The 144,179-nt window shown below is 37.0% G+C and overlaps 4 protein-coding genes across 4 annotated transcripts in view; all 4 read right to left on the bottom strand.

Moving 5' to 3' along the window:
• Positions 1–13,122, bottom strand: part of LOC140170981 (acid-sensing ion channel 4-B-like) — a 17,669-nt gene extending 4,547 nt beyond the window's left edge. The window contains 8 exon segments of the mRNA XM_072194170.1: positions 5,852–6,106; positions 6,549–6,608; positions 7,165–7,231; positions 7,234–7,317; positions 7,600–7,698; positions 8,315–8,671; positions 12,141–12,333; positions 12,968–13,122. Of these exon segments, the coding sequence (XP_072050271.1) occupies positions 5,852–6,106; positions 6,549–6,608; positions 7,165–7,231; positions 7,234–7,317; positions 7,600–7,698; positions 8,315–8,671; positions 12,141–12,333; positions 12,968–13,122 (1,270 nt within the window).
• Positions 13,123–15,926: 2,804 nt separating this feature from the next.
• On the bottom strand, positions 15,927–24,089 carry LOC140170980 (acid-sensing ion channel 1-like). The gene is made up of 7 exons (XM_072194169.1): positions 23,739–24,089; positions 23,043–23,141; positions 22,152–22,299; positions 21,626–21,685; positions 18,998–19,160; positions 17,862–17,953; positions 15,927–16,741 (listed from the first exon to the last, which is right to left on the bottom strand). Exons 1-7 carry the CDS (start codon positions 24,087–24,089, stop codon positions 16,611–16,613), a joined length of 1,044 nt encoding a protein of 347 aa, XP_072050270.1. The 3' UTR covers positions 15,927–16,610.
• Positions 24,090–32,999: 8,910 nt separating this feature from the next.
• Positions 33,000–52,240, bottom strand: LOC140171684 (acid-sensing ion channel 4-B-like). The gene is made up of 9 exons (XM_072194978.1): positions 51,983–52,240; positions 43,492–43,684; positions 42,094–42,447; positions 40,678–40,776; positions 39,343–39,490; positions 38,974–39,033; positions 38,113–38,275; positions 34,454–34,545; positions 33,000–34,326 (listed from the first exon to the last, which is right to left on the bottom strand). The coding sequence occupies exons 1-9, from the start codon at positions 52,183–52,185 to the stop codon at positions 34,220–34,222; spliced, it is 1,419 nt and encodes a 472-aa protein (XP_072051079.1). The 5' UTR covers positions 52,186–52,240; the 3' UTR covers positions 33,000–34,219.
• Positions 52,241–59,921: 7,681 nt separating this feature from the next.
• On the bottom strand, positions 59,922–139,982 carry LOC140170979 (leucine-rich repeat serine/threonine-protein kinase 1-like). Its single transcript, XM_072194168.1, is given in 27 exon segments — positions 59,922–66,886; positions 66,889–67,765; positions 68,343–68,462; positions 69,711–69,878; positions 70,799–71,131; positions 73,048–73,982; positions 75,380–75,594; positions 79,425–79,637; positions 81,269–81,545; positions 82,250–82,414; positions 83,239–83,242; positions 83,863–84,153; positions 84,740–84,907; positions 112,004–112,162; positions 114,109–114,325; positions 117,360–117,564; positions 118,997–119,103; positions 120,071–120,333; positions 121,122–121,288; positions 122,192–122,340; positions 123,730–123,962; positions 125,232–125,374; positions 131,269–131,439; positions 132,425–132,497; positions 133,602–133,885; positions 136,273–136,376; positions 139,736–139,982. Coding segments are annotated over 26 exon segments (6,201 nt in total). The 5' UTR covers positions 136,331–136,376; positions 139,736–139,982; the 3' UTR covers positions 59,922–66,680.
• Between the last annotated feature and the right edge of the window lie 4,197 nt (positions 139,983–144,179).

Here is a 144,179-nt window from a genome sequence, read left to right as displayed (position 1 = left end):
CTGAGCAACTCATCTTCAAGCTCACGAATGGCTTTCTCAGCAACAGGATTCTTGTTATTATTTTTAATACGACCGATCTCAACCGATAGATGGTAACGTGTGAGAAGTTTGTCATTGGCGAGTCGAACAAACCCTGGTGCTGGGTCAGTACGAATGACTGCAGGGGGCCATCAAGTGGACGAAGTTCAATGCACAATTGAATCAGGGCATCACGCAACGTGCCATGTTGTTCATTCTCGACAATGCAAGAAGCTGTGTAGGACGTTGAGGTTTCGCGCAGCACAAGGACTAGCTGGCGGCTACGCTTCAGGATATCAGCTGCAAAAGAAATGCCAACTGCATCGGGAGGGTCACTTGAGGACTGCTCGATCAATGTCTTAGGGGCATTGGACAGAGAAGCACACTGGTGACAAGTTGATGTCACTTGATCAATAGCCTTGTCCAAATCAAGAGCATAAAAGTAACGCTGGGTCACCAAACTGAGCTTATGTTTGGAGGGATGGTCAAGTTGGATGTGCAGGGCAGTGAGAAGACCATTTAAGACCTGTCTGGGAACAACAATACAATCGCGAGTTGGGGACAATGGTTGATCACGACGAACAACAAGTAGGCCATCTCTAGCGATAGATGCAACCTGCAAATAGCGCTTCACATCTTTGACAGAAGTAGCTTTTGAAGGGCGAGTGCCCTGAACTAGATGAGCATGTGTTCGTCGCAGATCCGGGCATTCCTGCTGAATAGCATGCCAGGCTGCTTTGCTGGCAAAGGTGAGCTTAGCTTTCCCGGACAGAATGTCATGTGCGGAAACACGAAGGACAGTTGCTTCCTCTTCACGTTTGATAAAGGAGCATATTTGACAAGTGGGCTCAGTGCAGTCAGGGGCATTACGACTAGCGAAGTCTGAGGGGGTGTTAGCTGATCCTGCAAGATGACGAACAGATGCTTGGAAACGACTGACAGTGGAGAGGAATGTGGACACTCGAGGACTGGCTGAAAACTCACCCCGGCAGAGCTTTTCATATGCCTGAACACAAGGTTTGCTGTCAGTGAGGATACATGTCTTGTGTTTGGACTGAATAACATAGGGACTGAAGTGCTTGGTGGAGGCAGAAATAGACAGCGCCTCAATTTCGCACGGTAACCATGTTGGCTGTCGATCACGCAATTTAGCACTGAAGAACCCGGCGAGGAAGAGTTTGTCATTGCGGGAAATATACAATGTCGACCCAATGCTATGTTTCTTCACGGATCCATCAGTAATGATCCAAAGCTGATCATTGGGATGGGGAAGTGTGACTGCCCTAGCAGAAGACAGTGCTGCTTGAGCCTTGTGAAAAGCAGTATGCAGACTATCAGACCATGTAAGCTCTTCAGTTGATTGGTGCCCTGCAATAGCATCATCTAATGGGGCTACCAGACTGGCACAATTCTGAATGACACGGGCCAGAACCTTGTATGCACCGATGAAGGACCGCATGCCACCAACTTTGCTTGGAGGCGAGCAGCTGGAAAGTGTGGCGATGCTATGGGGGCTAGCACAAAGGGTTCCATTTGACCAAATCCAACCCAGAATTTCTGTCTTTTGGGGGCAAATGACTGTTTTAGAAGCAGAAAGACGTAACCCAGACTTAGACAAAGCTTGCAAAACTTGACGCCAATTCTCAACAAGTTCATCCACAGTATTACCTCCACAGTACAAGTCATCAGCGAGTTTTGCTACGACACCTTTCTCTAAGAGGTCACCAAGGACACGACACATCAGTTCCTCAAGGGCTGTTTCAGAACCTGGCATACCCATGGCACACCGTGTATACACACGCACCCCACGAAAGGGAGTTGCAACACCACAGTATTTCATGGACTCATGGGATAAAGGGATTTGGTAGAAAGCACTAGTCAAGTCAGTGGCAATCAAATACTTCCATTTGGCAATTGAACGCAATGTTGAGTCCACATTGGGCATTAGAGAGGGTTGTGGCTTGCTATATCTACCGACATCAGCAAATGCAGTAACCAGACGAAAGCCTCCATTAGGCTTCTTGACAAGAAAGGACGGGTTAAGGTATTCGACACACACACCGACATCTTCAGGTCTAGCAAAGACGCCTGCTTTTTCAAGCTGATCAAACTTTGATTGCAACTCTTGGAGTTTATCCTGTGCATACAATGGGAGACGACCTTTGCGTTGGGGGGGTTGGACCGGTCCCATATTAACCACAGATTTGAAAGGGCCGACAGCACCATTGTAACCTGGGAAACTAGGGTCAAAAACCTCATCGTACTCATCGAGAAGACTGCGGAAGTTGGATTGCTCACAAGTGCCAAGTATACCATCTGGGTCAAGGGCAACAGCAGCTGAGTAGTTAACCGGTGAACTGGGCTTTGGGACATTGACTGATGCTGCTGCAGTAGTGTGTGATGGCTTAGAAGTTAGTGATGGTGAAAAAACAGTGTGTATCTGGCCAAGATGTTCATGCTTTCTGATGACAAGTAGCACACCAGTATTGTTGGGAATGCGAACCCTGCCTGCAATACTTGTGATAACATCAGGCTTGGGCCAGGCTTGTTTGGGCGGTAGGAACCTACCGAGCGGGGTATCAACACGGGGCTCAATGGCAAAAGTAGCATCTGATTCAACGATGTCTGCAGGGAGATTTACCTCAACGTATGAGCCTGGCCATATGGTAGTGTTTTGAGAAGGTCCACGAAGTATATGGGCACGACGAACAGTGTGCTGGGATTTGGGGCTCTTGTTGGCGCCATAAGTGATAATTGTACCATCTGTCAAGATGATTTGGTTCTTAGCAGGGCGAATTGCGACATCATTGCATTTCATGAAGGGAATACCTGCAAGGATTTCTTCGTCAAGGTCTCTAACAACTAGACCTTTAAAGACAAAGGAGTGTCTGTCACGAGTAAAGGTGAGGGTTGTTTCCCCAACTACTTTAAGAGGGGATGACCCATCAGCTTGACGGGCAGACTGCGAACTCTGATGAATGGGGCATCCTAATCGTTGGACAGTGTTTTCGCGGATGAGATTACCAGTGGATCCACTGTCAATGGTGATGCGGACCGCATGGTGCTTGTGGAATGCATCTACATAAGGAGACTGATCAACATGAATTCGCAGCGCTGTCTGAACATTGGGCTGCGCACTAAGGTCAGATTGGTCAACAAAGGCGCATGCTAAATCTGAGTCGCTGTCACAATCATCAAGGATGTTAAGCTGACGAGCGCGGGCCAGGTATTTTCTGTCCTTTTCAGGGAGGTACGAGCACTCGCTTAAGAAATGCGCATGGTCATGCCGACCAGCTTGCTCACACAGAGGGCAGGATTTACCAAATGATTTCTTAGCTTTCAATTTAGGCATCGGTCTATGCCGACTACTAGTGCGCATGCTGCGAGCAGCATCGTTTGAGCTCAGCTCATCCAGGAGCGAATCCAGAGCTTGAGAAATTTCGGCTTTGATAGAAGCCAAGGTGCGGGATCTTAGCTCTGTACCGTACCGCTGCTTTACTAATCGGGGCAGATCAGGGTTAATGAGACGCAACCACGTTAACACCACAAAGTTTTCAAGTGTAGGCGTAATCTCCTCATCTTCATCGATGACTTGGTCATGGTGACTGATGCCGCCTCCTTCACGCATGAGGTTGTCTTCGGTGAATGCTACTAGACGCTGGTACAAGTCCTCTGGCCGTTCATCAGGGCCAAGGGTAATATTGTTGAACTCTAGGAAGTGGCCACCTGTTGTTTGGAAGCCAAAATGGAGACGGATGGCTTGCCATATCTTTTTCAGGCTGGTGCAGTTTTTGAGTATTGTATTTCGTGAGATAATTGGACAATAGTTGGCTATTTGTCCAAGCATAAGCTCCAATGCAGCATTTTTCTGGACTGCTGTTTTCCTTTGGGCTTCCTGTATGTCCTCACCATCGTTAGTGAGACCTCGCAGAGGGGACGTTTTTGACTTTTTGCCCCATACCGCTCCTTCAACCAAGTAGGGAGAAAAGCTTGGGTCTAATGACAGTGTATACTGGAGGTTATGTTTCCAGCTTTCAAATGAGTTTATTGTTTCGTTCTTTGTTAGAGGCCATTGCTTCGGCGCACGATGTGTTGTGGCCATTGCTGATTGTTTTTACACTCGTGTATGTGAACCAGAATAAAAGCTAATATGCAGCCTTGCAGGCTTAAGCTTACTGTTTTAAGCTTACTGGTCGCTCACAGTCTTGTGAAAGATCACACAATTAGGGTTCAAGATGACCACCAATTTCGTCAGGAAGGTCAGCTGAGAGACTTCAGAGATGACTGGTTTCGAATCCAAGCTGTCACCACGCCAATAAAAGGATTAGGGATTAATCTAATGTGATAATCACAACCAGGCACATGTAGCTTCCACGAGTGCAGAGACAGAGAGAGAGAGCCCCTCCAGGCTCAGTGCACCTTAAGGGCACACAACTATGAATCAACTGGCGTACGGTATTAATAATGATAATAATAACATGCAAGAACATATCCCAATGCGCTAAACAGTGAAATGTCAATAAGTTAAAACAAATATATTCATAATTAATCAATGTTAAAAAGATACAAAAGGTCTAACACTACAGCATACTTAAATTACACATCGGCAAAAAGACAATTATTTAGAATGATCGTGACGATCAGAACCGGCATGGCGTGATGAAAAAGCCATAATGCAGAGAAACACAGACTAATCACCGGTTCCTCGTCACAGACGCCCTGCAAAATATGCAAAATAATTAAACAAACGACTTAAGACATAAATGAGTCTTGAGATGCTTCGTAAATTATTCCAGTGGTGAAGCATTCCTGCTGTAAGGTGGGAGATCGTTCCACAGCAGTGGAGCAGCGTAAGCTAGGGTAAGTAAAAGAAAGTTGACCGTATGTGACAGTATTTACTGAGTAGTGGCAAAGTTGAGTGGTAGATCTAAGAGTGCGTGCAGGTTTCTTGATGGTGATAAGATCTTGGATGTAAGTTGGTGAGAGCCCGCCCCTGGCGGTGCCTAGTAAGCTCTCGTGGAAAATTGATTTAGCTTGAAATTCCCCTGGACAAGGAACTTACAGCTAATTGTCTCATTGTAACCCATACGATACTCGGAGAGCTGATCCTGGTTACGATGGTTATTTGTGGAAAATCTAGGGTGTGCGCTCTTGTAGCAGTAAAGTCCCTGATTTGTTGTTAAATGGTTCATGGAATCACGTGGGGCCGTAGTGGTCAGCGCCAACCTGTAAAGTGTGCTGAGGCTTGTGGATCAACGTCTAGGCATTGTACCTGTGCGTAGCGCACTATAAATCACTGCGCTTTTTTTAACGGCTTTGTATGTGAATAACAACAATTTGTAAACTATCCTTTGTTTAACTGGCAACCAATGGAGGTCATGTAACACAGGAGAGACATGTTCGTGCCTTTTTGTCAGCGCGTCACCAAGTGGGCAACGGTGTTTTGGATACATTATATCTTCTGGGATGCCAAACAAAAGATAATTCGCGGTATCCAGTTGTGACGAGATAAAGGCGTGTAGCAACTTGTCAGCACTTTATCTGTCCAAATATTTCTGATGCGGCCAATGTTTTTGATGGCAAGACACGACTGCTTGCAAACCTTATTCACTTGCGATGTTATTGCGAGAGTTATAGCGACAATGACACCAAGGTTCTTGGCTCCCGGAACACAGGTATCACCAATCGTGATATATTTGATCTGGTCAGAAGTAGAGTACCGTAAGGAAATCTGGATGACGGTTTTTGAGTCATTCAAGGAGAGCTTGGTTGCAATTATCCAGTTCTTTGTATCGCGAACACATTCCTAATCTGCTAATACTGTCATGTTTACCATCAGCCTTGAAAGTCACATAAACTTGACCGTAGTTAGCGTAAAACATGCTGCCAGTTTCATGCGCTCGCAGAATTCCCTCGACAGGAGCCGTTAACATTGTGACGATCTGTATTATCTGGGCGCGGAAAACTGAGCCCTGTGGTACTTCACACGTAAGCTCTTTCAAAGCAGACGCAGAATCATCGATTTTCACAGGTTGATAGCGTCCACTGATGTATGACTCCTTGTAAGACCAGTAGCCCGTCCTCCTTCCTGTCCGTAGAGAGCAGAATATCATTCACAACTTTGACATGGGCGGACTATGTGGTATGGTGCTTCCTGTAGGTACTTTGAAGACACACTGTTGTCCTGCAGATGGTGCTGAATTTGCACAGAAGCCGTTTTCTCAACAATCTTTGAAATAAAAACTGAGATTGGAGACACTACGGTAGCTCTGAAAACTGTTCGCATTGAGATCTTTACACAAATGTGTAAAAAAATGTTTTTTTTAAATAAATTGCCTAGAAGTGAAGGATAACCCAGTAAAATTGTCATTAGGTATTTTTGGAAGCCCCATTGCAATACATGTAGCTAATTTGTCCACTTAAGTAGAGAAATTAGAGATTTATGTTAAATGTCTTATTTTGTCTTTAATACACGGCTTTCGGCTTATTCACTAGCAGGTTATAGCACATCTTTATCATGAATTAGTTACCTTCTGCAGGATAAATGCAGTTGATTTGTTCATGAGGTGAACATACCCTCACGTCATCTCCTGATGAAAAAATAAAAGGACGATAAACGGTAACATCAAAATAAGACATCAGTAAGTACAGTAATATGATGATAAAACGAACACTTAAATTCATTTCAGCTAACATAATTATAACGTTAGAAGCATAATCTAAGACCGAACATGCAAAGTCATCATCATTAACCCTAAAACCAGATGTACGAAGGGGTACATTTTTTATCCGTCCTAAAAAACGCACGTGTTACTCAATAGTACCATCAAGTTTTGATTTTGAATGAAACTTGCAGACGTCTATCTTCATGTTCTAAACTAAATGTAAATTAATTCTTGGTCAAGCTCGAATGTACCTATTGCATCCATGTTGCGTACTTAGCGTGTACGCAATGTAAGGCGCGTACCGTGTATGCTTTCTTCTATACCACGCTATGTGCGCATTTGTTTATCGCGGAGCCACTAGCATTTCGAGTGTTCGAGATTGGCTAAGAATGACCTAATTTACCTTTAGTTTAAGCTGAGAACTGTGAATTGTCGGATACTCTGAATATCTGATTTATCACAAATAAACGATCTTACCTACCTTGATATCGAAAATCTTTACAGCCGCACATTTTGCTGACGTAAGCAATTTTGCATTCGTATCTGATCTGCAAAGAGGTACTGTGTATTGCTTGGAATAGAGTAGGGATCTCATTGTACAATTTGAACGATATGGATCCGGTAAATTCGTGATCTGTCATTATATAAAGTAAAAAAGATATAGTTAAAGCAAATAGATCAAGTGGAAATGTTTGGACGAACCTTTTGTAGGCTTACTTTATATGCCTATATATTACACTTTTTAACACTTAGTCACTCGGTAATTTTTTTCTGGGACACCCTGTATATAGGTTTTTTCCTTTTATTTGTTTGAGCTTGGTCCCATCAGTACCCATGTGTGTCTCCACACGGAGCGACCTTTAAAACAAACAACTTCAGCAATTATAACAAGACAACAACACCAACAACAATTTACCGAGTTGTATCTGACGCTAACAGATGTCTGAAACCCAGGTGCAACAGAGAAACCAAGCTCCTTGACCAAAGGGTGCTGACCTTGTGGATGAAGCAAAACCTGAAAAAAAAAGAACAAGAAGATAACGCACGATTTTATAATGAAAGACAGAGATAAAGAAATTACGTCAACAACATGTCTTACAGTTTCAATGTAGCCTCCCACTCAATAGTATCAATTATCAATCACTTTATTTCATATTGTCATGAAACATATTGTCCTCAACAATGACAGCTTACGACTTTACTTGCTGTATTATTTTCCACCCTGATGTAGCAGTGACGTCAGTGTGCATTACATTGAGCGCAGCTACAAATCGCTAGTGTTCGCTCAAAGTGATGGCGTACACACGTACATGCTTAAAGACGCCACTTCAATGCTTTGATGTCACTGCAACATCAGGGTGGAAAATGCTTTATATATCTTTCTAGAGTCAGCGGCACTAGCTTTGATGTTCAGAGTGTTCTACGTTAGTTTAGCGTTACTTGGTGCGTGGATCAAAGTGGCGCATATGCACACGCAAGAAACAACGCTAAGCCAACCGCAGCATACGCTGAACTTCAAAGCTTGAGCCGCAATAGGGGCGAAGAGCCTTGTCTAAGCATGGAAGTAAGACACTTGTATGGTAAGTGCATAGCATGTTGACGCCGCGCGGATTCGAACCCATTATACATACCTTCAAACCTGCGCCTGTATTTTCCCCATACGTATATTCATATTGTTCAACGTTGAGTCTCAATGATAATCCATTTACACTACCAGGTTGTTTCACTTGCAGAGCATTCATAGGTTCGCTGTTAAATGTATAGCATATTCCCCAATCAGTTATAATCTGTGTAAAGTTAGCTGCCGTACACTTTACTACATTGCGCCATCGACAGTCAAATAACATGTCTTCAATGCGATGTGCAGCAAGTTTGGGAAACTGTTCCATATCCAGTGGCTGACCTCCATGTTGGATCTCATATGCAGTCCAATTAACATTCATTCTGTCGTTTGGATCAAGATTAAAGATACTGCTGGCCATTATTGCCTGCGTATGGAAAGGAAAAACACTTTATTCAATAAGGGCTGGGGTATGAACACAAACAAACAAACAAACAAACAAACAAACAAGCAAAACACACACACACACACACACACACACCCCCACACACCACAACCAAGTACAGGTCTCTAAAAACCAAAAATCAACAATTTCATGCCTAATTTTAACACCGGGTATTTCTTTTAAAAAAATACCAAAGCACCTTATAATTATCGTTTTTATTTGACCGAGAAAATTAATTTCAAAGCAAAAAGGTGTATCTCAGAATTGTGTTGATTGCAGGTATCACACCACCAAATAAATCCCCATAGCGATATGTACTAAATTTGCCTCAAGAAAACGTCATTTTTTCTTCGCAAGAGTGACTCAGTTCTTAGCGACAGCTATGATCGTTGAAATTAGCCCTAGCCTGATCCCTCTGACTGGGAAAAAATATAGCTTGACCGTCATTATTTTTTACGACTGGCCCTCGAAGTCTATGATGTCTGGGAATTACCTAATTTACCTGCAAAATCAGTGTTTCTGTATAGAAAAGGTTGCTTAAAATCATTAAAAAATACTCGATCTCTCCCATCTGTGGTACACTTGCAGGATTTGATATTTCTAATCATGACCAATCCAAATTTAGCTAAAGTTATGCAAATTTATGCTCATTTTAATGCTTACTTTAGGCCATCCATGGGTTTTCTGAGAAACGTATTCAGGGCGCACAACCGTATAATACTATTTGCCAGTGTGCAATCTGATAATAGAGCTTGCGAAATGGCGTTACTTTAACTTTAACTTTAACGTCTAGAGGATTATAGAGGATTATGTATTCAAAACCAAGGTGGTTTTGAATACATAATCCTCTATAATCCTCAGACGTTAAAAAAGTTAAAGTAACGCCATTTCGCAAGCTCTAATATGTATCGATCGACTTTAAGGAACGACTATGCATAACAATAGGGCTCGGCAATAGAGGCGATTTCATAACGCGCTCATCATGCTCATTCTTAATTGAATGATTGATGTCAAATATTCGTTTCTCATTAAGCATTGTGCACTGACAGAACTACTGATTTAAATGTACCTAAATTAGTTTTGTTGTGCAAATATTGTACTACCCAAATAAAGAAATGGAAAAAACGCATTTCGGAAAGGGGAAGTTTGATTCTTTGTATTTTAAATTCTTTGATTTACCACACGTGTACATGGATATTTATCTGTCTTATAAGAAATCACTTCTGTGGTTTTTTTTTATTTGGGTTGATTGTATGTGCGTGGGGGTGTGTGTGTTTGTGTTTTTTGCATGTAAGAGGGTGATCTTGAAATTGAATCTATGTATAATTATTGTTTTTAATATAAAGAGGCCATGTATTTTTTTATTATGTTGTTGAAATAAAATGTGTTGGCAGTAGCACCATGGCTGTCAGAAAAAAACAACAAAAAAAAAACCAAAAAACAAAAACACAGTCATCTCTACTATTTATGAAATACTCATCGACATTTTTATGGTGGAAGTATTAAGGTAAACAGTATGACAATAGGGTCAATAAGTTCATTCATAATAAAATTAACTGCTACGCTAAATGCTCCTCCCGCGAATTTGTTACGGGTTTGCACTCATCATGTTTTATCATTCTAGTAGAGAATTTGAACAATAAACGTATTCTGTAGCCGAAAAGTGCTGGTTTCACTCCCGGGTTTCACTATACTTTCATACTTTGATTATTCTTTCATTCCCATCCCCAATGTCAAAAAGAAATCTACGTCACTGGATGAATTAAAGAGATGTAGAGAACAGCAGCCAGTGGCATATCCAGGCCGCTCCTACCGGGGTGGAGAAAAGGTGAATTCTGTCGCCTCTTCATCAACAGCCCGAAAAGGTTGACCCAATATGTTTGGATGGTTTAAAGAAGTGAACAACAACAACAACAACAAAAATGAATGATTCAACCATTTGATATCAAATTTAGTAATTGTATCTATATTTGACATAAAGCTATAGCTTTTTATCAAATCAAGATTTTGCTTTACTATTCTCGGAAAGGGTGACAACGCATATTTCAAGTGTCGCTTCTGTTGCATCCGTTTTTAAAGGCGCAGAATCACTATTGGGCAAACTGAATTCTATTTAATTGCACGAGCACATTTTCAATGTTCGATTAGTAATTAAAGGCAACCTAAGTTTACTATCAGTTATTAGGTGAGTTTGAAGGTATTCTATACACAATCAGAAGATAATTAATATTGGAGTAAGTTGGTCTGAATGTACTGAATATAATCATACCAACTATCATCACCTCGTCGATATCATTTGATCAATAACCAATACTTATGTCCTGTAACAAATTGGTACAATGTAAAGGCAATTGTGACCTGCTGCCACGAAATGAGTTTTATGTCGCAAGTTGGTAGTTTCGAAAAGCCCTGGCTACTGAATTGGTGTTTTTTGTTCAAGCCATAAGTTTTATGTCCGCATGTCCTTTGTGAATGGGGGCACAATAGGCCATTCACGATGGCTATACTACTGGCTTATACAGGTGCACGGCAAATAAAGAACATCAAGTCAGTCAGCGAGGATGTCTCGAAACTACCAACTTGAGACTTTATACTCATTTCCTTGTAAGGTCACAATTCACCTTTCGGTAAATCCCATAAGCCTTTGCGAGTACACCTGAGAACTCGTCATTTGACGTCACGCCGACTTGCAATGCGCAGTAACGATGTTCGATAAACGATGTGCGCATCGGCGCGACGCAGTATGACGAGGTGTCAGGTGTACTCGCAAAGGGTTATGGGATTTACCGAAAAGGTGAATTGGTCATTCTCGTTATTTTATTGATTTGTTTGAGTTCAAACTCATGCTAATGGTAATTCATTACACAAGCAAACAAGCGTGAGCTAGGGGAAGGACGAAAAGAAGGAAGGCCGGGAAAATAGGGGAAGGACGAAAAGAAGGAAGTGAGGGAAAATAGGGGGAAGGATGAAAAGAAGGGAGGAAGGGAGGAATAAGAAATACCGTAATCTAAACGCCAAATTTGGCCGAAATAGGTACAATTAGTACAAAACTAACAAAATTACATGTTGCATATTTTTGCCTCTGGAAAAAAATCACCAAAATCACACCTAAAATAAAGCTGACGCACACAGTGACACATGAGGAACAGTATGTGTTCAAGATCCCAGGGCTTGACCCAATGGATGGGGGCATTCACGCATTTGTTCAAGCCATGGGGGATTATGGGAAATGGGGCATCCACGAAGGACATACTATTGGCCCGTACAGGTGCGCAGCAAACAAAGAACATTAACTCAGTCAGGGTGGATGTCTCAAAACTACCAACTTGCGACTTTATACTCATTTCCTCGTACCAGGTCACATTTACATCATTTTCTCAGGTCCGCAGCTTTTTATTGTGATATTAAAATGAATGATAGTTTAATAAGTATACTTGTTCGCAATACATACTTGAGTTGGTGAGACAATAGATGCTCGCCAGAGATTATAATTGCAGATAGTGACAGCTGGGAAGGTAATGTTGTTGACATAGTTCATCGTTATTACAGAAGATATAGGACGATTGAGATACTTCTTTACACTGTCACTGATGCCCAAACTAAGCCACACACCAAGACCAATGAGAATTAAAAGCCATACAAATCTGAAATGCAAACATAGAAGTCTTGACATAATACATTTTTTTTCTTAATTTTCATTATTTGATTTTGTATTATATTTGATGTTCGTCATTGGGCCAAAAACATGCAATTTTCCATGTTTCCTTAAAATTGTAGTCAGAAAATTCTGTAATTTGACACAAGTCTAAGCAATCAAAATCAAAATCGTGACTATAGCCTAAGAGTTAGCTCATAATTGTAGTATTTTATGTCATTTTGATAATTTCCAAAATTTAGAATTCATAAGTGGAAATTAGTCTTTGTACATGTCTTTAGGCTTGATACGAAAAGCGCCATAAAAACGCATGTTTTTGGCCCTTATTTCCAAAAGTTACGTTTGGCAAAATTGGATAATATCGTTTTAATCCAAAAAAATAGTGCTGTATTTTTCTGCAATAGGGAGTAGAGTCTGTGTGGTGTAAACCAAAGTAACTCATGATGGTCAATTCGCCCGATAATGTAAGGACAATCCCAGTTCATCCCACTGATTACTGTTTTCTGAAGTACACATTTAAATTGTACTATTTGTGTGTTGAACTTGTTTAATATAGTCATACTTGGCATATTTAAAAAAGTTCATTGTTTAAAAAGCACTGAATATAGACAAAACAAACCTACCTTCTTAGAATATGCATTTCTGAATCAGCCACATATCTAAGGCCATGGAGAGTTGTATTTCCACCAAATTCCTTGAATTCCAACTTGTAGTTCGTCTTTGCTTTATTACGGTCATCGTCAGTATTATCCCTTTTGGTTTGGTCATTTTCTGACATGGGATGGACATTTGTGGCCCAAACGGTTCCTTTGTCATTTTTGCCATTTCTATTATCTGAGACTAATATTATCTGCTTAAAAACAGCTAAAGCTATTTGTTGTGAATAATATTATTCTCAAAGTGTGAATACTCTCAATCATATGGGAATCATAAAGTAAAGAATGAATTAATTCTTCTTAACTATTAATTTAACATACTTTGGAGCAACCAACGCTGCGGTCAGTACCACTGACCGTCAGCTGGATTGTGATGTTAAAGACATTGATTTGCGGTAGCTTCCGGTTACTAACAATAACACGTAGAACTCGCTGGCTATACAAGGCTCGCTCAGTCATTTAATTAGGCGCTGGAATCAATCAAGTCTGACCAGTAGAACCTTTTTTTATCTGTAGATTACCCGGCATACACTAGAAGGAAAACCAAATCGTGATCACTCTTTCTTCAGCGATCATAGTCTGAGCAAATGATCTGGTAACTTAAAAAGAAAAGGTCCTACTTGTCGGACTAGAATCGATCAAATACGGTGTTGCAAAATTGTGAGCTGCACTTTTCACTTTAAAATTAATTTTCTCGCCCAAATGAAAAGCAATAAATTTCATTTCTTTAGTAATATCAGATAAAGCCATAATGCTTGCATACTATAGAAAGTGAATTAGGAGTAAACAATTATGCCCCCATTAGTGCCTTTGTGTTACATAGTAAAAAAAAAAAAGAAATGTTTCAAACATTTTACCTACACGTCTCATTTGAAGTGGTTCATCCTCCTGAGCATTTTGATACCCTTTTTTTTAAATGGAAATCGGTTAAAAAATGAGAGAGTGTGAGCAAAAACAATCACAAAGTAGGTGGGATTTTAACCCCGCCTCTTTTTTCCACATATGCAATCATTCTGAGCAAGTATGTCTTTTAAATGACCTTCTGTATTTATTTACTTGGTTTAGATGTCTGGGAGTTCATTTAGAGATTCTTTTACTAGATTCAAATTTTTAATGGGGTTTTAGATCAAATTTACGATATGAATCCCTCCCCCTAATCCTCCTCCCCCTAATCCTCAACCACCCTTTGCACATTTCATGCCAAACGTCATAAGAAAATAAATAAAAATTATTTTAAAACAGGACAAAAACACGAGTAATATAGAATAAATTAGCCTCATTTGACATGTTTTAAGACCTAATTGAATCTTCTAAGTGAAGGAATACTCAAGAGACAGTGTGTTTTGAAATCCAAGCTGCACATCAAAATGTAACAAAACCACCTTTTTGGGTACCCCAGTACACAGGATCCTCCATTAGTCACGTTGCATGACCGCGTGACTCAGAAAAGTTTGTATCAAAGATGCAAGTCGCAATCTCTTTTTATATAGACTATGCCATAGTCGAATTTTATTAAAAATATGTTATTATTAGTCATGATGAACCCATTTCGTTGAACTCAAAATTATACTGATGTTTATGAAAATTAAAGTATTCAATAGTAAAATGGTCATAAAGAGTTAAAAATATCAGACGATTAGTGACAATAAAAGTAATTGAATGCAACATTATCTTGCATAATTATAACGGCTCACTTTAATACTGAACAATTCTGATTTTGGAATCTACCAGTTTATTGATAGCGAACCCCGAAATTTGGGAAGCTAACAAACAGAGGGAGTAGGGTGACTAATCAGATGTGAAAATCTATCAATTGTGCACACATAAATAATTAAATCAGAGTTTTAAGCTTAAATACAATATCCAGAGTATCGTCTACTTTTTATACGGCCGATCTCATACGCATTTCAATAGACAATCTGCACATATGGACCGCACGTATATGAATGAAGTCAAACATTTACACCTCACTGCCTTATTATAACGGTTCCTTACAAACAAAATTGATCATAATACTATTTAAACTTTCCTTCGTATGTTCAATACCCTTGGCTGTATAATAATATATTGCAAAACGGACATATTTTTTTGTTGCATTTTCTACAGTGTGTAGTGATGTTTGAATTAGCATTTTGTCTTGCTACATTAGCGAAACCAAAGTTTTTGGCACCTTTACACCTCAAATGATAAAACTAGAGTTGGTTCCATTTTTTTCTATGCCCCCCAATGCTATTTTGTTCTATCATGTTGTTATATAAAACTAGTCCTCTCATTTGCTAGGAATAAAAGAGTCAATTGGCATAAATTGTGAGTTAAGTTGTGTGCCCTGAGTAATTTAATTTGATTATTTATCTTTGTTTATGAGACATTTTAGGGACTCAGGCATCAAGTTGAGCAACAACAAATTGAATCATTTCTAATTTTGGATAGTTGGGAATTCTTATGAGATTGCAAAGTGAAAGTGACATGTTGGGAAAAACCCCAGGAAGTGATGTAATGAGAAATGTTAATGTTATAATTAAGGCTTGGGAATTTCCAAGATTACATCATGTGTTGTAAGATAGCAATTGGCTATTAAACGAATGGGATTTACCAGTGCTTGATCTAGTTTACGTCAAAGTGCGTACCTCTTCCACGAAAGGAAATTATATTCGTCTGTCGACTTGCTGAAGTCTGGTTTATGAAACAACACATCTGTCAAAAGTAAGTGGAAACAGAAGGACAACTACAATTCAATACAGGCCTGTTTCCTGAAGAAATTGTGTGAAAGATGAAAATAGCTCCATTGTTCGAGGATTTTATGCAAAAGGATATAAAAGTCTTCAGTGGACTTAGCTGAACAGTGATCTTCGCAGGACAAGTGAATCAGGATATGCACCAAGAACATTGAGAAATAGAACTTTACAATCATCACCAAGAAGAAGGCTGCTGGCTAAGTAGAATTATTAAACAGTGTATTTGATTGTATTGATTATATGTATTTTGTGTTCACTCACAGCATAGTTGTCAAATCATACTTTGCTTTTGATTAAAGACGTAGATATTGTTAACTTAATTAATCAGTGTGTTTTGTTGTGCATTCTGAAGTGAATTTGGGGAAAGGTGTTTTTGGCCTTGAGTCATATCCACGACTCGTAACAAAGTATATATTCGAGATTTGTTATGTTTAGGGGATTAATTTGAGACCAGATTCGATTATTATAACCCATGAACTAAGGACTGTAGAGCAATTGACTTAAAAAAATTCCTAGCGATGAGTTGAACAACTTGAGGAGATACATTACAACATGATAGGTCCATTTTGTGTTTTCTTTTTCACTCAAAAATCATCTTGCCCAGTCACCTGAGACCAATCATCGTCCATTATTTCACATAATAGGCCTACACATTTACCAACTTGGAATTGATAGGCCTAAAATATATTTCGTAAATGAAGAAAACAACCCTGTTTTTAGATACTTATCTGATAATAAGTAAAGTTAGGAAGTACATCAGATATCTTTAATCATAACAAATATTTTACATTTGACTGAAAATAATTATATAGGGTTATCGATTTGTCACTTTATCATTTTTACATTTTAACATGTCGTAAAACATTTCTTTCGATTTATAATACACTGGCCCTGTGTTTTAATCGTTGACATTTTTTGAAGATTAGTATAGCTATGAAATCGATGAATTCTCCCACTGTAATGATACTCATGCCGCATAATAAACCCATATAGCCACCAACGTCACCTGAAACAAAGTAAACGAATAAAAGATTATTGGAAATGGCCACATGGTTCGTCGCGTTTATATTGATTCACCGCAACTTCGGGACACTAACAGATGGCGCTATCACTGCACTGAAATGATCGATACGATCATTTAAAGATCAGTTGTAGAATGATTCACATGATCATTTTAGTGAGGTGGGTAGATTAGGATAAATATATCAATCTGTACTTGTCTACCAGTATTCTGCCATATATACAGCCTGTCTCAAAAAAAAATTGTGCAAGTGAAAAGCGCCCTCTGTGGCAATTAAAAAATACCGTTGTGACGCAATACTTATATCAACGTCAAGGGCATAGTCTTAGCTATCAAATGCCGTTTAGTCTGTTCAATTTGCTTGTTTTAATCTCGAGATATGCTTACTTAACAACAAAAGGGTAAAATCACAATTGGGCCACTTTTACTAGGGAAGAGGGCTGTACATATAAATCAATGATAGCATCAAGTTTGTCAAGAGTTCCTTCGTGAAATCAAAAGAATGCATTGACAATACAAAATTGTTTTTAGTGTTTTATCATGATAAAGGTATAATGATTCTCTTTTTCCAGTTACGACAAATTAAACGATAAATAAATATTTTACATTCTGCTGTAAAATTAAATGCATGTGCATGTCAATGATTTTACCATGGTAAATACTGTTCTCTTTGCCATTAAAGATATGTTAAAAGACAAACAAATATTGCACACTTATAGGTTAATGAACTTTGACAAGTTCATGAAATTTGACAAATTAATGAAATTAGACAAAATAATGCACGCACGCATGGTGTTGATGCGTCTAATGCACGAACCCCGAAGGGGGGAGTGCATAAGATACATCAACATCAGCTGTCATTGATTTTCATGTACAGCCCTATTCCTTAGTAAAAGTGGCACAATTGTGATTTTACCCTTTCGTTGTTAACTAAACATATCTCGAGATTAAAAAGAGCAAATTGAACAGAACAAACGTTATTTGAGAGCTAAGACTGTGCACTTGACGTTGATGTAAGCATCATGTCACAACGGTATTTTCTAATTGCCAAAGAGGGCGCTTTTCACTTGCACAATTTTTTTTGAGACAGGCTGTAGATACTTACTTTGAAGGCTGCCAGCATCATAATCTGGTCTCTGCTCAAGTTCCTGATAGCTCATTTCGTCAAAATAAATTTTCAGATCTAGTAGATTGTTCCTGTGGTGGTTAAAAATGCAATAATCATGATAATGACACATACAAGGCATGTTATGCAGCGGAATAAGTCTTATATATTTATAACATGATGCTGAATGATCACTTGCCGAGTTTATAATATACCGCTATAACCACAGCATTGCGACAGTTTTATGTATTGTCGAAGTGCCAGCATCTCAGATCAGTTAAAACTAGTGTTACTAAATCAACCTGTATTACCAAACAAAATGCACTTCTACCGCAAGTCCTTGCATTAAACAACAAAGCCACGGATTGAATATAACGCAATTACGTAAGATCATTGCACGTTACAGAGTGTCGCTGACCAGCGTGGCGCCAGGACACAGTCTATACAGGCGCAGAACCCTAGTCGGCATACATGTAATAACCATCGCACCCAGGATCAGTTCCCCGAGTTTCGTACGGGTAGACCAGGACAATTGGCAGTAAGTTCCTTGCCCAGGGGAATTTCAAGCTAGCTCTATTTTCCACGAGAAGTTTAATTAAATAGACACAAAAGGGCAATGATCCCCAGAATATGATTCAAGAATGCCAAAATCTCGTAATTTTAAAGTCAATATGTCACTTTAGTTCGAACCTAAATTTACATCTGTATCGCTTTAATGAAGTGAATCGTTCTCGTTCATTAGGCCTATTATAGAAGAATCCAACGAGCCAAGTGAGGGCCAAAATTCATTCGGTCATTACTGGGGCCCATTCGCACCAAACTGGTGTTGTGACGGCTCAATTGGGTGGATAAAAGCCGCTTAAAAATCGATCTTATATTGTATTGATTGCATTGCGATGTAAACTTTCATCATTCTTCTGGGTAACACGGGTGATGGAACGCAGTTTAAAATCCACGCCAAGGCTGCATTATATCACATGTCAAGTGGAAAGGACCCCGGCAATGTCTGTAGTAATGCGTGAAATTGGATTCCTCTAGGCTGCATTATATCACATGTCAAGTGGAAAGGACCCCGGCAATGTCTGTAGTAATGCGTGAAATTGGATTCCTCTACACTGAAACCTCTCATATCTAACCTGGCAAATTCACCCGACATATTTTGAGAGACGTTCAAAGTACGCTCCATCTGTGGTGCAATATGAATTGCAGGCCAATGAGCCATGGATACTCGGCCTTCATAAATGTAGGAAGAACATGGCACCGGGCAGTCACACTCGATGTCATTGGCTGTGAAATTGGCTGTAATGAAACAAAAAGGTAAAATATTACTTTGACTTAAGATATGAGAGAGGAACAAATATCGCTTTTGCTCTTCATGTTCCTGGGAAACAATACGATGGTGATCAGGACATCACAAGGCAAATGTGATTATTTAATAATTATTCTCCGTGTTCGCTCTGTGACACATTTATATCATTATACCACACATTTATATGTTTGTTGAGATTATGGCATATCCCCACTCATTGCACACTAGTTTTACGGGGGTTTAGATAATTTCATGCCATCAAGACTCATTTATAATAGATAACACGCTCATATGGGTATGCACGGTTGTTTGACGTGATCATTTATTAAATTTTCTAACAAAACAATTTATAATGTTAAATTCTAGACCTGAATAATACCAACAACTATCACACTAATAAACTGTATATACACATTATATAATGTAGCAATTTTTAACATAGATTTTCGTTTCTATACCAAATTATTCATCTTTTTCTGTTTTTTTTATGGTAATTTTAATTCTATAAACGGTACATTTGTGTGTAAATTGAGGGCGCTATTTACACATATTTTAAATTTAAATGAGCCAAATGATATGAGTTGTACCTTACATTTCATGATAAAAAGGTTTTTTTAAATTCCCTTGTCATCTGTTAGTCTGTTTGCTGATGTTCTAATACCATTTTACAAGTGTCCACCACTTGTAAAGATGCAAACAAGATTTTAGATACATAGCGCCATCATTATTCAACTTTTCTTTAAAATGACTCAGTTTTACATGCAATCAAACAACCGTGTATGATATCCTTATTATGGAATAGTTGACAGCCTCTCCATTCATATTCTGAACCTGGAATATTTGTGCCTATTTGTGAAGAATAGTAAATATTTCTATCTAGACATTAGACTATCGGGAGTCAGCTGTTGAGCACAATTTGCCATTGAAATTACATGTCCGACTGTTATGAAATTTTGGAAGACTCTCTTCGGGAAAACAGCTCGACAACAGCTTTCCCGTGACATTTTTTACTTCAAATTGTAGTATGTTAAGGATGAACATTATAATTCACATGTGAGCTTCTATGGCTATCATTGGGTGAAGGGTTTTCCCACCAGCCCTCTAACTAGTCCATTGCCTATGCCTACAGTACAGTGAGTGAGCTAGAGGTCAATCATCAATTGGAGCGCTGTGTGTGCACTGAATAGGAAAAACGGACAGTAACTGCATAATGAGTGGTATTATACTTTTAATGAAAAAAATCCGTGTCTTTGCTTTGACCCAGATGTTCTGCTCTTTTGGCGACTGGTCATCTGACATCAAGTGATGCAGCCTTGTCCTATAAGCAGCTCACGGTAGACGTTGCTCATACATATTCCAGTTATGGAACTATGCACTATTTTTCTTGCATGCGTAGTTCTTTCCCATGTAGAACAGTGCATAGTCAGCTACCCTGCGATGCTCAGAGCTCTCAGATCAAGGCATGAGAAGGGGTCTGTTCAGAACAAGCACCCATCAGATGTTGGTATAATACCTTAGTACAGGGCGCTAAAGGGTGATTTTTGGTTTGGGATTCTTATTCCTACATTAGTGGAACCAATGATTTTGGTATCCTTGCACCTCAAAGAATAAAACTAGAATTGGTTCCATTTGTTTCCATGCCCTTATGCTTCCCACGAGGGGTCCAAGGTAATAATGGGACCAACAATTATTATGTTCTATCATGCTGCAACATGTCTCAAATTGTTCCTCTCATTGCTAGGAATAAACAAGTCAATTGTCATATTGCACTAAGTTGCTTAGTTCAAGAGTTATAGAGTAAATAAGGTCAAATGTCAAATATCTCATGCACATAAGCCAAATTTTCAAAAATGCGCCGATTATATGTCTTAAATTTATTTGAGAAATATATAACCTCAGAATCAAATGAAATCGTGGGTTAAATGTTATGCTTGTACATATTTCTATTGGACTTTGGCTGCATGAACTCTGAAGGGGAACATGACAATACAAACATGCACTTAAATTGTGAATTAAGTATATAAATGTTTGAGATTTCTAATGTTAGGGGAGTAATTTGAATTCGATGAAATCGGACTATTTTGTAATTTTGACCTCTGTGTATGAATTTTTTGACATTTGACCGATTCAACTCCTGAACTAAGCACCGTAGAAAAATCCCGGGAGAAAAATATGACAATAATTTATTGGCTTTTTTATTCCGTGTGATGAGAGGAACAATTTGAGATACTATAAAGTTTTCCCCATTGTGACCTTCGACCGACAGGGGCATAGAAAAAATGGAACCAATCAAATTGTTATCATTTCAGGTTTAAGGATTCCAGAAAACATTGGTTCCACTAATGTAGGAATATAAAATCCCAAAACCATAGCGCCCTGTACTATAACCTCAGTACTATAAGGTATTAAGTTTACGTAATTTTACAAACGTGAGTGCACGTCGTGAAATAGTTACCTTCTGCAGAATAAATGCAGCCGATTTGTTCCTGAGGAAAACACACCCTAACGTCATCTCCTGAAAAAAAATCAAAAGAATGATACACGTTAACATCAACAACAATTAACACATCTGCAAAATAATATCCTACAGTAATATATATGATGATAAAACAATCGCTTAAATTTATTTCAGCTAATAATCACGTCAGCAGCATATAGAGTTACATTATAGGACCAAGCTTGCAAAGTCGTCATCGTTAATAACTGAAGCTCAACAATGCAGTGGGCCAGGGTCTATCATCAAGTTCTGTATAGATTTGAATAATTGTGGGATACTTTTCAGAATATCTTCTTTTATAATTGAAGACCGAATTAAAAAGACTAGTTTGCGTCCGACGTCAGGGCATAGACGTGACGTGATTGGTTGCTGACCTACGCAGTACAGCATTTTTGGTCAAGTTGACAGGACGTCATACGCAAACTAGTCATTTTAATTAGTTCTTCAATTATAGCATGAATTTATAATGAATACAGAATCTTACCTTGGTATCGGATATCTTTACAACCACACATTTTTTTGACGTAAGCAATTTTGCATTCGTATCTGCAAAGAGGCACTGTGTATTGTTTGGAATAGAGTAGGGATCTCATTGTACAATTTGAACGATATGGATTCGGTAAATTGGCGATCTGTACATTAAGTGAAAAGATATATATATTAAAAGCAATTAGATAAGTGATAAAAGTCGAGTCAGAAGTGAAAATGTTTGGAAGGATTCACATGCCTGTTTTACACTTTTTAGGTACTTTTGATTAACACTTAGCCATATGGACCATGTAAATTAATCTATTTAATGCTAATACTATGTCACATCTGTGCAAAGGCTGTGTGATTGTACTTCGGCATCTGCATCGACCGATCGGATAAAGAGAAAACCATTGAAAACCAAAAGAGCGCAGAAACCACAACAGCTAAACAACAGGGAAAAGTAACTGGAACAACAAATACAACAACAACAACAATAATAACTTGATGTCAAGAGCAACAACGAAATAATAATACAAAATTACATCAAATAGTTCAAAAACAAAGGATTACCAGCAACAACTTGACCCAAAGGCTGGCAGTAAAATCGTTCACTTGATTGTTGGGAGTGGCCTTCTTTTCCTTGTTCTCTTCCAAAAAGAAAAATGATGTTGTGTTTTTCCTTGATCTCTGTCTTCTAATATGTTTCTCACTTTTCTTTCCTTATAGGCCAACGTGCTTATCATAGGCTTTTTATCCTGGCTTGAGCAATTTGTTTGACCGTTTAAACAAACAAACAAACAAACAAACATACAAACAAACAAACAAACAAACAAACAAACAAACAAACAAACACACAAACAACTTCAGCAGTTATAACAAGACAACAGTACCAACAACAATTTACCGAGTTGTATCTGACGCTAACAGATGTCTCAAACCCAGGTGGAACAGAGAAACCAAGCTCCTTGACCAAAGGGTGCTGACCTTGTGGATGAAGTAAAACCTTAAAAAAAAACAAAAAAAAATACAAGAAGATATTAAATGCACGATTAAATGCACCTACTCCCTAATCCAGAAACACAACATAATTTTTTGGATTAAAAAATATTATACTGTTTTGTCAAAAGAAGCATAGCTAAATCATTAGAGTAGAAGTTATATTTACAGCTGGGATCTTGATCGATCCGAGAACAAAACCTATTATCTGGCTATACAATAAGGTACAATATTTCCAACACCGCGGTTAAGCCGCCAAATTGTGCTAATTCATTGTATAACATAATAAAATATATGACTATTTAACTTTAGAGCCCGAATTTGCATATTGTTTGAAAGTGTTTTCTTTACGAGTTGATGGAGCAACATACATCAATAGGTATAGGATGATTTATCAGTGAAGTGTTCCTCCGTTGGCTAAAAGTTTCAAAACCCGATGACGCGGTCTTGGAGGCCGATTGTTGATTCGCCACGCCTTCACTGCATATAAGGAACGGCAACACTGACTGAGAGCGAGTTGGGTTCAAATGAGGTGTTCTTACGAGGTCAAACAGATGTGGTGTAAGCATGCTAAGTGCACAACATTCGAACCTATTATTATTACCTTTAAACCTGCGCCTGCATTTTCCCCATACGTATATTCATATTGTTCAATGTTGAATCTTAATGATAATCCATTGACACTACCAGGTTGTTCCACTTGCAGAGCACGTATAGGGTCGTTGTTAAATGTATAACATATTCCCCAATCAGTTATAGTCTGTGTAAAGTTAGCTGCCGTACACTTTACTACATTGCGCCATCGACAGTCAAATAACATATCTTCAATGCGATGTGCAGAAAGTTTGGCAAAGCGTTCCATATCAAGAGGCCGTCCTCCTTGTTGGATCTCATATGCAGTCCAATTAACATACAGTCTTTCGTTTGGATCAACATTAAAGATACTGGTGGCCATCATTGCCTGCGTATGGAAAGGAAAAATACGTTTGTTTAATAATTATAACATTGATTAAAGGCACTTTATATTAAACCAACCGGTAGTAAGAATTGAAAATAGCAACTATATCGTGGAGCTATTGATAAAACACACCTTTTAGTTTTAAAAGTTAATGAACATAAAATGCTGTCATAAAACATAAAAATCACACTTTTAACACTATTTTGTGTTAAAACACATAAACATCTTCATATTTTTTGCGTGTTTTAGTGTTATTTCAGTGTTTATAAATTAACACCCCTATACCTGCACTGTACAAACAAGTGTTTATTAAGTGATCAAGTGTTTATTAAGTGATCAAGTGTTGCTCTGTTGTTTTTGCAGTGAACATACAGCAAGGGTTTTATCACCCGTCATTTCATAAAGACCACATCGGATGTGATGATACAGCAAAAAAACTAAATTAATTTAATAAGATAAAAACAATGAAGTAGAAAACAATGACTGCAATTTATTCCAAGTTTGTCAATAAGCATTTTCATATGCGCACAGTTGCTATTGAAATCATTGATGTCAAGACCTCGATATCTATAACCATTGTGCACTAATTTCAATGTACCTAACTACCGGTAATTACTTATGTTGCGGTATTACACAACCCATAAAGAAATGAAAAAACGGTTTGAATAAACAGTGTCATATATAATAAGAAAACTCTATGTGAGAATCAATTAAAAAGACATACCTCAACATGAATTATATCATGCAGAATGTCTCTAGATGGAATCACAGGTGTAGATCCGGGAGATAGAAGATAGATCCGCCCCAATATTTTGATATGGGGGTGTTCCATATAATAACACCTCCCCTAATGTTTACACCTGTATGTGGGTTTCTAACCAAATTAATCGCATATCTTAGTCTAAAAAGTGCCGATTTTTGCCCTATTCGCGCGAATATTAGGGCAACATTTTTTACCATAAACTTATTCTGTCCCCAAAAGGTGCTGGATTCACATTACTTCAAGAATATTTTTCCTAACCCATTCCCCCATTGTCAAAAAGGAATCTACGCCACTGGATGGAATAAAGAGCTGTAAAGAACAGCAGCGACACTGATCAAATAATCTGATCAGAATGAGCGCGAAGCCCATGGTCAAACTTGGAATGAACTGCATTGAGACATGCGTTACATAATCATTCGTTTCTTTGTAACCACTGAAACGAAATCGAACGCAATTTGAACTGATAATGTCTGAAGCAGATTGTGCTACATGTAATTTTGTGATTCCAGTATGTATTTTTGGAGTTATAACAAAAATTTTATGGGGCCACACTGTACTATTTCCGATATCGATTCCAATTCCTTTCTACGAGCAGGGGTAACCAATAGCTTGGAGAGTGAATACCATTGATCACTGAAACGAAATGTTGGTAATAATTATATTTGTGAATGATTCAACCTTGTCGTTTTCATTATTTTATTATGCAACGGGTAAACCAAAATGAAAGAATTTGATATCAAATTTAATATTTGTATTTCTACATTTGACATAAAGCTAATAGTAGGTTTCAGGCCCGTAGCCGGGGGGGCGGTGTTGGCGACGCACCCCCTCCTCCCATATAAATCGGCAAAAGGTCTACTTGTCTATAAAAATAGCAAAATTGGGCCAAAATGTCGTACAAATTTGGATAAATATAGCCCATCATGAACTTTATGTGAAATTTGTTAAAAAATAGGATCCAAAGATCAATTGCAGAGTGGAAAAGGTCTACTTTTGGCCAGAATGAAGTACTTGGAAAAAATCCGCACCCCCTGGTAGCCTTTTATCAAATCAAGATTTTGCTTTATCATTCTGGGGCCGAGTGGCAACGCATATGTATGCATACTTCAAGTGTCGCATCGGATATCCGTTTTTAATCCGAAGCAAACTGCATTCTAATTAATTTCAAGAGCACACTTTGAAAGTTTGATTGGTAATTAAAGGCAATCTTAGTATACTATTAGTTATTAGGTAAGTTTGGATGAATTGTATTCTCAGAAGATAATTAACATCGATGGAAGTGTTGGGAAATTATTGTCAGGGAAAATTAGTATTAATTTAGTTTTATTTAACGTACAATAATCAGACAATTATCATAACCTGATCGACATTCATTTGATTAATGATCAATACTTGTCCTGCTTATGTCGTGTAACAAATTGGAACAATAAGTGAACATCATGGTGAAGGCAATTGATCATTCTCGTTCTTTTATCGACTTGTTTGAGTTCAAACTCGTGCTAATTGGAATATATTACACAAACACACACCATGGGCTAGGGGAAGGAAGAAAGGACGGAAGGAAGGAAGGGAAGTGAAGGGAAGCGAAGGGAAGGGAAGCGAAGCGAAGCGAAAGAAATGAAGGAATAGAAAAGACCGTAATCAAATTTGACCGAAATAGGTACAAAACTAACAAAAGTAATAAAACAGAAATCACTCCTGATGCATGTTTTTCAGACTGGGATCTGTGTCCTGTACCCCATGCCCGGAAATATTTTGGCTAAGTTTTGATCTTCTCGGAATCAGGTGCTTGTATGTGCCTCTGACCCTATAACAAGTAGGACGACAGCCTAGAGTCCTAGACAAACCAAGGATGTAGCGATGACATACAACCAAGCCAAATTATTTGGTTTACCTATCCTAGCAAACTGGATTGCAAAAATGGTGACAGAAAAGAAAGAAACTGGGCTAGGAGCGCATTCAGAATCAAACTCACCCACACCCCCACCCACTGACTGACTCACACACCACACCCATGCATATAAGAATCAATAAGCAGTGGCGGTGCCACAAGAGGCGGGGGGGGGGGGCAAATTCCCTCAGTAAAAACCCAATTTTGCGCAAAAGTGGTTAATTTTGCTCCCTCTGAAATTCACTTTTCCCCCTCAATGCCTACCACCCCCCGAAAAATTTCTGGCGCTGCCACTTGCAAAAAGTTGCGAACTTTAAGGGGTCGGTCACCCACTTTTGCCTGAGAGCACATCAGGCACACCAAATTGTATTATGAATAAGAGGAATTTCCTTCTGATGTCAAATCATTTCTCCCCAAACACCTTAAAATGTTAGGTCTTTTGGGGATAAAAATGTATATCTTCAATACAAAAGGTCAATATTCACATATGATGGACGGCTTTTCATCCCAGCTACACACATATCATTAGATTTATAAAGTTTACTTCGAGGACTCTTAAATGTCAAACTAGAAACCACAGTTGTGTTTGACCAAACACGAATATCTATGCCCGTGACCACACCTAACCCCCTTCCCCTATTCACAAACGAAAATTTGGTGAGCACCATGTGAAACCCCTTGTTTTAAACTTTCATTTGATATACATGTAATGCTCATAACACTAGACTGGCCCACACTCTCTCTAATACCCTACCAAGCCTTCACTCTCATTTATACCCCACCAGACCATCACTCTCTCTAAAACACCACCAGACTGGACCACACTCTCTATGATACCCGACCAAGCCTTCACTCTCTCTTATACTCCACTATACACTCACTCTCTCTCAAACACCACCAGACTGGCCCACACTCTCTCTTATACCCTACCAGACCCTCACACTCTCTTATACTCCACCAGACACTCACTCGCTCTAAAACACCACCAGACTGACCCACACTCTCTCTAATACTCCACCAGACCCTCACTCTCTCTTATACTCCACCAGACCATCACTCTCTCTAAAACACCACCAGACTGTACCACACTCTCTCTAATACCCCACCAGACCCTCACTCTCTCTTATACTCCACCAGACACTCACTCGCTCTAAAACACCACCAGGCTGGCCCATACTCTCTCTAATACCCCACCAAGCCTTAACTCTCTCTTATACTCCACTATACACGCACTCTCTCTAAAACACCACCAGCCTGGACCACACTCTCTCTAATACCCCACCAGACCCTCACTCTCTCATACTCCACCAGACACTCACTCGCTCTAAAAAACACCAGACTGGCCCACTCTCTCTCTAATACACTACTAAGCCTTCACTCTCTCTTATATCCCATCAGACCCTCACTCTCTCTTAAACAACACCAGACTTGACCACACTCTCTCTTATACCCCACCCCTTAACCAACCACACCCCTTGTCCCATCATGAAACCTATTGAGGTGGTCCAAGGAACCAAAATTAAAATGCCTACACATTCCCTTTTAAGGGACTTTTTGTCAAGTGATCAGTTTCCTTGACGTACGATTCAGGCTGTTATCATTGCAAATACAGGCAGCTAACAAAATGCGGCCTATTGCGCTACACTGTGTTAATAGTTCGTACCTAATTTACAGTTTAAAGCCTTTGAACTTTGACCTCTGGGGTTGCGGCTACCACAGAATACATCTAGGGTTATGGGCCATCATTGTACCAAGTATGAACCCTGAGGGCGCTGTAGTTCTTGAGCTGGAGATGTTTGAAATTTTATACATATTGCTCCCTGTAGCCCATGACCTTTGACCTCTGGGGTCGATGTTACTGCAGAAAATATTTAAGGGTCATGGGTCATCATTGTACCAAGCATGAACCCTGAGGGCGCTATAGTTCTTGAGCTAAAGCAGTTTTAAAAATTTACACATATTGCTCCCTGTAGCCTGTGACCTTTGACTTCTGGGGTCGTGGCTACCATAAGTTACTTCTAGGGGCCATGGGCCATCATTATACTAAGTATGAACCCTGAGGGCGCTGTAGTTCTCGAGCTAGAGCTGTTTGAAATTTTACACATATTACCCCCTGTAGCCCATGACCTTTGACCTCTGGGGTCGGGGGTACCATAGGATGATGCTAGGGGTCATGGGCCATCAGTATACCAAATATGGGCCCTGAGGCTACTATGGTTCTTGAGATAGAGGAGTGCAAAAAAGTGGTTTTGAGAAGAAGAAGGAGGAGAAGGAGACGGAGAAGACTAAACACAACAAATACAATATCTATGCCACCGTTCCACGGGCATAGATAAAATATCATTATTTATTAATTTGTCATAAACTTTGTACTATATCGCGAATTTCAAAAAATCAAAATTATTTGATATCAGAAGGATATTCCTCGTATTCAGAATGTAATTTGGTGTGTCTGATCATCTGATGTGCTCTCTGGTCCCACAAAATAATGTGCAAACGTAGTTATCCGAGCCCTTAATCGTGTCGTGTATGTGTAACACTTCATATAAATGTAAATCTGAATGTATTATGAGCGTTAAGTCGCAAGTTGGTAGTTTCGAAACGCCCTGGCTACTGCGTTGGTACATGTATGCCGGAAGTACGTGTATGTCTGTATGTCCTTTGTGAATGGGAGCACAAATGGACCATTCACGAAGGACATACTACTGACTTAATTGTACAGGTGTGCGGCAAACAAAGAACATCCAGCCAGGATGTCTCGAAACTACCAACTTGCGACTTTATACTCATTTCCTTGTAGCAGGTCACATTTATATATGAAGAGCTTTGTTGCAAAACCCCTTACATCCACTTTTGACTTTTTGAGAAAAACAGCTTTTTTTAATTGTGCAAGTATTACTGGTTCGATTTGATTCAATTTGGGTTTGGATAAAGTGTTGATGAATAGAAACTAAAAGAATAGGTTTGGTACAATTTTGAAGCCTTCCTATTTATTTTATTATATCTTTTATATCGCGCCTTTTGTGGATGTAAGGGCTTTTGCAACAAAACAAATTTACCCTTTTCTAAAAACCACCTTTGCAATCATATTTGAGCCCATTTGTTTGCACTACTTTATGTAACTTGACTAATGCTTTCCAAATCAAAAAGAAAAATTGAAATATCTCATTTACTTTTTTAATTTTTTGAGTATTTCCGAAGCCACACCTTTTGTTAATTAAAATGATTTTTTCAAAAATAGTGACCCAAAAACAGTTCCCTTTGGTTTTAATAGGTAAAGAACATTCCATGCTACTAGTATACATCAAAAAATTAAAGCAAAACAATTCTATATTAATTTTATGTTCAGATTTCCGGAAATTCCCTAAGATTTCATATCTCCGGAAGGGAAAGTGGTATGAAGGTCAAACAACCACCAAAATGTGTATTTTTACCCACACTATAATGACATATCAATAACTCAATTTCAGCCAAAATGGATGTAAGGGGTTTTGAAACAAAGCTCTTCAATACACATTTATATATATTTTCTCGGGTTCGCAGCTTTTTTTGTGATCTTGAAATTAATTATAGTTTAATAATTATACTAGTTAGCAATACGTACTTGAGTTGGCGTGACAACAGATGCTCGCCATAGATTATAATTGCAGATAGTGACGGCTGGGAAGGTAATGTTGCTGACATAGTTCATTGTAATTACAGAAGATATAGGACGATTTAGATACTTCTTTACACTGTCACTGATGCCAAAACAAAGCCACACACCAAGACCAATGAGAATTAAAAGCCATACAAATCTGAAATATAAACAGAAAGGTCTTGACATAATACATTTTTTCTTAATTTTCATCTTTTGATTTTGTATATATTCAAAGTTATAAAATCGTTCGTCATTTGACATTCTCTTGTGCATGATTTTATTTTTGTGCCTTTCGTACAGGTTGTTGTTTTGCTTGGGGCTTTTGCAATTATATACTCCTGATTCCAGTTCTAAAAAAAGAATAGAAAATGTATTTTCCAAAATTTAGAATGCATAATTTGAAATTAGACTTTGTACAAGTGTTTGGGCTTGATTGGCCCTTATTTCCAAAAGTTGACCAAAAATTAGAATTTGACTTTTATTGCCAGTTAGATCATAGAGCTCACTAAATGATTAGGATTTAGCTGTGTTTCATTTGTCAAAACTTGATATTTTTTTAATCCAAAAAAATTACTGCTTTATTTTTCTGGAATAGGAAGTAGCATCTGTGGTGTAAACCAAAGCAACTCTTTGTCTATTGTCTATTACCATGTAATAATTTGTAAGGACAATCCCGGTGTAGCCCACACGTGGGCGTCAATCCCTGGGGTACAGGGGGACACGTCCCCCCACATTTTGGAATGTGGGGGACACAATATCAAATGCCCCCCTCCATGTTTCGGTAAATACTTCCCTGGTCTAAGTAGATTTACTGTAAAAATACAGGCAATATTCAGTATTATACCTTGATTTTTGGCTAAAATAGTTTAAACTTGAAAATTTTCTCGCATTCCGCGCGCACTTCATCATTTTCAAATTCACATTCACCTTCAAATTCAAATTCACCGTGATTGGGGGCTAAAATGGTATAACAAGTTTTGTGTGAACAATACGCGCATGTCCTCGTAAACTTGACCGGTAAAAAGCATTTGTCTATGTCTTTTGTCTGTTATCTGGATAAAAAGCACTGAATATAGACAAAACTTACCTTCTTAGAATATGCATGTCTGAATCAGCCACATATCTAAAACCATGTAAAGTCGTATTTCCACCAAATTCCTTGAATTCCAACTTGTAGTTCGTCTTTGCTTTACTACGGTCAACGTCAGTGTTATCTTTTCTGGTTTGGTCATCTTCTGACATCGGATGGACCTTTGTGGCCCAAACGGCTCCATTGTCATTTTGCGTCATTTCTATCTGCTGAAGCTATTTGTTGTGAATATTCTGAATTTGTGAAAACTCTCAATCATAATCGTAAATGAAAGAATGAATTAAATCTTGTCAACCAGATTAATTCAACATACCTGGGAGCAACGTTGCGGTCAATACCACTGACCATCAGCTGGGTTGTGATGTTAAAGACTTTGATTTGCGGTAACTTCCGATTGGAGTATGACGTCATTGGAAGGTGACGTCATTTGGTGAGGTAATGTTCTGATCGATCTGTCCCAGGCGTGTGAAAGATTGTTTCTGAGCCTTCAAACACGGTTAAGGGACTATGTTCTGCCCGAACCCAGATGGCTACTCTTACTCCACGTTCGTACCACCGTACTTCGTGGTCGAGGAATTTGACGTCCGAAAGGTCATCAAGGTCCATTCTTAGTCAGTGGGAGTGGTCTAGTTCGTAGACACATTTTTGATTGGACAATCGCAAGATTTCGGGTGCCGTTTATCAGGCCGTAGACGACCCCACGTCATCATGCGTCTTGATAATGCCTTACACGCTTGTAGAGGTGCGCGTATGTATTGCGCTGTAATGCGTAGACTAGTTTTTATGACGGTAACTTACTTTTTGCTTTAAAAAAATTGTTTACAGTTATTAAAATAATATTAAAATAATATTTAGCTGCGCTGGCATCCACTACTCAAAATATTGGACCTGCCTGTCGTCTATCACACGGTAGAGGATAGGCAAAATAAAAATTCCTATCGTTTATTCTCTAAGTTGAAGCTACTGTGGGACATTCTACCACACTGATAATTTTATTTACTGAGTGATAGTATATTCGTTAAAGCCTTATTATAACATTTTCATACAAAATAGATTAGCATTTCTTTGCCATAAAATGTTAGCTTTTACTGAAAACACCAAAGGTCTAGCATACTTGGTTCTAAAGTTATGAAGTTTCGTGATGTCTATTTTCTTATGTATTTTATTGTTTTTTACTCCATATTTTTGCCTATATCTCAATTTCAAATTTGCCGCCTTTGGCCCACATGGACCAGATCGTGTCACAAATATCATCCTGTTACTGAAATGAGCAAAATTATGGGCTAACCTTTTTAATTTAAAAATAATTTTCTCGGCCAAATGAAAAGCAATTTCATTTCTTCAGTAATGTCAGATAAATCCATAATGCTGGCATACTATAGAATCCTAGTAATAAAATTAGGCAGAAAAAATGAGCTTATAAATATAAGACGTCATGATTAACATTTAGCACTCATAAACCCAGAACATGTTATAATAAGCAACTTTAAAGAAATATTTTATTCATTTTTCTTGAAACATTTAAAAATCTTTTATACAAATTGTCACTTTAAACATTTAAAAATCTTATACAAATTATCACTAATTCTCCTATTATTTCAGACTTTTTGAGTGGTACTAAGGGGCATGTATGTGGTATAATATCGATATTTCCCGCCAATATTGGCAAATGAATTAGCTTGAATTTACTAGTACTAGATAAAAATTACTAGCATTTGAAAGTAAATAGCTAAAATCTTATACAAATTATCACTAATTCTCCTATTATTTCAGACATTTTGAGTGGTACTAAGGGGCATGTATGTGGTATAATATCGATATTTCCCGCCAATATTGGCAAATGAATTAGCTTGAATTTACTAGTACTAGATAAAAATTACTAGCATTTGAAAGTAAATAGCTAACCCAAATAATGTTGACATTATTTCCCAACTGTAATTAAAATGTTTATTTTGCCAATTCATTTATATTGAAGTAAATATATAGGCTCCAATGGTATTAATTAATAATAAAGGCTCAGGTACAATCACAGTCGAAAGTTGTAAAAAGTAACAAATAAAGAAAACAGATAATGTATTAGATTATATCAGCATTTGAAGTGTATAGATTGACTACCTAATACTACCTTTTTTATCTGAAAAATACCCGTTATATATAACTTGAAAGCCCCAAATATGACAAATATTAAGTGTCTAAATCCTTTTTTCAAACTTGGCCCAATTATGAAGACTCTTATTTGTATTGAATAAAATTGACAAAGACAAACAACAGCAAAACGCACTGATATGGAACAGCCTCCTGGACCACATTTACAGCCCAATAATTGGCATCCAGCACAAGAAATCTGTGAGAATCGTTGAACAGATGATAATTTACGAAACGGTGCTGCTTTCTGCTTTTCACACACTTTCTTTAAGAAACAGGTCTTGTTCCACACTATTCCACTTACTCTTTGGGAATTATCATCTGTGCAAGGACCTTGTTCACATTCTCACAGTTTTCTTATCCTGTGTTCCAATTATTGGATTGTGAATGTGGTCCAGGAAGCTGTTCTATGTCAGTGCATTTTGCTGTTGTGTCAGTTGAACAACTGCTTAGTTATTGACATGTGTTTAGAAAATCGTATTGAAGTAATCGTGTGTGTAATTTTGGTTTATTTTGATGGACAAGAGTTTAAGATATGACCTTGTGAAAAATTATAAGGTTTTTTTTGGCGTAGTGTATAATACACTGGCCCTGTGTTTTATCGTTGACATTTCTTGAAGATTAGTATAGCTATGAAATCGATGAATTCTCCCACTGTAATGATACTCATGCCGCATAATAAACCCATATAGCCACCAACGTCACCTGGAACAAAGAAAACGAATATCAAAGAAGGTTATTGGAAATGGCCACATGGTTAGTACGTCGCTTTTATATTGATTCCGCACATCACATGGGCCCAAAATTTATCAAACGTTTGAGTGACACTTACTTTGCAAACTTCCAACATCATAAGCTGGTACCTGCTCAATTTCCTGATAGCTCAATTCTTCAAAATAGATTTTCAGATCTAGTAGATTTCTTCTGTGGTATAGTCAAAAATGCAATAACATGATTGTGAAATTTACAATGTATATTATTAGATATATTGCATAATTTAAGTCAAAGAGAAATCAGAAAGAATTTTTGATGGTTGTTAATATCACATTGTATGATGCTGAATGTTCACAACCCTAGTATTTCAGTAGTTTTAAGTATTGTCTACGCGCATTTTTGGCACATATATTTTGGTTACCATTTCGATATTACGCCCTAGAAAGTGTAGACAACGTAATGGAATCGTTCTAATTTGCCAAATATTCTGTCATGCACTCGCGTGATGTGATTGTTTGGCAAAAATGTGTATCTTCAATACGAAAGGTCAAAATTTTCAAATGATGGACGGCTTTTCCTTCCAGCTACATACATTTTTAGTACATATCATTAGATTTATAAAGTTTACTTCGAGGCCTTCACCTTCACCTTCACCTAGGCTGTTTCATCCTCTGTAGTATGAAGCCCTCTTCAAGAATCTTCCATTTCTGTCTGTCTTGCGCATCCCTTGCCCATGTGGTGCCTCTATATGCTGTTAAGTCGTCTCGCCATCTTCGTCTTTGCCTTCCTCTTCTACGCTTTCCTGTTCTTGGTTGCCACTCGGTGACTCTTTTTGTCCATCTGTTGTCGTTTTTCTTGCCACATGTCCTGCCCATCTCCATTTTGCTTCACCGATCCTTTCCATGATGTCTTTGACTCCAGTTTTATTTCTTATGTCACTGTTTCTGATTTTGTCGCGTATAGTTATGTTCAGCATACGTCTTTCCATGGCTCGTTGTGTCGTGGTGAGTTTATGTTCCAGATCTTTAGTTGTCGACCAGGTTTCAGCGCCGTAGGTCATGGTGGGTAACACACATTGATCGTACATGCGCCTCCTCAATGTCATTGGTAGCTTTTTATCACAAAGGATGTCTTTGTACCTGCCAAAACAACACCAGCCAGCCTTGATTCTCAGTAAGACTTCCTCTCTTGTTGTCCTCCATTTTGACTGTCTTGCCCAGATACTTGTAACTATCTACTTTCTCAATCGGTTCATTGTCAATTTCAATGGACTCTGTAGTGTCAAAGTTGGTCATGTATTTCGTTTTACCTTTGTGTATTTTTAATCCAATTTTCCTGCTCTCAGTGTTCAAACTATTTAGCTGAACTTCCAAGTCTTTTACTGATGGTGATGTAAGGGCTACATCATCTGCAAACCTCAGGTCAGTTAACCATTCTCCATCGATGTTGATACCTCTTTCGTCTAAATCTAGTTGTTTGAAAATTTGTTCCATGGCAGCTGTGAATATTTTTTGAGAGATTGTGTCCCCTTGCCGTACTCCCCTCTTTATGTGGATAGGCTTGGAGACATCCTTATCTATGTGGATTGTAGCTGTGGCGTTTGTGTAAATGTCCTCCAGAATCTTAACATACCCTTCGTTAACTCCAATGCTTCTTAAGGCTGCAAATAAGTCACTGTGTTCCACCGAATCAAAAGCTTTCTCGTAATCTATATAGCCAATACAAAGCTTCAGCTGATACTCATTTGCTTTCTCAATCAGTTGGTTCAAAGCATGTAGATGATCAGTTGTTGAAAAGCCCTCTCTGAAGCCTGCCTGCTCTCTAGGTTGATTTTCATCCAAGATTCTCTTGATTCTATTCTGAATGATTCGTGTGAAAATTTTATATGCATGTGATAGCAGACTAATTGGTCGGTAGTTTTGATATCCTCTTTATCTCCTTTCTTATGTAGAAGAATAATCTTAGCTTCCTTCCAGGCTGCTGGTATCTTCTTTTCTGTCAATATTTGGTTGTATAGTCTTGTTAATTGAGTGATGATTTCCGCACCTCCTATCTTATACACGTCACTGGATATGTCATCAGTGCCAGGTGCTTTGTTGTCTTTCATTTGTTTTACTGCTGTCTCTACTTCTTTAACAGTTACATTTGGTATGTCTGTTTGATCTGGAGACAAGAAGTTTGGTTTACTTTGGTTAGAATGAGAGCTATATAGGTCTTGGTAAAACTCTGCACAGATGTTGAGTATTTCTTCTCTACTAGATGTAGGAATACCATTTTGTCTTTCATCTGGCTGATTCTAGTTTTCTTACTGTTCATTTTGGAGATTTGTTTTGGTCCTTTACCACTTTCTAGGATGGACTCAATTTGTTCTCTTCGTTTTCTTCTACTTCTCTGACGCCTCTTCTTTCTAACTTCCTTCACAGTTTCCTTGTACTCTACTTTCTGAGTAGTAGTTTTGTCTATGATTTCTCTGAGTATCTTTCTTTTAATATCTAGCTCCTCAATCTCAATATCTTCTTTGGTTTTTGGTTTCTTTGTTCTTTCTTGTGGTGCTATCTCTTCAGCAGCCTCGGTCACTGTGCTGGATATAAGTGTAGATCTTTCGTCTATATCCATATCATCCATATCCAGTGCTGTGAATCGATTCTTGAGTGCAAGTTGCAATTCTTCCCTCCTTTCTTTCAGCCGCATTATATTAAGTTTGCTCTTTTAGCATTCTTGATGAATTTGAGTCTCGCCAGTTTCTTGTTCAATAGTATCTTAGCTCTAATCATCCTGTGATCGCTGCCAATGTCCACATTCGTGATCACTTCACAATTCTGTAGTATGCCTCTCTGGCTACTTAGTACAAAATCAATCTGATTCCTGATCTTTCCTCCTGGGCTTTCCCATGTCCAATATCTGTTTTCTTTCTTTTTGAAGAAAGTGTTGGCAATAACCAGGTTTTGTTGTGTAGCATATTCAAGTAGCATCTCTCCTCTTCTGTTTCTTTCCCCAATTCCATACCTTCCCATGATTGATTCCTCTCCGGATTGACGTCTACCTATCTTGGCGTTGAAATCTCCCATTACTATGGTGTAGGTCGCTCTACTTTCTTCCATCGCCTTACTCACATCCTCATACATTTCTTCTACTGCTTCATCCTCATATTCGCTGGTAGGTGCATACACTTGCACTACACATAGGTGATTGTTTGCTGTCAGTTGTACATTAAGTGAAACAACTCTATTTGAGTAGTATTTTATTTCTCTTATATAGTCTTTGAGGCCTGTTAAATCTCAAAAATATCAATTTTTAATATTTTTGCCCTAGATTTTGTATTATATCGTGAATTTCAAAAAGATCAAAATTATTTGATATCAGAAGGACATTCATTGTATTGAAAATGCAATTTGGTGTGTCTGATGTACTCTAAGGTCCCACAAAAACTACTGTGCAAACCACTAGAGGAAGTTTTGAATGAGAAAACGGACATTTTGGTGAGAAACGGCCAAAATGGAAAGAATTTAAATTTTCTCATTCTTTTGGATGAGAAACTTCGTGGTGTGTGTGTCAATCATTATTGTCTTATTAAAACTAGTGAGAATTGGTAATCCCCGCTGAGCTCAAAACAAACATTATTATTTTCTCATCCAAAAGAATGAGAAAATTTAAATTCTTTCCATTTTAGCCGTTTCTCATCAAAATGTCCGTTTTCTCATCCAAAATTTCGTCTTGTGAACGTCGCTTTCCGAGAACTTAACAGGACATGTTCTACTAAAAGCTCTCATATCTAACCTGGCAAAATCATCCGACATATCTTGAGAGACGTTTAATGTACGCTCCATCTCAGATGCAATATGAATTGCAGGCCAGTGAGCCATGGATATTCGGCCTTCATAAATGTAGGAAGAACATGGCACTTGGCAGTCACACTCGATGTCACTGGCTGTGAAATTGGCTGTAATGATACAAGAATGTACTTAAAAATGCAAAATTTTACTTTGATTTAAAGCTGAAGCCCCACCAGAGCAGTTCTTCTAGGGTGAAGTAATCAGTGACAAGGTTATCTCTGAATTTGACAGGTGTTAATTGATGTTTTAATGTTATTGCATCAATTAGCATCTGTCAAATTCAGAGATAACCTTGTCACTGATTAATTTGATAACCAGGCAGGTTTGGTTCACCCAAGAACAAATATCGCAGTTACTCTTCATGCTCTTGGGAAACAACACGATGGAGCTCAGGGCATCACAAGGCAAATGTGATTATGTAATAATTCTCCAGGATTGCTCTATGTCACAAGTATATTATTAAACCCTGTTGAGATTATGACATAGCCCCAATTATTGAGCAATCTCTTGCATCGCCATATTACCCAATATCTGTACACTACTAGTGTCACTAGTTTTAAGATGGATGAGACACTTTCATGCCAGCAACACTCATTTTTTACACCAGATAGCAAGCTTTTATGGGTGTAGATATCCTTCTTAGTGGCATCGGAAATAATTGATAGCCTCTCCTTTCACATTCCCGGAAGCTTTTAAGAATGAATCTTGGGGAGCCCATGTAGCACAATACATATTCAGCTGCACTGTGATGCTCGGATCCAGGCCTGTGAAGAGGGCTATTCAGAATTAGTCATGAATTAGTTACCTTCTGCAGGATAAATGCAGTCGATTTGTTCCTGTGGAGAACACACTCTCACGTCATCTCCTGATGAAAAAGATGAAAGGATGATACGCGTTAACATCAAAAACAACACTCAGCAACATAGGCTACAGTAAAATGATGATAAAGCAAACGCTTTAAAAATGACGTCGGAAGCATACCTAGGGCCGAGCTTGCAAAGTAGCTCAAAATCGTCATCGTTAATAACCGAAGTTCAACGTTGCAGTAGGGCAGGGTCTAGCTATCATCAAGTTCTGTGTAGATTTGGATGGTTTAAACTAGTTCAAGATGAGAGCAGTGAATTATGTGATACATTTCTGAATTATATCTTCTAGCTTGAATACACGCTCTTACCTTGGTATCGGATATCTTTACAACCGCACAAGTTGATAACGTAAGCAATTTTGCATTCATATCTACAAAGAGGCACTGTGTATTGTTTTGAATAGAGTAGGGATCTCATTGTACAATTTGAACGATATGGATTCGGTAAATTGGTGATCTGTCATGATATAAATAAAAAGATATATTTAAAGCAATTATAAATCATGCTTTAAAATTACAGTACATACGACTACGGTGATTAAGGCCGAGTCGCCGAGTCATAATAAGTATGTTTGGAAGGAGTATTGTATGCCTACTATACCTTATTTGCCTCTTTTAAGGTATTTTTCTTCTTGTCAGGAAGAGACAAGATATAGAAGCCAATACATTAAATTTCATTAAATTTCAAGCCCAGTATGCATCAACCAGTCCCTGGTGGCTTCGTCGACTTCAATCAGGCCGGAAATACCATTCGGTGGTCTATGGAGATGACAGGATGAGATGATGTGGTCGGCTGTTTGTTCCTCACTACCGCACTCGCATGCTGGGCTTTCCTTTAAGCCCCATTGGAACAGGTTGGCATTGAAGCGTCCAACTCCGCTTCTCAGGCGGTTTAATTTTGTCCAAGCAGACCTGGGTAGATTGAAGCCTGGGATGGTGTCTGTTGGGTCTGTGACAAAACGCTGGAGTGGTGAGGAAGACTGAAGCCATTGGTCTGTCTAGTCCTTGGCTGTCTGGTTAGGCTGTGTTGTCTTCATCAAGTCTATTGCTTGTTGAGCAAACGGCTTCCTGGATATCAATCTCCTGCTTTCCCCCTCACTGTTCCTAGCTCTTTTTGAGGTATTTTTGATTAACACCTATCCAAACGCATATGTCGCATCTGTGCTCGACAGGTTGTGTGATTGCACTTCGGCAGCTGTATCGACCGATATTAGAGAATCGTTGAAAAGCTTTCAAAAATAACCGCATTAACCACAACAGCCATACAACGGGGACATTATCAAGTACAAAAAAGTAAAAGCACAATTAAGAGCAATAATAACAAGAGCAACGACGAAATAATAATAATAATAATAATAATAATAATAATAATAATAATAATAATAATAATAATAATAATAATGATAATAATAATGATAATAATAATTTAAAAAAACCCCAAAAAGCTCAATAAGAAAAGCACTACCAGCAGCACCAGCACCAGCAGCACCAGCACCAGCAGCACCACCACCACCACCACCACCACCACCACCACCACCACCACCACCACCACCACCAACAACAACAACAACAACAACACTGACAACAACAACAACAACAACAACAACAACAACAACGACAACAACAACACCAACAACAATTTACCGAGTTATATCTGACGCTAACAGATGTCTCAAACCCAGGTGCAACAGAGAAACCAAGCTCCTTGACCAAAGGGTGCTGACCTTGTGGATGAAGCAAAACCTTCAAAGGATACAATCATATTAAGGTTGGTCTGAACCCTGGAATTATGGAAACTTTCGGACCTCATAACTGCTAAATTATTAGTCTAAAGAATATAAAAGTATACATTTTTAGAATGGAAATGACTTGATAAATTCATCTAAGAGGTCCAATTTGGGCCAAAATGCTCATTTTGAGAAAATCCCAAAAAACAGGTTTTTGGCCTAAATTTTATAACGTAACAAAAAAATTGTTTGGCCAAAAATTTTTTATTATTATTTTTAAAAACTAGATAAAAATATCTAGGACCCGTATTTTTATTTTTTTAAATTTTGACCAACTTATTTTTCAACATATTTGAAATTTGGTCGAAAATCAGGCTTTTTATGATTTTTTGAAAATTTTGCATTTTTGACCATTTTTGGTGCAAATTATTCAAAGTTGGTCGAAATTCAAAAAAATAAAAAAACGGGTCCTAGATATTTTTATCTAGTTTTTAAAAATAATTTAAAAAAAATTTTTGGCCAAATAATTTGTTTGTTACGTTGCGCGAAAAATTTTGGGCCAAAAAACCTGTTTTTTGGGATTTTCTCCAAAATGAGCATTTTGGCCCAAATTTGGACCTCACAGATGAATTTATCAAGTCATTTCCATTCTAAAATGTATACTTTTATATTCTTTAGACTAATAATTTAGCAGTTATGAGGTCCGAAAGTTTCCATAATTCCAGGGTTCAGACCAACCTTAAGATGAAGAACAATGAACAATGATTATAAAGACTAGTTGTCAAGAACAATACACTATTTTATCAGATCTTTATTTCTCTATAGTTAACCCAACATCATATCTATTTTTAAAAAAGGGCACTCGACTTTATCATGAAAAAATTAATTAGTGTCCTGAAACTTTGATATCTCCAATAATAACTTAATGTAGCTGTGCCATATTGCCATTTCCTGAAGCCAAAAAATTGGTTCAAAAGTAGGTGAATTTAGCGAGTGACCAGCAATCACTTTCTATCCAGTTGAAAGTATACATAATTAGCCCAATCTGCTACGTATTAGCTTAAAAATCCGAATATTCCTCCCCCAATTCCCAGGTAAACATTTTATTTGTTTTAAGTTCACGTTCAGACCATAAACAAAGTACATTCGTCTTCAAGCATGAGTAAAATGTAAGCGACTATGAATTAGTAGTTGTGGCAGTTCCGAAAATGATCAGCCCTTCAGCTTGCTGTGTACCTTTAAAGAATCAACACACAGAAGAATGAAAGCGCCTTTTACGAGTACCTGCCATCTATTCACTGGCAAAGAATTATAGCAATTGCCATTAAATTACCTTTAAACCTGCGCCTGTATTTTCCCCATACGTATATTCATATTGTTCAACGTTGAGTCTCAATGATAATCCATTGACACTACCAGGTTGTTTTACTTGCAGAGCACTCATAGGGTCATTGTTAAATGTATAGCATATTCCCCAATCAGTTACAGTCTGTGTGAAGTTAGCTGCAGTACACTTTACCACACTGCGCCATCGACAGTCGAACAACATATCTTCAATTCGGTGTGTAGTAACTTTTACAAACTGATCAACATCCAGAGGCCGACCATTTTGGATCTCTTGTGCAGTCCAATTAACATACAGTCTTTCGTTTGGATCAATATTAAAGACACTGCTGACCAAAAGTGCCTGCAGATGAAAATGAAAATAGTTTTTGATTTAATGAACCACACACCACATGGAATTAAACCAATCGGTAGTAAATCGCCCACTTTGTAGTTATGCCACTTCTAGCAATACCACAATGTATATAAACTTATATACCATTCATCCAAAAAACGAGGTCCATGTACAAACACAATCACAGATGCGGCGACCAATCGACACACACTCCCACCTCCCCCCTCCAACCCCACACACAAGCTCAAGCCCATACACCAATTCACCAAGCATCTTTCACTATACTGCTATAATTTGTTGTGTTTTAAAGCAAACTAGATAGTTAAGTGCTCTTTCATGTCTCAGAATTTCCTCACAAAAATATACTCATTAATGAACACACCAATACACTCACAAACGATTCATTCCACACTAATATTATAATACGTTCCACCCCACTCTTTACCCCACATCCACCCTACCCACCCCGTATATTGTATCAAACAGCTTTTACTGTGTTGCTTTATATTGACACGTGCATGAAGCAAATGTGATAGTAAAGTGCTCTTTCATGTTTCAGAATTTCCCCGATCTTCCCCACACTAATACTACACCCACTGACAGAGATGCACGGGGGTGAGCATCCCACACACAGCCCATCACACCCCTGTACACAAACCCACACACCCCGTACACCCTTGTCAGCAATCATTATCTGTTTATATATCGAGGGCTTAGAACCAGAAGTAGCTATGTCCACAGTTACATTTTACTCATTTCGGCAACAAATGGATGGTTAATTCTACCCTCCATAATAAATGCAAGTGACTTTGGGGTATATGCATGGTCACTTAAACAGTTATCATGGTGACCATGTACATACCCCAAAGTCACTTACATTATATTATAGAAGGCAGAGTTAACCGTCCACTTGTTGCCGAAATGAGTAACGTGTAATTGTGGACATTGTAACCCTCCCATGCCCTGTCGGGTGAAGTGAAGTATAACGGGCCCTCTCATCTCGAATATTAAACTTAATGATATTTTAACAATACACTTGTTCGCAATACTTACTTGAGTTGGTGTGACAAGAGATGCTTTGAATTGATTATAATTGCAGATAGTGACGGCTGGGAAGGTAATGTTGTTGACATAGTTCATTGTTATTACAGTAGATATAGGACGCTCGAAGTACTTCTTTAAATTATGACTGAGGCCAAAACAAAGCCAAACACCAAGACCAATAAGAATTAAAAGCCATGATAATCTGAAATATAAACATAGAAGTTTTATTATAATAATATATATAATTTGTAATTGTCATCTTTTGATTTTGTACATATTCCAAGTTATAAAATCTGTCGTTATTGGAGCATTGTGAAGTTGGCCAGACATTGGCGATTGGACATTTCGTTCTAAAACAATAGTTGCCAGGTATTCTACCATAAAATTACGGCCAATTTTTTACAGTGTAAATGAACCCCTCGAAGACCTCTAATGACCCCCCTGAGTCAAAAACGACTATGAAAATGATCCTGGACCCCTAAATTGGAGCACATGAAACAAAGTTGACCGAATATATCTTAGACCATGATGCCGTCATGTCTAGATAGAATTCACTTCGACCTTTGCAGGACTTAAACCCCATTAAAAGCTATTAAACCAAGATAACATTCATTGAAAACAGCTCAACTGATTAAATCAGATATTCTCTGGTTAAATCCACACTACACATGTTTCTGTTTTACCTGTGCAATGAGCAATGAGCTGGTATTATAGTTTCAGTTGGGTGAACGATTATAAAGCAAACGCAAAGTAACAATACTGTGTGCGCTTTTGTTTACGAAATCAGACAATAGTCTGCTTATTGTTAACCAGCATTCTTGAAAATGAGAAGCAATAAATGGCTGCAGACTTAACACAGTTTGGAAATAATTTCTTCATATTTTTTGGTGTTATCTGTCGTTTACATATCCTTCCTAAAACACATAAGTGCGAATATTTCCAAACACATAAATTAGCTAAAAATTTAGGACATGTTAGAAAAATATATTTTCTAGAATTTCAGAGAATACTTTAAATATTGGCCGGTTATTTTTCACACAGTGACGTTAACTAGGCAATGTCCTATTACCTATAACATACACTAAAACACCAAAGTGCGAATATTTCCAAACACCTAAATTAGCTAAAAATTTAGGACATGTTACAAAACTATATTTTCTAGAATTTCAGAGAATACTTTAAATATTGGCCGGTTATTTTTCACACAGTGACGTTAACTAGGCAATTACCTATACTTCTAACATACACTATTTGTAGAGGTCACCCGTCAATGGTGAGAGCACTGTGTATTGTGTATAGGAAAACGGACAGTAACTGCAGTATGCCTTTGAAACTAAGATGACCCCATATAAACCCCCATATAAACATTCATGGCCCACGAATCAAAAACGACTATGCTATTGACTTCTGACTCTAAATGTGAACCCCATGAAACAAAGTTGACCCCATATTAGACCTTTTGAATCTAAGATGACCAAAACCACGTAACCCATGTAACCATCAAATTACCCCGAATCAAAAACAGCCATGCAATCGACCCCTGAACCCGTGAACCGTGGTTGATCCCATCTGAGGTCCCATAACTCTACGGTGACCCCCATCTAAGACCTCGTTACCCCATATGACAATCAAATTACCCCTGAATCAAAAAACGACTATTTAAAATAATATCCCTGACCCCAAGTTAGACCACGTGACCACAGATTGATCCAATCGGACACCCTTTGACTCTAAGGAGGTGACCTCACCTGAGATCCTGTGACCCCGTATAACCATCCCCTGAATCAAAAACGATTATTCAAATTTCCCTGACCCCAAGTATTAGACCCATAACCGAAGGTTGACCCAGTTCGATAGCTTTTGAATCTAAGATGACCCCAAGCTAAAAATAACCCGTGACCCCTACACCTTTGTTTCCAATGGACATTTTATTGTGAAATTTCATTGTACAAGGAATACATTTAAAAAAAATTCCACATACCCCCCGCATGAAAAGTATTTAATTATCTTTATAATCACTCAAAGAGCATTTTGTGTGAATTTTACATCCGAACTAGGTGCTATTAAATTTTTATGAGCCTTTTTATTTTACATGTAAAGTCTATGTGGGTGACGTTTAGAAATGGACGGCAATATTGAAAAGACAAGACACTAAAATGCCCATAAAAAAGAATAGCACTTATAGTAGGGTACAGAATGGAGGTCCCGTTCTCGGTGTGAGTACAAGAAGTTTTGAAGGTGTTTTTTTATAGATTTTAGGACGCTGAATAAAATGGGAGGGGTCTGTACCATCGAAAAGTGTGGGGAACTCTCGCTAGAGGGCGTTTTTCAAAATGGCCGCTAAAATCCCTTAAAATCACCATAACTTGGTCAGAGAAGCACCCAGCAGAACGATTCTGATGTCTATACCCATGTTTTCAGGGTCAAGGAATCCAACAGAGTCATTTACAACAGCCTAGGACCTATCATTCCAAGATGGCTGCCAAAATTTCAAAATGGCCACCAGTGAACATTAACTTGGCTATATCTCGGGTGCAGAAAGTCCTAGAAGTATGATTCTGGTGTCTATACCCATGTTTACAGGGTCTAGAAATCCATTAGAATAATCTAAAACAGTACAGAACCTTAAAATCCCAAGATGGCCGCCAAAATTGAAAAATAACCAGCACTAAAATGCAGAATTTTGCCTATATCTTATCTTATCTGTGGTTTAGATGGTCCTATCCGGGGTTTACGATCCTTACCTGGGGCTAAGATGCCTTAATCTTAGCATAACGCAGTCTAAACCCCAGATAAGGTATCTAAACCCCAGATAAGGCGCCGTAACCCCAGATTAAGGGACGTAGACCCCAGATAAAGCAGGACAAACCCCAAATACGGTGCCTTAACCCTAAATAAGGAACATAAACCACAGATAAGACATCTAAACCCCATGTAAGGTTGCCTTAACTCTAGATAAGGGTCGTAAACCCCAGATAAGGCATCTAAACCCCAGATAAGAGACGTAAACCCCAGATAAGGCAGTCTAAACCCCAGATAAGGCGCCTTAACCCCAGATAAGGAACGTTGACACCAGATAAGGCATCAAAATCCCAGATAAGGTGCCTTAACTTCGGATGAGGGCCGTAAACCTAGTATAACACAGTCTAAACCCCAGATGAGGCATTTATACCCAATATAAGGTGCCTTAACCCCAAATAAAGGATGTTAACCCTAGATAAGGCTGTCTAAATCCCAGATCCATTCTTTAGGCATCTAAACCCAGATAAGGCACCTTAACCCCCGAAAAGGGACGTAAACCCCAATAAGGCAGTCTAAACTCCAGATAAGGCACCTTAACCCCAGATAAGGGATGTAAATATAGGATAATGCAGTCTAAACCCCAAATAAGCTGCCTTATCCCCTAATAAGGGACGTTAACTGAGGATAACACTGTCTAAACCCCAGATAAGGCATCCAAACCCCAGATAAGGCACCGTAACCCCAGATATTAAAGGGACGTAAGCTCCAGATAAGGTAGTTTAAACCCCAAATAGGGCACCTTAAACCCTAGATTAGGAACGCAAACCCCAGATACGGCATCTAAACCCCAGATAAGGCATCTAAACCCCAGATAAGGTGCCTTAACCCCAGAAAAGAGACGTAAACCCCAGATAAGGCAGTCTAAACCACAGATAAGGCACCTACCCCAGATAAGGCATCTAAACGCCAGATAAGGCCCCTTAACCCCAGATTAGAGATGTAAACCCCAGATTACGTGCCTTATCTAGGGATAAGGCACCTTACCCAGGGTTTAGATGCCTTATCTGGGGTTTACGCTCCTTATCTGAGGGAAGGTGCCTTTTCTGGTTGTTAGACTGCCTTATCTGGGCTTACGTCCCCTTGCTGGGGTTAAGGTGCCTTGTGTGGGGTTCAGATGCCTTGTCTGGGGTTTAGACTGCGTTATCCTTGGTTTACGTCCCTTATTTGAGGTTAAGGCACCTTATCTGATGTTAGATTGCCTAATCTGGGGTTTACATTCCTTATCTGCGGTTAAGGTGCCTTATCTTGGGCTTAGATTGTGTTATCATATGTTTATGTCCCTTATCTGGGGTTATGGCGCCTTACCTGGGGGTTTAGACTGCGTTATCTCCAGTTAATGTCCCTTATCTGGGGTTAGGGCGCCTTATCTGGGGTTTAGACTGCATTATCCTAGATTCACGTCCCTTATCTGGGGTTAGGGCGCCTTATCTGTGGTACACTGCATTATCCTAGATTCACGTCCCTTATCTGGGGTTAGGGCGCCTTATCTGGGGTTTAGACTGCATTATCCTAGATTCACGTCCCTCATCTGGGGTTAGGTCCCCTTATCTGGGGTTTAGACTGCATTATCCTAGATTCACATCCCTTAGCTGGGGTTAGGACGCCTTATCAGGGCACCTTATCTTGGTTTAGTTGCCTTATCTGGGATTTAGACTGCCTTATTTGAAGTTTAAACTGCCTTATCTGGAGCTTCCGTCCCATATCTGGGGTTTAGATGCTTTATCTGGGGTTTAGACTGTGTTATCCTAGGTTTACGTCCATCATCTGAAGTTAAGGCGCTGGGATTTAGATGCCTGGTGTTTACGTTCCTTATCTGGGGTTAAGGCGCCTTATCTGGGGTTTAGACTGCCTTATCTGGGGTTTACATCTCTTATCTGGGGTTTAGATGCCTTATCTGGGGTTTACGACCCTTATCTAGAGTTAAGGCACCTTACGTGGGGTTTAGATGACTTATCTGTGGTTTATGTTCCTTATTTAGGGTTAAGGCACCTTATTTGTGGTTTGGCCTGCTTTATCTGGGGTCTACGTCCCTTAATCTGGGGTTACGGCGCCTTATCTGGGGTTTAGGTACCTTATCTGGGGTTTAGACTGTGTCATGCTAAGGTTAAGGCATCTTAGCCCCAGATAAGGATCGTAAATTCTACGATAAAGCCGTCTAAACCACAGATAAGATAAGATATAGGCAAAATTCTGCATTTTAGTGGCGGTTATTTTTCAATTTTGACGGCCATCTTGGGATTTTAAGGTCCTGTGTTGTTCTAGATTATTCTAATGGATTTCTAGACCCTGTAAACATGGGTATAGACACCAGAATCATACTTCTAGGACTTTCTGCACCCGAGATATGGCCAAATTAATTTTCACTGGCGGCCATTTTGAAATTTTGGCAGCCATCTTGGAATGATAGGTCCTAGGCTGTTGTAAATGACTCTATTGGATTCCTTGACCCTAAAAACATGGGTATAGACATCAGAATCGTGCTGCTGGGTGCTTCTCTGACCAAGTTATGGTGATTTTAAGGGATTTTGGCGGCCATTTTGAAAAACGCCCTCTAGCGAGAGTTCCCCACACTTTTCGATGGTACAGACCCCTCCCATTTTATTCAGCGTCCTAAAATCTATAAAAAAAACACCTTCAAAACTTCTTGTACTCACACCGAGAACGGGACCTCCATTCTGTACCCTACTATTAGTTCGGATGTAAAATTCACACACAATGCTACCTGAGTGAGTACAAACATAATTAAATACATTTCGGGGCTATAGCAAAAACAAAAATGTCCTATACTTTAATGGTTATGGAACAAAGGTGCCTACAGCATTCCCCATTAAATCTTGGTGTGTATTATTCATCCAGCAGTTCAAAACATTATTTTGTATATTAAATCTTATACGGGAACTAAAATTTGCAATTCACTTTGCTACGTTGCGTCCGAAAACATCGGACTTCATCAGTCATCTGATTGCTGATGGTGTGACGTCGAGACATTCCTCGCCGTCTGACGTCACAACATCAATCAAGATGCCTGATGAAGTCGATGTTGTCGGACTCAATGTAGCAAAGTGAGTTGCAAATTTTATTTCCAGTTAGATTTAATTTACAAAATAATACAAAATCTAATACAGTTAGATTTAATTTACTATAACGTTTCTTGTTTTCAAACAACGCGGTTCTCGAAAACAATATGGTGTCAATTAGTATTAGCGTTAGCGTAATTCTTTTCTTGCTAACGGCGAAAGCTAAAGTCACGAGTACACAATTTCCAAGCAAATCAAATTGGAAATAAACAAAATTATATGAAGAAGGAATCGAAAATAAAGAAACATAAGCATGATATATCGCGTTACATTACGGTAACGCCCAAAAGTACAGATAATATGAGAGAAATTGCTGGGTAAATACCGGGGGGGGGGGCACTCAACTTTGGAAGTGACGGGTATGTGTGCCTACCGGAGTCGCGAAGTAGGGGCCTATCGGGTACAAAGCGTTATTTTAAAAAGGGGTCATTGGGTACAAACAAAATAAAAAAGGGGTCATTGGGTACAATATTTTGAAAAAAGGGGGTCATCGAGTATAAGATTTAAAAAAAAGGGTCATCGGGTAGAAAATTTTGAAAAAATGGAGCAAAACTTTGAAAATTTTGGCATAATTTTGAACAAATGGAGCAAAAGTTGACAGTTTCGGCATTTTTTGTTGCATTTTGATGATGCTATTCTAGAAAAAGGGGGTCATTGGGTAGCCGCAAGCAAAAAAAGGGGGTCATTGGGTAGCCGCAACTAAAAAAAGGGGGTCATCGGGTATGGCTTTAAAAAAAAGGGGGATCACGGGCATAGTCGACTTCAAAAGAGGGGGCCTATTAACAGGCACATACCGTCACTTCCAAAGTTGAGTGCCCCGGGGGTAAATAGAGAGAGAGTGACAAGACCAACAGAGACAGAGAGAAGATTGGCAGAGACATATATTTAGCTAGACCGTCAAACAGGAAGAGAAATAATGAATTGCCACTCAACTTCAGTGGCTATGCAAGCATTATTTAATTCAATTTTAATTCAATTAACAGATTCAAGAATTCTGTTAAATATGATATTAAACATAAAGAAAAGTCTTTTGTTCAAATTTACGAGGATCGAGTACGTCATTAGAGGAGATCGGAGATAATAGGGGAATATTGAATATTTTCCACTCTCTTGCTTTCTATATACATGTACTTTACTATTTACAATAACAAAATTACTCAGTACAACGCAAAGTCAGTGTACAGCGGATCTACTTTTAGCATAATTAGCGCGTTTTTCGGATTTTCTTTCTTGCTACACGCATCCTAGTACTTCTCATTCTCCCATAAATTTTCTTGGTTTCAAAGAATATAGTTCTCGACAATATGATGCCATTCAGCGTGTGAAAAGAGCCGTATACAAAGTAATGGGTGCGATATTATGTAAACCTGTATTGTCCTTACAATTATACATTTATATGGTAATTGAAAAATCTATAAATTTGATCTCAACTTAAGACAATCATGATAATGCGCAACAATATTAGGTCCTTTACTATTTATTTTGTACATAAATGATATAACAAATACCTCGACTATATTAAACTTTGTATTGTTTGCTGATGATACGACAATTTTATACTCAAGCAATGATATTGCTAATCAAATGTCATTAATAAATAAAGAGTTATCCGAAGTAAGTAACTGGTTTAAAGCAAACAAACTTTCTGTAAATGCTAGTAAAACTAATTACATGATTATGGGTACCCCTAGAATGACTTCGATAAATAATTCACAAGAAAACAGAGATATTACTTTGGATGGTACAAACTTGCAAAGGGTAACCGAAACCAAATTTTTAGGTGTAATTATCGACCAAAATCTCACATGGAAAAACCATATCAACGGAATCTCAAAAACAATCTCACGGAATATAGGTATGATAAACAAGTTGAAATTTTTTTATACCTGGGCGTGTTTTGCACACGCTTTATTGTACGCTTGTCTTGCCTTATATTAATTATGGTATACTTACCTGGGGGAATGCATGTAAAACATATCTTGATAAAATACATTTGCTCCAAAAATGGGCCATGAGAACTATTTCAAATAGCCATTATCGAAGCCATTCTGGACCACTATTTCATAAATTCAATATGCTCAATGTATATGATATATTCAAACTAGAACTAGGTGTATACATGTATAAATATTCTATTAAACAACTGCCATGTTCATTTGACAGTTTCTTTCTAAAACGATCCGATATTCATAGCTATCACACAAGAAACAGTAATAAGTATAATCAAACAAGAAACAAGAAAGTACTCACTGATCATTCAATCAGGACTACCGGCCCACTGTTATGGAATTCCCTGAACGATAACCTTAAAGTAGCAAACTCAATCAAACATTTTCGAAACAAATATAAAACACAGCTAATCTCATTTTACAACTAGTTCTTGGAGCCCCGTTTTTGTTCTTGTGTGATAGGCTTAATATACTCTGTTTGTTTGTTATTGTATTAATTTAGTTCTGTAAGGGGATGTTCAATGCTGGCCTTATTGGCCTTTCGATCATCTCCTCCATAATTGTCTTGTTTTATTTTTATGATGTTGAATTTCTTTGTATTTTGTTGTTTTTTATTATGGAAATAAAGATTCATTCATTCAAAGATTCATTCATTCATTCAAAATTTTTTACCTTCTTAGAATATGCATTTCTGAATCAGCAACATATCTAAGGCCATGGAGAGTTGTATTTCCACCAAATTCCTTGAATTCCAACTTGTAGTTCGTCTTTGCTTTACTACGGTCAACGTCAGTGTTATCTGTTCTAGTTTGGTCATCTTCTGACATCGGGTGGACTTTAGTGGCCCAAACGGTCCCATTGTCATTTTGCGTCATTGCTATTATCCTCACTGTATCTGCTTAAATAACAACAACTGAAGCTACTACGAAACATTCCCGGAAACATTCCACCTCAGTGATGTCATTTCTCTCGATTATAAACTGAAAATGTACTCGCTTATGTTAGTTAATTCTCCGATGGTTGCCAACATTAAAGTGCACATATTTTAAGCGTCAGTTGTAATAGAAACAATGCAAACCTGGTATTAAAACTCACTATATTATCGAAATGTACAAGTATAAAGAATATGTTTTTTCATTCTGTTATAATATGCGTACATAATGATCCCAATACGACATAAAGTGCTCACGTTTTGACTCGAACAATGTCAGTTTCTTTTGAATACCCGTGTTGTTGTATCTGAATTACTTCACTTCGCTTTTTACTCATCGAATCACGGGGTGAAGGAGAAAGATTGCTTGCCGGTATATGCGATATTACTTGTTCACAATTTCCGTTGATCGACGTTAACAGAGTAGCCTAAATCAAGATTCACATATACTATTGAGAAACGTTATCCCGCGTTACAAACCTCTGTCGCAAAAGGCAATTCAATTCTCTGTCTTCTTCATCCGCATCGGCAACACAAGAATTTAAAGCGTGGGAATTCCATCACTTGTTTCTATCATGTCTATTGTTGTACAATCTATGTCATAGCTGTTACTAGTTGACATCATCCATTTAACTCAATACGTATGTTCCATTTGTATTTTCACAGGAATGATGACCAAATTTCGTATAAAATGAATGTATGAAGACATTAAATTCACTACCATGTTTCCTTCGCACCACAATTGACTAGAGTATATTGTGAAAAGGGGAAGGTTGTGATTGCCCTTTTCAGACAGTATAAAATATGTATAAACAAAAGAGAGAGAAGTACATGTTTCAGTAAGTTAATTATGACTTTACAGATCGATAAACTGGCAGCGAAATTAAAAGAGCACATCACAAGTGCAGTGGTAATAATTCTGATCAGTGCACGGGCAAGTCAAACGATTTTCTGATCATTGACATTTCACTCAATATTGATATTTGATTAATATCATAGGTAATAATGTGTTTCATATATATGTTAGGCGCCTTGATATATTGATTTCAGCCTCTTCTTTGTCTTGTAATTAATTCTTGGTTCGACAACACTGTAATTGCTGCTGACATGAAGGTATGTTTGTGACCTTCAATCAGAATACGTCTAATTTGATTGTTAGAAACACGCAAAGAGTAAATTGAAGTCGTGAAATTGAGATTGCATTGAAAGCGTTGTTCGTATGTGCTATAATTATCAACTAAATTGGTAAACAATTATTAATGAACCTGTAAATTTACGGGCACGTCCAAACTCACACACAAATTCAACAGTTGTAGCTTCTTCAACTACAGCAGCAGTGTAGTTATTTCATCCATACTGATATCAGCAGTAGATAGCTGCTTCATCTACGCTGATATCAGCAGTAGATAGCTACTTCATCCACACCGATATCAGCAGTAGATAGTTTCTTTATCCACACTGATATCAGCAGTAGATAGCTACTTCATCCACACTGATATCAGCAGTAGATAGTTTCTTCATTCACACTGATATCAGCAGTAGATAGCTGCTTCATCTACGCTGATATTAGCAGTAGATAGTTTCTTCATTCACACTGATATCAGCAGTAGATAGCTGCTTCATCTACGCTGATATCAGCAGTAGATAGTTGCTTCATCCACGCTGATATCAGCAGTAGATAGCTACTTCATCCACACCGATATCAACAGTAGATAGTTTCTTTATCCACACTGATATCAGCAGTAGATAGCTTCTTCATCCACACTGATATTACTAGTAGCAGTAGATATATAGTTTCTTCATTCACACTGATATCAGCAGTAGATAGCTTCTTCATCCACACTGATATCAACAGTATATAGCTTTTGAAATTGAAAACAGAAAGAGCAGATATGACTTGCAAAATCAGCATAGAATTTAGACACGATCGATGTACCAAGTTGGTGTTCTGGGAAACAAAAATGTTATGAAAATGTATTGAGAGAATGCAATAAATGTTCCCATAACCCGGATAGGGACAAGTTGACTATTTTATATAATTAAGAATATATTGTAAATTTTTTTAACTGATCCGATTTGTTTTGGTTTTGGCGCAATAACTGGAATATACGCGGTAGTGAGAGACTAATAACAAAGGGGTCAACAGGCAGCAATTGTTTAAACAATCCTCACTGCCGATGAATTTCTAACATGGCATGGTGATAGAATATGATGACCTCTTGAGCTGTATACTATTGTGGTATATTATTTGCATATGAATATTAATGAGTTTATTTGCATTTGTTGCCTTAATTTCCATCATCCACTCTGCAGATTAAATACAACAGCCGATCAACATTAAATTAAGGTTGGTAGGGTGACAGAGAATGACGACCTCTTGTGACCATTGGCTTGGTGTGATGTTAATTGCACACTTATGAATATTAAGGTCCTTATTTGCATATATATAAACCTTTGCGGAGCGACCTTATTATGCTTTCATCTCTTATATGACTCTGCTGACGTCATGCTAGTATTGTGGGAACGAGTCACAAATAATATATTTTAGAGAACCATTTTCTTTTGTGGGTTCCTATCAATATACATTCAAAAGAACAGAAATATTCTGTTCATATTAATTGAAAAATATTTACTTTCTAATTGATTTATAGTAATCGATTTTTGGCTCAACACATTTATCACAAAACATGCGCTATTTAGGTTACTGGGAGAAAAAAATAGGTCACCTCATGCAAATACATAATTCAGTCGGTCAAGTGGGCTGTTTCAGCTAATATCCATACACCCTCTGTGGAAGACATGTCCTTAACCTTCACACAGAAAGTGTACATTTCAATTAGGGGTTACTTGAGTCGGTGACTCCATTTGAAATCTACACCCCCTGTGTGGGAGATTAAGATCATGTCTTCCATAGGGGTGTATGGAATTCAACTGGAATATCCCATTAGTAAAACTACGACAGCTGAAAGCTTTGTCATGTAAACATAATGTTTTACAGTGAAGCAAAATGAACACTGAACAATTCGAAATCTATTTAATTCGGGTAAATTTTAGGTTATGCATGCAACATCGGGTAACAAACAGTTGCATTTATTGATTGTATAGAGGTTTTTGAGACCCATACAGGTTAAGTTGAGTAAAATATCTATAAAAGTAACATAGCAACAAACAAAAGTCTATATGAACGATAAAAAAATGAGAAAATAAATGAGAAACAGAGTAAGTCAATAATAACGCACGTGTCTCCCTGTATAACAAACTGGTGTGCCTTTCAATCGATAGCTAAATTTGAAATTGTTCTGCATATTTAGTTCAATTTTTATCCATTCAATAGGCAAGAAGGAAGTTTCAAAAATTACATATCTATTTAATTTCATTTTTGAAACTACCTTCTTGCCTATTGCCCTTTCATTCCATCATGCCAGAAACACAAAGCCTCTTAGGTCCAATTTCTCGAAGCTTGGCTAGTGGTCAAGCAGGGGTGCAAATTGTGATTTCTTCCTCAGGAGCAAGGTTTTTAGGCTCAAGATTTCCTCAATCATAAGCAGACATAATATATCTTTATTCTACACTTCGAAAGACGACAATGGTAACATAGCATTTTTTCAGAGAGACTCTACATGTTAAGTCTTCGAGCTTTCAAACTAAGGGGTTTTTTTGGGACGATGTGCGCGCGTAGCGCGCAAAAGTTGGTATTTCAAACTAGTGTGGCACATTGGTGGCACACGGTCTTTTTTCCCCTTTACTTTTCCTTCCCCCTCCACCGATTTTCCTTTCATTTTTTGTCAGAGTGAGCACATTTCTCTTTCATATTAGTCAGGGGGCTCTGCCCTGCAGGGCATTGCTCCATTGCCTCAAGCCACCCTTTCCAACTTCTTCCCAAATCAGAACGTATATACATCTTAGTTTAACAAAATCTTGGGAGCATTGTGTTTTGTACTACTCTTCTGTCCAGCATCTCGAAAATCTTTCTCAGCTACAGTTGCATTCGGTGAGCAAAGTCATGTGTAAAGTGAGCTCTGTGTAGACCAGTGGCGTAGATTTCTTTATTGACATTGGGGGGGGTGGGGTTGGAAAAAGTATAGTGAATCAAGCACCTTTTTGTGACAGAATAAGTTAATGGCACAAATGCGCGCGAAAAAATGTGCCATATTGACGCTAAATTAATGAATTATGGTGCATCCATTTGCTGACGATGTATCTCCATTTTTGCCTTTTTAAATTTTACCCTCTTAATGTTCATTTGGCAGGCCCATTACTTTTACAACTTGTTCAGTGCTTTATGTTTCTTCATTTTAAATTTATTTCCTCAAGATTTTCCAGGTTGTTTACAACTCACTGGCACTTCTGATTTTTTAGTATTGATACACTGAATTTCCTTAATGACTACAATTTTTCAATAAATTGCTGCTTTGTATAAATTTCCTCAGATAGGTGCCCCATTACCACCTACATTCACGCATCTTCTTTTTTCCCTCTTGAATTACATTGAATACCTAGTCTCGTGATGAATTGTAAATTTCCTCAACCATTGCCAACCATTTTCATATTCTTACACAACACATTCCTCTTTTAAGGCTCCTATATTTTGTACAAACATGTGAATTCCTCAAAATTTTGCACAACCAGTGTCTTGAGATTTACTCTCTTCCATTCGGTAGCTTCACTGCCTCACTGCTGTCAACTTGTTGATTATTAACTTGTTCTTTAGCTGAGATCTGTTTCCCTCTACGTTATCTCTTCTACCTCACTCCCCTCATTTTCTTCCTCTTTCCTCTTCCCCCTTTTTTCCTTTTCTTTCCTCTTTCTTTTCTTCTCCCTCCCTCTTTTTCTCTCTCTCTCTCTCTTTGCTCAAGGCATTGTTTCCTCAATTTTGACTCCCATTTCCTAGGAGCGGTGCTCCCCGCTCCCGCACAATTTGCATCCCTGTGGTCAAGTTTCCTAAGCCAGCAGGCTTGCCTTACCAATGTGGATCCATTTCATTGGTTTATCTTTCTAGGTGATGTACGGTGTGAAATTGTAAGCATTGGTATAGGACTAATTGGGCTTAAGGTTGGTCTGAACCCTGGAATTATGGAAACTTTCGGGCCTCATAGCTTCTAAATTATTGGTCTAAAGTATATAAAAGTATACATATTTAGAATGGCAAAGACTTGATAAGTTCATCTGTGAGGTCATTTTGGGCCAAAATGGCACTTTTGGCCCAAAATCCCAAAAATAACGGTTTTTGGCCCACTTCTTTTTTATGCACCGTAACAAAAAAATTCTTGGGCCAAATCTTGTTTTAATTAATTTTTTAAAACTAGATCAAAATATCTAGGACCCGTTTTTTCATTTTTTTTAATTTTTACCAATTTCACCAAAAATATTTGAAATTTGTGCCAAAATCAGGCTTTTTATGATTTTTTGAAAATCAGCATTTTTTGACCATTTTTGGCTAAATTTCTCAAAGTTAGTCGAAATTCAAAAAAATGAAAAAACGAGTCCTAGATATTTTGATCTAGTTTTTAAAAATTAATAAAAAAAAAAATTTTGGCCCAAGAATTTTTTTGTTACGGTTTGCATAAAAAAGAAGTGGGCCAAAAACCGTTATTTTTGGGATTTTGGGCCAAAAGTGCCATTTTGGCCCAAATGTGACCTCACAGATGAACTTATCAAGTCTTTGCCATTCTAAATATGTATACTTTTATATACTTTAGACCAACAATTTAGAAGTTATGAGGCCCGAAAGTTTCCATAATTCCAGGGTTCAGACCAACCTTAAGCCTAATGGCTTAGGAAGCCTGACCACTAGCCATGCTTTGAGAAACCGACCTTTAAAAACCATCACACCACTATGTGTCAGTTTCAAATTGGGCAGTGACGCAGCCAGGACTTTTTCAGAGGGCGTAAAGCAACTTTCGAGAGGCCAAATGTGACGGAAAAGGTCAAATATGGGCTAACAAGCACAAGAAAAGCATAAAAATCTTGAATATCAGGTGGCCAGCATCTCACAGGGTGCAATGGATGGAAGGTGATGGGGGTAGACAGCTGCCCCACTTGGCTAGACCACTGACAGGAAACCTCTTTGTAGTAGCGAATAGCTCTATTTGTCATTTTTGAAATCATACCTTTTTTGTGTGTAAATTATATCTGGTTCTCAAATCAAGTCACATGGTATTTGGCTATTGCAGTTGAAATACACACTACCTCTGTGGCAGGGAGTATGTTTTTCAAATGTAATTGGGCAGGGTTAATCACCTGTCTTAAAGCTTTACCTATATCGTCCACAACTAGAGCGAGTATTGCAAATGGTAATTACCCAATTGTCTATTCTATTTGAAACTTATACTCCCTCTGTGGAAGACTTTAGCTAAATCTTACACAGGGGGAGTGTGGATTTGAACTGGAATAGCCGATTGAGCTAAATGTGTAGAACAGGAAAACAAATTTCCCCATCCATGGAACTTATTGATTTCCTCGTTTAGTGTTAATTTCATCCATAAATTATAACAATACCTTTTGTACATAATATAGGTCATCATCTACTGTGAAATATCTTGCTCTGCTCTGTCTGTTGGTGAATGAAATGCGTCAAAGTACTTGTAATTTATCGATATGGTTCAGATTCTATACATATGATCAATTCCATTATGCTCACGATAGCTGGTTTTTATTGAAGTTGTCGTCAACGTGAGTTTGATTAATTAGTATTACTTTTTAATTAGTCGATATAACATCATGTGCTATTCCATTTAGAATATATATGTGACGTGTCATGTCAAAAGGAGACACTTTTGGGCAGGGTCGTAAATGGAGAAATAGCCAAAAATCTGCCCAGGGGAATTTTTTTCACAATTTGGGTTTGTTGCGAATTTGTGATGTTATTATTGTTTAAAATATTCTCTGATAGTTTCAGGCCAGAATATAACTGACATCTTGTATTTTTGAGACATTTTTCTAGGTAATGCCTACTCTCAACATTGTCAATAATATTTTTAAAGGCCCATATCTCAATTTCCAATTTTATAATACCATAACTTACGAACTCAATATCTTCGCTTAGGAATGTCCGATTTCATTGGGGAAAACATCATTGTGGAGCAAAATATCTCTATTATTTAAGATATGTAAAAACCTCAAAATTTATAACCTGCCCAAAAGTGTCTCCTTTTGACATGACACATCAAATATTACCTCTGTTGAAGAATTTGGAAATATCTACCACAGGGGGAGTATGAATTTCAAATGTATAGCAAATTCCCTCGATGCAAAACATTCTAACATAATGTTATTAAGTCTTGACAAAATATTTTGCAAAAATGTTTGCTTAAAAATATATTTTGCAATAACATTTTGACAACATTAAAAAAAAAATGTTGTTGGAGTGTTTTTTCATGTAAAATGGTTTAAAAATGTTTTTGTGACCTTTATATAATTGACATTTAAATGTTATTAACATGTTTTGACCAAAACCAAAATGTGTTTGTAAATAAAATAAATAAATAAATAAATAAATTTCAGTGTTTTATAATATATAGCGCCTTTTCCCAGATCTCAAAGGGATCAAAGCACTGTAATTTTGCTGCCATGGTGAACCATCACAATCAGATTGCATCAACTAACATTTTAAAAATATTTTTGTGTTTGCTGGGATGTTAAGAAATACAACCATTAAAACACACAATTAACATTTATATCTCTTTGAAAAGAAATCATATTCTGGATTACCTTTAATGAAAATACAACAAATTTTCTTTTATTGCAACAAAACTGTATAGTACATAAGCACAGGTAAATTGGTATCATAATGTGTGCGTATTACTTGCACAAAACAAAATTGTGAACACTTATTGCATAGTGCAGGGCAATGTGTCATCAAAATATACACCATTGCCATTTTATTAGTAAAAGGAAAGTTATATATCAAACATTCATAGGCCAGTCAAATTAAGGAAAAAAACACCACTAATTGCAACAGAATCCATTTAGTCACCATTCATTTCAGAAAAGTATATTAAACAATATATCAATAGTCCCCAAAAATCCAAGTAGTGGAACTGAGCTTAATTTGCATAAATCCAAAATAGCTGCTTATGCAGGGGTGAAATTTCAAAGTTGGTCCAATCTTGTTAAAAACCATACCAATGTATTGCTCTCATCATAAGGATTCAGAAAAAGTATAGTTTGACCGGTTTATGACATACAGTTCTTGAGTTATAGGCAAAAAGGTCAAAGGTCAAATTTTGGGGCCCACAGGCATTGACAATTGAAATATGCTCCAATTTAATCCAACTGGTCTCAAATTGTTCCTTTGACATAAAATAAATCAAAATAGGTCAAGGTCAACATAGCTCAATGGAATTTGATCTTCTTTGCCATGTTACCAAGGTAACATACCACCTGAGATATGGCAAACTACTCTTTTTTTTAATGTTTTAGCATTTTTTTTTCTTTGTAAGCCAAATTTTGACCTTTGACCTTGATAATAATGACATTTTTGGGTAAAAATCACAACAAATGCATTTTGCATCCCAAATATTTCAACTCAAGATGGAAGAGGACAAAAATGCCTGGTGGTTGTGTGAAAGGTCACATTCTAACCTATATTTTGATACATACTTTCCAACTAGTAATACATGGCAATTTTGAATTGGAATAGTAATTATAAATAGGCCTGCTGTTATCAATACAACATGTGTCAGGTGTCCATTTAATACAGCTGTATAAAAATGCATTGTACATCATTCACAAAATAACTTTATGTCTGCAACAAGTATATTGAATGGACTAAGGCCCCTTAGAGAGTAATTAGATCAAGGTGAAAAATCTGTCATTAGGCAAAAAAAGAAGTTTGGATTGCTCTTAAAGCTTCAAAAGTCAGGGTTGGTTGGTTGGGTTAATTAAAAAAATTGCCGCATGAAATATTAAAAAAATGCAAGTTAACCATAAAATATGGTGGTAAACAATGTTTTATGAGGTTTGTCAGGTTTATTTTTTGAATATATCAGAGTTGTGTAGTATAAATTACAAACAGGCAAAAAGTTTTGCCCAATTTTATACCAAATGAACATTCAAATACGAAAAAAAACCCAAAAACAAAAACAGATTGGATAAAAAAGGACAATACTAACTTCTTTTTAAGCCTTATGATGACATAGCTACTTGTTCAAAGTCACCCAATTCTATAATTTGGTTCACCTCAAGTTTGGTAGTGACGTCAATGCTACTTCGCTGTTGCGTTGTAAGCGTGCCAACAAAAAGCCCGTGTACGCGGCACAGGAAATACGCACATACGTCTCTCCAAAACTTGAGATGAACCAAATTCTATGGGTGTGATTATAACAAAACAATGTGCAAAATTACAATGTGTCTCAATTCAAAATATTGACTGATGACGTATGTATTTCAGTTGGATCTATATAAATATAACTGTTCAGTACTATTTAAAATAGAATCCAATTTTATTTATTTAGTGAAAATGAATCTGCCAGTTTGGGCCTAACTATTCAGTACTATCAAAACAAAAGAAACCGATTTCATGATATATGATGTGAAATGAGTTGTATGCACAGCAGCTGAAGGGAGTATCCCATCATGCATTGTGTGGATCTGCTTGCTCCATAACATAAGTTGTGGTATGCAGAGATGTATGTTAGGGAATTGATAACCTTGAATTAGACCCAAAATAATTATGCTGTACTATTGTTTTCTTGGAGACAAATAGTTCTGGTGGTTTCTGTAAAGTGGAATCACATAATCAAATTGGGCAAAATTGGGTTCATCCTTCGTGTAAAAAAGCACAAAAATAGCCCAGAACTGGAATCATCTAAAGGATTATACAGTTTAATTTTGTAAGTTTCAAAATTCCTCAATGGAGTCTTTACACAAGTCTAACTCATGAATATCTTACACCAAAGATAAACCCAAAAAATGTGAGTTTAACACCTTCATTATTATTGGATTTCAAACAAAAAAAAGAATCATGTTAACAATTATCAATACAATAGTGCTCAAAATATTCAGGATACAACTCCCTACAAGATTATAGTGGAAATTCCAATTGAATGAACATAGCCTGACAAGTTTTTGGGTACACTGTGCGATGTACACCAGCATGTACGACTGTGCGTGTGTAATGCGGAAGTGAATCCAATCATGCAAATGAAATGCACTCGTGATGAGTTAGTATTGTTTCCAAGGTCGTGCGTTCGCGTTGTAGTTTGAAGTACACAAACTACGGTCACGGTTAGAATACAGCTGTTGAAAGCTGTGTTCATTCAATTGGAATTCCCACTGTAATGTCTTTGTTTAGGTGGGACTATTGGCTTTAACTAAAAAAAAAACACAAGATCCATGATAGATTGCTATAATAAAAGTTTCTTTGTGCTTTCTTGGATAATACCCCTTCTGTGCAATTATAATAATAATATAATAAAAATAAAATATATGGTTTCACTACTTTTGTTCTGTTTTGCACATAAAAATGCCAGGAAAGGTCTTGATTATAAGTAAAGTGAACTTTAGTCTTAATTGGACCACAGTGGATTTCTTTTGGTCCTGAAAACAAACACATTTATATCTGAGGTAGACCTATTAATGCAGTACTTTTTCCAAAATATATTCATTTAATAAAAAAAATGTTTTCTGTATATGTTTTTATAATTATTGTTATAAACATCAACAAAAATAGATTTCCATTTTTCCATGCAACAATCAGGCATGAGAATGGCTTTTTTGAAACTGCCTGAAAAGGCACATGAATTCGGCCTTAAAAAGCTCAAAACTGACTGAAAAAAAAACCCACGTAAATTTGGACAACAAAATATATATCAGCCCCAGCCGAATACCAGTCTGGTCTGAGGAAACTCTTTTTTGATAGTTATAAATACACATCAATGTTTTTAATGGCAAGTTTAATTAAATATTGTTGCTCTTGAAGCACACCTTATACATTGTGCTATTCCAGCTGAAATCCATACACTCTCCTATGGAAGACATGTCCTTAATCTCCTACACAGGGAGTGTAGATTTCAAATGGAATTACCCATTCAGGTAATCCCATTTGAAATTCACACTCCCTGTTTGGAAGATAAACGTCACATCTTCCATAGGGGTGTATGATTTAAACTGAAATAGCACATTTTAAGAGCAATTATTGCAGTCTCATCTTTATGAAGCAATATGACAAATGTGTAATTTCTAAATCTATAAATAAATTCTACATAGTTATATCATATACATATTCTTTTATTATATACATATTACAAAAATAAAATATTTATTATGAAATTAATAAATTAGTCACCATTAATTTTGAATCAAGATGATATTGTCATTATCACAATAAATATAACTACCGTAAAACCCCGTCTACAAGCATATAGCGTGCTTCTGATGAAATCTACATTAATCCAGTCGCCATTATTGAGTTTGAGCAAATAAATTACGGATCCAAGCATATACAAACAAGTATTATCTTAAGACCGATCAATTATATTGGTATATTAATGCTTGCTTCGAATTAATTAAGCTTTTATAAAAACACTATATATGCTTGTAGACGGGGTTTTACGGTATTTTGATGCATATATCATGCATTGCTACTTACACAAGTATATTAGTAATTCATGCGGTACTTACAATATGTTCCTGTCCTGATTACACTTTGGGGTGACCTCAATAACTGCTTGAATAGCAAGTATATGTGTCCATCCACCACAAACTGGTCGTAAAGTCGGCATTTTCCATTTTGAGTTACAATCAAAAACAGTATAAGGATTTCTATGTAAAATATATTAGGAATTTGACCTTTGATGAACCATAACTTCACTTCCAGATGTCCGATGAAGCTGGTTGAGGTGTCATTGTAAAGCTGAAAGTACATTCTTTCAAAATCTGCAATAAACAGAAAATGATCTAGAGCCGACTTTACTACCACTTTGTGGTGGATGGTCACATATGTGTGTGTCAATATCCATTTGATTCACACTATTCTGTCCTAATATGGTATAAAAAATCCCTTTAAAAAGGGATGGACCGGGACAGTATTGATTCCATATGAAGTATGAGTAATGCTTTTGATATATTCTTTTCTTTGATAGTATTTGATGGGAAGATATGGTCTGAAATTATATTTGGGACATAAAATATAATGATGTACGTGTAATTGATGATAAATTTGTTGTATCTTCTGTTTGCATCACTAATAACTTTTGCTGCGGTTAAGGTGAACGTTTCCATATAACTCACATGGAAACAGGTTGTAATATACAATGAGGTTAAAACAATGTGGCTGTATACAAATATTGAATGTTTATGAGTTCATTGGTCAGAATATTTTCAATGAATTTTTTCATGAGGTGAAATATGGACGTTCGATTCAACGAGGCTTTGCAGAGTTGAATGGAACAGTTCATATTTCACTGAATGAATTACCATTGAACGAATAAAAACATTTAATATTTGTGTTACATAACTCGTATACAAATTCCTTTTCGCTCACATTTGTCAGTGTTACCAAGGTAGCATCCCATGAGTGCAATGGAAAATGGACTATTGCAGTCACTCGGAGTGCAATAGTCTTGTCATTAATCAAATGACACCTCAACCTGTAGTGCTCAAATTTTGTTTATGCACTCCTATTTAATTGACTAATCAAATGATAAGAATCTTTGTATGAGTTATATAATATTGGTTAACTATATGGTACATGCTTTGGCCAAACAAAAAAAAATCTTCCTCTTAATGCTTTTACAAATTAAATCCTCTTACCACATGAGGGTCAATGACAAAAGTTGTCCAAAGCTATAGCTATCGGTAAAAAAAAACTGTGAATGATCCTAGCACTTCAAAATAGGTGCAGTGGTTCTTCAAAGTTGCCAAAAACTTTGAATTTTTTTCCCCTTTATTTTTTCAAATTCATTTAATTACTACCTTGACGTGAAATTTAACTACCTTGTCATGAGAGAAAGTACCCAAATGTGTGAGAGTTGGTAACTCTGGAATTATGATGTACATGTTCTGCCAACAGATCCATCCTTTTGATATGGCAGTACACATATACAAGGTCTTAGCTAGGATTTGACAAGTGCCCATCATTTTCACCAAAACCTCCTGTCCAAAATTTGACCCTGAAAACAAAAAACAGATTTCTGGAGGCTCATCAGATCAAATAGGTATTTGATCTGATGAACTCGAGTCTGGTTATTGTTATAGCAATAATTGCTATAGCCTTGATTAATTTGTCTGTTTTTTTTTAGGTTAACAGAACTTATTCAACCACTATTTTTAGAATTTAGCATATGTCACAGTCATTAATTTTGCCCATCCCTGGAGCAAACTGCCCATCCAAAATGATGGGTGGACGGGTGGCTAGCTAACATCCTGCACAAAATGTGACACGATCAAGGAATTGAGTCGGATATCGCTAATATTGATTTTGAGATATTGGCAAAAATAGTGTTAAAATGCTTTTGTTTCATACATTGTTAAATTGACATAACTTTGTAACAAAAAGTCGTATCAACATGGGGTTTTCAGTTTCTGAAAGCCCTAAATGTCCTTGTTAGAAACATATGTAAAATTCACTTTTGACCAGGGTCGACATGTGACTCATTCCCCTTGATCATGTCACATATACACACCAAGGCCAATTACTGACCAACAGACTTACATTAACCACAAAATAATACTGTTGTGACCTCTGTATCTATAGAGAAACAAATAGCTATATTATTTTGAATGTTTTGAGAAAAGAAATGATTCCTTTTATGATTTAAAATAAAACTTAAGCCATGAATTTGGAACATTAAGAAACACAGGCAGTAAATTAAAAATTCACTTCGTATTGAAAAGTGAGCTATGGCAGCAGGAGTATCAATGGCCTTCACAAATAGCTATTTTTAAAAATCTTTATGCAGAAGTCACAATGCTATGCACTGTTGATGACAATTCAGGATTTAAATATAGGACCTTAATTTACATGTCAGATGCTCTACCACTTATAGCAAGCTTATCAGCTAGATAGATGGGATGTTAAGCATAGGACTGAGCTGGCGGAACCAACATACCAGTTTGAATCATGGAAGGTCATGCAATTTTATTCCTTACATATGGCAGTCAGAGGCGGATCTAGGATTTAAAGTTAGGAGTGGTGTATGCGTTAATCAGCAGAGAGTTGGGTGGAGGTAATGGGATGTCTGGGTGGGGCCATTCCTGAATTCATGGCAGACTCTGAAGTCATCTTAAAAGGCATCTTGACTATATGGGTAACTTTTCAAGAACAGCTTCCAAATTATGTACAATTTACTGGCCTCATTGTAACTTGGAACAGGCTAAATCAGCACATTAATTTGGGTCTGCTTTTAGAAAGGATACTGCCTGTTTGACTGTGCAAATGCCTCATTGTAAATCTTTGATTACCCAATGTGCAGCATGTTTGGATTGCCATATCCATGTCTATTGGTGATCCTTTCTGGCTTTCTCAAGTGCATAGTGCACTTCTTCAAACTCATTCACTTCTTTACATCCCCAGTTCTCCCACACAAGTAACTGATGCTTCAGCTTGGCTTCTGCTGATGCAAAATCTCGACATGCCACAACTCTGTTTGACCCCACCGGCAGGAGCTGCTGAACGGCACCATGAGACCGTTTAAAAAGTTTTGCACAGTAAGCACTGCAATAACCTCACCAAATCTATAGTTATACGGGCTTTCTCTATCAATGTTGGCAATAATGATATCGCCGGTGTCCCTCCCAATCCACAGTGTGTCTTTGACTACCAGAAGTGCTGTGACTTTTGCAAACATCGAGCCCCTTGATGATGGCAGAGTACTGTCGCTTAATGGACGCCTTCTTCGTAGTCCTGCACTTCCTTTTCTAGTTCTAAATCCACCTGGCATGCTGGCTCTGTTTTGTTTCCGCAAGTTGACTGCTGCCTTCTCAGGTGGCTTCTGGAAATGATCTTCATGAAACATCAATCCTTCCTCTTCTTCATGTTCTGAATGACTATTGCTTTCCAGATTGCCAGATGGCTCAGCTTCTTCTTCCTCTTCATCCACCTCTTCAAAGCTCACTTCTTTCAGCAGCGGGTGCTTTGGAGAAGTCGTCACCGGATTGGAAAGGCATTCTCCTTTGGATGGAGTAAGACCCCCACATTGCAAAGTATCCACCCAAATCCATGTCTTCAGGCTATATTGTATCACTTGAAATGAATCCTTGATGAAGCACCATACCTGCTCTCCTTTGGACACCAGACCGTGCACATAATGCTTCTCATTAGGTGCAACCGTAATCATCGTAGGATCAAGAAGCATGTCCTGGATGCACAGGATTCGCAGGATATTCCCGCAGCTGATCCACAATTGAGCCGTTTCGGGTATGAGATGCATGCATAAGCACGGTTTTGGATTCCTGCTCAAAGTGAGAGTTTTGAGCTGCATAAGGTGTATTTTCTGACGATTTTGCCAAAGTTTGGTATGAGTAAAGATGACTACCGTGCCATCTTGTAATCCCACAAACAAATGACCCAAATGTCTTGCTTCCTGTTGAAAGAAAACAAAAAACAAATCAAGGTATAAACAAAGGGTTTATTACGCTACTCCTCAGATTAAAAATCGATGCTTTTTCTTCACTGTAGCGAGAGCACTACGTAAACAAGGAAGTCAGGTTCAGATTGAATCACACCTTTAAACATCGGCACATCAGGGCAGTGGGAGGCGATGTATTGGACCCTCAAACCAAAACACCCAGTAGTCTAGTCCAGTTGATATCCATACACCTCTAAAACACATGGCCTTAACATCCCACACAGGGGGTGTAGATTTCAAATGGAATCACCCATTCAGGTAACCCCATTTGAAATTCACACTCCTTTCACAGAGAGTGTATGGATTTCAACTGGAACAGCCCAATAGGATTAAGGCATGGCTTCCAAACCCAACTGCTTGTCAACAGCTGGTGGCAAAGCAGAACTGCAATTGAACCGCATTCAACTGTTCCAGTTCTGCCAGCGCGCCGGCATTTGAATTTTGAAGCCATACCTATAAAGTAAAATGATTTAGAAACACACTTTACTTCCAAAAAATAAAAATAAATGCCATGTTTTCATAACATATTTACCTTTGTTTGTGCTGGCATGTAATACAATGATGTCACTTTGTTTTTCATTGATAGGCTTTGGAGTTGAGTGAATCGTTGTCTGCCTGTACCTTGTACACCGTGTACTTCTATTCCGCGTTCCTACAAAGAGAAAACAAGAGCGATTATCTTTATTTCAATCTTGCCTATTAGTGGGATATTCCAGTTGAGCAGTGGTGTAGCATCCCTTCTTAGGCCAAAAAAAAAAAGTTGTTTGTTTGTCCTCCACCGCCCGCTCCTCAGATGAAGGCCTGACCAATATTTTTTTTTTTCATTTTTTTTTTTTTTTATAAAAATAAATAAAATTCAATTTTTTTCCCAGATTTGGAGTATCTCTGGACCTCTTTCATGGTTGAAAATAAAAAAAAGTCCACCAAATCATTAAAAGACTATGACATGAACACAAATTATAACTTTAACTGCATATTAAAGAAACAAAATGTTGTTCTTTTTAAGTCACCATGATTGATTGTAGCATTTAGCTCTAGCAAGGTCCAGAAATACGACAAATCCGAAAAAAAAAAAAATCCACCCACCAAGACGTCCTCTTTCAAAGCTTTGGAGGACAAACAAACAATTATTTTTTTTTGTTTTATTTTATTTTTGCTTTGCTTGGGCCCCTTATAGGCACCAGAAACAAATGTGTTTGATCTTTTGATCGACCGTCCATGCTGCTTCGATGCTTGTTATTAATTAATCAGAATTAATGCTAAATTTAAACTTTTCAATATCAATACAGGCAAAGATTTATATGTTATCACAATTAATAATAGCCAATTAATTGATTTCATAAATAATAAGGATCGACGCACCGATGGTCGATCGAAAGATCGAAATAATTTGTTTCTATTACCTTATAACCTTTGGGGCCCTGGGCTTTGTCCAACCTTTCCACCCGCTTCAAATGCCCCTGCATAGCAGTATGAAGTCCATATACTCCCCTATGGAAGACACAACCTTAATCTTCCACACAGGGAGTGTGAATTTGAAATACAGATACCTGAATGGGTGACTCCATTTGAAATCTACACCCCTGTATGGGAGATTAATGTTATGGCTCCCATAGGGTAGGGGTTGTATGGATTTACCTGAAATTGAAATCTACACTCCGTGTGAGAGATTCATGTCTTCCGGATTGAAATATGGATTGAAATAACCCAATGTTTGTGATTTACTGTAATACATTTCTTTTCTACTTCAAAATCAGATGTACTTTAGTACATTTTTTTAAACTAGAAAAAAAAGTAGTATTATTTGGAATAAAGAATAGTAATTTCCCAAGTTAAAGTTATATTTGCAGATAAATGGCAGAAACAACAAAACAATATGAAATAAACAACTATAACTTACAGTGCCAAGGAAATGGAATTCACCATACAACATAGCACATGTGATGGATTTTCCTGGGCAGTCTTTTGGCCTCATCTGTGCGCTGTGTTCAACATTGAATTTGGTGTAGTTACGGCTCTCACCATCACCTTTCCATAGCCACATGCGATACTGACGCAGCTCATCCATCTGAAAAAATATGCAAATCAATTTTGGGGAATTAACATTTTACTCGTAAGTCTCAAAATTAGTTTTGATATTTTTTAAAATCAAAATTCACAATGGATCGAAAACTTAAGATTTCAAAGATGCTAAAAATACTGCATCACAGTTCATTATTTAGGTCTACTCGGACTTTGAGCCAGTACTAAAAGTAAACTCAAGCTGTACAAGAAATGCATGATTTCCTGAAGAAAAGCACAGCCTGTAACATTGTGTATTGTTCGATATAGAATGGCATTTCACAGTTGGGCGCAGTACTTACGCAAGTTGTGTGTTGCATAATGTGTGACTGTCACACACTGATGTGAATGTATGCAAGCGTATGCTGGTGTTTAATTGGAGGTCAACTCTCCCAAGGAAGGTCAAGATCCGTTTATTTGCTGCTACCGTCGAATCCGTTCTAACTTATGGATGTGAAGCATGGACCATGTCTCCCAGACTATGTAAAGAACTTACGGTTGCTACACAAGAATGCTTAGAACAGTATAAAACATCAATTGGAAGCAGCACATCACGAACAAAGAACTGTATGGTGACCTACCGAAACTTTCATAGAAGATCAGAGAGAGGAGGACACGTTTTGCTGGGCACACATACAGAAGCAAAAATGAGCCTGTAGTTAAGCTGATCCATTGGACACCAAAACATGGAAACAGAAAACCTGGTAGACCCCCTCTAACATATGTGGATTTATTGAAACAGGACACTGGACTGGATGTTATAGATTTGGGAATGGCCATGCAGGACAGGACTTGGCGTGCTGTTGTAGTTCGAGGACACCACTCATCTTAAGCAAGTAAGCAAATTGATGCGTGCAGTAACAAAAAAAGAATAAATTTTTGCCAATTATAAGCAGAACAAACTTAATATTTAACCAAATGTCATACCTCAGTTTGTGAGTTAGCAGGGCAGTACAAGCAGTTTGGCATTTCACTATCCAACTCAATCTTATGCCGCAAACACAGAAAGCTTGCATCCCTCATGCTATGCAATACCTCCTCCTTATCAGGTCTATCTGCAGGGCTATCCATCCAGCACCAGTTCATCATGCCTTCTAGGTGAGCAAACCGAGGCTCTATTGTGTAGTCTGGGTAGGTCAGTTTTGGACGGTGACCGGCGGTCACCACGGCTTTGGCCTCTATGCTGCTTTGTAGATCATGAAATGGGAGCAGTCCACTCATGATGTGGTAGGTTAACATGCCGAAGGAGAACCAGTCCACCTGAAATAACAGTAAGATTATGCCGAGTTACTGGCGGAATTTTTGATTTCTAAGAACTATTTTGATTGGTTATAACGATGGGTATATCATGTATTGAGCCAATCAGATATACGCTAAGAATAAGCATTTACTAGATTTGTCTTTCCCTTCTAAACCTCACTAAATAAATTAAGGATTTAGGTTATGATATAGAATTGCTATAGCCTGAAGTCTTTGAAAATATAACTAGGATTTCAATCAGATTTTTGTTTATATTTAAAAATTATTGAAAATGACAGATTGAAAGTGTGTCCGAACAAACATTATGAAATACCTGATGTTTAAAAAAATTTACAATATCAGGATAAACAGAAAATTTGGTTCACATTTAGTATGTGTCACCTATAAACATGAATCAATACTATTTTAACGGGCTATTCCAGTGGGAGGAAATGAACTTGATCTCATACAAAAGGGGTACAGATTTCAAATGGAGTCATGGTTAGTGTCTAACCGATATGATCGGCAAAATAATAATCGGCCCGATTTTGACCTTATCGGTATCTGATCGGTATCTGAAATTTTTTTATCATTTACCGATTTCCTATACCGATTTCAATAATGTTGTAGTGTAACTCAAATCTGTTAAAAATACATTATTACTGATCGTCAGAAGCCAAGAATAAATAAAAGTTGACTGTCATCAGACAACATTTTATCAGTAAAATGGTTTAAATGTTGTTCCTAACTTACTAATTGGGTCAATTTCCTTGACGTTGGCGTTTTATTTGATCCTCTGGCTTGGCATGAACATGGGGAATACCCCGTCTAATCATGATCATCACACCGCGCCGTGTGTATTTATTGATCCATGACGTGATGTAACTTGTCGATCATTATTTGGGTATTGTTCTTCAATGTCTGTGTACGGTCCAAATTAATAAAATAATTCCAGTTCAGTTATAGCTTAAGCGATAGCGTATCCTTTTATGTTTTTTATTTAATCAAAATGCCAATGATAATTGACGAATTCTGAGCTGAAATCTCCATTACACACGCGAGGTTGCATCCTCTTCCGGTCTTGGGATTGTTCGCCATGTGCTCGCCTGATGAGCAAGTCGGAAACCCATCAAAACGTATCTCAAACGTCGATCGTCATCACAGGGATTCCCCTTCACGTCACATGTTATTGTCAATTTGATCGGGAATCGCCAATTGCATGGTTATGGTGGAAGTCCGTAATTGATAATTATAAATTCCCCAAATCAAGAATAGAAATATTATTCAATAAGAATTATGTTCAGGAGATGTCCAATTCATTCGATTGATGAAGATATATGATAGCCTTGGATGAGTTCTGCATCATAACGCAGGTAATGGATGTCAGTTTTAAGCTCCGAATTTGTCACCCTTGCATACGATGAATGATGTGTTTTCTATAGGGCCTACCTGTGCAGCTTATATAATTTCATTTCATATTTTCAAGACCTGTCTGCTTATCTAACGTACGTGTTTTAGTTAGCTTTTTATACACAAGAAAATACAGTAAAACATTAACTTTGTGACCATCTAAATCGACAAATTCTGCTAGGGCACTAGCTTGTTTAAAAATTTCAAAAAAATCGGAATCGGAATCTGATCGGGCCGATTTTGGAATCCAAATATCTGTAATCACTATTACCGATATGAGGCTTATCTGTTAGACACTAGTCATGGTCATCCCATACCCATTCAGGTAGCCCAATTTGAAATTCATACTCAATGTGTGAAAGATTTAATGACATTGCTTCCATACGGGTGTACAGATTTCAACTGGCCTAGCCAATGTTTTTGCCCATCCAATTACATTGCATGCTGTAAGTAAATTTTTATATTTAGCTGGGCTTTCTTCATCTCCTAAAACAGGTTACATATTGCTTTTTGACAGGCAGACATACCTTTTCATCAAATGCTTTCCCTCTCAAAATCTCCGGAGCACAAAATGCATGGAATCCAGCAGCACCTTTCACCCCTCCACCAAACATCACGTGAGATATCCCATAATCCGCTAACTTGATGTTGACGCTATCCGATGGATCCACCGAACACAGTAGCACATTGTCTGTCTTCAGATCCGTATGGATGATCCTCATACGATGCAAATACTGAATCGCCATAGCAACCTGATGAGTTATCTTGTAGGTAAGCATTCTGGGTAGTATAGTCCTGTGTACCGTTCTTTCCGACACAAACTGAGACTTGAGTTCTTCAAGGTTCTTGCTGATGTACGAATCCAGATCGCCCAACGGTGCAAATTCCATGGCGAAGCTGATCTGTTGAATCGACACACCGATCAACTTGATGATACACGGATGTTTCAATCGTGACATCATAGCGACTTCACCTCGCAGTTGAGGGAACTTATAGATGACCGATATTTCTTGCTCTTCTTCGAAATATGGCTGACTGGATATGAGGCATTCCGGAAGCGCTTCTGTCCGATTTTTAAGAAGCTGTTTCACTGCTACTGCTTTGCCATCGTACATTGCTTTGTAGACTTCACCGAAGCCACCAACACCGAGACGCCTTCCGATGTCCAACTTCTCGCCCATCAGGTATGACACACGTAGATCCACCATGAAGACATCTGGTAGCAGTTGTTTCAGAGACAACGGTGTTGTTGGGTGAAGAGGACATTGGACATGTTCTTTGGCTTTCAATGTTGCTAACACAACAAGTTGTTTAAGCTTGAAGATGTGGATATTGTCAAAGGCATTCTTTGGTTCCAGTGCATAGGGATCTTCATTCTGCAGAGACAGCTCATGACACTTTGGACACGGTATAAGACGTTCCACCAATGGTAAACCACTGTCTTGATGCTCGTCATCTAGACCTAAATTTGAAAGAATAAAAAAATAGTTCTATATTAGCCTAGGGCCTCTTTAAAATCACATGTATGTGTATGCTAGTGCTTTAAGTGAATACATCACACCAGGCTTACACAAGCAGTGAGTATATTATGCCCATTCAATGAATACACTTTAGTATTGGACCTAATTTTGGGCGCTGAGAACCTTTTCCTATTTTTGCAACTATTTAAGTAGCATAAAGCTAATCACAGCAAAAAAACGATCTCAGCATTTAGCTGTAATGATTATGGCATTGGCCTATTCTATAAGTCCACACTACCCTTGTGAATTTCAAATGGAATATATAAGGATTCAACCATGCATGTTTCACCATTGTTCATCACAGTTTATCATCAACAATGCGTCCACGTAGTCTGCATGGTTAGTAAACCACTCAGGTAGGCAGGCTCACATCACACACTATTGGTGGCGCTATTCGTCCATAGGGAAGTAGAATGTGCATGTACGGTCCAAAAGTGGCTTTACTGTGGGGCTCAATGGGAAAAATCACTAAAAAATCATTTTTGACAACCAAAACCTATTAAAGTGATGTTGACTTATGTTGGTACTGGCATAATACTGGATTCCATAAACTGTGTCTGAAAGTATATGCACTAGAACATGATTGACCCCTTACTGTGTAGGTAATTTGATTCTCTTTCACATGAAAGGCCTTTCAGCTAAAAGTATTGAATTTCAAAATTTTATGAACATCCCTAACTCAGGGCCTACAAGGGCAGCTAAAGCTGTCCGAGCGACTGCAACTCACTTTGCTATGTTGTGTCCAAAACCATCCAACTTCATCAGGCAATCATGATATTGCTTGCTAAGCTTTTAGAGCCTTTAATTACTCCTTATTCCAGAAAAGCACTAATTTTTTGGGATCAAAAAAATATTATGCTGTGTTGCCAAATGAATCATACCTTAATCCTTTAAGTTAGTTCCAGCTGGCAATGAAAGTCAAATTTTAATATTTTAACATTTTTGAAAATAACAGCCCAAAATATGCATTTTCAGGCTGTTTTTCATATGCTTTGACAATCAAGTCCAAAAATTTTACTTGGTTATGCTTTTAATTTTTTTGAAAACTCATTTAATCAATTATCAAAATTAACACAGCATATTAAAATTATGAGCAAATTCATAGCCTTTACTCACATTTTTGAATGCTTAGACTTGTGCCAAGTCTTTGGATTGTGTGACTGCAACTGTAAGAAAACATACAAATTTGAATGTTTTTGGCTCATTTTCCTAAAATTGACCAAATATTCAAATCAGACTATTATTGCCAGTTAGAACTAACTAAAGGTTTAGGATTTATGGCAAAACAGGATAATATTTTTAATCCAAAAATCGAGTGGTCAAATATATGGGACATTACCTGGATACCATTCTGAGAGGAGTGTCTCAATATGGTCCACAACAAAACCCATAGGTTTGAAGACTTGCTGTTGACATCTCACAGTGACTCGTATCCCAGGCACATTCCCAGGGAACACCATTGGCTCTACCTTCATTTGTCCTGCATCAAACGATACAAAGATGCCTTCTTGCCATACTGTAGTGTGTGTCTGTCGTAAATGTAGACTGCCATGACTGCAAAAATAACCACAATAGTGAATAAACAATGGTATGAACGTATAGACATCTAGATGAAATATGATAAAGTCAAGCTGAATTTACATGTGACTGTTTTGCAATCATAACAAACTGCTGATTTTCAAAGCAATGACAGGTAAAGTATCAATGTCCATGACAGCATACAGCCATGACTAGTGTTTTCATAATACCTGTAAAATAACTAATTCAAAGTCATTTTATCAATCACTTTTCAAATTGTTTTATTCCATCTATATCATATTATCATCTTTTAAACTTAATTTTTTAAATCTTTATCTTGAATTTTCCCTGCAAATACGATAGTTGTGCATGTTCAAATTGTTCATTCACACAAGATATGCATACACAGAAGTCAACATAGTTCACTGTTCATAACATGTCACACACAGACCTCATTATAAGATATCAATAACCTCTTGTGTGTTCACATATTTAAAATTTATGGACTGTGATTGGAATACACACATCGCATATATTCATGAGGTTATGAAGAAATTCACAATGCACAATTTTGCTCTCCAATCAAAACAGAAGTAAAATTAGTAAGAAACTCTATGAAAGGGATAGGAAGCAAAGTTAAGGTGGAAATAGCATCTGATGAAATTTCACAATGTCACTTTAACCCCATGGTTGGCCAAAAAGAAGTTTTCATTATCAATTGGACCAATCAGCAACATTGTTAGAATAATTTCACCGTGCAAAAAAATTGGGGTGAATTATTTGCAAAGCTCCATTCTGATTGGTGATTAAAGTGAAGATATCATGTAATTGACCAATCAGAGGCAATGTATTATGGTAGATCGGCAGGTAGTGCTCAGGGAGTTAAGATAAGTACAATGACAAAATATTAATTCAATAACCTTATATGTGTACATCCATATCAAAATGATGCACTTGTCGGTTGCTACATATGTTTCATTTCACATAATAGCTAGAAACAAATACCAGACTCTTCTCAAGTGGAGGTCACATCAAATCATCCCCAAGTCACATGGTTTGGGGATTAGAACATTACTAAGTTAACCATGTTACTTTGGGATGATTTGAAGTGATTTCTGCTTGAGATAAGTCTGATATTTGTTCCTAGCTATTATGTGAAATGAGACACATGTAGCAGCCGACAAGTGCATCGTTTTGATATGGATGTACACATATGAATTGAGTCAAGGAAGCCAATAGTTACATTTATATTTCAAAATTCAATAGGTCTGGCAGTTCTTGTGTTAAGGTTGAAAATATATCAAGACAAAAGTGTTGGGCATTTTCCCCTCCCTAGAACAATCATGCACATGGGGTGGAAATGACATCCCTTGTATCAAGTCTTGGGATCTCCTTTATAGAACCCATACCATTCCTCTTGTGTGTCAGCTTTATATGTCTCAATATTTAAGGCGATAGAAACAAATTGGTTTGATCTTTCGATCGACCATCGATGCTTGGTCGATCCTTATAATTTATGAAATCAATTAATTTAGTGTTGTTAATTGGGATAAAATAGTAATTTGTGCCTGGAGTGATAGTATACAAATATTGACTGCTATGAGGGGCATGGTTAAAATTATAGGCCCAAGTGCGCCTCGGGTCATAGCATGGTTTTGAGATCACCGCAGGCCTATAATTTTAACCATGACCCGAATAAAGCAGTCAATATTTGTTTTATATACCTTATTAATATAGATTTTTGTCATCTGATTGGTTAAAAGGCCTATTGTATTGGTCATAGGCCATGGTAAAATTTACAAAGAAAGTTTTTCGTTATGAACTTATCGCGTCACCACAACTGGCAGGTAGCGCGTGCGTAATGCGAACACGCCATCACGCGTAGAGTTTGATCGGGGACGACACCGTGCGATGATGAAAATGACTATGCCCGGGAATAGTCTTTTTAAAGACTATTGCCGGAATAGTCTTTTTAAAAGACTATTGCCCGGGAATAGTTCAGTTTTTACGAAATTCTTAAAAAGGAGGGCATAGCTAATTCAATGACTGCACTTAACCAATCAGATGACAGGAATCTATTTATGAGGTATATAATAACCAATATAAATTTAGCGTTAATTCTGATTAGTTAGTTGATATTCATTAATAACAACCATCGAAGCAGGATCGCCGGTCGATCCAAAAATCGAACAAAGTTGTTTCTGATGCCTAAGTCAAAACACTGTTAGGTCATGCTCCCCTCTGACACACCTTGAACTATTTTCCCCTCAAAATTAAAGTTGTTATTATGTGAAGTGGCACATGTTAGAAGCTCAGAAGGCTTGAATTTCATTGAAATACTTTAGGTACATGCATGGTTGACTTCAAGACCTGAAGTTGTCTATGATAATAGCTATGAATTTGGTTGAAAATTCATGCAATTACATGCCAAAATTTATGAAACAATTAGTTTTCCATATAATGCTGAGAATACTTAAAACAAGGTAATCAGTGTGCATTTGAATGAACAAACTAAAAAACTGAAATAAAATATAAAATAGAGACTTCATGCATGCTCATGCACATAGAATCCACAACTTCTAAGTTTCCCCTAACACTTTTTGAAATAAATCAGACAAATATTTTATGAAATATAAAAATTTGTTTTACACATCTGGGCCAATTTATACTGTCACACTCGTATGTACATCATTGTGGTCAACAACAATGGGTCATTATATAAAAAAGAGGTTGATTTAAAAGTTGCACCTGAGTCCATATTCCGTAACAAACATGTGAATAGGCTTGGCCTGATACTGCTGTGCTTGAGAATGTTTTAAACGGCCTCTTTTTTAATATAATGAACCATTGTGATGTGTGACGCTATAAATTGGCCCAGATGTGAAAAACAAGTAAGGTTACACATAACTTTACACCTTTTTATATTTGGTAAAATATTTCTTTGATTTATTAAAAAATTGTCAGGGATAACTTAAAAGTTAATGTGGCTCCTATAGATATAGAATAAATTTAGCTGTAAATCTTTACCAAGCATCCATGTGCTGAATATGGTTTATTGGCATCCTGTTTAATGAAATATAACAATAGTCTATTATTATGCAAATGATATGACAATAAGAATATTAAAAACGATATTGTCAAATCCTTCATGGTAATTCCTACAGGTTGACCCACAATAAAAGAAAGAACTCAATTTGAACTTGGTATACATTTTGCTGTAAATGTGGTAAAACCTTTAGTTTAATTCCAAATCAAAGGCAAGGCTTATTGTTTAGTCTAAGCACAGGTTCACCCCCTATACATTAGCAAAAGTATAAAATAACACCCCCCAAAAAAAAAACTTCACTTAGTCTGCAGCACACTGGATGGCTTTGACATGTTTCCATAATATATAAATTCTGTGTGAGTATGCATGGTCTATGTTAACAGTGTCTAAGCTAGCCACCTGTCTGCCCATCATTTTGGATGGACAGTTTGCTCCTGGGATGGGTCAAATTGACACCTCTGACAGAATGCTTAAGTATAACGCTCTTGAGAGTATTGAAGTATTGAGCAGATGAGATTTAAATACTTAACTCATTGAACTCCCATGGTCTGTAGGTGTCTAGTTAATATATTTTGAATGTCAAATAAGTATGGGCAATTTGATCAAAATACCTAGCTGAGACACTGGTGCCTAATCATGCAGTTACTCTTATTAGCTGCCTAAATAACAATTCACTATAGCATTTTTAACCCTGATGTTGCAGTGACATCAGTGCATTCATTGGGCGCAGCTTCAAATCGTTAGTGTTTGCTCCAGGGCCTCAAATTCGACGAGAATCACAGAATCGATTCTCGTAATGGTTCTCGTAATTAATATTTACCTTGGTTTTCTTATAGATGCTGCAGCTTGTCTTTCTCCTTGTTTCTGGTCCATCTGTCTTATATTGACCATCATGCGAGACACCAAGCGACTCCAGAAGCCAGGCGGTATATACGCCATCTTGTACCAGCGTTCTAACTTGTCATTGAACCTTGGGAAGCGAGTGTGCTCCATCACTGGGGGAACTTTGGGCAGTAGGGATGGGATGAGAAATCTGTGGAAAATAATTTAAAATGATATTAGTCACCAGAGGCATAAATAGTCTGCTCCAGTACTGTAAACTGTAACAAACCATTTGTTACAGTCAGCCATAACCACAGATAATAAATAAACAGATTGGAATTTTCCATGCCTGTGTTCTATAAGCGCACTCGAATTCAACTGATGCCGGTACAGCGTTCAGACCTTTTTTCAGAAAGTTTCTTTAGTGTATACTCATGCTATTTGTACTATTTTTGAGTTTGCTCATGCGGTACCTGACTTAGCGTCCACCATCCCCATGGGCAACATGCCATAACAAATTGGAGAATTCAAAATGAGGCTGAGGTCAACTAGGGTCAAATCTGGAAATGGTATATGGTTGATGGTAACATTTATTTGTTATGGATATCCATAAGACAATAAAAGTGTTACTGCCAACCATAACATCTTTCATTAGAATGGTAAAAACACTGCAGTCTAAAACGTCCCCATTGTTAAATAAACAACCCCCTCAAAATCGATACAAATAAATACTTTGACTAATAACCTAATAACTTACTTTTTTCAGTTCAATTAGAATATTTTGATTCCTTCATTACTAAATCAGTCCACAAACCTGAAGGACAATATTGTGTGAATCAACCCAATTTACACCCCTATCCAGCTAAATAAAGCTGTGGCTTTGTAACATAACCTCCAGTTACATGACTGGTAGTATATCTCTTCACCAGAATCCAGCTTATCACTCTAAAGGTGCCTAAATACAGCATTATTTATCAGAATGGGTAAAAAAAGCAGAGAATGACAATATGTTATGGCTAGCCTAACAGAGGTGTGATTTCTTATGGCTGACAGTAACAAAATGGTTTGTTACGGTTACCAGTACTGGGACGGAGTGATAAACTTGGAAACTAAGATATTTCCTACAAGGCATCTCAAAATGATTTGTGCAAAGATAAAAAAAAAATATTTTCAACAAGTTTTTATTCAATATGCACAAGTATACACATGTACATTACTAGTGCATGTAGATTATATCTAAAAAGTATCAATTGCAATTTCTTTATAAAACTTCATACTGAAAGCACTTTGAAACACCAAACGGGATACATTCCCAGCCCAAGTCAGGGATCTGTAATATGAGATTAGGCAGCCACTTCAGCAAAACATACAGCTATACACCAAGACAATTAGCAGTAAGTCCCTTGTCTAGGTGAATTTCAAGCAAACTCAATTTTTCCATGAGAGCTTACTAAACCACCACTAGGGTTCGAACCCTCAACCTCTCGCACCACAGTCAAACGTCTTATCAATTGAGCTAACTTGACTGCTTAAGTTACCCTGCCTTTATATATCCTAGAACAGTACCGGGTGCCCAATGTGCACAATTTTCTTGCATTCAAGCATTGTATGTGTAGTAAGCAGCCACTGGACGTGCAAGGGGTCAACAGCAGCCCCGTATGTTGCAATAGGTAACATTCTATTTTCAGGTTCAGTAACATGCTAACATTAACCAGCTAAGTTTCACATTATTCAGAGTCCTGGTTAAGTCCAATGCAAATTGCAGAATTAAGCAAAATATAAATTTATTAATTGAGCCTTTCCGGTTTTTTTTCAAAAACAATATTTAGAAGTGTATACTACCTTTTGAAGCTAGCAGGAAGTGCTATCTCAAATCTTGCAAGCAGCTGAATGTATTCATCAAACCTATCCTTGCCAAAACCACTTTGTTCACACAACTCCTGTAATGTGGTCCTAGTAATCATTCCATCATTTCCAGCATGGGATGTATCCTTAAGCTTCACTACAGCTAATAGAACACTGCACAGCCATGCTGGGTCTAGGAAGTAGAGGTTGGTCAGTCCATAGGTGTGGTCGCTTACGTGGACGATACTTCCTGTGTCTCTCAGAAATGATACAGCTATGATAGGAAAATATTAACATCAATAATGATTACTTTTGATTTAAACCGGAGTAACTATTGAATACCTACTGCATCCTGTGATTAGAGTGAGGGTTAGGGGGTTAAGGGTAGGATTAGGGGTTAAGGTTAGGGGTTATGGTTAAGGTAAGGGTTAAGTATTAGGGTGCGCTATATGTATTCTATAGTATTTGCTCGTAAAATGGCTATCACACATTTCGTCGGTCGCAACACAGAGTGGCTTTGAGTGATTTTATAGTGACGTAACTTTAGAGCTAGCTCTATCCTACAATAATTATTCCTTTTTAAAACTATTAAAGATACATTTTAATAGTTTGAACCTTAAACTTTAATTGCAAATGGAATCAAGCCAGTGAGAGATAACAGTGGAGGAGTATCAACTCAGTTATTAGTAGCACATCCTTCAAACATGTTTTGCTCAGAAACATATTTTGTCCTTCACGTATGCCACTATGTGATGCAGCCGACAATTTGTTAGGGAAACATAAATGGCCACCAAGAAATTGTTACTGAAATAAAGACTCACAGGAGGGCAAATGAACTAGTAAAAAAATGGATTTGATGGTGAAAATCAAGTATATAAATATACAGCATTGTGCTTTGAAAACACCTTCTACTTGCATGGATCTGGAATAATTTAAACTATTGAATTTGAAGAGTGCTCATAGTGAAGATAACATTACCTTGTTCTAAATCCTTGGCAGTGTTCATTTGGCACTCAGCTATGGAACGTACATGGTTGGTGAGTGTGTCTTCAGTCATTATGGGAGGTTTTGGGGGAATACAGCCTGTCTGTCTTTCAGCTCTCCTATCACACGCTCCCTCAGTACCAGGAATGCATGCGGTACCTGAATGAATGTTAAACATAGATAAGCATAATTGTGACCTGCTCCCATAAAATGAGTGTAAAGTCGCCAGGGTACTTTAGAACTTAGAGTCTATTAAACATGAAATTTATGGAAGAAATGTTGATTTCTGAAGATCTAAACAAGGAGCAACTCGAACTTGTATTCTACCTCTTTCACCAAGAGGTATTATTTTATGAAATGTTTTGTGACTTTGTGATTTCTCCCATTGAATACAATGCATGTAAGATGGAATAGCTGAATCTCAGCAAAAACAACCAATGTATGACGCGATCTATCGCTAGTGACTCATGTCAACCGACTGAATGGTATGCTTTTTCAACTATTAAGGATTTCAAATGTGGATCATTATTTTGTCAACTTATATTCATTTTGTCACATTTGCAATACTTTGAAATATGCCATAGAATATCCATCTTTTTGTAATGTTTAAGCAACTCTATAAATGTTCAGAACTATTCTAACAAATGATTGAATTATGTTGGCGCATCGATTTAAGCAAACGTTCGCATTGTGTTATTCACAGTGGCATAGCCGTGGGGGTGGGGGGGGGGTGAGCTTTGGAACATCTTTCCTATCCCGCCATGATATTTTAGATTTTTAGGCCTTTTTCTGATAATTTTTGTCAACTTTCCGTCCTGAAAGTCACCTTGCACCCCCACCCTTTTTTTTTGCTCTTTTATGATAAAATAATTATTTGTTAAATAAAAATGCTACTTTTAAAAAAAATTATGAAATTTGGAAATCTGGTTAAATTTAAACAATTTTTTTAAAATGGATATCCTGTAAAAGAACAGAAAACTTACATCCCTATAATCAGCATATATTATAATCTGCATATATATCTGCTTATATCAAAGAGATTAAATCCAAAGGTCCGTATGCACAAAAGAGTTAGACAGGGTCTAAAGTTAGCCCTGGTCTAAGTGGTATTAAGTCCTTTGCTTTAATTTCCTTCCTAGATTAGCTAGCAAATGCTAAAGATTTAAATGCAAAGTTCAAAAATAATATAAAATAAATTAAGCAAATGTGAAGGAAATTGTCCTTTCTCCTGCATGTAACTAAATTCCACTTAGACCAAGTCTAACTTTAGACCCACTTTAACTTTTTTTGTGACCAAAAGAGTATCAACTCTGCCATTTTGTGTGTCATTCATAGAGGGCAATATAGTGTACCTCTGGAATATTTTAGCATGCAAGTTTGATTGAAAGTTCAAATGTCTGTGTTGCACAAGTAAACATATGCTATGTCTATAACACCACTTTGTAACGCTCAAACTTGAAAACAAATTATCATACCATATTTGGAAAATGCCAATAAATGCCGGAAATACACTATTTTGAGAAACCAATTTACCACAGCATTTAATACCCACGATGTAATTCTTAGTTGGTACTCTTGAGTCTAATCTCTTTGGCTTACAAGCATACCTTTCTTCCAATGAGAAAGTCATCCATCTTCTTATTTGTCCTTGTATACATCATATTTGATGCACAGTTAAAGATCACCTCCTTCAGATCCCGTATCCCAGCTCCACTGGCACTAGTAGCCTGGACCTCTACAAAACCCCTCTGTGTGATATACGACTCACGGAGACGTGGGAATTCTTTACGGAATGTCTCGTGTAATGACTCGATGATTTGCTGCCGTTTTTCCGGCATCGAAGGAAGTTTGTCGAGATGTGTGCCTACAGCAATGATGGTACTCTCTGGTGCTTGAGCCTACATTGGGAAGTGGAATAAAACAAGTGATAGCAATGGGCTACTCCTGTTGAAATACATCCCCTATGTAAGGCATGACTTTAGTCTTACACAGAGGGGGTGTGGAGTCACCCACGCAGGTAAACCTCATTTGAAATTCATAATCCTGTGTGAAAGATTACGGTCATGTCTTCCATAGGGGTATATGGATTTCAACTACAATAAACCAGTGTTGCATTATTACCTTACAGGTTTCAAACATGAATGTGTATGACTTAAAGATTTATTGCTATAACTATTTCTGAATACTAGGGTGTTTCTTGCACTACAGTTATCACTTCAATAACACTGTTTAACCCCATGGGAACTATTATCTTTCTTACAGAGCCCCTGATTGGTTAAGTACATGAAATTATGGTCTGAGTAACCAATCAAAATAGAGTTTTTAGATCTCTTAGCACTTTTAAGCTTATCCCCTTCAGCTCTACTGACTATTGTAAGCATATCTCTGATTGGTTCAATACATAATATAGCCCTCATTGTAACCAATCAAAATAGTTCATAGAGGCTGTGATAATTTGGACAGTAAACCCCCCTCCTATAATACCTGTATGTTTAGAATCCATGGGTTGAGTTTCTGTATCCCTGCTTCTTTATCTCTCACATCCCACACTAGTAAATACAATGTGTGTGGTGTAAATAACGTCTGGTGAATGACGGAATATGTGTCGCCACCTTTCAGATCCCATATGGTCAAAGTGATGTCATCGTCATCCTGAAATACAAAAGCATATTATAGAGAACTGGTCAGTGTTTAGTGCTTATACTTCTTATGGCATCCTATTTTTAAGCTACAATAGAAGTCCTCTGGAATCTAGAGGGAGGTGCTGATAACAGACCCAGAATGACCCCCTACTCTCTTAGATGGAGTCTGTGACCTTTTTGCTATTCTACAGCATGTGGTGTTACTTGCCTACTTCAGTCAACATGGACTGAAGGGGACATGGGGGGGGGGGGGGCAAGGTTTAACAAACATTGTATCAATTTGATCAACAAACACACATATATTTTGGTTTTTGACCTAAATTTGAAGGAAACTCATTTTTGTGAAAGTTTACCACCATTTGGGCTCGAACCCACAAACTTTATTTTGACACTAACATCTTTGACGGAGCAGTGAGAGTACATTGGTGTCTTTCAATGAGTTGAGTAAAAACGTGTCTATACAAGTATTCGTCATCCTGAAATACAAAAGCATACCCATGGTATAATGATGAAATTGCTGACGAGAAAAAGAAAAGAAAACGACTAGAGAGGCGATGGCGGAAATCAAAGTTGCAAATCGACCGGGATCTTTTCAAAGCTCAGCGTCTCCTTGTAAACACATTGATAAACAAAGCAAAATCGTCATACTACAGGGATCAGATAGTAAACTGTGAAAACACTAAGGAACTTTATAACATTGTCGAATCACTACTGCATCAAAAGGGTAAACCCAAGCTACCATCTCATTCTTCTAATCAAGCATTGGCAAATGCCTTCAACGACTACTTCATTTCAAAAATCACCAACATCCGTGCATCGTTCACTCTAGACTACTCCGTAGTCCACTTGCCCATTGTCATGAATGTGCATACTTTGGATATTGCATTTAAGCTTAAAACTCCGATTTAAATAATTTGTGCACAATTGATAGATTTTCACAACTGATCATCTTTTCAGTCACCATACTCCCCCTGTATGTTAGCTTCCCAAGTGGACTACTGACTTTGCCTTGAGAGTTAGGCCAATTTCTGGCCTAACTAAAATTGGTGATGATGTAATGCATCTTTAAAAATGAATCTGGCTTGTGATTGGTCGCCCAGATCTCGTTATTGTTTAAATCCTCCCGACGCGTACTGGTACCATTATAACTATACATGGTACACAACTATCTAGGGAATGCGGCGCTTTTGTGCTGGTGGATGAACGTATGCATCTAGCGCGTATTGTTCCACCATGCTTAGTCTTGTGGTTAGATTTTATTGATAAACAAGTATGATTGACAGTGTGTGAGTCCCGGGTAAAGTTCTGCTTAAAAGTGAAAGTCCATAGTCGATTTTAAATCGTAATAAACTGGCAGATTCTAAAATTAGAATTGTTCAGTATTGGAGTGCCATTACAGTTATGCTATTATGATATGTTGCATTCAATAATATAAGCCTACGTATACTTTACTTTTACTGTCACAAATATAATTATATAAACTTTTTCATAACCATTTTATACTAGTATTTTGATGTAATAAATATCAGTATAATTTCGAGTTCAACTGAATGCGTTCATCATGATTAATAACATATTTTTATTTATCAAAAATCGACTATGGCATAGTCTATGTTCACTCAAGATGACCTTTCTCCAACTCACGGACTTACTCCGCCATCTATACATGTATGTAATTCTACTGTGCCAGAGTTTAACACCTTTTTACCGGCCTCTGAGGATGAAGTTCGCAAATTAGTCATGTCTTCTCCATAAAAGCATTGCCAATTGGATCCGATTCCTACTTCGATTCTCAAGGACCACATTGATCTTCTCCTCCCAACCATAACAAAGATTGTAAATCTATCTCTTGAAACATCTACTTTTCCGGTGCTATTTAAGAGTGCTATTGTTAAGCCATTGCTAAAGAAGGCAACTCTTGATTCTGAAAATCTCAGAAATTATCGACCTGTATCAAATTTAACTTTTGTGTCAAAAATTATTGAAAAAATTGTAGCATCTCGCCTGAACAATCACTTTGAAACGCACAATCTTCTTGAAAAGTACCAGTCCGCGTACAAACAATTTCACGGAACTGAAACAGCACTTTTGAAGGTCCAAAATGACATCTTATGTGAACTTGATAAAAACATGCTGTGTTCTTAGTTCTTCTGGATTTATCTCGTGCCTTTGACACCATTGATCACAATATTCTTCTTTTCGGTCTTGAATCCTTGGGTGTCAAAGGTCCACCCCTTCAATGGGTTTTGTCATATTTATCATGCAGAAATCAATCTGTCAACATTGGAAATACTCAGTCATCTGCGGTAGACCTACCATTTGGAGTACCACAAGGCTCTGTGTTAGGCCCCATATTTTTCACTATATATGCGTCACCTGTTATTGAAATTGCTCGTCATCATAATTTGAATGTTCATACTTATGCAGATGACACACAGCTTTACCTTTCTTTTGATGTAAATAAACCCAAAGATGAAGACTTAGCTCGTCAGCGTATTGAGAACTGTATTTCTGATATACGATCATGGATGACAAATAATAAACTAAAACTTAATGATGACAAAACTGAATTGCTCATAGTTTCTTCCAAAAATTCTCAAAGTAAGATTCAGTGTAATAGTATTCAAATTGGATCTTCCACTATATCTTCTTCAACCAGTGTGCGGAATTTAGGAGTATGTTTTGATTCAACACTGTCAATGGACAATCATATTAAAAAGTGTGTCAATCTGCTTATTTTCAAATCCGAACCTACGTAGTATTAGGAAACTTCTGTCAAAGGATACTGCTGAAATACTACTTCACGCTTTCATTACATCGCGCTTAGACAACGGAAATGTTCTACTAAACGGAATTACTGAACAACAGCTTAGGAAACTTCAACTTGTACAGAACTCTGCCGCATGCGTTTTGACAAACACTCGCAAATATGATCACATCACACCCATTCTTATGAATCTGCACTGGCTTCCTGTACGTGAAAGAATTGAATTCAAAACTCTTCTTCTCACATGGAAAGGTTTAAACAACATTGCACCATCTTACATCACGGACCTTCTCGTTCCATACACACCTGCACGCACTCTAAGATCGTCAGACAAATGTTTATTAAAAATTCCACGATCTAATTATTCTCCAAGAGACCGTGCTTTTTCTACTGTTGCACCAAAACGTTGGAACTCACTTCCCTATAATCTGAGACAATCAATTTCTGTTGATCAGTTCAAATCTGGACTCAAAACTTTCTTATTCAATGCTGCGTATAATGTCAACTAATGTTTGATTTATCATGCTCATATACTGCTATGTATTTTGTTTAACATGTATTAAGGATTTTTTTGGTTCATGTTGGTTGTATTTTGTATAATGTTGTATGAATTTGTATAGAGTTAACAATTTGGATAGTTGATTTGTTTTATTCAACTATCCTTTTGTTAACTCTGTTTCATGCATACATGATTATGTATTCTTGCTTTGTAATTTGTATTTGTGTTTTTTTGCCTTGGATTAGATTTAATTTTCTAGATAAATGGCGCATTATAAATGCTTATTTATTATTATTATTATTTTGAGACCCAGCTATGTATCAATCATTATACAGCTTTATAATTCCAGTCTTCTTCAACCCCATTTTGTGGCAATTTTCAATTAATTTTATGGCTTATCAGTGACGATTGAATTGCCAAGATAGACCCACGCATATACAGTAAAAAGCAGTACCGTGTGTGTTAATTAACTAAAAATAGTCAAAAAATGTATTATTAGCTGTTTATTTTTGAAAGAAAATATACAATTAAAGCTGTAGATCCATAATAGATGTCAATTATACAACGATTTATTGAACTATTCAATCCATCAAAGTCCTATTTTACAGACACAGGTGCAAACTGTTATATTGAATCACAATTCCCCATGAGTTCACCCCTTTGTCATTTTTTTTTGCCTGTGGGCATTGCACCTACCAACTTGTACTCCTGCTATGCATGAGGGATTTAACAGTATAATACTGTTTTGGGGAATCTCCCTATTGATCATAATTATTGAAGGCAAAACAGGCATGGACAATCAGTGCACATTACTTCTGTATAGGTATCAAACCAAGTTCAGTACTTAGCTAGCCCAAGTTGAGTGAAGGCTAATTGGAACCAACAGTTGTTTACTTTGTTGGGGAGGGAACATTACCATAGGGGACAGACAGAGGGTGGAAAGGGTAATTAAAGAAGCTAGTAGAATCATAGGCTCACCACGACAGGCTTTCGAGACAGTGTATACTGATCTTTTGTTGAAAAAGCTCACCGATGTGATGGAGGATCCCCAACATCCACTCCACCATCGCTTGTCATATCACCATAACTCAAAATCTGGTCGTATGCAACTGCAAGCGTGCAAATACAGACAGGTACCTGAACTCATTTGTTCCTCAAGCTATTTTTTATCATAACTTGAAGTACCGTCGTTAATTTATGTTTTCATTCCATTTCTAGGGAGTACCCTTGAATTACATTTTGCTTATAATAACTGTTTTTGTATAATGCTTGTTCTCTAATATAATGTAGTTTTATGATCTCATATGTGCATGTAATTTCCAGAAATGGATTAATAAAGTTTAACTTGACTTGACTTCACAGCCAATAGCTGCATCTTTTAGCTCAAATTTAAACCTCATTCGTTGAAATTGTTCAAGAAATAAAGACACGATGAGCCAAAAACCCAAGGAAGGTGCAAATTTAAAAGTTGCAGTTTGCCACATTGCATGCCCTATTGATTTGTACACAAAGCGTTTGCGAACAACAGAACTAGCGCCATGCATTCATTGATTAGCACAAAAACTAGCGTTGTGCTTTCATTGATTAGAACACAAAAGTGCAACTTTTTATTTCGTATCTTCATTAGGTTTTGGATCACCGTTTCTTTAATTCTCAACACAATTTCAACAAATGAGGTCTTAAATCAGAGCTAAAGAGTACAGACATGAATGCTTGTTTTAATTTTGACACATCTGTCTTTATTTAGGATATACAGGGGTGAACACAACTGGTATCTTAATTCTTTTGCTTACTGTATACGTGCATGCATAGTTGACACTTGAACTTAGCAAGATAACTAACACTCTCACACAAAAGTTGTGAGAATTCTCAAACACAATTGCATAATGATTACGTTGATTGTTTCTTCTGGTGTTTTGACTACTGTACAGACAATACAGTGCAAAAGTGTCATGGTGCAATATATAATATAAGGGAATAAATAAGAGAACAAGTGCCAGCAATGCAAAACATTGCGTAATAAAAGGAATTGAAAACACCAGTTGGAATTCCCCTTGAAATCACTGCTTTGCCAATCACTATAGTCTGCTTTACCAATCACTATTACCTGCGATTAGTGAACCTTGCAAATTGTACTCATTGAATGAAAGGGTCAGACACTGGGACTTTCCACTATAACTAATAATAACCAATTATTATTATTGAAGCTATAAAGGCACACCACAGGTGAACTAATCATACGCAATACTCCATGAAAGAAATGCGAGTGTGAAACTGGTTATTCTCCGAATATTGAATCTAAACTGGACCGTGTTACAAGAAGTGTATAGCCACAGTAGTGACAGCTGCGTTGGACGAGTACTATAAAGAAGACTATTAATAGTATACTATAGAACAAACCTCCAGTAGTTTCAAAGTTTCTACACAAACTAGAATTGGAGTTTGTTTGTTTTCTTCTTTAAACTGTGCTACTCATTCAGTGGATAATTTCCTGTTCTTCCATGACGCTAAGGGAAAGGCTTGAAAGGAGTTGGCTGGCAAAGATTAAGAAGACATCAATGTTGTATATATCACTAAATTTGAGGACAAAGAAGTAATTTTGCACAGTGGATTCAGTGGAACATATAAGAGGAGGAAGTATTCATTGTGAAAAGTGCATTTGGTGGAATGTTATATGGAGGAAGCAGTAATTTTTAAAAGTGTATTCGGTGGAGCATTTGAGGAGGAAACAGTCAATTTTAATAGTGTATTCGGTGGATCATTTGAGGAGGAAACAGTCAATTTTAATAGTGTATTCGGTGGATCATTTCAGGGGAAGTAGTCATTTTGAACATTGTATTCAGTGGAACACCTGTTAAGGAAGTAGTCATTTTGTATAGTGTATTTGGTGGAACATTTGAGGAGGGAGTAGTAACTTTGAAATAGCTATATGGAGAATATGAAAAGGTCATCAGAAAATACCAGCCTATTTCACAAACTTTTGCGATGAGCAGAGTGCCGGCACCAGGTTTTTTCTGTACAGTGTGCATTATACAATCGTACTGGAGTGAACACAGCTAAGAAAAGACAACGGAGGGACACTACAACTTGAAACTGAGAAATAAATGGTACAGAAATCACATGACTTACATCAAGCTCTTGAACCAATGAAAAAAGGTCATCTTGTTTGTGATTCTGAGAGTTTTCATGATGGCACACAAATTGTACTTGTACCTTTTCCTGATCTCACTTGTGATGATGTGGTTTGATTTAGCATCATCTGAAGTGACTGAAGTCAATGATACTGTAAGATGTCAAAATCAACATTTCATTCTTTCGCGGAATGATACACATACAATTCAGACGTATAAAAATGAAACGTGTGATTTTGTGGTGTCTTCCTCTGAAAACCATGGAATTACCATCAACATTCTTTGGTTGTCTTCTTGGACCAATTTTGACTACTTTACCCTGGAAGAATCAGGAGCAGAATGCTTCAATAACACTTTTGGCTTGATTGGACTTACGGCAACAGAACCATGTGCCATAGTTGTTAATTGTAGTACAATTCATATTAACATGCAAATTTCATCTATTTTGGAAATCCAGCAGAGGACTATGATTGCATCAATGAACAACTTTGAATATGTCAAATGGTTTGATACAGGTAACCTTCGTGCATTTGGTAACTTTAAGTTCCACCAGTGTAAAAATGTTCATATCTTTGATGAGATTTATGAAATACCATTTGATGAAATTTCCTATGTGATACTGCAAGATGTCTACCCATCTCTCAAGATAACATTAGAAGGTGATCCATACTTCAATCCAGGTGAACTACCCGGATTTGACCTTGACATTCCAGATGATTTACTTATAGCTGAATTCCCGGAATGTCCTACTGGTTGCTTCTGTACCCTACGAATCCAGATGTTTTTTGTTGACTGTAAAGATGTTAGAAAGAACATTCTTTTAGTACGCAGATCTCCGGAGTTGTTTATCACAAACTCAACTGCAATAGACATCTCTGACAGACAACTCACTCACATTGAACCTCGGTGCTTCCTCAATCTATCAGATGTTATCATTTTATTGTTGAGCCAGAATAAGATGACAACAATTGGACCTGGAATTTTTGAAGGTTTAGAAAACATTCATACACTGGACTTGTCTTTCAACCAAATCTCAAGTATAGAAGCTGCTTCGTTTTCACATTTGTACAAATTAAAACAGTTACTGTTAAATGTAAATAAGCTAAAGTATATTTCACATAGTTGGTTAGATGGTTTAGTCAATGTACAGGTACTGAATTTAGGGGGAAATACTATCAAGGAAGTAGAACCAGATATATTTTCTCAGATACAAACATTAAAGGTCCTGTCTTTCCCTGATTGCCATTTATCTGAATTGGGACACCTTCCAAATGAACTATTGTTATTGGATATTGCATCCAACATCTTCCCAAACTTTCCCACACATCTGCCAAAGACTTTAACCCATTTGTCTTTAGATAACAACCATCTCTCCTTTCTGAATCAAACAACATTTTATGATAAATCTACATTGATATCACTAGTCCTATCACACAATAACTTATCTGTCATTCCAAGTGACTTATTCAGTCATCTTTATACTTTAAAACGGCTTACCTTAGGTTATAATACTTTGGAGAAAATACAAATAGACCTTTTCTATAAATTAATGAAGTTAGAGGTATTAGCTCTGTTTAACAACAGTATTGACTCACTACAGTCTGGTATATTTAGAGATCTTCATCAATTGGAAAGAGCTGTGGTTATATAACAACAAAGTTAAAGTGATTCAAAGTGACCTTTTCAGTGGGTTTACAAAGTTAGAGAAATTAGTTCTGAATAATAATAGTATTGAATCATTGCCATCAGGTGTATTCAGGGATCTTCATCAATTGGAACAGCTTGATCTGTCTCAAAACAAACTCAATCTATTGCAAAGTGACCTCTTCAGTGGGTTGACAAAGTTAAAAGTATTGTATTTGAGTTACAACAACATTGAAACATCGCCATCAGGTGTATTCAAAGGTCTTCATCAATTGGAGGACCTTTACATGAATAACAACAAACTCAATGTGATACCAAGTGATCTTTTCAATAGTTTGTCAAAGCTAGAGATATTAAGTCTGATTAATAATAAAATTGAAGTATTACCATCAAGTGTATTTAGAGATCTTCATCAATTGCCATTTCTTTCACTCAGAGGCAATACTCTCAATGTGATACAAAGTGACCTTTTCAGTGGCTTGGTAAAGCTGGAGGTTTTATATATGCATGAAAATAACATTGAATCATTACCATTAGGTGTATTCAAAGATCTTCATCAACTGCACGAGCTTGATCTGTCTCAAAACAAACTCAATGTGATACACAATGACCTTTTCAATAGTTTGACAAAGCTAGAGAAATTAATTCTGCATAAAAATAACATTGAATCATTATCATTAGGTGTATTCAGAGATCTTTATCAACTGCGTGAGCTTTACCTGTATGACAACAAACTCAATGTGATACAAAGTGACCTTTTCAATAATTTGACAAAGCTAGAGATATTATTGCTGCATGAAAATAGTATTGAATCATTATCATCAGGTGTATTCAGAGATCTTTATCAACTGGAAGAGCTTTACCTGTATGACAACAAACTCACTGTGATACAAAGTGACCTTTTCAATAGTTTGACAAACCTAGAGAGGTTAAGTCTGGGTAACAATAACATTGAATCATTACCATCAGGTGTATTCAGAGATCTTAATCAATTAGAGGAACTTTACCTGTATGCGAACAAACTCAATGTGATACAAAGTGACCTTTTCAATAGTTTGACAAAGCTAGAGCTACTAACACTGCATGAAAATAACATTGATTCATTACCATTGGTTGTATTCCGAGATCTTCATCAATTGCAACAGCTTGACCTGAATGTCAACAAACTCAATGTGATACAAAGTAACCTTTTAAGTGGGTTGACAATGTTAGAGAAATTAGGTCTGGGAAATAACAACATTGAATCATTATCATCAGGTGTATTCAGAGATCTTGATTGCTTGCAAGTGCTTGATCTGTCTCAAAACAAACTCAATGTATCACAAAGTGACCTTTTCAATAGTTTGACAAACCTAGAGAGGTTAAGTCTGGGTAACAATAGCATTGAATCATTACCATCAGGTGTATTCAAAGACCTTCATCAATTACAAGAGCTTGACCTGTCTGACAACAAACTCAATGTACCACAAAGTGACCTGTTTAACAGTTTGCCAAAGCTAGAGATATTAAGTCTGGGTAACAATAGCATTGAATCAATGCCATCAGGTATACTAAGAGATCTTCATCAAATGCGAGAACTTTGGATATATGACAACAAACTCAATGTGATACAAAGTGACCTTTTCATTACAAGAAAGCTATTTGGGAAAATGACACAAGCATTGATGACAATATTTGCCTGGGTTGCTGCTCTTGCTTTAAGCATTGTAACTATTTTCTTACAAGATGATCAATTGTATCAATTTTCAGATGTGTGTATTGGGTTACCATTGGCTAAAACTAAAATATATGAGGCAAACTATGAAAACATTACAACATCATACAAGTTTGACAGGCAAGATGATCAATTTCAGTTACAAACATTTACTAAAATTGGCTCAAAACTAGAAAACTATTTCTCAATTGTACTTTTCCTTGGGCTTAACTTTCTGTTATGTTTGTTTATTGCAATATGTTACATAATCCTATTTGTGTATATTTGTAAATCAGGATTTTCCTTGCTTAAAACTGATTTGAAAATGGCCATTAAAATGGGTGCTGTAGCGCTGACTGACCTCATGTGTTGGCTTCCCATCGTCCTCTTGGGTATTCTAGCACAGACTGGAGTAAAGGAACTCCCCCCTGAATGGTTTCCCTGGATTACAGCATTTACCTTACCGATTAATTCTGTACTCAATCCATTTCTGTACGCTACTGTAGATCGTGTATCAAATCATTTTGTAGATCGTTTACGACCAAATTGTTACAATGAAATGGAGACAATGTTGTAGTCCATTTCATTCACGCAATAATGAAATCAAATATGTTTGATCTTTCGATCTATGCATGGTCGATCCTTATAATTGACAAATTATCAATTAATTCAAAGTTGTTATTGTGGTATCATTTAATATTTGTATGTACTGTATTTACCAATAACATTTTATCATTAATTTTTGATAAATTAGTCAATAGTTCATTAATTATAAGTATCAAAGCAACATCAACAGTCAATCCCAAGATCTAACAAATTTGGCTGCAGTGCCTAATTTCATATGTGACCCATCATATCAAAATGATACAGTTGTTAGTTAATCACTACATGTTCCTTCTTTCTTGAGATCCAGCTCAAAATCGTTACATGTACAGTCGGTTCCGATCAGGGTTATAAGCCCAATTGTCGGCTACACTTTCCTGTCCTATAAAAATGCCCCGACCAGCTATCTACGGTGACCCCCTTCGTTCACCAGGTCACTTGTGCTTGGCTGAAGTCAGTGTATCTCCTAGATTTCAGCTGTTAATGCCTAGATATGCTTTAAAAAATACTTAAATCCACTCATAATCCCATAATAGAAAAGTGTGATTATTAACTTGCTCTATCTATAATTCAATTCAAGAAATTGCACTCAGCCATTGACATATATTCTCCACAAGCTGTGAGATTCACAATTGAAATAGAATGCTTAGTTTCAGTATCATATGGGCCTGTGTACACATTCCAGTTAAAACCTGTGTACTACATCAACCAATAATATATCTTGACAGCTCGTGCCCCGCCTATTTAACCTGTCTGGTATTTGTCATGTCGCAACCACCAACTGACGTATTTTGATGTGCTGGGTCTTCTTTCTTTAATTCTATGTTTGCTTCCCTTCCACATCTTTGCAATGGAATCCCTCTGAATTGCATCATGTTAATAATATTGTTTTATTCAAGCCTGAATGTAGATCTTTTCACTTGAATATGCTTAAATGATTTTGTGGTATTACATGCTTTGGCTTAAGTAATTTCAAATGCCTCACTTTTATGTATATATTGTTTTAAGATTTCTTAATGGTTTTATTTTATATTTTATTCAATGTAGCTTTTTCATTTTTGCTATCTTATATACGTAACTATGCATTCATGTGATGTGCAGGATGAGTGGGCACTTCTGTGTTTGGACTTCAAGCCCACTCACACATCCTGAATTACTTGCTTTTGTCATGTGTAAGAAATGTAAAGTGTGTAAATGTACAGTTATTTTGTTACTTTTGTATTTTGCAAGTAATTTAAATAAATATTATTATATTTGTTAGGTAAGCTGACAATATTATTTATAAGGTTTCCTGCAGTAGAACGGACGCTACCGCATCTATTGTTTTTATACACGAGGCCACCGACACAATTAGTTGTTATCGGCTAATCTGTTTTATCACCAAAAAGTGTGAGACTGATCAATAAACACTATCGCATCAACTCAATACTGAAGCTTACAGCGGTAAGCTTCCAGCACCGATCTATTTACATACCTATTTGGAAGCATGGAAGAACAAACATTGTCACTATCTACTCGATCTGGATGTATAAAACTCAAGTTCACTTTAATATCTTAAATCATGTTTATATTGTTAATTAACATAGTTATATGGGAAATGGCCTGGCGGGGTTGAAGCTTTTGGATTTTAGCTTTTTTAAAGCCGATTGTGAGCCATTCTGGATTAATGATTTCTTTATTAAAAAATGACCCTGAAAATAAGACTCATTTTAAAATCGCTGGTAAATTGGTAAAAAATGGTTTAACCATAGACCCTGGGTTTAACCTAGAAAGGTTTTCGATTTCAACACACCAATAAATAAATAAATGAGCCTAATAGTAGCATGATAAAATTCCTCATGGTAATGTTACATGGGTTATAGAACTGTTTTTATACCACGAGAACTTCAGATAACTGTCCTGAAAACATCAGTCTCTCGTCGCATGCAATACACGGCATCACGGCAATCCCCTTTTCCGCATTAAAAATCTGCACAATCGCCTCGTGTTTTCATACACCCGTGCGTAAAAGGGCAATCTTTTCCAGTTTCGCGGTATTCCTGCATATTTTTTCTACGATATCAGAATCAGAAGTTATGCTGAAAAGTGTAGTCCATATTTATAATAAATCTCCCCAAGAGAGAAAAATCTGATTTTCATATAATTTTATATGAGCTTAATTCCTTAAAATGTACTTAATTACAATGTTTAATTAGTATATTTGAAAAATGCTTCGCACAGAGTCGGGGTTTCCCCTTTTCATGATAAATGAAAACATTGGGCGATCTAAAACATGCTTCAAAGTCGTACCTTTTTTAATCGAAGTCGTATCAATTTCATGTTTATGATCAACCAAGCTTCATTAATAAAAATAATTATAGTCCTGAAAACGTTTGTGACAATGTACAGTATTTCCTTGTTTTCAGTAAATTCAAATTTTCTATTTAGTAGGTTGTCATTATCTGATCGCCAATACACCTCCTGATTGAATCGCCGCCCCAATTAACATTGTTTGAGCATTCAATGGTATAATGAGCTAATCTGTTAATTCTGTTTACCACTGTGCGTGAATTGTTCTCGATTGGCGGGATCAGGACCGTGTTTACAACTCTATCCTAATTGCCAGATTAAATCAATTGCATGGGATTTGGCAGTTCACACCTAATTGCCAGATTAAATCAATTGCATGGGATTTGGCAGCCACAAGTCAATAATATTATTATAATCTGCATCGCATTTGCCACTTCGATTTTCGTGTTGCCAGTCAGTTCAAATCAAAAACATTTACAATCTGCAGTATTTTGGCCAATTCGATTTTCTTTCAATGACATTATTATATTTGGCCACAATCGACCGCCCTAATTTTGAAAAAGGGAAAAAGTGTAAAAAAGAATACCGACCTTAATTTATAAAAATCCATTTTTCATCTTTTTGCATTCTAATTGACCACAAATACGTTTTTAAAAAACAAAATACCGTTTAAAACAAAACAAATATTTTAGAAAGACTGCACTTTCAATATTATTTCCCGTGACAAAATTGCTGCTCAGTGTGTTTCGTCACCTTTATAGCTGTAGGCCGGGGGCACTCGACTTTGGAAGTGCGGAATCTGCGGACAGCAGTTGAAAATAGGGGTCTTTCGATGAGAGCCTAGACACCCAAAAAAGGTGGTCTTTCAGTGAGAAGGTCCCCAAAAAAGGAATCATTCCGTGAGACTGAGGAAATTCTGACCAAAAAAGGGGTCATTCAGTGAGACTGGGAACAATTTTGGGTCAAGATATAAAAGTTGATACAAAACTTTTAAAAGATTTGAAGAAAAATAATGAAAAAATGGGGTCATCCAGTGAGAGATTATCAGAAATTTTCCCAAAATGTTTGAAAAAAGGGGTCTTTTGGTGAAAGAAAACAAAAGGGGGTCATTGGGTGAGAAGGAGTTCAGTAAAACAAGAAAGGGGGTCATTGGGTGATCAAAAATGCGGGTCAATGTGACCGCACATCCCGTCACCCCAGTGGCGTCATGCGCAAAGGGGGGCACTTTTGTTGGTCATTCGGGAAATCAGTCATTTTGGGAAAATCAGTCATTTCTTACACCTTACACTCCTAAAAATCAGACTCCATTCGGGGGAACTGAACAACCTGCCTCACTGGTGAGTAAAAAAAATCCCTACCCAGCTCTGTGAAGGTATACATTAAAATTGAAAAAACGAAAAAAACAACTTCGCGGGAAAAAATTGCACCCAAAGGCGCTCCAAAAAAAAAAAAAAAAAGAGAAGTTCTGCCTCACATGACCCTAACTTCCCCACACACACCCCCACACGCTTCAGTTCAAGGAATCAGGACCATCTGCGAACCGGACAGCATGATATCATCTTGATGCACCTGACCCGTGAATGTCAATTTTTTGGCCGGGGCACTCTGCCCTCCTGTCCCCTGTGCCCCCCCCTCTCTGGCTGTTAAAACAGTTCTGGGTTGCTGCCTAATTTTCAGAGAGAGAAGGAAAAGGAGCCAAGATAACCGTTGCAAACATGTGTAATTTTATCACAAAAAATTCAAAATCCTTGAATGCATTCGTATTAATTGTCAAATCGATGTAAAAATAGTGTATGATAAAATATTTACTAGTTTAATCTAATTTTGTTTCTAAAATTGATTTTATTATCGAAATATGTCAGAGCCTTTTATATTTAAAACGCATGCTTGATATTCACAGTTTGATTCCTTAGACCAGAGAAGATCTTCTTCTCTTCTTGGACCTATTCTATCCTATTTACTTCAGTCAGAAAAAAGTTCCACCTGTTCGTATATTAAAATAAGAAATAATAATAAAATCCAGGGCCAACTACATCAGTCCCGCCCAAAACATGCTTCCGACACGAGATCACGGCGTATTAATGGTCACGTGGTCATTTTGATGAATGAATGAGAGAAAATAACCTCATAGCGCGATGCCATTGCGTATAGTGATTCGGTAGAAGTTTCATAGCTCATTAATTATTAATCATGCCTGCGGCACCATTTCCCATAAAATATGTATTATAAGAAAGTCACATTAACTTTCGAAATTTTCTTTTTATGCTCTAAATTTTAATTCCAATCCACATTATAATCGAATGCTCTAGATATTTGTTAGCTTTTGTTGGCCTATTGGTTATATGATATTGGAGATATTTGTGAGACAAGCAGGAAAAATTTTACAAAAAAGAAACAAGAAGAAACTGAATATTGATAAATCTGTGATGACGTTCATGCGTGTATATACAATTCGGAAGATGCATGCACGTGCCGATATCTGTAAAATAATAATGATTAATTATCCCCCGGGTAATTATCAGATCTTTATCATTTATAAAGGCCCATAAAAATTGAAATTATTATTGAGAAAGTAAATAGATGCAAAATAAATTGGAATTGGAGGGGAAAGAACGCAACTTTATGTGTTTGTCTGGGTTTTTATATAATTTATCACATAAAGTATAAGTACTCTAATTTTCACGTTGAAAAAAAAAAACTGTGGTAAAACTCTTAGTCCTGTCTAGCCTATGATATGATAATGGACATTCCTGGCTCGAATCTCACAAGTGCCATCCTTTTTCTTTCTTCTTCATCATCACCAAAATCAATTCATTTAATTAATTAATTGTATTAAATTTAACAATCACCTCATTTTTTCGGGAAGCTAATAGTTAGGGGGAAAAGTTCACTTTGGTGACCACTCTCTGGCTAGTAAGGTTTGACGATTGATTCGACTTCTATGGACCATTTAGAAAAAAAATAGCCACCATGTCCCTCGCGAAAATCCCGGCATTTTTCGCTAGAGGCCAAAATCCAAAATGGCCGCCACCACCATTTTGAAAATTTAAGTTTTGAACCAGAGCACCTATAATCATGCACAAAGACACTTTTTCGTATATGTCAAGTACAAGGATTCCGATTCTAACATTAGTTTGACATTACGGCATCATTTTCACCCAGAAATCCAAGATGGTGGCCGGCACCATCTTGAAAAATTTAGTTTTGAACAAGAGGACCTTAAATTGTGTACAAAGACACTTTTTTGGATAAGTCGACCACAAGGATTTCAAATTTGACATTACTTTGACATTACAAACTCATATTTACCCAGAAATCCAAGATGGTGGCATGGTATCATCTTGAAAAAAATAAGTTTTGAACCAGATTACCTAAAATCGTGTACAAAGACACTTTTCCGTAAGTCGACCCCAAGAAACCGAATCTGACATTAATTTGACGTTACAAAATAATTTTTGCCCAGAAATCCAAGATGGCCCCATTTGGTAGAGCGTAAATGTGATTTTTGAATGAGAGCAGAAGCATAAGTGTGTCATTTCCGCCTTATCTGGGGTTCATGTCTCTTATAACTGCCTTATCTTGGGTTTACATCCCTTATCTAGGGATAAGGCGCCTTATCTGTGGTTTAGACGGCCTTATCCTGGGTTTACGTTCCTTACCTGTGGCTAAGATGCCTTAACCTTAGCATATCGCAGTCTAAAACCAGATAAGGCATATAAACCCCAGATAATGCGCCGTAACCCCAGATAAGCGACGTAGACCCCAGATTAAGCAGTCTAAACCCCAAATAAGGCGCCTTAAGGTTATACTAAACTTTGTAATGATCGATCCAGAATGAGACTGCATGTAGCCCCCTTTAAAATTATCTATTTCTGGAAATAAATATCGTGAGAGAGAAAGCATAAACTACGTCTAAAAGCTGAAAGTGTAAGGGTTATTATTATGCTTGAATTTTCCACTTGGCTCAAAAAGAAATGTACTGTTCAAACATTTCAATTTTTTTTCAATATCCGGAACATCAAGATTTTTGGGAACACGGCCATAATTTCTCAGTGGAAGTGGCGATTTTGTTGGGAACTACGACGCACATTACAAACAAGTCAATAAAAGAATGTGCATATTCATTCTTGATATTGCTTGTCTCGATTTGTTTTAGTAAGCTTACATGTTTGCGAATTTGAAGTAAAATGGCCTCCACTTGTATGTCGTTTTGTAACCAGTAATAACAATTCCGTGCACGATTTCATAGACAAAATTCTGACCTACATTATTTCTATAAACCCTCTTCTATATGCAGGTGCTATTTAAATTTTTATTTCGATAGCAGAAAATTGAGATATTTGCTATTTTTCCGACTCGCTGCTGTCAAATTGTCTAGTTTAGCGATAAAAGATACAGCGAAATCAATTTTTTTTAGAACCATTTCACCTCGTTTTTGCTTGTGCTTTGAAGTACAAACTTCAAAATTGATATAGTGATTCTATATTTCAAGCTGCGTCATACTGTGTTTTTCTTACCTCTGATTGTCGCTGCTCAAGGCCAAAATTCGAAATTTTTTGGACAAAAGTGACACTCTCATTTTTTTTTTAAACACGCTGTTTACGATATCTGACGGGCTCTATTTGCCCGATTCCTTACGTCATAGTGGTGTTGCCGAGTTTGGATTTTAAAATATTTAGGTATTTTCTAGCTTAAAATCTAGCGCCAATGAACCTGGTGCATGGGAGGGGAAAATGTGTGTGTGTGGGGGGGGGGGGGGAGTTAGGGCGCGAAAAAAAATGTGCACATTTCCATGCTTGCTGCGCTTGCAACAGGTAGATATTTAGAAATCCATTTAAGGTATGGGTATGGAAATTGGGGATCCCAAAAAATTGGCATATAGGCCTAGGCCTATGCAAAGGGGGTGGGGCATTTTTGGCAGGTCAAGGGGGAGGGGCCACAAAAATTTGGCAGTCTAGGGGGGGTGCGGACAAGCGATTTTTGGCTGGCGAGAGCGGAGGCAAGCGATTTTTAGCGAGTCGCTTGGAAATTTTGGCTTATAATTAGTAGGCTAATACCGGTAGGCCTACTGATTGCACAAGCCTTCGAGAAAGCAATTTTTTGGCAAGCGGGGCGGGGAGGAATAAATTTTGGCATGTCGAAAGGGAGGAAGAATGACTTTACCTAGCACACATTAAAGGGGCATTTCGTGATCCACAACCTCATACAACCCCATAGGCCTACGTCCTTTCTCACAAGTTAAGATTTTTATACCACTCATCCCGCTCTGGCCACATGTTTAGGCATTTTCACGCAGATCAATTCGTTAAGCAATGGAAAATATTGCCAAATTTGAATTTCGTTTTAAAAGCCTACTCCCCATTAAAAAAACCCACTAATTTTGGGGGATTAAAAAAGTTCTGTAAAATGAAACAAAAGGCTGCCTCAATCCTAATTATTCATTTAAGGCCAGGCCTTCATTTCTGAAAATAGCGGGAGCTCAGTTAGTCACTGTACTCAGGAGCTTGACAAGGAGCTCAATTATATAATATCAATATTAAACCATAGGAGCAGCTCAATAAATGCCATTGGTAAAATTATTAGGCCTACGATATTTTATTTGACTGTGATCCGTTTTAATAGGCTATCACTGTAGGCCTATATAGGCCTACCTTTAAAATTTCTAAAATTGGTGGAATTGAACAAGCTCTAAATTTCTCATACGTCCAGCATAACCAAGGGCAACTGGGGGTGGGTGGGAAATCCCCCTAGCTATGGCCATAGCCGTAGGGGCTGAACCAGAATTTTTTTCGCGGGGCATGGGGGGAAGTGAATTTGAGACGGGGGCACTTGGAAATCATTGCACTAAATGGCGGCAAAAAGTGGAAAATTACATAATTGTGGGGATTTTGCCTAAAAACTGGGTGGGAAAGAAAAAATATTGGGGGAAATACTGCCCCCCCCCAAAGCGGCGCCACTGCATATCCATCCATGATGCTAGAATGACGGAAGTTCTGGCGCTGAAATTCAATTTCAATATCACGAGTTTTTATCAGGGATTTTACCAAGGGAAGGCGATAGGTGTAGGATTTTGCTGATATACCAGGCAACCCGAGAAAGGAACTGAGGTGTGGCTAAATAAGGGAGTGTTCATTATAAATATTTTCCATTATCATACTTTCGGCGCCGAGAGCATAATTATTTGAAGCGTACATCGTGTCAGTCACATGGTCACATATTTTCTGTTGAAAGAGAAACGCACATGTCTCTGATTAGCTCGGGGATTAGCTACTGCAGGCTGCGTGCTGGCCTGTTGTTGTCCCGGGTTGTTGTCGAGTGGAAATGGGAAATTTATGAATGAACTTCGCAACTTTGCAACATCATCACATGGCGGCGTAGCTGGGATTCAGAGGGGCAAGACTGTAGGCCGTAGGGGGCGGGGCCCGGAGCAACCATGTTTCCCTCTGGGGGCGGGGGCCCAAATAGACAATTTTTTTTTTTTTTATTGATAATAATCGTATATGGTAGGCCTATTGAGCTGTATTGCATATCGTTTGGATTCCCCATCTCTCTGCCTGCTCTTCTTTCCTTCTCTCTTTTTTTCCCTCTCCCCTCTTTCCCTCTTTTTTTCCTTGCACTAGGTCCGCGCGCGCCCTCTCCCTCTTTTCTTCTCTCTCTCCCCCCCCCCCCCCCCCGGCAGCTACGCTACTGTCATCACGGTAGACATCGCGGTAGCCTACAACTACAAGAAAGGTTTAGACAGACAAATATAGGTCTAGTAGGCCTATCAAAATGTTATAGGCCTATTTTTATATTTTCTGGTGGACTCATGGAGAATATCATGTCATGGAGGTTCGGCGCTGGGTTGGGGGGGGTCTCAAGGCATTTTGGTATGCCTACCCATGCTTGATTCGGGAGGTTTTTTAGCAGGGCGACCATTTTTTTTATAAAAACACCTCGGGCGGGTCTCTTCAAAACATTTGTACCGCGGGGGTCAAAGTCACCCACATTTGGCCTAATTTGACGCTTTTTTAAGGGCACTTTTGCCAAAATCGCCCTAAAAGTTGGTCTTCGCTGTAAACCCACCCATCATAGTCGTTGAAAAGGTAGGCCTACCCCAAAACTGTGGCACATCCACGAACCCGAGGGAGAGACCTCCGGGTAAAAAACACACCTCTAAGCGGGACCAGATTTATAATTTAAAATAGGCCTAGGCCTACATTTTGGAAGCCAGTCATCACGACAAAACGGGCCGTAGTGTTAATGGTATTAACACTTTGATTTTAGGCTTAAATGATGAGTGTAGGCCCGGCCTATAAATTGCAAATTTGCACACACCCCGGGGAACCTTCTCAAGTTGGTTTGGGTAAGGATGTGAGGCTGTGACTCCGAAAAACTACGGTACGATTTTAAACCAAATTTGAATAAAACAGACCCAAAATTGTATCAACTTTTGGACTGAAAGTTTTCGCAAATTTTTTACTTTTTCGAGAAAATCATTTTCAAGACACTGAGGGTCAATAAAATCATGGCTAAAAATACAACAGAGTCTAAACTAAATGGTTGAAAATGCACCCCAAATCTGCCGCACATCCCCATGACACCGTATTTCACCTTATAGATTTTGAAAATTGTCGCAATAAAATAGGCCCGAACTTATCCCAAATTATCCCCCGAAAAAATATTTTTTTTTTTTTTTTTTTAGAGTATTATTATTTTTATTATCAGTGAGGGTATGGGTTGATATTTTTAGCAGGGTACAGTTTGTCTTGTTTTTGTTTTGTTTTTTGACGTTGAAGTTCCAGATTCTTTTTTTCATATATTATTATTCATTTATTATTTATACCCTGTGCGTGGGGAAAAAGACATACGACAGCTACAGAGAAGCCACGAAAAAACTCCTGTGAAGTGCATGAAAATGCCCCGAAAATGTGCCAACCGAAACACCCGAACAGGAAGATAAAATAAAAAACAAAACCAAAAACCCAGGAAATTTCGAAATAAATTCCAAATTCTTTGTCCCCCACTAAAATATATTATGAACACTCCCTTATGAAGTCTGCCCTCTTCCGGCTATTCTGGTAGTAGGCGTTGACAATTTCCTTCATATTTTTGAAGCATGTTTGAACCCGATTTGTTCTCTATTCACATTTTTAACGTTGCAAGTAACATTTCAAGACCTCTATTTGTGACAGGTATTTAATTATCTTGCTAGAGATGTGCCTAAAGTTGAAATTCAATATTTCGGATCGCAAAGATCGAGAGATATAAAGTTGCTGAATATCAGTTTAACACCATGGATCATATGGGCGTCTTATATGAGCGATTATGATAGCTAAGCAAAATGGCTGGGATACAGGTTGTATAAATACTACATGAATATTCATGAACTATACAGATTCCATTCTTCTCTAATAATAAAGATGTCAATCACTCTCCTAGCCGACAGTTGCTTGGCGCTTGTAAACAAATCGAATAATAGTGCTTGACAAGAGCTAAAAAAATAGGCTAAAAACACATTTTCACACATTTTTTTTCCGGATTTTTTTATTTCACATGATAAGTAGACATATTTTCTTACGTATAAGGTAATAATATATTTTTTCTGGAGGTAAAGCCCTTCAACACTTTGTTTAACCTTAAGGGGGTACTACACCCCTGCCCAATTGTGTGCCTATTTTGCATTTTTCTCAAAAATTATAGCGCATTGGTGACAAGTAAGATATGTATATTATAGGAAGACAGCGACTACAACTACTGCACTGGAAATTTTATTTCAACACAGACAACAGTTGTGGAGTTACAGTCAAAAATGAGGGAAACCCAATATTTGATCAATAAATCAATAACTACTTGCCTTGAGCTGCTGAATTTTCAGTGCAGTAGTTGTAGTCCTTGCCCCTATAATATACACATCTTACTTGTCACCAATGCGCTATAATTTTTGAGAAAAACACAAAAATAAGCAAAAAATTGGCTAGGGGTGTAGTACCCCCTTAACCCTAAATAAGGAACATAAACCCCAGAAAAGGCATCTAAACCCCACATAAGGTGCCTTAACTCTAGATAAGGGTTGTTAACCCCAGATCAGGGTCGTAAACCTCAGATAAGGCATCTAAACCCAAGATAAGGCGCCTTAACCCCAGATAAGAGGCGTAAACTCAGATATGGCAGTCTAAACCCCAGATAAGGCGCCGTCTGGGGTTTACTTCTCTTATATTAGGTTTATGTTCCTTATTTATGGTTAAGGCGCCTTATTTGGGGTTGGGACTGGTTTATCTGAGGTGTCGTCCCTTATCTGGGAGATTACTGGCGCCTTATCGGGGTTTAAACTGTCATATCTGAGTTTACGTCTCTTATCTGGGGTTAAGGAGCCTTATCTTGGGTTTAGATGTCTTATCTGAGGTTTACGACCCTTATCTGGGGTTAACGACCCGTATCTAGAGTTTGGGCACCTTATGTGGGGTTTAGATGCCTTATCTTAGGTTTATGTTCCTCATTTAGGGTTAAAAGCGCCTTATTTGGGGTTGGACTGCTTTATCGGTGGTCTCGTCACCCACCACCACCGATAGGCCTACACCTTACCCCCAGCAAACACAAAACGTTTTCGACATCATTCATAAAAAGGTTATAAAAGGTTGTCAGAAAAGCGTTTAAATGTCGGGTTATATAAAGGGTATATTAAGAGTATAAAACGTTTTCATAACCTTAAAAACATTTTTGATAATCTACTGCTCAGCAAACAAAAATGTTTTGCAGAAAAGGTGTAAAGGTCTGGTTACATAAAGGGTATAAAAGCGTTTTAATAACATTCCAAAAACATTCTTGAAAACTTGATACAAAACATTCAAACAAAATGTTATTTTGGGGTTGAAAAATATATTTTGCGAAAAATGTTTGCCCAAAATATTTTCAATAACGTTTTAAAAGCGATTTCATGACCTTTATATAACCCGACATTTAAATGTTATTAAAAGGTTTTGAAAAAAACATTTTAAGAACATTTCTGTGTTTGCTGGGTTCAACTATTTTAACATAATGTTATTTAAGTATTGACACAACATTTGGCAAAAATGTTTGCAAAAATAGTTTACAATAACATTTTTTGAAAACATTAAAAAATATTGTTGTAGTGTGTTTTTCATAAAAGCGTTTTAAAAGCGTTATCATGGCCTCTATATAACCCGACATTTTAATGTTATTAAAACGTTTTTACCTAAACCAAAAGCCAGAATATAACTTATTTAAAACGTTTTTAAAACGTTTTTGTGTTTGCTGGGCCCCTAAAAAGGTTAAAATTGTATTGAAACCAGTCTTTTTGAATATGTGGTCATCTTGTGACTCCCTGCATTAATTTTTGGTAATCTTTCCAAAAAATATGACCCCCCATATATATTTGGGACACCCCCCCTGAAGAAAATGAAAACCCCCTTCTTGGCCAGGAATATTGACGGAAACTATATGTAACAACGTGCTTGCCTATGACCCCCTCAATTATTTATTTATAAGCCTGACACCCAACCCCCGGGACCCCACCCGGCACTCCAATAATAACCTGATCAATTAAGACACAGTAGGAATAAGTACCCGGGATCGAGTAATATGTTGACAACAGCCCATTCATAAAATTATAATAAGGTGAACTTGTTTCCAACTAAGCGCTGTGATTGGTTGCACGTACACCAGACACTGACCACAAAGACCATCGTCCCATGTTGAATAACATGGTTACAACTAGATGTCTTGGTATACTAGTCTCGGGATAGAGGGTATGTTGGCAACATTCCAGAAATAACATCAACTGTTGCCATGGTAGGCTACTAAATTATTGGCCTAGATCAGGCCCTCTGGGCCTAGATGGCAAGGAAGTAAATAGCCCGCTACATATTCTCGCCTTCTCGGAGACTTGTTTTCAAAATTTCAACATGTTTTTTCCGATGATCATGTCAAGTCGTTTTATGAAGCACCTGGTAGTGAAACTTCTCCGAAATATTAATCGGGCCAAGGGCTAGGTCTGGGCAGGCAGATATCTCCGACCAGGCTTCGTGTGAGCTGAGGTTTATAGCAACAAGACATTATGATACTTCATGCTTCCCGGGATGCTTTGGCTCATGACAGGTAGGGAGGAGCTGCAAAGCAATGCCCACGGGATCTCGTAAGGGACCATGAGTTTGCACGTCCATGCATGGTCATGCATCGTCATCCACGTAACGCTTTTGACATAGGCCTACAAGTGCCCCAGGGGTTACATCGGCTTTTCATATTGTAAGCGAAATGTAGGCCTACGGGAAATAATTTTGGAAGATTTCTCATCAGTTTTTGCTTGCAAAGCGAAGTGTGGGTCACCGTGTGGGTCTATACGGTATGTACATGAAACAAACTTTACTCTTATGGCATTTTTGCCTGGACAGGAGGAGAGGAGGGGGAAAACCTGGCTTAATTCGGGGCCTATAAGTTATTTTTTTACCAACAAACGCATAATAGGCCTAGGCTATCTGTTTTCAGAAAAAGGTGAACAATGCATTGTTATCACCTTAATCTTTCTGGTTGAAGATCGCCAACCCTCCCCTCCCCCCGGTATGAGAGGAATGACGGTGATCCGTTCAACAAAATAAGGAAATAACATAACTGGGTGTTTCTTTTTTGTGAAACTTTGACATGAAGAAGTGTAGATTGTATCTGTATGTCATACACGTAAAAAGACCGGACGTGCAGTGGTATTAATATTATTAATACAATCAGTAAATCAAAGTATCAAACCCAATTTTCGGACCCATCTTATAAACCCCAAAACAGCTCCAACACGAATTCAATACATCATACACAGCACCTTGATAACACAATGTGTCGGCTGTGAAGCAAAAATCACTAGCTACCAATACTGTCAATAGATGGTTAATACTGTAACAGTAAACAGTTATATTCGTCCCACACATTCACACACTCCCTAGAATCTTTTTTTAGTTATATTGACCCATGATTTAAACCAGAGTAAACAATGAACATTGTTTTTTCAATGTGCACCAGTGCAGAGGTCCGTCGTACTGCGTCGTACCGCGACTGGTGCCACTACTATTAATGATCCTTGATTTTATCGGAAAACTCAAGAGGTGCTAATTGCTACTACAGAAGTGTGAAAAAATGGGATGAGGTACGCCCCATTTGCGGGATCCCGCTAAAAACCGCAGTGCGACTGGGTAGGCCTTATAAATAATATTGTCAACTTACCTTACCAGTATGACTTTCCTAAAACATTGCAGATTTATTAAAATCATATATATTTCTACAAATTTTCCATTTTAAACATTTATTCTTAAATGATGAAAATGCTATCTTAAAATGACTTAAAAAAGGAAAGTGTGTAATGACAAATGTACATGTATGTACAAAAATAAAATAAGTGGTATAAAAACAATGGGCAAGATGAATCTTTCAAAATTAGGGGATAATATGTATATATATATTAATTATGATTTAAGGATTCCTTGTTTTCATAGCCTTATAGCAGTATTCTCAATGGCAAGGAAAATTGGGGAAAGTATGAGAAGTCATAATAGGCTGTTCCAGTTGAACTCCACACTACCCCTGTGGAAGATTTTGGAAACATTTTCCATAGGGGGAGTATGTTTTCAAATGTAATTGGTTAGGGTTAATCATTTTGAAACTCATACTCCCCCTGTATTATGTTGTTACCCGTATCTTCCACAACTGGAGTGAGTGTTTCATATGGAAGTTACCCAAATGTCTATTCCATTTGAAACGCATACTCCCCCTGTGGAAGACATTTCCAAAATCTTCCACAGGGGTACATGTAGTATGGATTTTAAATGGAAGAGCCCAATGTGGCTATGACAATGATAGGTCGAAAAATATGATGTATACACAAGGCATTTTGATAATTATAATAGGTATAATTGGAAAACTATAATTTGAAAAATCATCAAGTTTGTACCGCGTAGATATGCTTATCGTGCATTAAACATCAAAGAACTGACACAAAAGAATTATAAGTCGTGTTTCTTCATTATAATTAACATGAACTTAATGATAATATGATCTTTCTTTAAAATCTATAAATGAAGTCATGAAATTTCTTTTAAATTATCTTATAAATAAAGTAATTTCTCATATCCCTGAGATATCGTTGGTAAAACTGAGAACAGTTTTTTGCATCCATAAGCATGATAAGTACAAAGCAATAGGATTTTGAAATTAAGTTCAGCTTGGCTTCTAATTCTAGCTGTTCTGGGGCGACCACTATTGCCAGCATTTCTGTTAACAAATTCCACATACTTCTCATAGTTATATGTAATTGTATGCCTTGATGGAAGACATGAGTTTGGAAAATGAGCTATAAACAATCTTATGGTTTCTGCTTGCCTCCATGTGCTACCGAATGTCAGAACCATAAAAATACGCTCTTCCAATGTGAATTGGGGTTGAAGTTGTTGAGCTGCAGCCACGATTTCTAGTAAATGAGGTTGTTATGTCAGTGATTAGTTGTGACTTTCAAAAACTCAAGGAGATACTCTATTATGGAATCATTTCTACCACTTTGAATACCCCATTGTACAAAACTACCTATCATAAGAGCATCGTCCATGGTTCCAACTCTATTCAGTCACTTTTGTAACAGTTTAGACAAAAGTGGCCCAAGCGGTTTTAAGACTAGGTTACATAATTGGCCATATCTTCACTTTTATACCGTCGATTTTATTGAGACAAAGCTTAGCTGGTGGCTAAAGAAATTACCTTGATAGACATATAAATATCAAACCACAACATAAGCGGCATACTTGTGTCATTCTATTTTCAAAATTGTACAAATTTTATTGTTACACCCTGTAGACCAATTACATTTGAAAAACATACTCCCTCTTAGGAGGATATTTCCAAAATCTTCCACAGGGGTAGTGTGGATTTCAACTGGAATAGCCCATTCAATATTTATTATCAGTCTCATAGGTTAAGGGGTACTACACCCCTCGATAAATTTGTGTCTATTTTTGCATTTTTTTAAAAACTAATAAACACAGTGATAACAAAAGTTATGTGTATTATAGGGGCAAGGAATCAAATTACTACACTGGAATTTCAGTGACCCAAGACAAGTGGTTCGTTATTTATGATAAGAAATAAGGTACCGCTAGAATGTACCTCATTTTCTGTCATATCTACTGAACCGCTTGTCTTGAGTCACTGAAATTTCAGTGGAGTAATTGGATTCCTTGCCCCAATAATATACATATCTTTTGTTACCAGCGTGTTATTATTTTGTGAGAAAAATGCAAAATAGTCACAAATTTGCCACAGGGGTGTAGTACCCCCTTAAGAAACAGATAAATGAAGCTTGTTGAAAAATGACCAATATCGATTCAATTCCATTCCAATACCATACATTGAAATAACAAAGATATTTACTTTGAAAGGAAAAACCCACCACCAACAACAATACCTGTTCAATGGACAGCATCCATGTGAGTGATTACTGCTAAACTTACCTGTGATGCTTTCTTGAAGAGCTTTCTTCCCAAGCTATTTACACGTGAATCTGCGCTCCCAGTCCTGGATAACTTCCAATCTTTGATGTTGACTCCTTTATCCTGCTCAGGCCAGTCTGAACCAGTTAGGCAACACAATAAGGATGTCTTGCCACACTTCTGTTGACAGATAGAAATTAAAACAATATGCTAAATAGATCAAATATAGAAAGCAAAATTATAATTATGTTTACCGCTACACAGTGGCGGCGCCAGGATTTTTTTTTTTTTGGGGGGGCATTAGGGGGGCAAAGTGAATTTCAGGGGGAAAAATAAACAAATGTTGTGCAAAATTACATAAAAAGTGGAAATTTTTCGTAATTTAGGTTTTTTCTGGGGGTGGCAACAGGGGGAGCAACTCTCTGACTGGGGGGCATTTCCATTGCGCCCCTGTGGCACCGCCACTGCCGCTACATATGAATTTACATCATTAAATAAAATATATTTTTGAAATCAATAACATCCTGCGGGGGCATTGAAGTTATTTTGTCCACTACTGAACTGGAAAAAAGTTCCTCCTCCTCATGTATATGTGACATGATCAAGGGGAATGAGTTACATGTCGGCAATTTTCAATTAGAAGTTTTTTACATCATTTTCTGGCAGCAAATGCTACATTTTGATGCAAACCCCATCAAAATCTGACATTTGGTTACTGAGTTATGAGCAATTTATCAATGGCTGAAAACAATATAAAACAAAAGAATTTGGACACTATTTTTGCCAATATCTCAAAAACAATATTAGTGACATCCGACTCATTCCTCTTGATCATGTCATATATATGTTGATAAAAAGGCAGAATCTTACTTGCGTAAAATCTAAACCTTACAAATGAGCTTGAGAAAAATCCTGAAGCAAGATGTATTAGGTTTAAAGTTACGATAAGTGTCCTCCATTAAATCTACGTGAAGATATCAACAGAGCAGGAAGTACAAAAATTAAAACCTGCAAAGAACAATTCCATATGCACTATACAATATAGTGCCAATTAAGGGATCTGGAATGAGCGTTTTGACAGTATTTTTTAGGGGACATGAGAGCACCTCAGACGTATCGAATTGCATTCTGAATACGAATCATGTATATCTGATATCAAATAATTTTCATTTTTTGAAAATCACAATATAATACAAATTTTATGACAAATTATAAAAAAATTGATATTTTTCAAATTTTTGATATATAACAGTCCTCGAAGTAAATTTGATAAATCTAATGATATATTCTTAAAGTGTATGTAGCTGGGAGGAAAAGCCGACGATCAATTGAAAATTTTGACCGTTCATATTGAAGATATGGATTTTTTTCCCAAAAAGCCCTAATTTTTTTTTGTGTTTTAGGAAAAAAAATCCATATCTTCAATACGAAAGGTCAAATTTTTCAATTGATCGTCGGCTTTTCATCCTACCTAAATACACTTTAAGTATAAATCATCAGATTTATAAAGTTTACTTCGAGTACTGTTAAATATCAAAAATATAAATTTTTAATGATTTGCCATAAAATGTGTATTACATTGTGAATTTCAAAAAATCAAAATTATTTGATATCAGAAGGACATTCTTCGATTCAGAATACAATTCGATATGTCTGATGTGCTCTAATGTCCCACAATAAATACTGTCCAAACGTTCATACCCCTTCCCTTAAGGCCAAGAAAAAAAGAATTTATGTCTCAAACACCCGCACTCATTGCTATGTGAAATCCAATTTAGCGCATAGCGCTACACGTTTTTTGCCCATATGTTCATTTTTTCGATATTTTTCAGTATCGTATAGCGATTCAATTTTGTCTTTATTTGCAGTTTGGTTGTTGTTTTTAGCACACATTTCGCCATGATTGTAAAAGAGACAAACAAAACTGTTCATTGTGTATGTATATTACTATGTTTCTGTATTTGAATATCAAAAAGTACATAAATATTGTGCCTTGACTTAAAAAAAAAAAAATATTGCATATTGCATAGCTCATTTTCTTTAAAAAAATTGCATAGCACTTAGCTATTTTACCAAATGTGTCTGAGACATACTTTTTGTTTGGCCTAATTATTACTCCCATATACCTCAGGTCCTACAATCATGAGCTTCAACCCTCTGTAGGGTTGGCTCCTGTGATGTTTCTCCAGCAATAGCTTCATGATCTTTGCTGTATATCTCTCTTCTTCTTGCAAGATTGTGGCAACCTCTACAGGATGCTTAATCTGGAAGAGATCAAGTTTAAGACTGTACAATTGGCTCAACAAGGCAAGCTTCTCTGGAAGACAAGTGAGTCCTTCATTCCTGCAAAAATTTTTTAAAAAAAGAAGATTTATTTTAATACGTTCTTCAAAAACCACCATTTATGATAACTTTTTTTTATATATTGAACTTGGGTGAATCATTAAAAGTCCGTCACAGTTCTTCCATGATGCCCAGGGTAGGGTGCAGTACAGGTAGCCAGGCGTTACCCTGATTGTAACTATAAGGCCAAAAAAAAAAAGTTTGTCTCAAAGCTTGCGCGCGCATTTATTGCCAGCATCTGCTGCACTATTCAAATGCCGTAATGGAAAGAGTGGATAATATTTTTTAAATATATGCCTCCACCAGAAATTTAACAGCAGATCTCTTGCACCTGAATCAAATACCTTAACAGCTTGGCCATGCTGCTCTTCAACATACATACATAATATGAATGGGCTTTTATTCGCCCTTTGCACAGATCTGCCATCTTGCTACCAAAACAAAGTTCTCCCTGCAAACGCATGTGCAAAAACTGAATTTTTATTTCTCACACTTTTCTAGGAACGCGGCAGAAAGCTTTTGCAAAGCGTATGTGATAATTAAAGAACATGTTTGACAGGCATACTCACACAAACAACACACACTTTGTGGGTAGAACCTCATTTTGAGATGACTGTGCAAAGGGTCAATATAGTGCCATTTCACCAAGATCACAGCCCTTCTGGTTTTTGTTGGATATCAGAATTGTGACCCATCACATCGAAACAGACCACCTCGCGGCAGAAATGAAAATGGAGATTTAAACTCTAGGATAAACTGCTGATTTTTACCTTGAAAATGACACCTTACTTGTTGAAATCAGATACAGTAAAAATGTTTTATGAGGCAAAACAAGCTCAGAATTCTTTTTATTTTCTTTATATTTTTCCATCTTCTTTCATTGTTATCTGCCAATGAAGCTAGCCGCGAAGTGGTCTGTTTTGATGTGATGGGTCACAATTATTTCATTTACTCCAGAACCACTGCCACTGCTTCTGTGCAGACCATGTCTGAACTTGCTAACTGTGAATATCCGAACAGCACCGGGATGCATCAGACAGTCAGGGTTATCACCTTACTCATTTTGAAATTAATTGTGAACTACATGTTTACAGACATGGCTCTCTGTACAGGCACCTGACAGCTTAATATCCCCTCCAAAGGATAGAGTACTGTCATGGTTCATTTACCCAATTCTAACAGTAAAATTGAAAGGTAGACAATGGCAGACTCTTTGAGACAAAGAGAGTCATTCATCTAACAGATAGATGGAACAGATATAACCACTGAAAGACAGAAAGGGTATACAGGGTGTCCCTGAAAGAACTGTATCATCAAAAAATCTAACTTTTGGGGGTATTTTAGTGCCCAAACCAACTAGAACTAAATAGGTGATGTGGTTAAGGAATCAAATGGCTATCCCATACTTTTTGAATTTCGAAAATTGACTGCCCCATTATTGAAATATGTGTAAATCCATATCAAAATAATGCACTTGTCGGCTACTACATGAGTCTCTTTTTACATAATAGCTAGGATTAAATACCAGACTCATCTCAAGTGGAGATCACTTCAAATCATTCCCAAGTCGCATGTGTTAGGAATACAGAGAACACTCCTTAACCATATGACTTCCGGGATGATTAGAAGTGACCTCCACTTGAGATGAGTCTGGTATTTTTTCCTAGCTAATTATGTGAAATGAGACGCATGTAGCATGGTTTTGATATACACATAATATGAATTTTACAAAACTACCTCATTTTCAATATGTTCCACTAAGTCAAATATCAATCAATAAAAATAGACACCTCATGCACAGTGATTGGTACTTCTAATATATAGTTTAGTAAAATTTTTATATTTCAAGAACGGTGCGGTCAATTGTCAAAATTCAAAAAGTATAGAGGTTATCCACTTTACTCATGTATATGTGTGACTTCTAACAAAAGGCGCTGGTTCCTGTAGTATTCCTCATTCAAACCAATTCAATGCACGACCTCGGAGTTACCTGCATGGCTTTGGCGGGCTATTTTGAAACAGTCATGCTTGCACATGCAGGTGCTTCTTTTGAAAGTCCTAAAAACAAGGTACAGCAGTCGCTGGTAGGATATGCAACTTATATAACATGGATAACCTCTATGTGATAGCTGATTTATACAACAACCACACCAGATATTTAGTTATGTTTGGTTTGGGTATTAAAATACCTAAAAAATTAAGTTTCCGATGATACAGTTCTTTCAGGGACACCCTGTATAAAGTTCTTTCAGGGACATCCTGTATAAAGCAAAACAGCCACCTACCCATGAAGTGATTTCATTTCACACACACTATCAGGTAAAGCTTGTAGCTCATTGCCGCTAAGATCAAGTGATCTCAGACTGTTATGAAATGAGCTTGGGAATAACATCAGCTGTACACCATCTTAATCTGACCAAAACCAACCAGAACTAAATAGATGATGTGGTAAATGAATCAAATGGCTAGCTCATACTTTTTTAAATTTCGAAAATTGACCGCTCCATTATTGAAATTATATATGAATTTTACAAAACTACCTCATTTTTGATCCTGTACATTGATTGGTATTCCCAATACAGATCATTACTTGAAATTTGAATCCATGGGAAGGTTTCAAAATGAAGTAGTTTAGTAAAATTCTTATATTTCAAGAACAGTGCGGACAATTGTCAAAATCCACATTACTCATGTGTAACTTCTAACAAAAGGCGCTGGTTCCCGTAGTATTCCTCATTCAAACTAATTCAATGCACGACCTCGGAGTTCCCTGCATGGCTTTGGCATGCTATTTTGAAACAGTCATACTTGCACATGCAGGTGCTTCTTTTGAAAGTCCTAAACAAGGTATAGCAGTCGCTGATAGGATATGCAACTTATAGAACATGGATAACCTCTATGTGATAGCTGATTTATACAACAACCACACCAGATATTTAGTTATGTTTGGTTTGGGTATCAAAATACCAAAAAAAAGTTTCCAAAGGTGCAGTTCTTTCAGGGACACCCTGTATAAACAAAAACAGTGACCTACCCATGAAGATCAAGACTTTGAAGTGATTTCATTTCACACACACTATCAGGTACAGCTTGTAGCTCATTGCCACTTAGATCAAGTGATCTCAGACTGTTATGAAATGAGGTTGGAAATAACATCACCTGCACACCATCTTGATCTAGACCAATGAAGAAATTACTGCTACTAGCTTTGGTGTCTTCAGTAGGTGTGGTTGCTTTTGCTGCATTCAAGAAACAGTAAAAAAACAAAATAAAATCACTCCCTGTTTACTTCTATTTTACAATCTATTTGCTTTACTAAGAATTAGAAAGAATGTCAGTACTGTACTTCATTGGCTTAATTTTTTGTGATTTTATCGATTCTGGAGAGTTAAGTGGGTGTTTAATTTGTGTTTCCAAATGTGACCCATCACATCAAAACCGACCACTTCGCAGCTGGCTTCATTAGCAGATAACAATGAAAGAAGATGAAAAAATATAAAGAAAATAAAAAGAAATATGGGCTTGTTTTGCCTCATAATACATTTTTACTGTATCTGATTTTCACAAGTAAGGTGTCATTTTAAAGCTAAAAATCAGCAGTTTATCCTATTGTTTAAATCTCCATTTTCATTTCTGCCGTGAGGTGCTTGGTTTTGATGTGATGGGTCACAAATATATTTACATTAAGCACTATATTTTTGCAAGGTTAAATAATCATGGCTGCCTGTTCAACTGCAAAAATTTCTGCTGTACAGTTTCACCATTTATTTACAATACCAGAAAAATTACAGCGCTATTTTTTTGATTAAAAAAAAATATATATTACCCTGTTTTGCCAGACCTCACTCCTAATCCTTAAAATGGACTAGCAATAAAAGTCAACTTGTAACCAAATTTGTGATATGATCTGACCTACCCAGTCTAAAGTTTGAAAGTTTAAAAATATGCTTACTGTTGAAATCCAATTATTCCTGGCATATTGGCATACTTGGTCACAAAGTTATGAACTTTTCATATGTTTTTTTAAATTTTTTTATTGCATTTTGTCTCAATTTTATTATTGCTGTCTGCTTGGAACAAGTCACAATTTAGCCAATTTTTGGGAAGTAGCAAAAATCCTAATTACACGCTAATTTTTACAGAATTAAAATTTAATTTTAAAAAAAAATCTGTATTTTTCAGACATCTGGAGTAGCTACTTGCAAAATATGCTGGTACAGTGTAATACTATAAATTATCCACAGGAAAATACATCTCAATGAATACTTCCCAGGCTAAGAAATTGATCACATCATAAAATAATTTTAACTATTTAAAAAACCCAGAGATTAATTAGACTTCCACATTAACAGGAAGTATTTGAGACTTAATTAGAGGTTAGTTACACAAAACTTAATGATTTATTGGAAGTGACACTATAAAAAGTACCTTTCAAAAATGCTGTTAATAATTGATACACTCTATGGAAAAGCTTTGAGTTTTGATTATGTGTAACAAATTGATCTTTTGTTCCAGAGTGTACTGTGTAATATGTTGTATGTTCGTGATGTTCACCCAATATGGTAGAAGGTGGCATCTTATATTTACTTCACTATCAATTTACCAATTTTTCCATTAGGAATTGGTGGTATATGACCTGATGGTATAGTGGTGTAAAGAATGGGTTCTTACTTGGTGATGAAGCTACTTTCTTTCCTTCACCGGTATTTGATAGAAGCTGGCTGAGTGATTCTCCCAAGGAGGACTGAGATGCATTGGATGCTACTGACAGTGGCCGACTTCAAGTAAAAAATAACAGACTTTATTAAAATAGATAGAGCTAGACATTCACTTTGAAGTCTTGCTGAGATCTGATCGCACAAGAAATTTGAACCCCCTCCTATTCTCTCGTGTAGATTTCTTTTTGACATTGGGGAGATGGGGTTGGAAAAAATTTGAAAGAAAATTGAAGTATAGTGAATCCAGCACCTTTTAGTGACAGAATAAGTTTATGGTACATTTTTTTTGCCATTTTGAAGCTAAACTGTTGAAATATGGTGCAAAAACGGAATAAATTTGCGCGAAGCGCACACAAATTTACACTTTGGGGGCTAAAATGGCCAAACATGAGGTTAATTTGGTTAGAAGCCCACATACAGGCATCAACATTGGGGGGGGGGATGATTGTATGGATCACTCCCCCTGGCAAAATATTGGGAGGATTTATCCTCCATCCCCCGGGATCTACGCCTATGAACAGGCAATCACTTAGAGTGGCATGCATGCCTACTACTACATACGAACCACTGTATATCACTGGTGCTGTATACACTCTTTAATATTTTTTATCATAAAATATTGCATGTGGTTTTTCACATGTATGGAATTAAATGGATTTCAATATATAATGAACCTGTGAAAGGATGACCCTTCAGAATATCAAGATGAGCCCGAGACTAGTCTAATGCCCTACACACATGGTCTGTATCATTCCTTAAAATTAGGCACCATGTTAAATTAGGTCCTACAGGGCTATTGGTGCATTGATAGGTACCGATGGCTCTTCCTATCGTACCCTGAACATTTGCACAGTGCTTTCAGTTTATATTCAAATGAAACAGGATAGCAAATGTTCATTATCTTGGTCCATACAATTCCATCTCCCAGGTACAATAGAAAGAGCCACTGGTATCTTCCGGTGTACAATGCACTATAGGATTAAAATAAACATGGTGTCTTAATATGTAACATGCCCTACATCCATACCTCATTGGATCATTATGAACAAGCATATTCCCTGCCAAATCAAGCTGCTGTAGATTATGAATCCCCCACTCATTGATGGAAGGCAGTCTCCAGATGACGTTGTTAGCAAGCTTCAGATCAAGAAGTGATTGCAGGCGGCAGATAGTCCATGGGATCTCTGACAAGTTGTTACGACTAAGATTGAGATATTTCAATGTCTTATTCCAACACACATGCATGTCTGGTACATCGCTGATGTTGTTGTGCTGGAGGTATAGCTCCTCCTGTAAGAGATGGAGATTGAGAATGGAAGTCATGTCAATAAATAACTTTAAAAGTTTTCATTTATTGAGGGTGTATTACATAATGCTACATACTGGGACATATAGTCCAAATATTTATGATTTTAACCCAGGTGAATCATTCTATGTCACATACTGTTCTACTATGATGCCCAGGGTAGGGTTAGGGTGAAAGTGGATATTTTTATAAGGTTTTTTGTCATCCACTGCATGTGTCCCATAATTTATATGCAGAGAGCAGGCAAATATGCTTATAGGCATTCAAAAATTGAGCTGGCATAATTGAATTGGTGCACTCTTGCAAGGACTACAGCAGCACATAATAAGAGAGAGGGAGAGCACGAGATAGAGACTGAGAGCAAGAGGAACATATTAAAAACACTATTTAGAAATACTGGTGTTATCACAAACTGAAACACTTCATTATATAGTGGGATAGATCAACAATCCTAGTGACACAAAGCAATTGCAAAATATTGCAAAATTCACAGGCAATTAAGAGGGCAGATTTAAGAGGGCAGAGTTCACATCTCTAATAAGAAGACATATTTTTTATTAACTTTTATTATACAAAATGATTTCCTTTTAACTTGCATATCTATACATTGCACTTGAAAATTTGCTTAAGGTGCATGTATATATGTGGATGTCATCATCAGCCTGACCTTGGTTGGATGTCATCATCAGCCTGACCTTGGTTGTACAGATACATATCTGGCTGGCAACACAGAAGCTTTGCTGTGGAACATACTTTATATGAAAACTCTTACCAGTGGGCAATCCCATGGTGCAGGTACTTCTTTCAGTCTGTTGTGGGAGACGTCTAACTTTTTCAGCTGCTTGGCAACTTTAATGTCTGGCGGGATTCTTAGAATCTTGTTGTTGCTTAAAATCAGGCGTTTGAGACTAGCACATTTCCAAACAAGTTTACCCTGGTCTGTAAAATCAAAATTAATATTAGTAATAAGTAATCATTATAACACATGATTTATAGGAATCGTTAAATTTTAATTTACTGTACAGTTTCAGTTTGCTAAATTACAATGGCTAAAAATGGTAGTGCTTATTAGACAATATCATGTTGTGCCATAATTAGTATATTTCATATTTAACCCACTTCCTGATTTTTTTTTGCTATATTTGTAATGTTTACACATGCATGGATGTAAATGGGCAACATATCCGTTTTATGAAAATCCATGTGGTCCTTGGACAGGTGGCTGAGGACTTGCATGCGGTAATGAACTTTTAGATGGGTTTGTCCAGGAAATAGGTTGCAGGGTATCACCCTCCTAAAAGTTTTTAGGCTCTTTTATGACAAATTATCATCATCCAATTCTGGAAATGCTAAAACAAATATTTTTAAAAAAAGATCTTAAAATTTGAGGGTCTTTTTGGGAAAAAAATGTTCAATACAAAAGGTCAAAATTTCTAAATGATCCTCTGCTTTTCCTCTCAGCTACATACACTTTAAGTACATATCATTAGATTTATAAAGTTTACTTTGAGGACCGTTAAATATCCAAAATGTAAATTTGTAATAATTTGCCATAAAATTTGTATTTCATCACAAATTTCAAAAATATTGGATATCATCAGGACATCCCTCGTATTCGGAATACAATTCAATATGTCTCATGTGCTCTCATGTCCCACAAAAAATACTATGCAAACATTGCTATCCGAGCCCTTAAAGGAAAGGGAAAAAATTAATTGGTTTTTGAAACATTTTGAAAGCATTTTTGAAACATTTTGATTGATAAAAGTGCTGGGGGCGTTTATTTGAGGGGCCGACTATTCAAGGAAATACGGTTAAATGAATTGTTTTGTGTGTACTTACCGGGAATGTATGCAAGTTGAATATGGTGAGCTGGGTTGATACTCTCAAGCTTGTTGTCACATAAAGACAGATATTCTAGTTTCTGTAGCATGAAGACCTCAGCTGGGACACTCTTCAGATGGTTGTTTCCTAGGTTTAAAGTCTTCAAACTGGGAACAAAAGAAATTTGATATAATTACTAGTACATTGGATATTTATTATTGCTATTGTTATTAATCTTTGGATCACCTTGGTCTAAACTACAGACCAGAAGTGTTGACAACCCCAGAGGTGTTGACAACCCCTAGCATGTGTGCCAAATTAGGCATGCAGCAACTCATTCAGACAATATTCTCTATAATAATTGGCAAATATAAAATTGCAACAAAAGAACAAGGTTCAGCAAAAATTCAGGCTGGGGTCTGAAAACAAAACACCCATAAGGCTAAAATTCATCTAGACTATATATGGGCCAGCCAAAAAAAGCATAAATTGCAAATTTATGCACAAATTACCTGCATTTTTTTGACCTTCATTCTGTCATTAGCCCAAAAACCCAAGAACTTAAAATATAAACCCTAATCCATACCCTAATCCTAAACTTCACCCGAACTCTAACTTCAACCTAAGGCCTTATCTATAAAACATAACACAACCCAAAACCTAACCATAACTCTAATCCGTCCTACCCCAACCTACTCTGTATAAACCCCATCCGTAACACTAACCCTAATGCTAACCCTAACCTAGAGTCTGAAGTTTACCGTTTTCTAAAATCCATTTTCCGTGTTGTAATCTGTGTTGTCAAATTTGTAAATCCATGTTTTATGAAAATTGCTAAAAGTGTATAAACAATGATTATGAATGATATTTATGTCACAATAAAGTGTTCAATATCGCGATCAATATACTCTGATTGGAAAATTCTCACGATAATAGGCCGACTGTTACGATGTTTGGATGGATAGGGGGTTCATGCCTTGGTAATATACCTTTATTTCAGTATTATTAAACAGTATTTTTTATCATAAAATTTGACACATTGTTTTTAACATTTATTTCTCTGATCTTTAAACAATTTATGTCACGTCATACAAAAATGTCATTTTCCGTGTTGTACCTCTGATTCCGTGATTTTTTCCCTTTTTCTGTAAAACGGAAAACTTCGGACTCTACCCTAACCTTATATCCCTAGCCCTAATGCCCTAAACCCTATATATAGGCAAAATATCAAATTCTCAAACATGAGAGGATGTACCTTCTGCACAAGCATACTTTTCGTGTGAGCTACATGACCAAACCTTGACCTTGCCAAACAATAACTGTATTCGAAGCCATGATTGGTCAATTTTTAAAAGCTGTGTTTGTGCCATATTAAGCATGTGGTTTTTGCTTAGGATGCTATAAGCAAATATCTCAAGTTGGCTCTCATTTAGATATTTTGCCTATAACTTTTTAACCCTTTTCGGACTAATGGGGGTGTTTCCCTGTACATTAGTTCTCATACTTTTTCAGATGCTTAGTTGCCCCCTGGCTGTTTTGTTTTAAATATATCTTACCTTAAAGCCTCAATATTATGGATGGAGGCTGGTGCTGGGATTTTGCAAAGTGCATTGTGGGTAATTACCAATTTCTCTAACCAGGGTAATTCCCATAGCAACATCCCTGGTATGGTGACCAGTGAATTGCGAGATAGGTCAATACAAATCAATGCGGCAGTGTATCGTGGCACACGGAGCCATGTGTGCTCAAATACATGAAGATTTTTGTTGGTCCATTTGGCGACTAATTTCTGCAAGAAAAAGAGAGCGGGAAGGAAAATGGATGAGAATGAAAATGGAAAAACTACCATAACTGCTCCCAGAAATTCTTGCTATTCACAATAAGGGCACCGCCAGCGGTTTGCGATGTAATCGTGATGTATCATGGGAAAAGGTCGACATCCAAGTCCGCGCAATACGAATATTACCGTGCTATTACATAGGAACACGTGACAATATTTTTTTAGTTTGTCAAAATAAAGGTGTTATTACACGCGAATCGATACTCAATAATACTTAATCATGTGATTTGAAATGTGCACAATTAATTTTTTCTCTATCGATTTGCGTGTAATGCTGTTATATTGACAAACTAAAAATATTGTCACGTGTTCCTATGTAATAGCATGGTAATATTCAGATTATGGACTTGATGTCGATTTTTCCCATGATACATCACGATTACATCGCAAACTGCTGGGGCGCCTTCTTTATTGTGAATAGCGAGAATTGTATACCACTTTCTCAAACGTCTACTGTGATTGTTTCACATATGATTCCAATGATTCATTGACTCTTATAAAATTTAGCATATCAGTATAAAAAGTGTCACATTATGGTGTGTAGGTGCCACTGTGCCTGTCTGCTATGTTGAAGGTTCTCTACAATGTATGTCAAAAACAAGGTTTGCTATTATGTTGACTATAAAATAAGGTTAGCTAGGGTTAAGGTTAGGTTTATAGGGTAATGGTTATGGTTGGGGTTAGAGTTCGTCATAGCGAACCTTATTTCACATTTGACATAGCGAACATTATTTTCATCCTCCTAGCTAGCCTTTGACATAGCGAGCTGTAATCCCACAGATCATGGATGGCACTTATACAGGGCATGTGCAGGTGTGTGCAATGCTTCTTTTTTTTTTTAGGACGACCAATAAAGCTATATGTGACCTGCTCCCACAAAACCAGACATAATTCATTAATTTTGAAGATTGAGTTTTTGATGTCATCATTTAGTATAGGTATTCATTCAGCTTTCATTTGATACCAAAATGGCTTTAAAGTTGTAAAATGACATGTTAAAGGACTTGGTTTGGCTCCACAGTTTGGGAGCCTCTGGTGTAGCATGTAGAACATTATTGGTCATTTACTAATTAATTATGCATAATACAAAGTGACACAGTGATTATATTCAATGATTCGCTTGTTCTAATTACAGGGGAAACTGTGGGAAAGCTAATTTGGGGGGTGCCAGGGTGCTACCAATTACCCCTACCACACCCTGGGGTGGTTAATACTCACCTCTTCCTGATCCTGTGATGATAATTCCTCCACCCACCTGTTCATGACTTCAGAGAGTACTTCAGGATATCCGTTGGCTGTCTCTTTACTGACAAATGATACTCCATCCTCCAGAAGATTAGCAGCAATGTCAACATTTCCACCTACAAACAAACAAAAATTGAATAAATAAAACAATTAGATAAATAATGATTAAACTTGATTAAAAGTGATGTAAACTACTTCTACTTTCCAAATTTTATATGAAAAATATAAAAACTGTTCAAACTGTTTCCATAAACAAATTCCAATAAAAATCCAAATATTTTGCCTAAGTGTTGCTCTCAGTTTTCATTGACAACGTAAACAATTTTGGCCTTATTATTAGGGTTGTTGTTATTATCATATTAGTAGTGGTAATATTATTAAAAATCTTTAAATCAGACTAATTTATCAAAACTAGGATAAATAATAATACATAAAATGTGTGGATAAGCAACTGTCACCTATGATCTGAGGACAGAGACATCAAAGTCGACCAAGACTTGACGCTGACAGCAGAATCATTTTTCTGCTAATGAAGTCCGCCAGTAGCGTACCGGTAGATTTCTTTTTGACATTGGGGGGGGGGGGGATGGGGTTGAAAAATTTCTTTAAGTATAGTGAATCCAGCACCTTTTGGGGACCAAATAAGTTTATGGTAGAAATGTGTGTGAAGCGCGTGAAAAAATTTGCCATATTGAAGCTAAAGTTGGTCAGAATCCCACAAACAGGCATCAACAACGATTTTATAGATCCCAGCGACAAAATAATGGGGGATTTATCCCCCACCCCTGGGATCTACACCTATGAGGTCCGCCAATTTTGTCAAGTGACGTCATTTTCAAGTAAGTCTTTATAGCTATGCTCTCTAGTGCCAGTGTCATTTTTCTGCTTCAAATGACCTTTGACTTGTTAATATTAGCCCTGTGTAATTACTGAGGTACATTTACACTGTCACCTCCTTGTATTGTGCTGGTATAGGAGTTGCAAGGGCCTAGCTGGATCTATTGTAGATTTACCATAAAACATAATGATATTTTTAAATTGGTAACTTCATTAGCACATTTCTCAATAACGATGAGCAATTTCGAAGGAAAAACTTGAAAATGTAAGCATATATATATAAATGTAAACGTTCGCCTAATGGCGCCCTGGCTCCTCTGCCTTGGGGTAAATTTCATGTACAAATAGAGAGCTCCCTCCTCTAAAAATCCCCATAAGAATTGTCTAAAATTCCAGTTATATGTCAAGAGAGCCGGAGCGCCATTAGGCGAATGTTTACGGTATATTATTATTGAACATCAGATATTAATATTAACAGAGGTCACAGTTTCAAAATTATCTTTGCTGTGTAAATAATATTGATACATGACTGATAATGCGTGACAATTATTACAAACACAACCTGTCACAAAGAAAGATTTTTTTTTAATTTTATCATTTTACGTTTTAATAATATATTTTGAAGCTTTACAGTTTTTAATTAAAATTGCCTTACAAAAATGATAATTTAATATATTAATAAATAACTTTAAGTTGCTGGGTTATTTCCTTGTGTCAAGTACTATGATTATTCAATAAAATATTATGTTCCTCTATGACTGTATGTCTCGTTCAATGTTGAGTGAACAATGTTATATCAGCGTGAAGATCTGTAAAGTTTGCATGCACAAAATTTCACTAATTTTGCAAGTGACATGGATTCGCAAAATTTTCATGGTCGCAAGTACTTCTCTTCATTATAGGCTTTAAAGAGATTGTATCAATTTAGTGAAAATTACATACCCAATTATGAGGGTGCTTTTCCAATCATGAAATTTCATGCTGCGAAAATAGTGTGCTTTATAGTATTTTCACATTGTTATTGTAGCAACAGGTTTGTGATTACAACTTAGAAACTATTGTATTCAATTAACAGATCATAACCATCCAAATGTGTCTGTATACTTTGTGCCATGGCATATAGTGAAATCAATTGGGGTAACTTCCTTTTAAAATCTAGTACAGTGATCAGTGCGCAAAAATAAATTAAGCCAGGTCAAAGGGAAGTGTAGTTTTTACTTGGATATTGAATACCACTCAAGTCAGGCACCTTCGTGATCCATAGCCTCATCTTCCCACTTTTTTCAAAAAGTTGAGATTTCTATACCACTGAAAGCCTCTGGCTACATAATGTTTATGTACCAAATATTTCTTGCAGATTAATTCGTTTAGCAAAAATATCTTCAAATTTGAATTTCGTTCTGGTATACCAAAACAAAATTACAACACATTGTCTATGGAGCAGTGTAATACACATAATCGTGCATAAACTTGCAAACACAAAATCAGAATCAATTGAAATTTTGGGAATAAGCTTTTTTCGTAGATATATACTGAAAAATGTAATAAAAAGAGGATGCTAGGATTACAAAATACTCCTTGATAATCTAATAATTGTTATTATAACTTTCAACTGTCAGTCACAGTTAGATTCAACAGATTTTTTTTCATTCTAATACATTTATAAACTTTAGATCAACAATCTAGCAGTAAAAAGGTCTCCACAATTCCAGAAAAATGTGGCCTTTTAAGACTTCCAAGAAAAAATATATTTTTACAATATTAATACATATTTTTCTTGGAAGTAATTGGATTTTGAAATAATTAACCTAATTTGGTTGTGATAGTAGGAAATAATTATTTAATTCATCACTGTGACAACAATAAACACAAATCTACAAGACTCTTATCACAATGGATAAATATAAAACTTGATTATGCACTTGTCTTTTTGATGAAATGATAACGATGTGCAAATAGTATCCCCAGATAATATCCCCTAAAACACAGCAGAAACACGGAGCTTTTACACAATTGCACAAGTTTCCCTGAAACAACCTGCAGTTGGGCAATATTCCAGGAAGTAATCAAGTAGATTGGAATTTGGAACTTGAGGATCCACATGGAACACAGAGTTGCTGAACAGAGAGTTGCCAACCCAGTGACTTTGTAGCCCAACTGGGTGATTTATGAAGATATTGTGGTCAATCATTTCATGTCCTACAGTAAATAATGATTTGTGTAATAATAATGATTTGTGTAATAATCATGAGCCCTTGGGTAAGGGGGGGGGGGCAAATATTATTTGGCCAGTCAAAGGGGGGAGGTCATTTCTGGTAGACCAAGGGGGAGGGCAATCAATTTTTGGCAGACATTTATAGGGCATATATTTTAAATAACACTCTAAAAAGGCTTAGGAAAACAGTTCAGAAACTTTCAAATACTGTAAAGCTATTTAATTTCGCTAGTACTTAATTTCGCCAATTCCCAATGACCCTGGCAGGGTCAGAATCTTGTTTCACAGCGCAAGAATCCATCTTGATTCTTGCAGAATAAATTCATGGGAATCATCTGATTCATGCCAATCAACTTCTGTGTCAAGTACAAAAGTTTGTGAGAATCAACTTTGATTCACGCAAACTCTTTTTACAAGAATTTTTGTCAGAATTGATTCTTGGCTTTAAAATTCTAACCCTGCGATAGTAAATACTCTACAAGTGCAAATACGATACATGTGTGAGGAAATTAATTGATTGAATTGATGGATCTCTGATGTTCAGGAAATAGTGAACTATTAAATTTTATATGTACCTAGCATTCACTTGAACTTCACAGTGTGAACTTCACAATCTCACATGCAAATTATACCCTCTAGTGCACTCAAGACAAAAAAGGAAATAATAAAATGTTAACTAATACATCGTGGAACTAGACAATCAAGCTGTAAATCACATGTGAAACTTACATTTAATGTCTATATTCTAGAATTCACTGTAATTACATACATATAATCAGGGCAATGAGCTCATTTGTTTTTAGTTCTGAATTACCAAGTTTTTAGTTCCCAATGATATCAATTTTTGGAAGCAATTTTGCATGACTTTTCACACAGATAAAAACAAATATAGCTGTCATAACTTTACAATATACATGTTTATTATCAACTAAATGCAGAGCTTCCCATAGTCTTAATGGGTTTTTCCTGCAATGCATGGAAAATCATGTCAAATTCCACTTCTGGGGCAAAAACCGCAATTCTTTTAGCAAATTTTCAGATTGTTGCCCCTCCTATCATTTTATGCTACAAGAAAACAATGTTTTTCTGTCACAGTTTCCAAGGTGAAGTGATAAACAAACAGTTAGAAATGCTCTTTGAATTATTTTACAGGGCATATCAAATCAACCACTGTTAAAGTTTATGACTAATATACAATGTGACATAAATTTAGATTTTAAAATATGAAACCTCATAAATTCTTAACAGGAGCTAAAGTTACTCTCAGTGATCCACAAGAAAATTTTAGCTAATTGAATTTGAAATAGTATGAGTAGCTTTAAAGTGGCATATAGGATTCTCACAAGACATATGTTTAAATAAAAGATTGAAATATCAAAACAATTTGCTATAATATTCAGATCCACAGCCAAAATTCTTTCATGTTTTATATATAAGCTCCTACTAACTTGATTTTCCTTGTTTGATTCACTCCACTAAAGCATTTTCCACCCAAAATGCTTTTATGGTAGTTCTCAAACCACAAAGTCTTGCACACAAAGAGTTCCAGCCACCCAGCATGGCTGCTGATGCATTGAACAAGCCTGACAAATCTTATAAATCATCATTTATCATCATATTTTATGGAAGTTTGCAATTTTTAGTAACAATATATACATGTGGCAAAAATAATTTAAAAATAAATAAATAAAATACTGACCGACCAAATCTGACTTTGGAGCTTTAAGAGCAATACAAACTTTTGTTTTAGGCCTACAATCAGGTACTGATACAAAATGTACTCACAAACTTCTTTCTCAATTGACATTTCCATCTTAACAGTGTACAATCCATGCAGTGTTACTACATCATTGTGATAAACGCTGTATACGCTACGATTCTGACCAACATACCCTTGATACATGTATCATATGCTCAACAAATGAAATCTCAGAAATTTCCCACATGTGTGCAATACAATCATGGGAATCCCCAATTCTGTTAGTTATGTTACGTATGAAACTGAATGTTACCAGAAATGCTTGGATGATTTCCAATTAGAGGAAACATGTCTGTTCATGGCTGCTTCATGTAAGTTACATATTTTATGAATTAATTTCAAATACCTGAAACACAATTTGCATCAGGCAGGTATTATTATAGTGAAGCCAGAATATGTAGGGCCAAAGTGTTAATACAAAGCTCAACCTTACACAAAAACTTACTCCAAGGTTAAAGTTGAACTTTTGTTAACTTTGTTAACTCCACAGGTGTGCTAACACCAACATTTGCATAAAACACAGCATTAATTATTCTTATTTAAAACCTAGCCTGCAATCTCAAAATGTCTTTTAAAGCAAGTGGAATGCCAGGAGACATATATATCCAGTTTTAGCCATAATTGTTGATGGACACACAACTGACGGAAGAAGACACGACTTGTGAAGCCAGGTCTCGTCTTTCGGATGACCTAAAAACCCGGCCTAAAAAGTGCAGTGTGTAGGGCTGTGGCTAGATAGTTTTGCATAGGCTTTGTAGAGCATGTTAAAAAACGTACCCAGTATTAAATGTGTGCCAAAAATTGCTTGCCCCCCTTATAATTTACTAGCAAATCACTGATAGTACTGGGAGAGTCTCAACTTTGGTTTGGGTGGGGACGTGCGGCTGGGACCCCGAAAAACTATCCATCTGAAAAGCAAATTTTTTGAAAAACAGACCCAAATCTATACCAATTTTTGGCAAAATTTTATAAATTTTGCTAAAAAACAATGGAAACTTTTGTAAAACACCCTTCTTTAAAAACAAATTTTCACAAAAATGAGTGCTATCAATAAACCAAAATGGCTGAAAATGCACCCCAAGTCTGCTGCACATCCCGTACCCTCATTTCCACGAAAAACCCCACCTGAGCTGATAGCATAACTTTTGTCATCAAAGAAACCGATGAAAATGAAAAGTGAAAATAAAATCACTTCATACCTTTGCATGCTGCAGCAACAGGATCATTTTCCTGGTCAAAGTCTCCAGCTGATATGGCATGGTTATGTATGGAACGAAGATGGTCTAACCAATAAGTGACTAACTCATGATGACCTCCTTCACATGCACTGGCAAGGCTTGATGTCAATTGCGATATATCGTCAATAAGACCTAACATAAACAAACACATAGATAAATCACATGTTACGATACAAAGAGTGTACAACAAAGAAGGGCAGATCCAAGGGGCCTGCCCCAACCCCCATCCTCAATATTTTTATTTGGTAATTTTGATCCATTTTTGGTAAAGAAAAAGAGAATGGTATATTAAACATCATGAGCAGGCTTTCTCCCAGAATGTCCAATAGAGTTGTATTTGCTGTAAAATGTGGGCGCACCCAGCTTTTCAAACACCTGGATTTTCACCACCAAAAGACATTCTGCTACTTTTTCCAAAAACATTTCAGAAAAATTTGAAGGGGGGGTCACTGATATACCAAAAGACCAAGAATGCAACCAGGGGTGTCGCTTGACCAATATGATTCGGGGGATGTATAGTATGTTTTGCAGACAGAAATATTTTGTGAATTGTAGACCCAATTTTTTTATAGCCAGGACGGCGCTCCAGAATCTACAAAGTTGGGGGGGGTAGGAGTCAAATTTTTTTCAACCAATTTTTTAAATTAGTAACTACTATAACATTCACAATGAGCCTATTACGTAACAACAGCACAATGTCATAACACATTAATCTTTTATAACAGTCTCTTGCAATTTGCCGATAATCACATAGCTTTGAATACATTTACCGACAATTACATGGTTTTGACGACAACAGTCGATTTTTGCCGACAAATTGGGTATTGGGGGATCACACCCCAATACCCCCCTAGCGTTGCCCCTGAATGCAACCCAATGTTTGTGGCATATCCCTGTGAACCACTTGGACCCATCAATTTGCCAAAAGTAATCAAATTTTGCAACTTTTCCTCAAATATTTGTTTAATTTCAAAATGTTTGAGAAAAATTTGAAAAAGGATGTCACTGATATATACCAAAAGGCCGAAAATGAAACCCATGTTTGCGGCACATCCCTGTATCTCCATCCCACCCAAGGATTTGTTTACTAAATTGTAAGATATATCTTAATAATTACCTTTATCCCAATTGATGAGTCTCTTGATGATATCTCTGTTGTTATGAAGTGAACAAATTGCCAATGGACTTCCCTGAAAAAGAAAACATTTTAAATTCTGAAAATGCTGGATGTTATTTATTAAAGCAATATTGTCACATTTGCTGAAGAGCATGCCCTCAATAAATTTCTTTTTAAAAATTCTGATTTTCACATGATTTGTAATTATAGGTTAATAACTACACATCAGTTAATGGAGGACATAGTGAAAAATCTAAACATTTGCTTGGGAACCGAGGTCCAAAGCAAAATGATTTTTCACAATACCTGACATATTACCGATGCAAACTGTCATTTTTAACTCATCATTCAACCAAATCTCAAGATTTTATTCTCGCAAGTTTGTTGAAATAAACCAACTTCTATTTCAACCTTCAAAAAATCAAACAGGCTAAAACGGAATTTCCAATTACAGCAGTGCGCAATCATACCATGTGGAACTTATGGTAGTTTCAGCAATCATATCTCACCTCAAGTTGCAGCGTATGAGTTTTTGCACCCAACACACTCAAATGTCATCCTATGCATGTAGAAGCCTATTCGGGCTAAGGAACTGTGTAATAATAGTACCGTGACTGGCTTGAGTATAGTCCCACCCCGCTTTTGGGTGAACATTTTTCAAAATTGGGGGTGGGACTATACTCAATTTCAAAAAAAAAAAAAAAAAAAAATATTTTTAAAGTTTTTATTTTTTTTCGGTTTTATAGTGTCCCTGGACCTAGACCTAAATGCTAGGTTCTTTCATGGTTGACCTAAAAAAAAAAAAAAAAAAAATTTCAAGATGTTTTGTATTTTTAATATGAAAATTGATAATTTGTATTCATGTCATACTCTATTAATGATTTCAAAATGCATTCAAATTCAATGCATTTTGAAATCATTAATAGAGTATGACATGAAAACAAATTATCAATTTTCATATTAAAATACAAAACATCTTGAATTTTTTATATTTTTTTAGGGCAACCATGAATGATCCTAGCATTTAGGTCTAGGTCCTGGGACACTCCAAAGCCGAAAAAATAAATAACTTAAAAAAGTCCCACCCCCCAATTTTGAAAAATGTTCACCCAAAAACGGGGTGGGACTATACTCGCGTCAGTACGGTAATAACAATGAGCTTGATTGAAATCCTCACCTTTTCCCCTTTGATATTAGGATCAGCTCCAAAGTTCAGCAACACTAGAACCAAATCCACATCTCCCTTAACACAAGCAAGTGGCAAAAATTGGTTTATTATTTGAGAGACACCATCCTGATTCTGGTTACCATGGTGAATATCCTCCTCCTCATCATCACAATGGTAAATGGCTGATGTAGGGAATAGACCCTTCAAGACGTTGTCTGGGAGTGAGTTGAGAAACCGTCCAGCCTCTTTGCTGCTTCTTTGTAGGATGATCTCACACAAGGTTTGGGCAGAAACTAGATCACAAATAACGATAATATGTGTGACATGAACAAGGGGAATGAGTCACATTTTAGAACTTTTTTACATCATTTTCTGGCAGTTAAAAATACGACTTACTTACGATAAAGCAAAAGTTAAACATTTGAAATTACATACATAATTATTAGAACTTATGATGTCAAAATCATATAATATTCATTTAGCTGTTAAAATTTGATTTATACATTTGATGGTACTTAGTTACATGTATACAGGTCCATAGACAATACAAAAGGGACTGCTTAAGGTGGTATTACACCCCCTGATAAATTTTGTGACTAATTTTGCATTTTTCGCAAAAAATGACTACACACTGGTAACAAAAGTTATGTATATTATAGGGGCAAGGAATCCAATTACCTCACTGAAATTTCAGTGATTCAAGACAAGTGGTTCATTAAATATAAATATGTTAAGAAATGGGGTATATTCTAGCGGTACTTCTTTTCTTATTATAAATAACACACAGCTTGTCGTGAGTCACTGAAATCAGGGATGACCTTTTAAGGAGAGTGAGAGTGATTGCACTCTACTGCTCTCCTAAAATCTGATTTCAGAGAGTGATTTTTAGCTCTCCTTAGTTGACCATCCTCTTATTATTCTATTATTGATGCTCTTAACAGCTTTCCTTGAAAGTTCCAGAAGAGCTATTTAATGCTCTCCTGCAAATTCCAAAAGACAGCCCTGCTGAAATTCCAGTGTAGTAACTGGATTCCTTGCACCTATAATATACATAACTTTTGTTACCAGTGTTTTATTTTTTTTAGAAAACTGCAAAAATAGAATACTTCACAAATTTATCAAGGAGACAATTGTCACATATTGAAGCAAAATCTGTTTTGTTGGAGGGTGCTAATTTGAAATAAGTCAGGTCAGATACTGTGTTTTTGTATCAGATAAATTCCTGAATCTAAATGGAATAAAAATTTAAAAAGGAAGTATTTGGAGAAAAAAAATACCAAAATCAATTTTTGGAAGATACCTCAACTCAACAAAACAAAACTTAAAGGACCATAAAATTACTTTATAGTTTACACCTACTTTCTTAAGTAGGTGTAAAGTTAGTTTTAATATCAAAATGTTCCTCAATGGATGTGTATGTTTCAACATCTCAACATTAATACTGTCCATTATCATGAACAAATGTGATTATTTATTACTTTTTAATTACATCGATTAGAGTAATGCATAGAATGAAACAATTTGACATGCTTAAATTTAACCCCATAACAATAAGGCCAAGTAAAACAAATAACATGTATATCATCCCTGCCCTCACTGATTTTTGGAGATTTTTCTTATTTGCCCCCTTACTTCATTTCTAAAATTGTTGTGATGAAAAGATGTTAAAAAGTTCTTGGTTATAAACACATTGCAAACACTTTCTTTAAGCTAGGGGTAGGCCTTTGGGGAAATAACAATTAGGGGCCTCACCGTTTAATTTCAAAGCCTTTGCAACTGCAATTTTACACAGAACTGAAAAAATAATGGCCACCCTCACCAAATTTTGAGAAAGTCTGGATGTATGTTATTTATTTCCTAAAATGGAGGTGCAGATAAAAAAAAAAAAAAATTGATATTTTACACAAGATAGTCCGGAGGGGGGCACACATCACATACAAAGGTTGTAAGCATGCTTGTGAATGCATTCTCAACAACTACGGTACTCATAGCTAGAATTTTCGGAGCGATTGCCGAATAGGGTGCAACTCTACTATTATTACAAGACTGCCCTACCCCAACCCTAAACCCCTAAACTCCGTAACAAGGACTGGACCAAACTCTAGCAAGTTGCACCCTATTCGGTAATTGTACCGACTTTTCACAAGGATGAAAAAGTGACCCTTAACAATGATTTTGTTTGGTAAATCACACCCTTTACAAGGACATCTTTGAAATATAATTAGCAAGGATGGAGTTTGAAATGTTTACTATACTTGGAATGGATAAATGTGATATTTATTCATTTATCATAGCTTTTCTTAGCATAAGATTAGAAACTACCCTTAGCAAGGATCCAAGTAAAAAAAGATAAAATGGCAAAAATTGGTGATTTGACATCCTTAACATGGGCCCGCATTACTGCCATAAAAACAACCCTTAATCTGTGTTTTCATTCACAAGCATGCTTACAGCAGTACAACCTATGAGCAGGGACAGGCGATTTGCGCGGAAAAAAATAGCAAATTGCGCGGAATTGCGCGGAACTCTTTTTTCAGTGCAAATCATGTATCCCTGCCCATAGGAAAAAAAATAGCCAATTGCGCGGAAAAAAAGTTCCGCGCAAATCGCCTGTCCCTGCCTATGAGTACCACCAGATGATGAGTACGGTACCTTGCTTTTGGCCTATTCTATGACCTACCTTGAAGTTCTTGTTGCAACGTCGTCTCGTCTGGTAAAGGTGGCGTCTCTGAGTCCATGGTTCTTTGTCAAACCATATTTATGGTCTCAAATGCTTATCACCGACTAAAATCATAATGGATAAAAGTACATATTTGATTGGGGGGTGAGAGAAAAGAATGAAAGAAAGTAAGTTGTGATAAATTATTAACTTAAGTTTCAAGTTCTAGCCATTCAAGTTTGTGTGATAATGCATGGGTCCAAAAGCAAAATGTTTCAATTTTTCTCACTAACCTCAAAATAAAAGGCATGTGGCATTCATTATGCTAAAAAGTGTTTTTGTTTTTGTTTTGTTTTTCTGGCTGTCAGTTAATTATGAAATTGAGGCCAACCAGCAGTGTTGTGTATATTCAAAGCAGTGTGCAAATTATTAAGTCATCATTCAGGCATCCTGAAGCCAGATTTGCTGGCGGATGACCAGAAATTCACTGCTGATTATCTGTCAGACTCCCATACTTTTAAAAAAAAATAATATTTTTGGTTTTGCAATGTTACTTGACCTAGAGCTAATTGCTAGGATCATTCATGGTTGATTAAAAAAATGTGTTTTTAATATATATGCAAAGTTCTTATTTACCTAAATTTTGAATAATAATACGGATACGGACCAGATTTCATGATCCTGCTCATTGACTTTCCACTTGTATATACATACTGTAGATTGGGGTGAATAGGGACAGTTCTGGCACTCTCTAGATTGTAGTTTTTTTCCCTGTAGCCCCATGAGCTAAACTTTTGAGGGCATATTATGTCCACCCATGATGCCTTTAATTAATCCACCATTATAAAAAATTGAATATATGTGGGGGATTATATTTTTTAATAAAATTTTGGTGTCACTGTTGACCCCCGACTTTGGGGTCAATAGGGACAGCACTGGTTTTGATAAGGAAAGTACAACTTTGAAGGAGTGTACTTTTTACCCCCACATGGAGGGAAAAGGGACACCAAGTGAGTTTTAAGAAACAATAGAAACATGTCAAGGTAATTCATACCATCATAACTGATTAAAATCGGATTTCTTGACAACGTTGATCAGGCTCGTCAGTACAAGAGGAGGGGTAGGGTGTGGTGGGGTAAGGATGGCTGGGGTAGAGTTCTGGGTGGTAGGGGTAAGGTAGGGTGTTGGGGTAGTGGGATCAGGGTGGTGGGGTATAAGAAAAGGTATCATGGTGGTAGAGGTAGTGGATAGGGTGGTGGTGGTGGCGCAGTGGATAGGGTGATGGGGTAGGGAATAGGATGGTGGGGTAGATGGGTGGGGTAGGATGGTAGAGTGCTGGGGTAGGGTGTGGGGTATTAGCTAGGTTCTGGCAGTGGCATGATAGTATTAGGGGTGGATGAGGGTGGTAGCCTGGGTAGGGTGGTGTGGTAGTGGGGTAGGGCAGTGGGGATGGTAGGTTTAATAAGGCTAGTGCAGTCAGGGTGTGGTATAGTGATTTAAGGGTGGTGGTGGTAGGGTTAAGGTGGTGGGGTAGGTTCATGAGGGTAATGGGGTAAGGGTGGAGCAGGGTAGGGTGGTAGTGTAGGGTGTGGTGGGGTAAGGGTGGTTGTGGTAAGGGTGTCCCTATTCACCCCGTATTAGGTGACTTTTACCTGAAAAATATTAAAAAAATTGTTATAAAAATTCCTGTCAGAATTAATAAATAATATTTTAGGGAAAGTTGTAAGACCTAACAGGCTAGGTCCTGGTGAATTTCCAGCTCATTTTCTAAAATAGTGGCTGTGGGAGCAGGAAAGTTTTGACCACCCCATTTTTTAGAACTTTTTTTAGATAATTTTATTTTGGACACCATGTATCCTAAATTTATTCTTTAACATCTGCTGAACCATTTTCAAAACACTGTTTGATTGCTCTTTCAATATGTGGAAAAAAAAAAAAAAGTGTTAACCAAATGTGAAAAATGAGATTTCAAAACTTTCTCATTTTTGTCCCTATTCACCCTGCATCCCTATTCACCCCAATCTATGGTACTTTCCAAAAATGTAAGTCCCGTCTCATAAATTTGTGTATGCACACCACTAGTTAGCTTTGGGCATTTCGTGATCCACAGCATCATCCCCCACAGTGTCGACACCATGTATTATAAAGATTTTTCCCCTACAACTTAATACTCCATTGGTGAGCGACGGGCGATTGGTATTTCACCGAACGCAAGAAAAGGAGTCCTATCTGATTGGCTAGGATTCGATCGCTAGATTGCTCAGTGCTGAAGTACAAACTCAAAATGTAGAGATGTATTCAATTCGTTAAAAATCAATATTCTATTATTGACGCAGGGATAGTGTCTCGATCTAGTACACTGTACATTTTGTATTATACATTAGACTTGTGATTTAATATTCTATACAGCACATGGATTGAGGTTTGTACGATTTTAATTCTAAACAGTTGAATATATCACAATTTTAACGAACAATTTCCAAATGTTAACATATAAAATGCAGTAAACTATATGCGTATAACGACAATGTCAGCAATCGCCTATTAGTGTATTGAATTTCCAGTTAGTGTATTGAAAACAAAACCTGGGATTATACCTGACAACAAATCAAATTTTCTTGTAATAGCAACATCATATGGGGTACTGATCATGCATAAATCGTAAAAAACATGTAGAATAGAAACTCTGTGGTATCTCATATCGTGTAAATGGTATGCTTAGCCTGAGTCGCTCGGCCTATCTCGAACAAAATCGTCATGCGTAGTTTTTGAAAAACGAGAGGATTCGCCGTACTATCACAGCAATTTTTGACACAAAGATATAGGGATGATGACTGATGACGCTGTGCCCCCTGGCACCTTTCTCAAAAAAAGTTCAGATTTTTATATCACTGGAAACCTCTGGCTACATGTTTATGTACAAAATATTTCTTGCAGATTAATTTGTGCATAACTCGCAAACGCAAAATTGGAATCAACTGAAATTTTGGGAATACGCTTTTTTCGTGGATATCTACTGAAAAATGTCATAAAAAGAGGATGATAGGATCACGAAATACTCCTTTAAAGGGGCATTTCGTGATCCACAGCCTCACCCCCCCCCCTTTGACTTTCTCAAAAAAAGTTGAGATTAGTTTTATAATACCACTGGAAACTTTACTTCAGTGTATTGGTCCCAGTATGCAATGGCATTTTATGATTGATCTAGTTTATAATAAATTGTGCATGCATGCATGGTATACTACATGTACAGATATTGATCATAATGTTGATCATATAGTCATAGCCTATAGGCTTCAAGTTCAATCATGAATTATATATATCATGCATGCATGGCAATTACAAACCGTCCATCCATGGCCATGCATATATGCGCATTTTATTACTTATTAAAAATACTTGAGACGAATTTAGTTATATTCGTTGTCTGGTACTTGCTAACCATTGACCATAGAAGTTAATCATGTTATAAATTTAAGCTTACCATATCAGTGCAGTGTGTGTGTGTATCATACTGCGGCTGCAGCGAAGGCTGAATAGTGAATGATTGAACCGGCCTATTCCGTGATTGAACTTTGAAGGCACTTTATAGAGTACAATTTATTAGCACATACCCACTATTCATTCAGAATATATCAGACACAGTCCTAGATAATAAATGATGAAGTCGAGCGCAGTGAGCTGTCTATTTTTCGTTGATTCAACCAGACTGAACTTTCGTGCCTTCCACCTGTTCCGGATCCTGCTGCATGGCTGCATTTGGACTTTGTTGAAACCTGGTAGAAACAACAAACTCTTTTACCAGACGCGTAAACCACACTCACTAATTGAAATCGGAAACATTTCAGGATGAGTTCATTAAATAGTCATTCACTTGGTAAAAGAGACTACATAAATGGTTACTTGAAATCAATTTACATAATAATGGACGATAATGGGGATTTCCCAGTGGTTGAAGAAAGAAAGAAAGAAAGAAAGAAAGAAAGAAAGAAAGAAAGAAAGAAAGAAAGAAAGAAAGAAAGAAAAAGAAAGAAAGAAAGAAAGAAAGAAAGAAAGAAAGAAAGAAAGAAAGAAAGAAAGAAAGAAAGAAAGAAAGAAAGAAAGAAAGAAAAGACTGAAAGAAAGAAATTTAAGAAAGACAGAAAGAAAGACAGAAAGAAAGAAAGAAAGAGAAAGAAAAGAAAGAAAGAGAAGAAAGAAAGAAAGAAAAAAGAAAGAAAAAAAGAAAGAAAGAAAGAGAGAAAAGAAAAGAAAGAGAAAAGAAAAGAAAGAAAGAGAGAAAAGACTGAAAGAAAGAAATAAAGAAAGACAGACAGAAAGAAAGAAAGACAGAAAGAAAGAAAGAAAGAAAGACAAAAAGAAAGAAAGAAAGAAAGAAAAAAAAGAAAAAAAAGAAAGAAAGAGAGAGAAGAAAAGAAAAAAAGAAAAGAGAAGAAAAGAAAAAAAGAAAGAGAAGAAAGAAAGAAAGAAAGAAAGAAAGAAAGGAAGAAAGGAAGAAAGAAAGAAAGAAAGAAAGAAAGAGAGAAAAGAAAAGAAAGAAAGAGAAAAGAAAAGAAAAGAAAGAAAGAGAGAAAAGACTGAAAGAAAGTAAAAAAGAAAGACAGACAGAAAGAAAGAAAGAAAGACAGAAAGAAAGAAAGAGAGAAAGAAAGAAAGAAAGAAAGAAAGAAAGAAAGAAAGAAAGAAAGAAAAGAAAGAAAGAAAAAAAGAAGAAAGAAAAAAGAAAGAAAGAAGAAAGAAAGAAAGAAAGAAAGAAGAGAGAGAGAAAGAAAGAAATAAGGAAATAGTGAAGGAAGAAAGTACTACAAAATGCTTACAAAGAATGAAATACAAAAAGGACTAAAGAAAGAATCAAAGACAAAAACAAAAAATGTGCCATATTGAAGCTAAACTTGTGAAATATATTACAAAACTGGAATTAATTTGCGCGAAGCGGAAAAAATGGGCACTTTAGTTTAAAATGACCAAATATGGGGACAATGGGGTTAATTTTGGTTAGAACCCAATATACAGGAGTCAATATTAGGGGATGATTGTATGGACCAACCCCTATCAAAATATTGGGGGTTATCCCCATTCTCCGGGATCTACCCCTATGGTCATTAACTCATTAGCTAAAAATTACCGTTTGGAGTTATTACTCATGCATTGGAGTCATAGTGTTACACCCAAATTGTAAGTGCGCACATTTTGTTGATTTGTAGCTTGAGATTACAAAATTGAATATGTAACATTCATTTTTTGAATGTAGGCCTACATGCCTTCTCGTACATTTTACCCCGGAATTTTACCCTCAAATTTTTTTGATCCCCCCTATTAAGGGTTGAATTTTTTTGATCCCCCTTTTTAGGACCCAAAATTTGTTTGATCCCCGCCCCCAATATTTTCCAACCCCCCACCAAAGTATTTATGAACACTCCCTAAGGAAATGCGGACGAAAGTAAAAGGGCGAACATAGAGAAAACGAGGCCAGATACTCTTCTACTTCTCCGTAGTCCACTCCCGGAGGGGGCACCACATGTTAAGGTGGTACGGGTATGTGCGGCGCTCAAGGGTCCCTTTTTCAGGCTCTCCGGCAGTTCCTTAAGCCCCACATTTGGATCTGCTCCAGTTCTTTGAGCCTCAAACTCTGACAATTTGTAGCCTTTAAGCTCAAATTTGGAAATAATTTAGAAATTTTTAGCTCAACAGCCTATAATTTGGCCCTAATTTCAGTTCTTCAAGCCCCTATTTTGCCCGAAAATCAGTTCTTAGTTCCCAAAGTTTGGCGCTCCGCGCCGCACACCCCTACCAAAATTCAAGTTGAGTGCCCCCCCCCCGGGAGTCCACTTGTCCATCGGGGATGGAAGTTACACGGGGAAGTTGTTACACCTCTCAGTGTGCCAAGCTGGAATAAGAGAGGGCAGGCTAACTGACATCCATATGTTGCCTACACATCACTGCAAGGGGTATACTGCCAATCGCGAGCTTTCTCCATTGTTCTACTAAAAAGTTAAGTCAAAAAAACTTTTTTTGTCCTTTCCTAGTAACTTTTGACAAAACTGTAATACCGTAAACGTTCGCCTAATGGCGCTTTTGGATTCTTAGAAATGTGAGAGCGCCATCCTTGTAAAATCTCAACAGCATTAAGGATACGTGTATGTTAAATTGAGCAACCTGGACATAATGCCTCAGAAAAAAATATCGTGACATGACCCAATACTTAAGGTCACTAGGTTAGTTGCTAGAGCATCAAATGTTTTGGGGTTTCTTCAGGTATTCTTTCTCAAAGTGCTATTGGACTTAATTTGTAAATCGATTCATACGTTATACGTAACTCATTTTGGTAAATCTTTTTATAACATTGTAATTTCTTCATATTTTTTAATATTCTTCATTTCAAAATTACACCCTTTTTTTGTCTGACCCGTTAGCTCAGTCGGTAGAGGGTGCGCCTTGAATGGTGAATGGTACTTGTTCGAATCTTGATTTCTGCCCCCACTTTTATGTGAAGAAGGGTCAAGAAATGTTTTTGGATTTTGTCCCCATTTTACGAACGAATATTGTGATTTTTTTTAAATTTAATTTTTAATTTTCTTATTTTGTTTTTAGATAAATAGGCACTGCGAACAAACGGCAACAAAAACCGCTGACAAAATTTGCTCCACCTGCTACCTATCAATGCGTGATATATTCCACTACATTTAACAGTTAAATGACCTTTGAAAAATAGAACGGCCTCAATGTTTCAAATTGGGTAACTACATTACTTTATTCATTTATGCATTATAAATGATCAGCTATTTTTCTTTTCTTAAAAGGATATCCCAAGTAGATCAGACCATTGATCATATAACTATCAGACACGAAGTAGTTACGTAACTCCGTGATTGTATCGGAACCAAGCACTGTTTGTGGTTTGTACATAGACTCTGATGGTTTGTATGGCGATTATTACGATCACGCTATTTTGGTATGCCTTGTTTTGTACTGATTGTTTCGATCGTTGTTCATTACTTAAGCGCGTGATCCCGTTGACATAGTAACATTACGTAACTTCGATACCGGGATTCGATGCTGAATAGTTGTTGACTGCACATAATATGGAAAGCCATTGGGGTATTGTGTGCCCATCAAAGCGCCTTATAACATGTTCTCATTGTGTTGTGGAATCCTAGCCAGTATTCAATGATAGCTATAGAGGCCTTGCGTTTATCGATTGGCTCCAAACAAAGGATTTGAACCGGTTTCTTCCCCGTAATCATGGCGCAGTGCAGTCCATTCAATCAAATGTTGTCATCAACCTATTTGATCGTAGTGCATTTTATTATGTGTGTGTGTGAGACGAACTGTCGCGGTAGATGCAATCATGCTTTTGTTGAATGCATTTGAGTAGTCCGCCATATTTACGGGATGATACGTCATATGCACAGCCTCTATTCAGTTTGTTCGTTTACTCATTTAAATTTTATTTATATCATTTGAAGACTGAGCCTATTATGATACATCCTCCGTGGAACAGTTTCAAACAAATATAGCTAGGGATTATTGGGGCAGAGGTTATCTTTTGAATCCTCTTAGAGGGCTATCATTTTTTTCCGAAGGGGGGTCCCAAATTTCCAAAAAGTCTCCGTCAATAAAATTGCGCACCCCTATTTCGGCAACAAAAATTGTATGATCCCAAACCCCAAAATTGTATTGAAATCAGTCTTTTTGAATAAAATAACACACTTTCTGTGGTCATCGTGTGACTCCCTACATTTTGGTCATAAAACATTTGATGACCCCCTCCTATTATTCTTTCCAAGACTTTATGACCCCCGTATATTTGGGACCCCCCCCCCCTTTCGAATAAAATGATATACCTCTTATGACCACTGATGCATAGGCAAGGACACCCGCGCGAATTGAAAGACTTGTCGGACGCGACAATTCGTCTCACACACATA

This window comes from Amphiura filiformis, chromosome 15 (assembly GCF_039555335.1).
Source record: "Amphiura filiformis chromosome 15, Afil_fr2py, whole genome shotgun sequence".
In the NCBI taxonomy this organism is placed as follows: Eukaryota; Metazoa; Echinodermata; class Ophiuroidea; order Amphilepidida; family Amphiuridae; genus Amphiura; species Amphiura filiformis.
Note: the sequence above shows the minus strand (reverse complement) of the source record. Positions and strands in the feature narration are given on the sequence as shown.

Coding starts and splice junctions, on each gene's coding strand:
- LOC140170980 (XM_072194169.1), bottom strand. CDS start 24,089: ATGGCCACCAGTATCTTTAATGTTGATCCAAACGAAAGACTGTATGTT. Junction 23,142..23,738: donor ATGCAGGCGCAGGTTTAAAG/GTAATAATAATA, acceptor TTTTTTTTTAAG/GTTTTACTTCATCCACAAGG. Junction 16,742..17,861: donor TGATGCTGGCAGCCTTCAAA/GTAAGTATCTAC, acceptor ACTTTGTTTCAG/GTGACGTTGGTGGCTATATG.
- LOC140171684 (XM_072194978.1), bottom strand. CDS start 52,185: ATGACGCAAAATGACAATGGGACCGTTTGGGCCACTAAAGTCCACCCG. Junction 39,491..40,677: donor TTAGCGTCAGATATAACTCG/GTAAATTGTTGT, acceptor ATATCATGACAG/ATCACCAATTTACCGAATCC. Junction 34,327..34,453: donor TGATGTTGGAAGTTTGCAAA/GTAAGTGTCACT, acceptor TCTTTGTTCCAG/GTGACGTTGGTGGCTATATG.